Below are 133,064 nucleotides of genomic sequence, written 5' to 3'. Positions count from 1 at the left end.
ATTTGTGCACGAGAAAATTCCTGCTTGGTGCGTTCCTATTTCTATTTTCATTTCTTCATTTCTTTACTCAGCCGCTCTTTCACGGCGGGAGAAGCGGAAAGAGCGAGGCGGAAAATGGAACCAAAAAGCGGAATTCCGAAAAGAGAAGCTAAAATCGATGATTTCCAAAATGGAACATAAAAGGTGTAATTCGCAGTATTTACCGGAAAATGTACAATTTCTAATCCGCGCTATATGCTTTATAATGTATGGTTTATAATTTATAACATGTGATCAATAATGTAATATAATGTAATATAAATAATATAATATATAATAAATATATAATTAATATAATATAACATATAATATAATAACATATAATAACATATAATATAATAATATATAATAATATATTATTATATACAATAATATAATATAATATAATATAATATAATATAATATAATATAACATACAGTATTATAAATATAATGTAATCTAATCTATAATATCATATATATAATTCATAATGCACATACTATAACATCAAATAAATAGAATGGAAATACTGAAAATAAAAACATTTATAAAAGATTTCATCCATGAAATTCACGCAATAACACAATCAACACGAAATAATAAAATATTTGGCCGAACGCCATGAACAATAAACACGAAATAAATTCATATTAATCAGATTTGATGAGAGAATCAAAGAGGAGAAAAAGATATCAAAATACACCCAGGGACGGCTGAAAGTCCCGCTCCCAAAATTCCCAAATCTGCCCCAAAATTCAACATTATTCCCCAAAAAAGAAACATTTAGAGATTTAATAAAACAAATTAAAAACTTAACCGAGCATTCAATTCCTGTTTTCTTCCACTTCGGGCCTTTCGATCCCTTCAAATTCCCCTTTCAGGGCCCCAATTTCCCGGGATCCGATCCCACTTTTCACCTACCGGCCCGCGGAGCTCAAAATTTACAATTTTTCCTCGGGAATCTTTTCCCAAATCCTCGCGGTTCTGCCCCAGTCCGCGGCTCCTTCGCTCCTCTCCCGAGCGCGGCGGTTCCGGCGGAAAAAGCGAATTTTTCCCTCAAATTCTTCCCTTTTTTTTTTTCCCGGCTGCGTCTCGGATTTCTTTCTTTTTTTTTTTTTTTTTTTTTTTTTTCCTTTTCTTCCCTTCTTTTTTTTTTTTTTTTTTTTGGGAAGCCGGGATCCCTTCCGGGGGCAGCGCCCGCGGCTGGGAAAAAAACCGGGAAAAAAACCCAGAAATGATTAAAAACTCCCTCACCCCGAGGCTCCCCCGGCCCTTCCCCATCCCCATCCTCCCCCTCCCCCTCCAAACCCCCGATCCAGGCGGGAATTCTCCTCTCCGCGCTCCAAAATTCCCAATTCCACCGGGAGGAGGGGGGGGGGGAGAAAAAAAAACAGGGGAAAAAGCGCCAAAAAAGCGCCAAAATAATGAAAAAAATCCAAAATAAACCCGGGGAAATTCGCTCCTCGCGGGGTTGTTTTTTTTTTCCAGGCTCCCAGGGCTGGACTGGGGGGTTTATTTTTATTTTTCCTGCCTTGTTTACAGCTCCAGGAGGGAAAAGATCCATAAATCTTGGGGACAGGGACATTTGTATGCGGCGTTGGGAGCCGCCGCCGCCGCGGCCCCATTAGGGCCGGAGCTTCCGGTGCGCGTTAACTTCCCGTTAAATTCTGCGGGAAAAGGGCACCGGGAATTGCCAGAAACCGGGATCCATCACCCCGGCCTGGCAGCCGGGAGCGGCCCCGGCAACCGGGAGCGTGGTGGGCACCGGGAAGAGCCCGGCGGGCCCTTGGGTTTCCTGGGTTTTGGGGGATTTTTTGGGGGGTTTTGGTTGGTTTTTTTTTCCCCTCTGTCCGCGTGGCCGAGGGATGAGCGGGATGAGGGGGTTGGGGAGGGGTGGGAGGGAATCCTGGAGAAGGAAGGGGGTTGGGGTGGGAGACAGGGCCGTCCCTGGGATGTGTCCCTGTCCCTATGGATGTGACCCGTCCCTGACCCCACGGATGAATCCTGTCCCTATGGATGCATCCAGACCCAATGGATGTGGCCTGTCCCTGTCCCTAGGGGTGTGTCCCACCCCTCTGGATGGGTCCCGTCCCTGTCCCTGTCCCTGTCCCTGTCCCTGTCCCTGTTCCTGTCCCTGTCCCTCTGGATGTGTCCCGTCCCCATGGATATGTCCAGCCCCTATGGACGTGTCCTGTTCCTGTCCCTGGGGCCGTGTCCATCCCTCTGGCTCTGTCCATCCCTGGGGCCGTGTCCATCCCCGGGGCCGTGTCCATCCCTCTGGCTCTGTCCATCCCTGGGGCCGTGTCCATCCCTGGGGCCGTGTCCATCCCCGGGGCCGTGTCCATCCCCGGGGCCGTGTCCATCCCTCTGGCCGTGTCCATCCCCGGGCCGTGTCCATCCCCGGGGCCGTGTCCATCCCTGGGGCCGTGTCCATCCCTCTGGCCGTGTCCATCCCTCGGGCCGTGTCCATCCCTGGGGCCGTGTCCATCCCTAGGGCCGTGTCCATCCCTGGGGTCCTGTCCATCCCTGGGCCGTGTCCATCCCCGGGGCCGTGTCCATCCCCGGGGCCGTGTCCACCCCCTCTGGCCGTGTCCATCCCTCTGGCCGTGTCCATCCCTCCGGCCGTGTCCATCCCTCTGGCCGTGTCCATCCCTGGGGCCGTGTCCATCCCCGGGGCCGTGTCCATCCCTGGGGCCGTGTCCATCCCTGGGGTCCTGTCCATCCCCGGGGCCGTGTCCATCCCCTGGGCCGTGTCCATCCCTGGGGCCGTGTCCACCCCCTCTGGCCGTGTCCGTCCCTGGGGCCGTGTCCATCCCTGGGGTCCTGTCCATCCCTGGGGCCGTGTCCATCCCTGGGGTCCTGTCCATCCCTCGGGCCGTGTCCATCCCTGGGGCCGTGTCCATCCCCAGGGCCGTGTCCATCCCGGGGGCCGTGTCCATCCCTGGGGTCCTGTCCATCCCTGGGGTCCTGTCCATCCCTGGGGTCCTGTCCATCCCCTCTGGATGCCGCTCACCCTCTCCCCGTCCCTTAATGGGTTTTTTCTCTTTCCTCTCCCCTCGCTCCCATTTTCTCGCTTCCATTAAGGGATCGATGCCCCTCTCCCTGCCCCGATCCATTACCGCGGCTGTTTCCTCTCCCTGATCAATGAGCGCTTCTCCTCCATCTCCCCTTCCACCCTTTCCTTCCTCCCCCCGCCGCATCCTCCTCCTCCTCCTCCTCCCTTCCCTTTCTACCCCCAACCCCCCCCCAAACCCATCCACGGGGGTGCAACCCCTTCACCCCACCCTAAAAAAGGCACCGGGATCTGCTCCCTCCTCCTCCTCATCCTCCCTCCTTTCCCTGACCCCCCTTTCCCACCCCCCAAACCCATCCACGGGGGTGCAACCCTTTCACCCCACCCTAAAAAGGCACCGCCATCCCGTTCCTTCCTCCTCCTCATCCTCCCTCCTTTCCCTGCCCCCCCCCCTTTCCCACCCATCCACGGGGGTGCAACCCCTTCACCCCACCCTTGGGAATCACTGGGATCCGCTCCCTCCTCCCCCTCACGCCCCACCCGGGGGGAGCGCCGACAAAACGCGAATTTTCCCGATTTGTTTTTTTTTTACAAATATCTCTGATTTTCCCCCCGTTCCCCTTCCCCTCCCTCGCCCGCAAAGCGTTAAAGGCAGGAGCGCGGCGCCCGCGCCCAGCAGCAGCCGCGGCAGCGCTTTTGTGGGGCTGATTTATGGCTTCAATCTCGGTTCACCCAGAGTTCACGGGGATTTGCTGCTCCTGAGGGCTAAAAGATGGGCTCGCTTGACAAGTGTGACTGCTGGAAATGCCTCTCCCGCTCCCGAGCGCTCCCGAGCGCGGCCGCGCCGGCAGGAAAAGCTTTTCTAATAGAGGACCAGATTTGGGGGCTGCCGCCTCCTCCCCCCGCCCTATTCCCGGCCCCGCTGCGATTCCCAGCGCCGGGGAGCGGCTGGAGGGGGGAAAAGGGGGAGCTGGGGGGGGGGGAGGGGGCTTCGCACCCCAAAAATCCCCCGGTGGTGATGGGGACACGCTCAGGGATGCGACGGCCCCGCCCCGGCTCCGATTCCCGAGGGAAACACAAACAACCCCCCAACCCCCCCAAATTCCTGGCCAGCCACGGCGGGTTTTTAAACAAGTGAAAATAGTTTATGGAAGGCAGCGAGGTCTTAAACTCCCGCAGCAGCGGCCCCCATAAATTTCCCAAACGTGACTCGGTTCCCAAACGCTCCCGCGTCTCCCTCCCGCCGCCGGGTGCCCCCCTCGCCTTCCTCCCTCCATCCTCCTCCTCCCGCACCCCAAAAGCTAGACGGTTTCTTTATTTTATTTTATTTTATTTTATTTTATTTCATTTCATTTCATTTCATTTCATTTCATTTCATTTTTAATTTTTTAGTTTTTTTCCTCCTCTCCCCGCTCCGGGACCCGCCCGCCCTGGGCTGTGGAACAGCCCTTGCGGGAATGTTAATGAGATGCAAATTCGAGCAGCCGTTAATCGCTTTCTGGGCCGGCGCGCCTGTTTGTGTGTGTGAACGTGCCTAATTAACGCTCCTAATTAACGCAGCGGCCGGAGCCGGTGCAGGATGCGGCTCCGGGCACGCCGTCCCTGCGTTTCCATAGGTTCCTATAGGGCTATAGGGGTGCGGGGCCGCTCCGCGCTGGCCCCAAGGGACGCGGTTTAGGGGGAGGTGGCGGCGTTGGCGACATTCGGGCTGCGGGGTCACGGCGTGGACAGGGCTGGAGGGGGGGAGGTGACGGGGGTGGGGCTGGGACCCCATTTCCGTGTGTCCTTGGGGCTGGGACCCCATTTCCATGGGGCCGTGTCCCCATTTCCGTGTGTCCTTGGGGCTGGACGCCCCTTTTCCCCCTCGTCTGCGGTTCCGCGCATCCCCGTTGCCGCAGATCCGCAGCCCTATAGGTCTCATTTCCATACATCCCCCACTCCCGCAGCCCTATAGGTCTCATTTCCATACATCCCCCACTCCCGCAGCCCTATAGGTCTCATTTCCATACATCCCCCGCTCCCGCAGCCCTATAGGTCTCATTTCCATACATCCCCCGCTCCCGCAGCCCTATAGGTCTCATTTCCATACATCCCCCACTCCCGCAGCTCTATAGGTCTCATTTCCATACATCCCCACTCCCGCAGCCCTATAGGTCTCATTTCCATACATCCCCACTCCCGCAGCCCTATAGGTCTCATTTCCATACATCCCCCGCTCCCGCAGCTCTCGAGGTCCCCGTTTCCCTGCCCGCAAATCCCCCACACCCCCCCAGTTCCGTACGTCCGCCATTCCATAGGTCCCCATTTCCGCATGGCCGCGGTCCTACAGGTTCCCCATTTCCGTGTTCCTGCAGTTCTGTAGGTTCCCCAAATTCCCCGTGCCCGCAGTTCCATAGGTCCCCGTCTGTACGTCCCCGTTTCCACACATCTGCAGTTCCATACATTCCCAATTCCCGGTGTTCCATAGGTTCCTATGCTGTTCCATAGGTCCCTATTTCCCCGCGTCTGCGGTTCCATAGGTGCCCAATCCCACGTTTCTGCGGTCTGTAGGTCCCCATTCCCAAGCGCCGGCAATTCCATACACCCCAATTCCCTGCAACTGCAGGTCCGTGCACCCCAATTCCCGGTGTCTGCGGTTCTATAGGATCCCCAGGATTTCCCTGTCCCTGCGGTTCCACGGGATCCCAATCCCGTCCTTCCGCCGTTCCATAGGTCCCCGTCTCCATCCGCGGGTATTTTTCCCTGTGGAAGCCGGGCTGTGCCGCGAGTCCCCCCCCAAGGTCACCCCCAAAGGAGAAGGAGACCCCCGGGAAGCGGCGAACCCCGGGATGGGGCAGGGGGTGCCCGGGAGACCCCCCCCCCCACTGCGGACCCCCCATCCCATGGGAAGCCGGGGCTGGACTCAAGGTCCCCCCACCCCGTTCTCCAGCCGCTCCCATTCCAGGGTTTTTCACCCCAAAATCCCCCGGACAGGAGCCCATCCCAATGGATAATCCCGGATAACCCCACACCGACCCCTCCCAGCGCTCCCGGCCCTTCCCGAGCTCCTCTCCCGAGCCCCCGGGATGCGTCCCCGCTGTCCCCGCGCTCCCATTCCCAAGGATGTCATTCCCGGGGAGCCTCCGCAGCCCCGCGGTGCCGGATCCTTCCCGAACCCCACCCGCTCCCACCGAGCCGGGAACGGCTGGAAATTCCCTCGGCTCCCACGCCGAGCGCCTCGTGCGGCCCCTCAAAGCCCAATTAATTCCCCTTAAAACGCCGGTTCCGGTGGAAACGAGCCTGGATCCGGCTCCCGAATATTCGGGAAAACGCCGGGAGGCGACAGACGCTGGGTTTTGCTGTGGCTTGGGTTCCGCGGGAATGGGGACACGGATGCGGGGATGCGGCCGGGAGGAAGGACAGGAGAAAAGAAGGAAAAACGGGAGGAAAGCTTGGGAGACCCCCACGATTCCCCCACCCCGCTGGCTCCCGGGGATTTAACCCCATATCCCGTGCCCAGGGTGGGAATTAGGATGGAAGAATCGCTCCCCATTTATCACGGCGTTAAAAACCCTACAGGGAAGAGAATTCCCGCTTTGCTCCGGCCTCTGAGGAGAAAATCCGGGAGAGGCGCGGCCCGGAGGGGGCTGATGGTGCTCCCCACCTTCCTCCATCCCTTTTGGGGCGGTTTTGGGGTCACAACCCTTCCCCCCCCGCAGCTCCCCCCAGGTCCGGGAAGGCGAATTTGGGGCTGAGCATCAGCGGGGAGCGAAAGCGGCGGGATTTGGGTGCTTTAAAAGGAAAACCTCTGCAGCGGCTCCCAGGGTTTTGTTCTGACCCCAAACCCGGCCCTGCCGCCGCCTCCCCGCGGGTGTTTCTGTTCGCTGAGCAAACAGAGCTGGGAACCCACGGAAATCCACGGAAACCCACGGAAATCCATGGAAACCCACGGAAATCCATGGAAATCTCGCGGGCGGCTTCGCCCCGGCCGCGCCGAGCGGTTTTCGCGGCCGTTGACACCTCCCGGGCGCGCTCCTTTATTTGGATTAAAACTGGTAAAAATAACAGAGAGAAAAAAAAAAAAACAAACCCCAAAACAAACAAACAAAACCCAAACCTAAAAACCCTAAAAAAAACCCCCAACCCAGGGGGCTCGGAGCGGAGGAACGCTGCGGGAATGACGCGTTTTCCTTTTCCCTTTCCCCCGTTTTTTTTTTTGTTTTCAGGAGGCTTTTGGGGCGAACACTGGTGCCTTGTTCTGGTGCCCGGGCTCGGGGGGAAGGAGGGGCCTCACCCCGCGCTCACCCCCATTAATCACCCCCGACATCCCCCGCTCGCCGAGGCCTCTCGCCCTTTTCATCTCCCGGCCTGGGAGCAGCCCCGGCCCCCGCGGTGACACCGCCGGGTGTCCCCTCCCCGGCTCCGGCCTGGGGACCCCGGTGCGGGTGGCAGGAGGGTGGCGAAGCTCTCCGAAATGTCCGAAACCCCTCCAAAACGACGAAATCTCCTCATTTCGAGGAGCTCGTGAGCGATGAGCGCGGCAGAGCCGCTCCTCGGGGCGCCCAGGACATCCCGGCCCGGCCCGCGGGGTTCCTCGGGAGGAAAACAAACACAAAATAAGGAAAAACGAGGCGAAAAAAAGCAGCCCAGATCCCCTCCCCCCCTGCATTTTTCTGGCCTTTCCCTGAGGAGCTCCCACCTCCCGCCGGGGCCGCGGCACGGCTGGAGCCGGGGCTGCGGTTTTGGGGAGTTTTCCAACATTTTTGGAGCGGGCGGGAGGATTTGCACCATCCTTTGCTCCAAAAATCCCTGTCCTGGCGCGGGAGGAGCCGCCCGGGTGGGAGCAGCCCCGGCTGGAGCTCGCAGGATCCCGGCGGAGCCGGGAAATGGCTGCGAATCCCGGGAATTCTGTCGCGGACGGCGGGGAGGTCAAACGAGCCCGGCGGGGGCTGCGGGGCACCCGCAGAGCCAGGATTTGCACCCCCAGACCGGGGTTTGTATCCTCCAGACCCGGATTCGCACCCCCAGCCCCTTCTCCGGGGGGGGGATTTGCAGCCTCGTGCTCAGGTGTGCAAATCCTGGGGCCATGGGAAGGGGCAGAGCCCCGGGAAGGTGTCCAAGGGGCTGCAAATCCCATTTTCCCCGTGTCCATAGGGCTGTGTGCCCGTTCCCTGTGTCCCTGGAGCTGTAAATCCCCATTTCCCGGTGTTTTCGGTGCCACAAATCCCCATTTCCCGGTGTTTTCGGTGCCACAAATCCCCATTTCCCGGTGTTTTCGGTGCCAAACATTCCCGTTTCCGTGTCCTGCCGGGAAGGTGCCGCATGCGGGGACAGGGGGACAGGGGGACACGGGGACACGGCCAGGGCGAGGACACGCCGCTCTCCGTGGCTCGGGCACGTCCGGGGTGCCCGCGCCGAGGGCACCGCCCCATCCCAGCGCCCGGAATACCCTCGGAACGTTGTCCAAAACCCAGGAAAACCGCCCCAAATCCCTCCCCAGCCGGATCCGCGCCGAGCCCGCGACGCTTCCCCTCCTCACTCATCCACCTGGAAACGCCGCGGGGAGAGGCGCGGGGCGAATTCCCGGCGCTGGGAATTGGGGGGCGAGCCCCAAATCCCCCCTTTTCCATCCTCCTCCCCCCTCTCCCCGCGCGCCGCGGCGCGAACAAAGGGCCGTAAATAAACGAAATTTTGAATTTTTATATCTCTAGCTCTATTTTTTTTTTTTTTTTTTTTTTTCTAAATCTTCCCCCAGTTTTTTCCGCGGAATTCCCGGCGGCGCATTAGCATTCCGGGCGCGGGGAGCCGGCGCTGCCTGACCTCTCCTTGCACCCGGAGCCGGGGCGGAGCTCGGCGCGGCGGCTGCGCCCGCGGAGCGCGGGGGGCTCTAATTCGGCGATTACTGTCACAGGGCCATTTGTCACCCGCCCCGGGGACACTCGGCGGACGTCAGGCCCCGCGCCGCTCCCCTCATCGCTGCCTTCATCTTCACAGATCGAATTAAGATCGCGGGGCTTCATCAGCGCGGGGAGGAGGGCGAAGGGTTGAGGGCGGTTCGCGCTGCGGGGACCGAGGTTCCCACCCCGTCCTTCATCAAAAAAAAAAAAAAAAAAAACCAACCCCAAACCCTAATAACCCCCCTAAAACACCCCGAAACCCCCAATTACCCCGTAATCAAATCGCCTCTCCGGGGTAAAGATGGATGGAGCGTCCTTGGCGCAGCCCGCGGAGCAGAGGAGAGCGCCCTCCCCCCCCAAATTAATTCCCCGATTCAATTAAATAACGGCCAGGGCTGCGCTGCCTTCATTAAAGCGTCGTGGGCGAACGAGCTCGCGCGGCCTCCCGGGTGTTAATTAGCAACAGGCAGGAGCCGGCCCCCCTTCCCGCCTCCCCCTTTCCTCATTAATTAATTGCTGCCAGTAATAAATAGATTTGTGGGGGCGCGGGGTGGGGGTTGGGTGGCGGTGACCCCGCTGTCACCCCCTGCCCGGGGGTGGGGGTCACCTCCCGGTGCTGCTCCGGGGGGGGGGGATAATCAGCATTCCAAGGGGATGGATCTGGCCCCAAAGCGGGGTCGGGGTTGCCGTGGCGGTGGTTGGGATTGGGGTGTAAAGTGCCGGCAAACCCCGGGGCTGGAGGGAGGTTTTGGGACGGAAATCTGGGGGGGAAAAAAAAGGATGTAGGAAAATTTCTGGGGTGCGAAAATCTGGGATGCTGATGTGGGAAAATCTGGGAAAATCTGATGTAGGGAGATTTCCGGGCGTTTGCTGATGTGGGAAAATCTGGGATGCTCTGGGATGCTGATATAGGAAAATCTGGGATGCTCTGGGATGCTGATGAAGGAAAACCTGGAGCTCCATTCCCTTCCCGAGGCTTTCCCGGCTGGGATATCTCAGCCCCTCATCCTCCCTGGTCCAGGCTCCCTCTGGAGTCAGCGGAGAGAATCGGCACCAAACCAGGTAATTCCAGGGAAAAAAAAACCACCCCAAACCTCCGAATGCTAAACTGGCCTGGCGGTTCCCTAAATCCAGCCGGGAGAGGAAGGGCCGGGCTCAGCCAGCAGGGCAGGATCATCCCGGTGTTCCCACCGCTGTCCCTAAATCCCGGCCGCATTCCCGCGGCTCATCCAGCTGGGAATTGCCGGTGCCACGCTCATCCCATCCCTCTGCCCGCGCCGGGAAGGGATCGGTCCAAATCCTGCAGCTCAAAGCTGGAAAATCCTCCCTGAAAATCCCTCCTGGAAGGAATTTCAGCCTCCTGGAGGGGCCGGGTTCGCTCCTTCCCTTCCCGCATCCCGAGGGCTCCGGGATTATCGAGTTTCACGCTGAGCTCCACGTGGATTGTGCCGGGATTTAGGAGAGCTCAGCCGTTTTCCAGCCTTTTTCTGGCCCTGGAAAAGCGGGAGTGTGGGTTACATCCCTGCGGGAAGCGGCTCCCCCCCGCTGATTCACACCCCCAGCCCCGCTTTTGCTCATTTTTCCCCCAAATCCTGCCGGCTTTGCACATCAACACCCGGAATGTTTGGGATGCTCCTGCTGTCTTCCCTGGATTTCCCGTCCAACATCTAAATTTCCCTGGAAAATCCCCAATCCAAACAGAGAACAGAGGCGTTTCCACCCCGATTTGCAACCAGAACATCCCCGAGCCGCGGGATTCCAGCTCATCCCAAGCTTTTAGAAGGGAGCCTGCTTCCAGCTCAGGTTTTTGGGATTAAAAACCTGGATTTTCGCACCCGGCCCTTGTCTTTAGCGACCTTTGTTTTGCAAGGAGACGCTCCCTTGGGCTGTTCCCGGGAAGATTCATGGGATCCATAAAAGCCTCGGTTTCCTTCCCAAACAAAGCAGGGATTGAGGGGATTCCGGGCATTTTTTTCCCAGTTGTTTATTTTTTCTGGTGGTGTTGTAAATCAGGCGGGGCCAGGGGGCTCCAGGGCCGGGAATGAGCAGGACAGGGAATGTCCAGGGCCGGGAATTGTCCCTGTCCCGCCTTCCCGGAGCTTGTCCCCTCCGTGGGGACGCGGGAGTGGCCTTGGAGGAGGCGCTGCTCTGTCCCTGTCCCCTCCTGTCCCTCCAGCAGGGCCGCGTCCCTCGGGATGCGCTCCGGGCTGGGATCCTGGGGACGCGCGATCCCGTTTTCCACCCCCCGAAGCCTCTCCAGGGGGAATTTCCCCGCGGAAAACCAGCCTGAAGTGGGGTTGTCCCCCCTTTTCCCAGTCCCGGCCCGGATTTTCCGCCTCCCCACCCGGGGAGAAGCTCCAGGGAGGAGCCGGGAATCTCATCCTGGAAAAGGAGCTGGATCCCGCGGGAGGTGAATTATTCCTGGCGATGCTCGGAGCCGGCCCTGAGAGCTGGAGAAGCGCTTTAATTAACGCGCTTCCCAATTAAACCCGCGGGTAATTAAGATTCGCCCTTCCCTGCACGTTCCCGATCCAGAGGGGGATAAAGGATGTGGGAGGATTGGGGTGTGGGGGATGTTCCGGGCGGAGCAAACCCCGAAAATCCCTCCTGGAGCATCCCCAAAAATCCCTCCCGGAGCCTCTGATAGGAGTGGCAGGAGGGGAGAGGGTCCCGCTGGTGGGGAGGGGGATCCTGAGGGGCTTTCGGCCTCTCAGGGAGGGAAATGGGATGGATGGGATGGATGGGATGGATGGGATTGATGGGATTGATGGGATTTTCGGGATTTTCCAGCCCGGAGAACGAACGGGGTTGCCCATGGTGGCTGTCACTCGCCGGGGGTGACAAAGGGTGACACCAGGGGGGTCTCTGGGTGTCCACACCCCTGGGACTCCCCCAGGACCTTCCCAGGGGTCACATCCCGATTTCCTGATCATCCCAATCCCTCCCACGTCCTTCTCGAAATCCCAAATATCCCCAGGGCCACCAAACTCCGGGTTGGGAAGATTTTTGTGGCCTGGCCACTGGGATGGGAATTTGGACGCCCCGAGCAGGAGGGGACCCTCCAGGCCCCCCAGGAATGCTGTGTCCAGCTGGGATCGCGCTGGAATTCGGCCAGCAGTGACCCAGAGCTGGGAATTTTCTCCTCCAGGGCTCCAGGAGGTTCCTTGTCCTCTCCTTATTAATCACGGGAATGGGAGCAGGGCCCTTCCCCGGCCGTAAATCTCCCGCTGGCCTCAGCCGCCTTTTCCCGACCCGGCTCCGCTTCCTGGGATGGAGAATCTGGGAGGAAAATCCCGGCAGCCGCAGGGGGGTTAAACTCAGCTCCAAGTCAAGCAAAATTTCCTTAAAATCCAATTAAAATCCAATTAAAAGCCCAAAGTTTGCTTTAAATTCCTGGGAGGGAATTCCCAGCGTCTCCAGAGGGTCTCGGCCTGCCCTGTAGGGGAGAGGAGGAGGAATTTGATCGTTCCAGGGAAAATCGAGGCTCCTCTGCCGCAGATTCCCATGGGATGGAGGCTCCCAGCCCTGGAGGTCCGAGGGTCTTCCCTGGAGCCTTTCCCTTCCCAGCCTTGGGATGGCCTGGAAAGGACTTGGGAAAGGGATGGGAGGGAGGGGAAAAGTCGGGGAATGGGGACCTGGAATTGGAACAAAGCCTGGGAGTGGGGTTGGCGTGGAAGGATCTGGAATGGGAACAAAGCTGGGAATGGGGACCCATGATGGCAGCAAAGCCTGGGAATGGGGTCGGGATGGCAGAATCTGGAATGGGAGCAAGGCCGTGGAACGGGGTTGGCGTGGAAGGACCCAAAATGGGAACAAAGCCCTGGAATGGGGTTGGGATGGGAGGATGTGAAACGGGAACAAGGCCTGGGAATGGGGTTGGGATGGCAGAACCGGGAATGAGGTTGGGACAACGGGACCTGGAACGGTGCCGGCTCCAGCTGCTGGGTTTTGTTGGGATTTGGGATCCCGAGGTGGGACCAGCAGAATCCACCCTCCAATCCCGACCCTTCCCTCTCTGCTCTTGGAACAGAGAATTCCCGGAGCTCCAAGGCCTCGGCTTTGTTTTCTCCATCCCTCCATCCCAAACTTCACCTGAAGTCCCCAAAATGAGATCCAGCAACTCCCGGATCCCAAAATCAGCGGAGGGAACCAGGATCCTCCAGAGCCCGCCGGAATCCGAGCCCTCGGAGCTGGAGTGGGATGGGAAAATCCCTCTCCCCTTGCTGGGTCCCCAAGGAATGGGGCCGGGAACATCCCTTGGGATGAGGCCTCATCCCGGGGAGAACTGGGGATTTCTTCCCATGGAAGTTTCTTCCCAGAAAATCCAAGTCCTGCCAGCCCAAAAGAGCAAATTCCACCTAAAACCACCCCAAAAAGGGCCCATCTGGAGCAAGGCGGCTCCGTCCCAGCTCCCATCCTACTCCCGATCCCACAAAACGGGGCGGGAGCAGCAACGTGGGGATTTTGGGTGGGGTTTGGAGGCTCCCGGGCTCATCCTGTCCGAAATTCCCTCTGGGATAACCCGGAGCGGAAAATGGGGCCGAGATCACGACAGATCCCGGGAAAATCATGGGTTTTTTTTTAAATTCCCCTCAAATCCTAAATTAAAAAAGCCAGGGGAAAACCCTTCCCAGCCTTTCCAGGGTGAGCAGGAAAGATCGGGAACGATCCCGGGATCCCTGGAAATGCCTCGTTCCGCGGGTGGCCGGGGCAGAAGCGCCGGAGCCTCTCGTCAGCCACGCAGCCCTATAAAATAAAAAGGGAATAATTGAAAAGGGATCCAATTTATCCCCGGGATGCCTCCGCCGCCGCCTCCCCGGCGGAGATGGACAGGGGATAATTGGAGCGGTGGAAGCCATCAATCCCGGGAAGTGGGTTTTCCGTCCGGGATACAACGATTACTGTCAGATTATGACACCATAATATCAAGATCGATGGGATTTTAAACGCGCCCCAGTTCTGGGCAATTGGTGACAATAAAAACGGTGACAAATTGACGGAACCGGCGCCAAACGAGCCGGGGGCTTCCCGGGGAAAACGTAAATAATCCGCTTTTCCCAAAAAAAAACCAAAAAGGAGTAAAAAAAGGGGAGAAAAAGAGCAGGGGATGGGCCGGAATTGGGGATCCAAGGGATGGGTTTGGGCGGGGATGGATTTATGGGATTGCCGTGAAAAGGCGACTTTAGGGGTTGTTCCTGGGGAGTTTAATCCCGTTTTCCATGGATAATTGTTGCCATAAAAGCCAAGGATCTCCCTGCGCCGCCCCCGGCTGAGGAATCGACGCGGTGGGGCTGGAAATTCCCGGGGAATTCCATGGCCCGGCTCCGGGATGGCGTCATTTGGTCCCAGTGGAAACCTCCAGATCCTCATGGAGCATTCCTGGGATGCACAGGGGTGGATCCTGGAGGGGCGGATCCCATAGGAACAGATCCCATAGGAATGGATCCCATCGGAATGGATCCCATAGGAACGGATCCCATAGGAACGGATCCCATAGGAATGGATCCCATAGGAACAGATCCCATAGGAACGGATCCCATAGGAACGGATCCCATAGGAATGGATCCCATAGGAACGGATCCCATAGGAACGGATCCCACAAGGATGGATCCCAAGGAAGAGCATCCCAGATCCTATAGGAACAGTTCCTGTTGAAATGGATCCTACAGGGAACAGATCCCACGGGAATGTGCCCCACAGGAGCAGATCCTATAGGAATGGATCCTGGAATGGATCTGGAAAAGGAAAAGGAAAAGGAACTGAACTTAATTAAAATGCAGGAGAGGCTGGAGTTGGTCCTGGCCTTAATACGGAATTATTCACCATGGAATTATTTAATATGGAATTATTTACCGTGGGATTATTTAATATGGAATTATTCACCATGGAATTATTCACCATGGAATTATTTAATATGGAATTATTTACCGTGGGATTATTCCCCACCGAGGGAAGGGAACCATCCCAAAACACCCCAATTTCACCTCCGTGAGAGGCGCCCGGAGCAAATCCATCCGTGGGAAGGAGCGGGAAACTCGGGAGGGGAAAATCCGGGAGCGATCCCGGAGTTCCTGGGCTGGGATTCTGGGATGGACGCGCTGCTCCGGCAGCTCCCGCTCCCAGCCCGGCTGTCCGGCAGCTCATTTGGGATCTGGAATTATTTTCCGGGATGCTCCGGGAGCACATTTGGGATCTGTAATTATTTTCTGGGATGCTCCGGGAGCACATTTGGGATCTGTAATTATTTTCTGGGATGCTCTGGGACCACTTTTGGGATCTGTAATTATTTTCTGGGATACTCTGGGAGCACGTTTGGGTCCATAATTATTTTCCGGGATGCTCCAAGAGCACTTTTGGGATCTGTAATTATTTTCCGGGATACTCTGGGAGCACATTTGGGATCTGTAATTATTTTCCAGGATACTCTGGGAGCACATTTGGGATCTGTAATTATTTTCTGGGATGCTCTGGGAGCACGTTTGGGTCCATAATTATTTTCCGGGATGCTCCAGCAGCTCTCCGCGTGCGCTGGGAGCGGAATTGCCGGGCGTGAGCCATAAAGGAGAGAGGGGACGAGGAATCGGCTCCTGGAACGGATCGAGGCGTTCCGGCTGCGCTTCCTGGGCCGATGGCGACATTCCCGGAGCGGCTCCGCCAGCGGCGATGGCTTTTCCCGCTGGTTTCCAATTTGCCGGAGCGCTGGGCCGCGAGGGGAGCGGGGGTGTCCTGCCCAGAACGACCTTGGGATCGTTCCTGGGACACCCCGAGGTCGTGTGGGGTCCCGAGGGATGAGGGGGACCCGGGAGTGTCCCTGGGTGGGGTCGGGGGCTGTGGGATGTGGGGAGCAGCAATGGGAATCCACGGGAATCCCCTGGAGATCCTCGTTAGGGGATGCTGGGGGGGGTTATGGGATGGATGTTCTTCCTCTGGGATTCCGGGGAGGGATGGTGGCTTTGGCATCCATCGATCCATCGATCCGTCCATCCATTGATCCATTGATGCATCAATCAGTTGATCCATTGATCCATCGATCTATCGATCCATCCATCCATCGATCTGTTGATCCATCCATCCATCCATCCATCCATTGATCCATTGATCGATCCATCCATCCATCCATCAATCCATCAATCCATCAATCTGTCGATCCATCCATCAATCCATCAATCTGTTGATCCATCCATCCATCCATCCATTGATCCATCCATTGATCCATTGATCGATCGATCGATCCATCCATCCATCCATCCATTGATCCATTGATCCATTGATCCATCCATCCATCCATCCATCCATCCATCCATCCATTGATCCATCAATCCATCGATCCATCGATCCATCCATCCATCCATCCATCCATCCATTGATCCATCGATCCATCCATCCATCCATCCATCAATCCATTGATCCATCAATCCATCGATCCATTGATCCATTGATCGATCCATCAATCCATCAATCTGTCGATCCATCCATCGATCCACCCATTGATCCATTGATCCATTGATCCATCCATCCATCCATCCATCCATCCCTTGATCCATCCATCCATCCCTCTCTCCATCCTTCCCACCCCCTCGGAATTCCCGGCTCCCAGGGCTGTGTAAATCTCCCCCTCCCCAATCCCAGACCCCCCCAAATCCCGGATCCCCCCCAAATCCCAGCAGATTCACCCCAGGGCCGCTCTGGGCGGTGACTCCGAGCCCTGGCTCTGGCGTCTCCCAGGCCGCGGTGGGGCTGGGCGATCCCGGGGGAACGGGACATAAATCCCGAGGTCGGGGCCCGTTCCCGTTAACGGCGGGGACTGCCCGGGAATCGTTGTAGGGCCGGCGATGGACGGGGCTGCCCGCGGCCGTAAATGCTCGGGGCCAGCCGTGCTGCGCCGCCCTCCCGAGGCTTTCCCGATGGATGATCCCCGTCCAAGGGGATGCGCCACAAATCCCTTTATGGATCCCACGCGGGGGTTGTGTCCCTGTAACCCCACAGGGAATGGAATCTGCGGGATTCTGCCCCAAAAGGGTGCTGGGAGAGCAGGGAATCGGCTCTGGGAATTTGGAGTGGTGGCGGAGCCCGGAGGGGGAGATTTTGGGGGTTTTTAGTGGTGTTTGGGGGTTTTTTTTTGGTGGGAAAAGGGATTTTGGGATCCCGTGGCTGAGTGACATTGAGGGGGTCCGGCCCTAAAAGCTGCGGCGGGAGCTGCCCCCATCCCACGTTCCCAAATGTGTCCCAGCGTCCCCCCGAGGTGGGAACGGGGGGTGGGAGCGGCTGGAGTGAGGCTGGAGGGGGAATCCAGTGGGAAATGACGCGGGATTGGGGTCAGCGGGATTGGGGTCAGTGGGGTTGGGGTCAGTGGGGTTGGGATCAGGGGGGTTGGGGTCAGCAGGATTGGGGTCAGTGGGGTCAGCAGGGTTGGGGTCAGGGGGTTGGGGTCAGTGGGGTTGGGGTCAGGGGGGTTGGGGTCAGCGGGGTTGGGGTCAGGGGGGTTGGGGTCAGCAGGATTGGGGTCAGTGGGGTCAGCAGGGTTGGGGTCAGGGGGTTGGGGTCAGTGGGGTTGGGGTCAGGGGGGTTGGGGTCAGTGGGATTGGGGTCAGCGGGGTTGGGGTCAGTGGGATTGGGGTCAGTGGGGTTGGGGTCAGGGGGTTTGGGGTCAGCAGGATTGGGGTCAGTGGGATTGGGGTCAGCAGGGTTGGGGTCAGCAGGATTGGGGTCAGCGGGGTTGGGGTCAGTGGGATTGGGGTGGGGAGGCACAGGGAGCCCTTCCCATGCTGATCCCGGGATTCCGAGGTGGCCTGGAAGTGCCCCAAGGCCATCAAGGGTAGCGGCCGGAGGGACTTGGGGGCTCCGGAGGGTTTGGTGCCCAGGTCTGTGGTCACTCGGCGGACAGGTGCAGGGTCACTCAGATGCCCGTGGTCACTCAGATGCCCGTGGTCACTCAGAGATGCCCGTGGTCACTCAGAGATATCCGTGGTCACTCAGAGATGTCCATGGTCACTCAGAGATGTCCGTGGTCACTCAGAGATGTCTTGTGGTCACTCAGAGATGTCCGTGGTCACTCAGAGATGCCCGTGGTCACTCAGAGATGTCCGTGGTCACTCGGAGATGTCCGTGGTCACCCTCCCTGTCCCTCCAGCCGCAGCGCCATCCCCTGGACGCGTCCAGGATCCCCCAAACCCCAGGATTGGGACATTTGGGATTCTCCGGCCCCCCGGACACAGCCGATCGGGAACGGCTCCAGCGGGGCCGGCAGCTCCATATCCCCGATATCCCCGATACCCCCGATATCCCCGATATCCCTGATATCCCTGATACCCCCGATATCCCCGATACCCCCGATATCCCTGATATCCCTGATATCCCCGATATCCCCAATATCCCCGATATCCCTGATATCCCCGATATCCCTGATACCCCCGATATCCCCGATATCCCCGATACCCCCGATATCCCCGATACCCCCGATATCCCTGATATCCTCGTTATCCCCGATGTCCTCGGGGACAATCACCGGGAATTCGAGGTGAGACAGAAAAGCCGCCGGGAACGGGAGATGCTCCCGCCGGGATCCACCCGTCAGGGATGGCTTGGGGCCAACGGAGCAGCTCCACGGGGGGTGGGGTTCAGCCTCAAATCCCCCAAATCGTCCCCCAAAACAAACAAAAAACCCCCTTGGGATGTGTCGCTGCTGTTTCCCCACCCCGAAATTCCCTGGGAATGTGGGGAAAGGACGATTTCCAACAGGATTTTTTTGGGGGGGAATATTTATTTATTTCACACCCTCACCCCCTGCCCCAAAACCCTCCCCCCCCCCCCCAAATGAGTCGGAAAGCCAAAACCCCGGGAATCTGGGTGGGGAAGGGGATTTTTTTGGGATCGGGAGGTTGGAAAAGCGCTCCCGCCGCCGTCGCTGGCGGAACACGAGGCCACAAATCCCAGAGCCGCTGATCCCATAAAATGCAGTTACGGGAGCAGCCGGGGCCTTTCCGGGGTTATTTATGGGGCTGCCCGGAGCATCCTTCTCCTGGAGAGCCTGGGAGCGCTTCCAGAGGGAACCGCGGCCGTAAATCCCGGGAGCGCCGGGGTTTCGGGGGGACGGCGGCGCCCCGGGGGTCCCCACGCGGGGGTTGTGTCCCCGTAACCCCACAGAGAACGGAATCTGCGGGATTCTGCCCCAAAAGGGCGCTGGGAGGGCAGGGAATCAGCTCCGGGAATTTGGAGCGGTGGCGGAGCTCGGAGGGGGAGATTTTGGGGGTTTTTAGTGGTGTTTGGGGTTTTTTTTGGTGGGAAAAGGGATTTTGGGATCCTCTGGCTGAGTGACATTGAGGGGGTCCGGCCCTAAAAGCTGCGGCGGGAGCTGCCCCCATCCCACGTTCCCAACCCAAATTCGGTGTCTCCCGTTCCCAGGTGGAAATCTGGGGAGAAAACTGGGATTTGGGGGCAAAACTGGGATTTGGGGGCTGTAATTGAGGGGACAAAGCTGCAGTTTGGGGTCTGGAATTTGGGGGACGGGAGTGAGGTTTGGGGGAATTGGAATTTGGGGGTTGTGATTTTGGGATTTGGGGGGATGTAAATTGGGTCATTTTAGGGGAAGCTGCTGCAGTTTCAGGGCTGGAATTGAGATTTTTGGGGCCGTAATTTGGGGTTTGCAATCTGAGAGTTGTAATTTGGGGGTTTCCGGCTGGGATTTGGGGGATTGGAATTGGGATTTTGGGGCTGTCATTTTGGGGGACTGCAATTTTGGGGCTGCAGCTGGGATTTGGGGGATTGTAATTTCCAGGCTGTAATTTGGGGTTTCCAGCTGGGATTTGGGGGAAGGTTGGGCACTCCCAAGGTCATGTTTTGGCGTGAAACTGCGAAATTTTGATACATTTGGGGGACGCAGCCGGAATTTGGGGGGTGCAGGGGAATCCCGAGAGCTCTGGGGGTGGAAAATGGAGGATTTGGGGTTATTTTGGCCACTTTCGGGCCATTTTCCCCTCCCTTTTCCCTGCCCAGCTGATCCGGGCGCTGCTCCAGCTGAAAACCAACCAGAAACAAAATCCCATCCTGCTCCTCCCACCCCAAATTCCTCTTCCCGTCCCCAAACCCAGCGGGATCAGCGCCTTTTCCCCTTCCAGGACCTTTTTCCCTGGGGAAGGGGAGGCTCAGGCTCGCAGCGGAGCCCCCCAGGACCCCCGGCAGGACGCGGGACCCCGACCCGCGGCGCTGCCATGAAGAAAATTCCCCTTTTCCCCCCTTTTCCCCCACTTTTCTCGCCGCTTTCGCCCCCCCGGCGGGAGCCGCATCCCTGCAAAAATCCATCAAATCCCGGGATTTTGGCTCCGCGGGGCGTGGGCAGATGGGAGGCGAGGGGGCCCGGGATGAATTCCAGGCGTTTTTCCATAAAATCGATGGCGGGGTCATGGGGGGGGGAGGGGTTCAGAGGGGGTGGGGAGGGCGGGGGGGTCGCGGAGGTGGCGGTGATGGGGAGGGGGGCTGTTTTCCTGGGAAAAGTGGGGAAAAAGGGGGGGAAAAGGGGGAGTTTTACTGGGAAAAAATGGGGGGGAAGGGGTGGAAAAGGGGGAAAAAAGGGGGTTTTCCTGGGGGGAAAAAGAGTGGGAAAGGGGAAAAGCACTGGGGATAAAGGGGGAGGGAAAGGGGGGTGTTCTTCTGGGGAAAAAGGGGTGGAAAACGGGGGAAAAAGGGGTGGAAAACGGGGGGAAAAGGGTGGAAAAGGGGGGAAAAAGGGTGGAAAAGGGGGAAAAAGGTGGAAAAGGGGGAAAAAGGTGGAAAAGGGGGGAAAAGGCGGGGAAAAAGGGTGGAAAAGGGGGGAAAAAAGGTGGAAGAGGGGGAAAAAAGGTGGAAAAGGGGGAAAAGGGTGGAAAAGGGGGGAAAAAAGGTGGAAAAGGGAGAATAAAAGGGTGTTTTCCTGGGATAAAAAGAGGGAGGGAACCAGAAAGGGGAAGGAAAGGGGCCGGACCCCGCTTACCTCCGGCTCCCGGTTTCGGGGGGATCCCGGGGGGCTCGGGGGACCCCCGAGGGTCCCGTCCCGGGAGGTTCCGGCGCAGCCGCCCCGAGCCCCGGCCCCGTCCCCGGGGAATTTTTGGCTTTTCCGGCCCCTCCCTCCCTCACCCCCCGGGTTTCCTTCCCCGGGATCCCCCCCGGATCCTCCTTCCGACGGAAATTCCTGGATTTCACCCCAGAACGCCCCCGGGATCCCGCCTGAACCCCCCGAGGTGACGCGCGCTCCCCGCTCCCAGTGCTCCCAGTGCTCCCAGTGCTCCCAGTGTTCCCAGAGCTCCCAGTGCTCCCAGTGCTCCCAGCTCTCCCAGTGCTCCCAGTGCTCCCAGCTCTCCCAGTGCTCCCAGCGCTCCCAGTGCTCCCAGTGTTCCCAGTGCTCCCAGTCCTCCCAGTGCTCCCAGCGCTCCCTGAGCTCCCAGTGCTCGCAGAGCTCCCAGTGCTCCCAGTGCTCCCAGTTCTCCCAGCGCTCCCAGTGCTCCCTGAGCTCCCAGCGCTCCCAGTGCTCCCAGAGCTCCCAGTGCTCCCAGTTCTCCTAGCGCTCCCAGCGCTCCCAGTGCTCCCTGAGCTCCCAGCGCTCCCAGTGCTCCCAGCGCTCCCAGTGCTCCCAGTGCTTCCTCCTCTCTCCTTCCTCCCCTTCTCCTCCTCCTCTTCCTCTTCCCGGCCCCTCCCTCTCCTCTTCCCCCCCTTCCCCACCGGGATCCGCGCTGGGAACCGGGAGCGACCCCGTTCCTGTAAAAAAAAACAACACAAAAAACCCCCAAAAATCAGGGAATGAAAAAAATTAAAAAAAAAAAAAAAAAAAGAAAGAAAAAAGGGAAAAAAGCGAGTTTTTTATTGTCTCCTCTCCCGGGTGATTCCAGGGGGTTTTTATTTCCCTATTCCAGCCGGGAAAGGGAGCAGAATAATTTCTCCGGGAGGGTTTTTGAGGGGTTGTTTATGTATTTTATTTATTTATTTATTATTTTATTTACTTATTTTTATTTATTTATTTATTTATTATTAATTATTTATTTATCCCTTCCCTTTTTCCCATCTCCACGAGGGAAATCTCTCCCGGAGCAGCTGGAACGTCGGGAATTCGGCCCGGAGAAATGGGGGGGGAAGGAAGAGCCATAAAAAATAAAAGGATCCAATAAAGATTAATTATCCAATTATCAGAGACATCCAACCGGGATAAATCAGCCCCGCGGCAAAATCTGGGGAGGGGTCGTGGCCGGGAAGGGACCCTGGGAAGGGAGGCCCCGATCCTGCGGGTCCCGGCTCTGCACAGAATTCCAGGTTTTGCCTCTTTCTGCCCCAAAATGGGGCTGGGAATGGCGGGGGGAGGGGGGCGGGGGGGGGGGGAAGGAGCAAAATCCTCCCCAGATCGGCTCTGGAGAGAGGATCCCAGGGGAATCGGCTCGGGCCGGGGTGGGGGGGGTGTCCCGGGATTGGGGTGGGCCCAGAGCTGGGAACCCTCAGTCCTGCAGATCCCAAACCCCAGAGATCCCAAATCCCAGAGATTCCAAACCCACCAATCCCGACCCCAGAGATCCCAAACCCCAGAGATCCCAACTCCCAGAGATTCCAAACACACCAATCCCGACCCCAGAGATCCCAAACCCCAGAGATCCCAACTCCCAGAGATTCCAAACCCACAGATCCCAAACCCCATAGATCCCAATCCCAGAGATCCCAAATCCCAGAGATCCCAACCCCACAGATCCCAAATCCCAGAGATCCCAAACCCCAGAGATCCCAACCCCAGAGATCCCAACCCCACAGATCCCAAATCCCAGAGATCCCAAACCCCAGAGATCCCAACCCCAGAGATCCCAAATCCCAGAGATCCCAAATCCCAGAGATCCCAAACCCCACAGATCCCAAACCCCACAGATCCCAACCCCACAGATCCCAAACCCCACCGATCCCAGACCCCACAGATCCCAATCCCGCAGCAAAGCCCCGGCTCCAGGGACCCTCGCGGGGGATGCGGGGTCGGACCGGGAGCGGTACCGGGAGCGGGTCAGGGCCTGAAACGGTGCCGGGAGTGGGGCAGTAACGGGAACGGTACCGGTGGCGGCACCGGGAATGGAGCAGGACCAGTGTCGGTCCCAGAGTCGGTCCCGGTGCCGGTCCCGGTGTCGCTCCCGGTGCCGGTGTCGCTCCCGGTGCCGGTCCCCGTCCCGGTGCCGGAGCAGCCCCGGTCCCGCAGCGGCGGCGGGGCCGTGCCGCGGTCTCTGCCTCTCTCTAGCGGCTCCTCCCCGCAGAGCCGCGCCCGCACCCCCGACACCGGCACCGGCACCGGCAGCCCGCGACGGCACCTCCCGGTACGGCCCAGTTCGGCCCAGCGACTCCCAGTTCAGCCCCGGGACAGCGCCAAGGAGGGAGGTCCCCACTGCAGCCCCAGCCCCCCACCCTAAAAACCCCCCGGGATGAGCCCCGTATCCCATCCCATCCCATCCCCCATCCCCTCCCCCATCCCCCTCGCTGCCTCTTTCCTGGCATTTTTACCAATTTTTGCCTTTATTTATTCCAGAATTCCACACAAAACGCCGCGAGGCAGCGACCCATGAACCCTCCCCCCCTCCCCCCCCCTTATTCCTAACGGGAAACTGAGGCAGGGCCCGTCCCCCACCCCCTAAAGGAGCCCTAAACCCCCCCCCGAGTGGGGAAACTGAGGCAGGGACCCACCAACCTCCTGCTCCCCGGCTCCTGAGTGGGGAAACTGAGGCAGGGCGCCATCAATCCCCTGTCCCCCAGTCCCCAACTGGTCAAACTGGGACAGGGCCGCACCATCCTCCTTCCTCCCAGTCCCCAACTGGGAAAACTGAGGCAGGGATTCATCCTCTGCCCTGTAGCGATGCCCTAAATCCTTTTCTGCCTGGGCAAACTGAGGCAAGGCCCCATCAATCCCCTTTTCCCCAGCTCCCAACTGGTCAAACTGGCACAGGGACCCACCAACCCCCTTCCCCCCAGTTCCCGGGAGGGGAAACTGAGGCACAGCCCCCCCACCCTCCATCCCCCCGCTGCCCAGCCGCGCTCCCTCCCGCACCCCCAGCAGCCGCAGCACCCCGATCTCGCCCAGCCTGGCCCGGGCCGCTCCCTCCCAGCCGCGGTTGGCGCGGGGGTTGCGGGGGGACGGGTGCGGCAGGGCCCGCACGGGCACGGCCAGCCCGGCGGCCGCCAGCGCCCGGCGCGCCCGCAGCTCGGCCACCCGACCCAGGGCCACCACGAGCCGCACCCTCAGGGCCACCACGGCGGCCGCCAGCGCCGCCCCGCACGGCCCGAGCAGCCGCTCCCGCTCCGGGGCCCGCAGCTCCGGCGGGGGGACGTTGCGGCCGCTGGCGGCGAGGAAGAGGAGGGGGCAGAGGTTGTGCACGAAGCAGTGGCGGAAGAAGGCCCGGGGGTCCGGGCAGAGGCTCCGGATGAGCCCCCAGAAGCGGGCGCCGCTCACCTCGGCCCGCGGGCAGCGCAGCCCCAGCACCGGGCGCTTGGGGTGCTCCTGGGGGGGCTTCAGCACCGAGCCCGAAACCCGCAGCCACTCCCGAACGTGCCACGCCTCGCCGAACGGCACCTGCGGGGCGGCCCGGGGGCGTCAGCGGGGGGACAGAGCGCGGGGACCCCCCCACCCCACGGGTGCTCCCCGGGTTCGGGTGTCCGGCTCTGAGATGCCGTGGGATGGAGCGGGACTCCTCTGGGGACCCCCCCGCCCCCGTGCCTCAGTTTCCCTCCCCTGGGACCCCATGGGACAGACTGGGACTCCCTGGAGGATCCCCCGTGCCTCAGCTTCCCTCCCCTGGGACCCCACGGAATGGCCTGGGACCCCCTGGGCAACCCATGAACCCCCCCTGTGCCTCAGTTTCCCTCCCGTGGGACCCCATGGGACAGACTGGGAACCCCCCTGTGCCTCAGTTTCCCTTCCCTGGGACCCCCTGGGCAACCCAGGAACCCCCCCTGTGCCTCAGTTTCCCTTCCCTGGGACCCCCTGGGCAACCCAGGAACCCCCCCGTGCCTCAGTTTCCCTTCCCTGGGACCCCCTGGGCAACCCATGAACCCCCCCGTGCCTCAGTTTCCCTCCCCTGGGACCCCACGGAATGGCCGGGGACCCCTTGGAGAATTCCCCGTGCCTCAGTTTCCCTCCCCTGGAACCCCACGGGGCAGCCTGGGACTCCCCCCCGAGCACCCCCAAAACCTCCCTTTCCCTCACTCGGTGCCCCCCGGGATGCGCTGGGCCCCCCCCGCGCCGCTGACCCCGGTCTGGGCCATGCCGAAGGGGCCGGGGTTCATGCCGAGGAACAGCACGGCCTTGGGGCCGCGGCAGTAGCGGCGCACGAAGTCGCGGTGCGGCTCCCACGCGTACTCGAGCGGGGCGTACACGAGGGCCACGGGCGGCCCGGGCGGCGGCAGCGCCCGCAGCTGCTCGGACAGAGCCCGCTCGAGAGCCAGGAACCGCCCGGCCACGCCTTCGGCCCGCTCCTCATCCTCCTCCTCATCCTCCTCCTCATCCTCATCCGCGGCTCCGTCCTCAGCCTCCTCCCGGGATCCTTCCTCCTCCTCGTCCTCCTCCTCGTCCCGCCGCGGCCCCGCCTCGGGCCCGGCGCGCTCCATCCCCCATCGCCTGCGGGCACCGCGGGGACGCGCTGAGCGCGGGGGGGACGGAGGGGACCCGGGGCTGGGGACCGAGGGCACGGGAGGAGCCCCGGTCGGGGGGGGATGGCGGAGGGGACGGCGGAGCCCCGGGGGGATGGCGGAGCCTCCGTGGGGGATGGCGGAGCCCCCGGGGGATGGCGGAGCCTCGGTCGGGGACAGGGGCACAGCGGTGACCAGGCGGCCCCGGCCCCGCCCGGCTGCCCCTCGCGAGCCCCCCCCGTGTCCCCCACCCCCCCCCGGACCTTCCGAGTGCCCCTCACAGCGCCCCCCCCACCCCCGCGGTCCCCTCGTGACGTCACACGCCCCCCCGGTGACGTCACGGCCGCCGCCGCCGCGAGCCCACCTGAGCACGCGCCGCTCCCGCCGCGCGCCGGGCCCCGCCCCCCACCCTCGGCCCCTTCCCGGCGTGCCCCGCGCGGGCTGGTGAGGGGCGGGGCCGGGCCTTTGTCTGCGCGCGGAGCTTCCCATCGTGCTTTGCGGCGGGAACCCACCCCCCCCCCCCCCCGAACCCCCCCGAACCCTCCCGAACCCCCCCGAACCCTCCCGAACCCCCCCGGGGCCGCGAACGCGCGTGGGGAACACGGGGGGGGGGGGCACCCACGGGTGGGCGGGGGGGGGGCGAGGGGCGGCGGCGCGCGCACGGGAGGGGGCGGGGTCTCCTCAGGCCACGCCCCTTCCCGCGGGGGGGCGGGGCAGCGCGCGGGGCTGCGGCGGCGCGAGGGCGCCCCCTGGCGGGCCCGGCAGGGAAGGCGGTGGCGACCGGGAGCGTCCCCAACCCCCCTCCGGTGTCACCCGAGAGTCCCCAACCCCTGCCCGGTGTCACCCGAGCATCCCCAGCTCCTTCCCGGTGTCACCGAGTGTCCCCAACCCCTGTCCGGTGTCACCCGAGTGTCCCCAACCCCCCTCCGGTGTCACCCGAGCGTCCCCAACCCCCCTTCGGTGTCACCCGAGCATCCCCAGCCCCTTCCCGGTGTCACCCGAGCGTCCCCAACCCCTTCCCGGTGTCACCCGAGTGTCCCCAACCCCCCTTCGGTGTCACCCGAGCATCCCCAGCCCCTTCCCGGTGTCACCGAGTGTCCCCAACCCCTTCCCGGCGTCACCCGAGCGTCCCCAACCCCTTCCCGGTGTCACCCGAGTGTCCCCAACCCCCCCCGTGACACCGGGAGCGCCCCCAGCTGCCCCACCGAGCCCAAGCAGCCACACCGCGGAGTCCCCGAGCCCCCCTCCATCGTCACCCCGGTGTCCCCAAACCCTCCCGTGTCACCCCCGCTGTCCCCCGTGTCCCCTCCGGGCCCCCCCCGGTGCCGCTTTGTCCCCGCGCTGTGCGGCTGCAGCTCCGCGTTGTCACCACCAGGTGGCACCGGAGGCGCCGCTGAACGGACCGGAGGGGACAGAGCTGGAACCGCCCCCCCCCCGCCCTCCCCCTTTTTGGGACCCCCTGAAATGGGGCGGGGGCCCCACCCTGACCCGGGGTCCCACCCTGACCCGGGGTCCCACCCTGACCCTGTACTGGGGACACCGGGGGGTCCCCAATGTCCCCCCAGACCAAGCAGCTCCTGAAAAGTGACCGTTTATTGGAAGCAAATCCGGGGCGGTTGGGGACGACATGGGGACAGAGGGGACACGGGGACACCCCGGGGGGGCCCCGGCTAAAAACACCGACTTTAAAAAACACCAAAAACCGGGGCCGACCCCCCCAAATCTGCCTGGGGGTGGTGGGGAGGGGGGGGGGGGGTGGGGACAGGTTGGGGACCCCCCCTTAGACACCCCCGAAGGGGAGGGACACCCCACCCCTGTCCCCAGGGGGGCTGCGGGGGGGGGGCAGGGTGGCCCCTGGGGACACTGGGACGGGGACAGTGGGATGGGGAGGGGTCCCGGGGGGGGTCCCCATGGATGGGGGGGCTATGTACAGTGGGGGGGTCGCTTAGCTGCGGGGGGGGTCCCGCTCCTTGCTGTCGCTGTCCTCGGGGTACGCGTGCCACGTCAGCCGCTCCTCGTAGAAGGCGATGACAATTTGGGGACACTTGAGGTTGGCCTCCTTGGCCAGCACCAGGTCGGCCTCGTCCGTGTCCTTCCTGGGGGGTGGGGACAAGAACGAGGGGTCAGGGGGGCACGGGGACCAACTGGGGACATGGGGACCAACTGGGGACATGGGGATGAACTGGGGACATGGGGAACAACTGGGGACACAGGGATCAACTGGGGACACGGGGATGAACTGGGGACACGGAGATGAACTGGGGACACGGGGACCAAAAGGGGACACGGGGACGAACTGGGGACATGGGGATGAACTGGGGGTTGGAGGGACACAGAGACAAACTGGAGGGACACAAACTGGGAGGACAGGGGGACAAACTGGAGGGACACAGGGACAGCCACAAACTGGGGGACATGGACACAAATGGGGGGGACGCAAACACAAACTGGGGGACAAAGACACGACCTGGGGGGAGGGGGGGATAGGAAGTCGCTGGCACAAACTGGGAGCACTGGGGGGTCCCAGACACAGCCCGGGGGGCTCAGGGGACTCTGGGGACACCCGTGGTGGCCTCACCACTTCATGAGGAACATGAGGTCCCCGCAGGAGTCGGTGGCCCCGATGATCTTCTCAGGCTCCAGCCCCCGCTCGAAGCCACGGGCGATGTCGTTGCTCTGGGAGTTTTGGGGAAAAATGGGATTTTTTTGGGAACAGAGAGATTTTGGGGCGAGGAGGGGACAGGGAGGCGGTGCAGCTGCAGGTTGGGGACGCTGTCCCCAGCGTGGTGGCACTGGGGGAGTGCCCCGTGGCTGGGCACTGTCCCGTTCCCTGGTGGCCATTCCAGAACTGCAGACTCCTGTCCCCATGGAGAGGACACTGGGTGCCACTGTCCCCATCCCTTGTCCCTGTCCCCAGCTCTGCTGTCCATTCCTGTCCCCAAGCCTGGGTTCCCAGCCCATCCCTGTGTCCTTGTCCCCATCCCCATGTCCCTGTCCCTAACTCTGGGTGTCCATTCTCCACCCTTGGTCCCTGGCCCCATCCCTGGGTGTCCAGTCCCATCCCCTACCCATGTCCCTGTCCCCATCCCTTGGTCCCTTGTCCCAATCCCTGGATTCCCATCCCTGTGTCCCTGTCCCCATCCCCGGATTCCCACCCCCATCCCTTGGTCCTTTGTCCCAATCCCTGGATTCCCACCCCCATCCCCCTGTCCCTGTCCCCATCCCTCTGTCCCCATCCCCGTGTCCCTGTCTCCATCCCTGTGTCTCTGTCCCCATCCCTGTGTCCCTGTCCCCATCCCTGTGTCCCCGTCCTTCTGTCCCTGTCCCCATCCCCGTGTCCCTGTCCCCATTCCCATCCCCGTGTCCCTGTCCCCGCGTCCCCTCTCACCTCCCTCTTCTTCTTGGCGCGCCCGTCCTCGCTGCCGGGCAGTCCCTTGCGCTTGGCGCCCTCGGGGCGCTCCCGGGGCCGTGTCCCATCGCTGTCCCTCATGTCCCTCATGTCCCTCATCCTGCGGTCCTTGCGCAGGAACTGCGAGATCAGCTCGGGACAGTCCAGGTTCTTCTCGGGCTCCCACGTGTTGTGTTCCCTGTGGGACACGGTCAGGGGACAAGGGGACACCCAGGGGACATCCCTCCAATCCCCACGTGTTGTGTTCCCTGTGGGACATCGCTGGGACACCGTGGGGACACCTCCACGCACGGAGGTCACTCAGCGGCGTCACCACGGGGTCCCCTGGCTCAGAGAAGGGTCCCTGCAGTGTCCCCGTGGCATCCCCAGGAGTTGCGTCCCACCGCACGCCGGCGTCAGCTCAGGGTCGCTGCGGTGTCCCCTGTCACACAGCAGGGTCCCCACAGGGTCCCCGTGTCCCCTCATGCCCCAGCAGTGTCCCCATGTCCCTGTCACACAGTGGGATCCCCACAGCGCGTCCCTGCCCTGCCAGCTCCCCTGGGTGCCCAGGAGCCGTGTCCCGTGTCCCCCGCGCCGTCCCCGGTGTCACTCACTCGGAGAAGCCCTTCCACTTGAGCAGGTACTCGGCTTGGCCCCTCACCACGCGCCGATCCAGAACCTTCTCCACCACATACTCCTCCTCCTCCCCCGAGGACGAGCTGTCGGCTGCCCGCCGGCTCCTCCTGCCCATAGCGCAGCCACCGCTCTGGGGACGGGCACAGGGACAGGGAATGTCACCATGGGACAGGGACAGGGGACAGGGAATGTCACCATGGGACAGGGAATGTCACTGTGGGACAGGGACAGGGAAAGGGAATGTTACCATGGGACAGGGACAGGGACAGGGAATGTCACCATGGGACAGGGAATGTCACTGTGGGACAGGGTCAGGGAATGTCACCGTGGGACAGGGAATGTCACTGTGGGACAGGGTCAGGGAATGTCACCATGGGACAGGGAACTGCCCTGTGGCTCCTCCTGCCCATAGTGCAGCCACCGCTCTGGGGACAGGGTCAGGGAATGTCACCATGGGACAGGGACAGGGAACAGGGTCAGGGAGTGTCACCATGGGATGGGGACAGGGACAGGGAATGTCACCATGGGACAGGGACAGGGAATGTCACCATGGGACAGGGAACTGCCCTGCAGCTCCTCCTGCAGCCACCGCTCCATGGGGACGTGGCATTGTCACCCCAGGGACACCACAATGGGGCAGCTGGGGGCATCTCAGGACCCCCAAAGGGAGATTTGAGGGCTCCTGGAGCTCCCTTAAAGGTGGGGTTGGGGTGACCTGGGGACCCCCAAGGGGGGATTGGGGTGACCTGGGGACCCCCAAGAGGGGATTTGGGGTCATCTCGGGATCCCCAAGGGGGGATTGGGGCACCTGGGGACGCCCAAGGGGGGATTTGGGGTGAACTGGGGACCCCCAAGGGGGGATTTGGGGTCATCTCGGGATCCCCAAGGGGGGATTGGGGCACCTGGGGACGCCCAAGGGGGGATTTGGGGTGAACTGGGGACCCCCAAGGGGGGATTTGGGGTCATCTCGGGATCCCCAAGGGGGGATTGGGGGCACCTGGGGACCACGAGAAAGGATTTGGGGTCACCTGGGAAACCCCAAAGGAGGGAACTGGGGGCACCTCAGGACCCCCCAAAGGGAGATCCTGGGGCAGGGACGGAAGGAGAGGGGGATTCCTAAAAACCAGCGGGGATTTAGGCACAAAGAAACACGAACTGGGCTAAAAACCCGTAAAAAAGTGAGAACTTAGGCAGAGGGAAATGGAATTCGGGATAAACCCCCTAAAACTGGGGGGGATTTGGGAACAGGGAAATGGAATTCGGGCTAAGCCCCTTAAAAACGGGCGGATTAAAAAAAAAAAAAAAAAAAAAAGGTTTTAAGAAAACCCCAATTTGGGCTCTTTTTTTTTTTTTTTTTTCTCCTTAACCCTTGATTTTAGCGGATTTTTTTTTTTTTTTTCTTTTAAATGCAGCCCTAAAGCCCCGTGAGGGAGCCCGGGAATTCCTCGCTCCCGGGTGGAATTTCCTGCCGGATTCCCAGCGGGATTTCCCGGCGCGGGATTTGGGCGGGAACCGGGAGGTTTTGGGAGGATTTGCGTGGGAAGAGGGACCGGTTTGGGTGGGAAAAGGCGGCTTTGGGAGGGGAAGGGCCGGGATGGAGCCCCCGGGGCGTCGCATCCCGGATCCCGCGCCCGGGAATCCTGAGGGAACAAAGGGAAGGCGCCGCTTTGAGGCCAAAAGCGCCGTTTCCAGAGCTAAAAACCGCAGTTCTGAGGCAAAACCCGCCGGCTTGAGGCGGGAAAACGCGAGTTTGAGGCGGAACGCGGCGGTTTGAGGGCAAAAGCCGCAGTTTTGGGGTAAAAAGCCGCAGTTTTGGGTTCAAAGCGCGGCCGGGAGGGGGGGGCCGGTATCTGGGCCTGGGGGCGGGGCCAGAAGCACGCCCCGCACCGCGATTGGTTAGAGCCGCCGCGCGCCCGCACCCTGATTGGTTGAGCGCCCCGCCGCTCGCCACAGCCCCCGCCGCGCTACCATTGGGCGGAGAAACCGTCACTCCAACTGCCGCCCCGCCTCCGCTCCGATGCTATTGGCCAGCAGGCCTGTCAATCGCCGCGCCATCCCACCTCCCGTCCACTGCTATTGGCTATCACGTCCGTCACTCCGCGCGCGGCCCCGCCTCCCGTCCGCCGCTATTGGCCAGCGCGCCTGCCCGTCACGGCGCCAGGACCCGCCCCCGCGCTGCCGCCCATTCATCCGCCGCCCGCCGCCGGCGCTACCTGCGCGGAGAGCGGCTCCGGCGCGGGCCCGTCCGCCGCGGTTTAGCCGCCCCTCCGAGCTGCCGCTGCTCCGCGCTCCGCCCGCCAAAACCGCCCGCAGCGCGCAGGCGCCGCCGGCCGCGCTCCGCGCATGCGTCCGCCCGCCTTTCCCCCCTCCCCAAACCCCGCCGCGATTGGCGCATGCGCTGCTTCAGGCGCACCTTGGGGCCGGCGGGCGGGCGGCCCCTCCTCGCCGCCGCCGGGACTCGCCGCCGCCCCGCTCTGCGCCCGCCGCGCCGCGCTCGCCGAGCTGCGCTGGGCCCGCCGGCGGCCCGCGCTGAGCGACGGCCGCGCCCGCCAATGGGGACCGTCCCCCCGCGCGCCCAGCCAATGAGCGCCGAGCGAGGGGCGGGCCCTCCGCCGCGCCAGCGAATCACCGGCGCGCCGGGGAGTCTCCGGGCCGGAGCGGGAAAAGCTGCGCGGGGCGTGGCCTCGACGGTTCTACCCAATCAGCGCGGCGCGGGGGCGGGACGAGGCCGCGGGCGGCCAACCAGCGCAGGCGCTGCGGGCGGAGCGCGGCGGCTCCGCCAATGAGGCGGCGGCGCCGGGCGGAGTCGGCCAATGGGAGGCGGCGCGGGGGCCGGGCGGGCGGCGGGGGCGGCGGGGTGAGGCGGCGGCGCTCGCGTCGCTCGGCCCCTTTCCGTGTCGGCCCTCGCAGAGGGAGCATCGCGCGCTGCCGCCACCGCCCGGCCCGCCCCGCCCCGCGCCGCCGCCATGGCCAAGGCCGAGGTCAGCGCTCACACCCCTTTCCCCTCGCCGATCCCCGCGGGTTATTTTTTATTCCACCCTCCCCGCCCCCCCCCCCCCCCGCCCCCCCCCCTCCCCCCGCGCCGCCGCCGCCGCCGCCGCCGCCTCGCGGGCCGCGCGCGCTCACTGCGCCTGCGCGCGCCGCCCGTCCCGTCCCGCGGCGCGCGCCCCCCCCCTCCCCCCCTCCCCTCACACGCGCAGGCGCCGTTGGGGGGGGGGGGGGGTGTCACACACGGAGCCCCCCCCCCTTCCCCTCCCCCCCTCCCCCCCCTCAGGCGCATGCGCGACCCCCCCTCACCCCCCCCCCCCCCCCCGCGCGCGCTCCCGCGGCCACGTGCGCGTCCTTTGTGTCACCCGGGATTGGGGGGGGGGGGTCTCAAAATCGGGGCTGGGGTGGTCGAAATTGGGGGGTGGCGGGGCGAAAATGAGGGGTATGGGGGCTGGGGAGGGTCAAAATTGGGGTTGGGGGCTTCTGGGGGGCTTTGGAGGAGTCCGAGTTTAGGGTTGGGGGGTCTGAAATGAGGGGCTGGGGGCACTGAGGGGTTTGGTGGGCCCCGGAAATAGGGGCTGGGGGAGAGGGTTGGGGGCTTGGGAGGTCTAGGAATTTGGGTTGGGGGTCTGGTGGCCCCCCCAGATGGGACCTGGGGATGCTCAAGGACCAAGTGACCCCAAAAGTTTGGGATGGAGGAGCTCGGGGGTTCCTTTGGGGTCAGGGATGGGGCCCAGGGGGGGTCAAGGGCCTGATGGGCCCCAAAATCAGGCCCTGGGGGGGGGCTCTGGGTTCCTTTAGGGCCTGGGGGTCCCCAAAAGAGGATCTGGGGGTTTCAGGGTCTCCCTGGCCCTGGGCAGCATCTCAGGTGAGGGGTGGGGGGCTCCTCAACCCCCTCAGGTTGGGTCTGGGGGCTCCCAGGGGGATTTGGGGTGTCAGGACCTCCCTGGAGCTGGGAGGGGTCCCAGGGTGAAATTTAGGGTTTTAGGGCATCCGTGGAGCTGGGATGTTCCCAGGGGAGATTTGGGGTGTCAGGAGCTGTGGGGGAGGCCCGGGGTGAAATTTGGGGTCCCAGGAAGGATTTGGGGGGTCCTGGGGGGGGGGGGGATTTTGGGATGTCAGGACCTCCCTGGAGCTCTGGGGGATCCCAGGGGGAATTTGGGGTGTGAGGAGCTGGGGGGGGAGGGGGGGATCTTGGGGGTGAATTTGGGATGTCAGGAGCTGTGGGGGGCGGTCCCAGGAGGGATTTTGGGGTCCCCAGCCCCCCGTGACCCCTCTGTCCGTGTCCCCCTGTCCCGCAGTCCCCGAAGGAGCCGGAGCAGCTCCGGAAACTTTTCATTGGCGGCCTCAGCTTTGAAACCACAGACGAGAGCCTGCGCAGCCACTTCGAGCAGTGGGGCACCCTCACCGACTGCGTGGTGAGAGCCCGGCCTCGGCCTCCCCTGGCACCCCAGAACCTTCCCTGGGATCCCCTAAACCTTCCCTGGGATCCCCTAAACCTTCCCTGGGATCCCAAAACCTTCCTTGGGATCCCTTAAACCTTCCCTGGGACAGCAAAACCTCCCCTGGGATCCCAAATCCTTCCCTGGGATCCCCTAAACCTCCCCTGGGACAGCAAAACCTCCCCTGGGACCCCCAAATTCCTCCCTGGGACCCCCAAACCCTTCCCTGGGACCCCCAAACCCTTCTCTGGGATCCCCAAATCTCTCCCTGAGATCCCCAAATCCCTCCCTGGGACAGCACAGTGTTCTTTGGGACACCCCAATCCTTCCTGTGATCTCCAGATTTCTCCCCAGGGCACCAAAACCTTCTCTGGGTTCCCCAAATTCTTCCTCGGGACTCCTAAAACTTTTTGCAGGACCCTTAGACATTCCTTGGCACCCCAAAACCTGCCCTGGGATATCCAGACCTTCCTCAGGATCCCCAAAACCTTCCCTTGGAGCCCCAAGTCTTTCCCTGGGACCCTCAAATCTTTCCCTGGGACCCCAAAACTTTTCCTGGCGTCTCCAAATGCACACCAGGGTCCTCCCCCCACAGCCCCAAACCTGCCCTGGGCTCCCAAAACCACTCAGGGACCAACCAAACTCTGCAGGGCCCCCAAACCTTCCCTGGGCTCCCAAAGCTGCTCAGGGACCAACCAAACTCTGCAGGGCCCCCAAACCTTCCCCAGCCCCCCCAGAGCAGCCCCTGGGTGTGAGAGACCCCTCTCCTGTGTGTGTCCTGTGCCCGTGTCCCTCACCCGTCCCTGACCTGTCCCCTGTGTCCCTTACTTGTCCCTGACCCATCCCCTGTGTCCGTCACCTGCCCCTGACCTGTCCCCTGTGTCCCTCACCTGTCCGTGCCCGTGTCCCTCACCCATCCTTGGCCTGTCCCTGGCCTGTCCCTGGTCTGTCTCCTGTGTCCCTGGCCTGTCCCTCACCCATCCCTGGCGTGTCCCTGACCTGTTCCTGGTCTGTGCTCTGTGTTCCTGACCTGTTGCTCACCTGTTCCCTGTGTCCTCTGTGTCCCTGACCTGTCCCTCACCCGTCCCTGACCTGTCCCCTGTGTCCCTCACCCGTCCCTGGCCTGTCCCTGAGCTGTCTCCTGTGTCCCCAGGTGATGCGGGACCCCAACACGAAGCGCTCGCGGGGCTTCGGGTTCGTCACCTACTCCTCGGTCGAGGAGGTCGACGCCGCCATGAACGCGCGGCCACACAAGGTGGACGGCAGGGTGGTGGAACCCAAACGGGCCGTGTCCAGAGAGGTGAGGGGACCCTGGGGACACTGAGGGGACCCTGGGACCATGGAGGGGTGGTGGAACCCAAACGGGCCGTGTCCAGAGAGGTGAGGGGACCCTGGGGACACTGGGGGGACACTGAGGGGACCTTGGGGATGCTGAGGGGACACTGAGTGGTCACTGGGGATACAAGGGAGTGGTGGAACCCAAACGGGCCGTGTCGAGAGAGGTGAGGGCACAGAGGGGACACTGAGGGGACACTGGGGACATGGAGGGGTGATGGAGCCCAAAGGGGCTGGGTCCAGAGAGGTACTGGGACCTTGGGGACATGCTGGGGACAGTGGCACCTGGGGCTGGGGTGGTGGCAGTGGCTGTGCCCCTGCCCCGTGCCCCTGCCCCATGCCCGCTCCATCCCCTCTCTGTGCCCCTGCCCCGTGCCCCCGCCCCGTGCCCGCTCCATCCCCGTCCCTGTTCCCCGCAGGACTCGCAGCGGCCCGGCGCGCACCTGACGGTGAAGAAGATCTTCGTGGGCGGCATCAAGGAGGACACGGAGGAGCATCACTTGCGGGACTACTTCGGCCAGTACGGCAAGATCGAGGTCATCGAGATCATGACCGACCGCGGCAGCGGCAAAAAGCGCGGCTTCGCCTTCGTCACCTTCGACGACCACGACTCGGTCGACAAAATCGTCAGTGAGTGCCCCTGGGGATGGCGTGGGGACGGTGTGGGGCTGGTGTGGGGCTGGGGATGGCATGGGGACGGTGTGGGGACAGTGTGGGGCTGGGGATGGTGTGGGGCTGGTGTGGGGCTGGCGTGGGGCTGGGGACAGTGTGGGGATGGTGTGGGGACGGTGTGGGGCAGGCGTGGGGCTGGGGATGGTGTGGAGCTGGTGTGGGGCTGGGGATGGCATGGGGATGGTGTGGGGCTGGTGTGGGGCTGGGGATGGCATGGGGACGGTGTGGGGTGGGTGACAGCAGGCTGGGGACAGTGAGGGGACAGTGCCAGCCCAGCTGGGGACAGCGAGGGGACAGTGCCAGCCCGGCCTGAGCCCCCGCCATGCCCGCAGTCCAGAAGTACCACACGGTGAACGGGCACAACTGCGAGGTGCGCAAGGCGCTGTCCAAGCAGGAGATGGCCAGCGCCTCGGCCGGCCAGCGAGGTGAGCGCCCGGCCCTCGTCCCCCGGCCGCGCCCCGCCCGTGCCAGGCCGCCCGTGCCACCCGCGCTGTGCCTAAAGGCTGTGCCCCCCCCCCGCCCCCCCTCCTAGGCCGCAGCGGCTCCGGGAACTTCGGCGGCGGCGGCGGCCGCGGCGGCTTCGGCGGCGGTGACAACTTCAGCCGCGGGGGCAACTTCGGGGGCCGTGGTGAGTGAGGGCTCAGCCGGGGCCGCAACCCCCCCCGGGACGCGACCCCCACGGAAGGGGGGACCCCCCGACGGCGGCCGCCGCTCCGGTGCCCTGCTCCTCGTCCCATCCCGTCCCCCCCGGGCTCCGGTGCCCGTCCCGTGGCGGGGCCCCAGCGCGGTTTGTTCTTTCCAGGTGGGTTTGGCCGCGCCGGCGCCTACGGCGGCGACGGATTTAATGGATTTGGCGCTGACGGTAAGGCCAGGCCGGGCCCGAGCCCCGGGGGCACCGCCAGCCACGCAGCCCGGCCCCGCCAGCCACGCAGCCCGCGCCGCCCGCGCCCACCGGAGCCCGGCCCCTCCGTGGCCACCACGGCCCCGCGGGCTCACGGCCCCTTCTCCGTGTGTTTCCCGCAGGTTACGGCGGTGGCGGCGGCCCCGGCTACTCCGGGGGCAACCGGGGCTACGGCGGCAGCGGCTCCTACGACGGCTACAACAACGGCGGCGGCGGCTTCGGCGGCGGCAGCGGGGGCCGGCGGCCGGCACGGGGGCCAGCGCTGGCCGTGCGCAACGGCCTGGCCGAGGCGGGCACAGGTGGGACCCCACGGGGGGTGCAGGGACGGGGGGGAAGCCGTGGGGTCACCCCCGGGTAAAGCTGCGGGTCCCGGGTGAATGGGCACCTCCTGGCGTTTGGGGTTCGGGGGGAGCCGTCCCGGGGTGTTTGGGGTTCGGGGGGAGCCATCCCAAAGCACCCGGGGTGTTTGGGGTTCTGGAGGAGCCGTCTCAGAGCTCTAAGGATGTTTGGGGTTTTAGGGGAGCCATCCCAGAGCTCCCAGGATGTTTGGGGTTCTGGGGGAGCCGTCCCGGGGTGTTTGGGGTTCGGGGGGAGCCATCCCAAAGCTCTCGGGTTGTTTGGGGTTCTGGGGGAGCCATCCCGGGGTGTTTGGGGTTTTGGGGGAGCCATCCCAGAGCTCCTGGGGTGTTTGGGGTTCGGGGGGAGCCGTCCCGGGGCTCCCTGGGTGTTTGGGGTTTGGGGAGAGCCATCCCAGAGCTCCTGAGGTGTTTGGGGTTCTGGAGGAGCCATTCCGGGGTGTTTGGGGTTCTGGGGGAGCCATCCCAGAGCTCACAGAGTCTTTGGGATCCCAGTCGAAGCCTCCTGGACTCAGCTCCCAGTTCAACCACCCCAGAGCTCCCAGTGCCTTTGGGATCTCAGTTCCCCCTTCCCAAAGCTCCCGATTCCCCTTTCCACGGGCCACCCCTGGGTGTTCCCTGTGCCCCCCCTGTCCCTGGTGTCCCCCTGACCCCGCTGTCCCCCCCCAGGCAGCAATTTTGGGGGCGGGGGCAGCTACAACGACTTCGGCAGCTACAACAACCAGGCCTCGAGCTTCGGGCCCATGAAGGGCGGCAGCTTCGGGGGGCGCAGCTCGGGGCCCTACGGCGGCGGTGAGTCCCAAAACCACCCAGGGGGCCCCAAAAATCACCTGGGGGGGCCTCAAAATGTACTGGGGAGACCCTAAAGTATACTGGGGAGGACTCAAAATGCACTGGGGAGACTCTAAAATGTACTGGGGGCACCTTCGGGGGGTGCAGCTCGGGGCCCTATGGCGGCGGTGAGTCCCAAAATCACCTGGGGGGGCCCCAAAAATCACCTGGGGGGGCCTCAAAATGTACTGGGGAGACCTGAAAAGGTACTGGGGAGACCCTAAAATGTACTGGGAAGGCCTCAAAATATACTGGGGAGACCCAAAAAGGTACTGGGCAGACCCAAAGATGTGCTGGGGAGACCCTAAAATGTACTGGGGAGGCCTCAGAATGTACTGGGGAGACCCAAGAATGTACTGGGGACACCTTCAGGGGGTGCAGCTCGGGGCCCTACAGGGGCTGTGAGTCCTGGGGGACCCCAAAATCATCTGGGGGAGTCCTAAATGTACTGGGGAGACCCTAAAATGTACTGGGGAGGCCTCAAGATGTACTGGGGAGACCCAAAAATGTGCTGGGGAGACCCTAAAATGTACTGGGGGGGGACCTAAAATAACCTGAGGGGGCCCAGCTCAGGGCCCTGCAGCGGCAGTGAACTCTGGGTGGGGGCAAAAATCACCTGGGGGACCCCAAAATCGCCTGGAGGAGCCCTAAATGAGGTGGGGGGCCTCAAAGATGAGCTGGGGGGCCCCAAAATGTCCTGGGGGGGGCCCCAAAATGTCCTGGAGGGGGCCCTAAATGTATTGGGGGGAGCCCCAAAATGTCCTGGAGGGGGCTCTAAATGTATTTGGGGAGGGCCCAAAATGTCCTGGAGAGACCCCAAAGTGTCCTGGGAGGGGTCCTGTGTCACTGGGGGGTCCCAGGGGGGTCCCCAAATGGGTGTCCCCCCCCCCCCAATTTCTGGGTGTCCCTAAATCCCCACAGGCGGCTACGGCAGCTCCAGCGGCGGCGGCAGCTACGGAGGAGGGAGGAGGTTTTAATGGGCAGGTGAGGAGGGGAAATGGGGCAAAAAAAGTGGAAAAAGGGTGGGGAAGAGATGGGAAAATTGGGAGGAGAAAGGGGAAAAGATGAGGGGAAAATTGGGGGGGAAAAAGAGAAAAGATGAGGGGAAAAACTGGGGGAAGTGGGAAGAGGATTGAGAAAAAAAGTGAAAGAAACGATTGGGGGGGAAAGGGAGGGAAATGGAGAAGTTGGGAGGAAGGTTCAGGGAGAAAAGTGGGGAAAATGAGCAAAAAATAAGGTTGGGAAAAGAGGAAGAGGTGGGAAAAAGGTGGGAGGGATAAAGGAAAAGGATTGGGGGGAACAAAGGGAAAGATTGAGGGGAAGAAGGAAGAAAAGAGGTGTGGAAGTGGAAAAAGGTTGGAAAGGTGAGAAAAAGTTGGGAAAAAAATGGAGGAAAAGGTTAAAAGTGGGAGAAATTGAGAGGAGAAAAAGTGATGGGAAAAAATGAAGGAGTTGAGAGAAAGTGAGGGAGAAAAGGGGATCAGAAATAGGGAAAATGGCAGGGAAAGGGGTGGAAATGGGGGCAAGGGTGGGAAGGGGTGGAGCTGGGAATTCCGGCAGGATTTGGGACAGGATTGGGGCTGGAATCGGGGCAGGGATTGGGACAGGGGTTGGGGCAGGGATTGGGGCTGGGATCGGGGCAGGATCAGGGCAGGGATTGGGACAGGATCAGGGCAGGGATCGGGGCTGGGATTGGGACAGGATCAGGGCAGGGATTGGGACAGGATCAGGGCAGGGATCGGGGCTGGGATTGGGGCTGGAATCGGGGCAGGATCAGGGCTGGGATTGGGACAGGATCAGGGCAGGGATCGGGGCTGGGATTGGGGCTGGAATCGGGGCAGGATCAGGGCAGGGATTGGGACAGGATCAGGGCAGGGATCGGGGCTGGGATCGGGACTGGGATTGGGACAGGATCAGGGCAGGGATTGGGACTGGGACCGGGACTGGGGCCAGGATCAGGGCAGGGATCGAGGACTGGATTGGGACTGGGATCGGGGCCGGGATCGGGGCTGGGATCGGGGCTGGGATCGGAGCAGGGATTGAGGCCAGGATTGGGATCGGGACCGGGATTAGGGCTGGGATTGGGACCGGGACCGGGGCTCTGTTTCCCTGCCGGAGTCCCCAGCCCCGGAGCCGCTCCCGATCCTGACCCTGCCCCGTCTGTCCCGCAGGAGCCGGAGCCGGGCGGGAGCCGGGGCGGCCCCTGGAGCCAGCGCCGGGCCCGGGCGGAGCCCCCGGGACCCTCCAGGACCCTCCGGGACCCCGGGGCCGCTGTGGGGTCGCCGTGCCCGGGGTCCTGTCGTAGTTCCCGAGCGGAGCCGCCGGAATTTCCCTTCCCCCCCCCACCACCTCCCCGTGTCCTGTACCCCTCCCCCTGTCAATAAATGTCTCTTGGTTTTTTTTTTTTTTTTTTTAAATTATTATTTTTTATTATTCTCGATGATTTTAGAGGTGGGGGCCGCTCTCCTCCTGATTGGTCGCCTCAGCTGTCAGTCACAGCCTGGCTCCGCCCCCCCTATTCACCCCCCCTCTCTTGTCACCCTGGGTGTCCCCAGAGCGTCCCCCGGGTGTCCCCCGGGTGTCCCCACCCCCCCACCCCCCCCCCACCGCTAATTCCCACCTTCCCTTTTGTAGGAGCCACCGGCCCCGGGAGAGGAGCCCGCGGAGGTGAGCGGGGGCACAGAGGGGACACTTGGGGACAGCCCAGGGCCGGGTCACCCCCCCCCAGGGCCGGGCCACCCCCCCAGCCCCGCCCCAGCGCCCGCGGGACCCCCCCGGTGCCCTCAATAAAAGGGTATTTTTGTACCTGTGTCCCTCCCGTGTGTGGGGACAGGGCGGGAGGGAGGGACGGGACAGGGACAGGAGGGGACAGGAGGGTGGAGGACAGGGCTGGGGGACACCGATTTGGGGACCCCAGAGGCAGCCAGGGCCACGTGTGACCTGGAGGGGACCTGGAGGGGACGGGGCCAGGAGGTGACCGCAGGAATGGGGTGCCCGGGGGTGCCCGGAACGCTGGGATCGGGATGTGTCACCGGGATGTGTTGTGTCACCGGGATGTGTCACCGGGAGGGAGGTGGCGGGAATGTGTCACCCCAGGGTGACAGAGGGTGACAGAGGGTGACAGAGACACGCGGTGCCTTGGGAGCAGGTTTATTGTGGGGTGACAGGGGTGGCAGTGACAGGGCTGGCCCCAGGGTGTCACAGGGGGCTGTGGGCACAGGGGGACAGCCCGAAGCTCTCGGGGGACACGGGGGTCCCATCCCTGTCCCCGAGTGTCCCCAACACCTGGTGGGTGACACGTGGGGTCCCATCCTCGTCCCTGAGTGTCCCCAACAGCTGGGAGGTGACAAGTGGGGTTCCATCCCCCAGTGTTCCCAGCACCTGGGAGGTGACACCAGTGAGGTCCCCATCCCCCAGTGTCCCCAACACTCGATGCGTGACCTGTGCCAGGTCCCCACGGGTGTCCCCGAGGGCACCCAGCACCTGGGAGGTGACACCGGCGAGGTCCCCACGGGTGTCCCCAAGGGCACCCAGCACCTGGGAGGTGACACCAGTGAGGTCCCCAGTGGTGTCCCCATCCCCGAGAGCGCCCAGCACCTGGGAGGTGACACCGGTGAGGTCCCCACGGGTGTCCCCAAGGGCACCCAGCACCTGGGAGGTGACACCGGTGAGGTCCCCACTGGTGTCCCCGAGGGCACCCAGCACCCGGGAGGTGACACCGGTGAGGTCCCCACGGGTGTCCCCGAGGGCACCCAGCACCCGGGAGGTGACACCGGCGAGGTCCCCACTGATGTCCCCATCCTCGAGAGCGCCCAGCACCTGGGAGGTGACACCGGCCGGGTCCCCACTGGTGTCCCCGAGGGCACCCAGCACCTCCCGCGTGACGCGCGCCAGGTCCCTGCGCAGTGTCCCCAGGGCCCTCTCCGCGTGTCCCCGCGCCCGCAGCAGCCGCTCCCGCTCGCGGCCCAGGCGGGCGAGCTCGGCGCGGAGCCCCGCGATGGCCTCGAGGCGGCGGCGGCGGCACCTCTGAGCCGCCTCCTTGTTGCGGCCGCGCCGCCGGATGTCCCGGGCCAGCGCCAGCTGCGCCCCCGATGTCCCCGCGCGGCCCAGGATGGCCCTGAGCTCCTCCACGGGCAGGGCCACGATGGCCTCGGGGGCCAAGGGCAGCGCCAGCGCCCGCCGCCGATCGCGGCCGCTCCCGGTGTCACCGCCGGTGTCGCCGCCGGTGCCGCTCCCGGTGTCACCGCCGGTGTCGCCGTGCGGGGCTGGCGGGAAGGGAAGGGGAGGGAAAGGAGGGGAAAAAGGGGGGGGGAAAGGAGGGAAATGAGGAGGGGGAGCGGGAGGAGGGTAAAAAGGGGGGTCCGGGGCGGGGTCCGGCCGCAGGTCCAGGCCCTGCGGACAGAGGGGGAGGGGTCAGAGGGGGTACGGGGGGGGGGGGGGACAGTGGGGACACCCCCCTGTGTCCGTGAGGGGAGGGGTCTCCGGGGATGGGGGGCGGCCGCCAGGGGGCGGTAAGAGCCAGTGAGGGGCGTGGCCTGGGGAGGGGGCGTGGCCCACCTGCAGCTCGCTGAGTGACAGCAGCTCCTGCCACGTGACCTCGGTCTCGCCCGCGCCGCCAGGGGGCGCACTCGGGGGCGGGGCCTGCGCCGGGCCACGCCCCCACCGCGCCTGAGGGACGCCGCTGATTGGCTGAGGGCGGGCCTTGGCCACGCCCCCTTTGCAACCCCCCCATCCCCCGAATTCCACCCCCAAAACCACTCAAAATCCCCCCAAATCCCACCCCAGAACATTTCCTAAATCACCCCAAAGCCCCCCAGATCCCTCCCCTAAAACCCCCCCAACCCCACCCCAAATTCCCCCAATATCCCCCAGATCCCACCCCTAAAACCCCCCCAAACCCCCCTCAATCCCCACCCCAACACCCCCATCCCTCCCCCTCGTGACCCCCAGACCCTCCAGGACCTCCCCGAGCGCCCCCAGCCCCCCTCACCTGGGGGTCCCCCATGGCCGCAGCCGCCGCTTCCTCCTGCAGCCCCAGATCGGGGTTAGGGCCCACCCTGGGGGGGGCGGGTGACACCCCCTGACCCCCCTGGGGACAGCCCTGACCCCCCTGGGGACACCCCGTGACCCCCCGAGCTCGCCCCGGGCCCCACCCCATTGCCCAACCCGGGAGTTGCACAAGGAGCAACCGCCGGGACCTGCCCAGGGAGGGGGGGCACCCCCTTGTCACCCCCTGGGTCACCCCTGTCACCCCCCCCGTCACCCCCTGTCACCCCCTGGGTCACCCCCTCATCGCCCCCTCCCCGTGTCACCCTGCTGTCACCACCCACGTCACCTCCCCATCACCCTGTGCCACCCCCATCACCCCCCTGTGTCACCCCCTGTGTCACCCCCTGTGTCACCCCCATCAACACCGACCCTACACCACCACCACGAGGTCTCGGTGACAATGGCGGTGCCCGTGGGGGGAGACTGTCCCCCCATGTCCCCATTGTCCCCCATGGTCCCCATTGTGTCCCCATTGTCCCCCCGCGTCCCCATTGTGTCCCCTGCGTCCCCATTGTGTCCCCATTGTGTCCCCACTGTCCCCATTGTGTCCCCATTGTCCCCCCTCCCCCCGTGTCCCCATTGTGTCCCCATTGTGTCCCCATTGTCCCCATTGTGTCCCCATTGTGTCCCCATTGTCCCCCCTCCCCCCGTGTCCCCCATTGTGTCCCCCGTTGTCCCCATTGTGTCCCCATCGTGTCCCCATTGTTTCCCCCATTGTCCCCCCGTGTCCCCCCTCAGCCGTCGGGGCCCTCCCCAGAGTGACACCCCCGTGTCCCCTGTGTCACCCCCTGTGCCACCACCCCGTCCCTGTCACCCCCCCCTCGTCCCACACCTGAGCCAGGACCCACCTGGGGACACGGGATGGGCTCGGACAGGGCCAGGGCCCCGCAGTGCCACCCCCAGCTCCGGCTGTGCCCGCCCCGGGGACATCCTGGGGACAGCGGGAGGGGACAGGAACTGAGGGGGGGACGAGGGGGAGGAGGGGACACACGGGGGACACAAAAGGGGGAGCCGGGGACACAAAAGGGGGAGTTGGGGACACAAAGGGGGAGCCGGGGACACAAAAGGGGGAGTTGGGGACACAAAGGGGGAGCTGGGGACACAAAGGGGGAGCTGGGGACACCAACGGGGGACGTGGGGACACAAAGGGGGGAGTTGGGGACACAAAAGGGGGAGCTGGGGACAAGGAGGGCGATGTGGGGACACGAACAGGGGACAGGGATGGGGACACGGGGACATCCAGGGGGCCATGGGGACACGGTGGGGGCACAGGGCCAGGGGACACGGGGCCTGCTGGCAGTGCCGGGGACCCCCCTTGTCCCCCCCGGTGCCCCCGGTGACGGAAGCCGCCGGCGGTTTCCCCTGCGGGGCCCTTGGGGACAGCGGGGACACGAGGGGTGTCACCCACCCCCGGCAGGCGCTATCAGCGGGGCCCAGCGCGTCCGGGTGGCACTGTCACCCCCCCGGTGGCACTGTCACCCCCCCGGTGGCACTGCCCCGCCCCCCGCCCCTGTCACCCCCAGCGCTGGGACCTCGCAGGGCTCTGCTGTGTCCCCACGTGTCCCACGATGTCCCCAAATGTCCCCAATGTCCCCCCACGACCCCAAGCCACCAAAGGTCACGCGAGGCCCCTCCCACAAGGGGGGCGTGGCTGCGTGAGGGGCGTGGCCAGAAAAAAGGGCATCGCTTCTGGTCACGTGCTCATCAAGCCAGCCAATCACATCCCGGCCCCGACAAAAAGGTGACGTCAGCGCTTCCCCGGTCACTATGGCAACTGCACCGCCCCTTTCCGCTTCCGGGGGAGCCGTGCGGCGGTGATGGACGGGTTGTTTCTCCAATCAGAGGCCGCCTAGGGAAAGGCGGGAAAGAGTGGCCCGCCCACCGCGCGGGAGCGCGCAGCGACTGGCAGAATCGAGGCGGAGTTGGGCCAATCAGCCCTGCGGGGCGGGGCCAAGCGGAGTGATTGGCAGGCGAGCAGCCAATCAGCGGCGGGCACTCTTCCGGCTCCACGTCGGCAGCGGTGAAGGCAAAATGGAGGCGCTGGTGCTGGTAGGGCCGAGGAGCCGGGGGGGAGAGGGGAATGGGGGAACTGAGGGGAAACTGGGGAGGAAGTGGGGGAAATGGGGGGGCAAAGGGGCCGCCCCACAGCCGGGGGGGCACGGGGGGGGCAATGGGGTAAAGGGGGGGCGGGGCTGAGGGGAGTGGGGGCGGTGGGAGGGAACTGGGGGGGAGTGAGGGGTGAATTGGGGTCCCAGCGTGGGGACAGTGCGGGGTGAACTGGGGTCACAGTGGGGGGACGGGGGGGGCTGCCCCAGCGGGGACAGCGCCATAATCGGGGGTCACTGGGGTCACTGGGGGGGTCAGCCCTGGGGGGTGTCCTGGGAGGCCGTGGGTGGCCATTGGTGGCCATGGTGGCTGTGGGTGACCATTGGTGGTCATGGTAGCCGTGGGTGACCATTGGTGGCCGTGGGTGGCCATTGGTGGCCGTGGTGGCCGGAGGGTCCCCGGGCCGAGGTTCTGTCCTACACTCCGGCTGTGGCTCTGGGCAGTCAGTGCATCACAGAACTTGGTCCCGGGGGCCCGGAGCGACAGGAGGGACACGGGGACAGGGACAGGAGGGACACAGGGACAGGAGGGACACAGGGACAGGAGGGACACAGGGACAGGAGGGACAGGGATAGAGGGGACACGGGGACAGGGACACGGGGACAGGGACAGGAGGGGACAGGGACAGGAGGGACACGGGGACAGGAGGGACAGGGACAGAGGGGACACGGGGACAGGGACAGGAGGGACACGGGGACAGGGACAGGAGGGACATGGGGACAGTGAGAGGGACAGGAGGGACACGGGGACAGGGACAGGGACAGAGGGGACACGGGGACAGGGTCAGGGGGGACACGGGGACAGGGACAGAGGGGACAGGGGGACACGGCCCCCCCAGCAGCCGCTGTGACCCCCTGGCACCGCCTTCCCCCCCGGTGTCCTCATGCTGGGTGTCACGGGGTGTCCCTGTCCCCGTGGGGGTGGCAGCCACGGTGTCCCCAGGGCGGGGGGGCCGGTGGCACCGTCCCTGTGCCCGGGGTGGTGGCAGCGGGCGGTGACGGTGTCCCTGTCCCCGCAGGAGCCGTCCCTGTACGCGGTCAAGGCCATCATCATCCTGGACAACGACGGCGAGAGGCTCTTCGCCAAGGTGGGACAGCAGGGGACAGCGAGGGGACAGCAAGGGGACAGCAAGGGGACACCAGGGGACACTGCCCTGTGAGGGGACAGCAGGGGACACCAGGGGACACTGCCCTGTGAGGGGACACTGCCCTGTGAGGGGACACGGCTCTGGGGAAGGGGACGTTTGGGGTAGAGACAGGGTTGGTGGCCCAGGGGTCAAGGGGTGGCCGGTGTGCCCCAGGTGTGCCCAGCTGTCCCATGTCCCATCTTCCATGTCCCCAATGTCCCCGATGTCCCCGATGTCCCCAGTACTACGATGACACGTACCCCAGCGTGAAGGAGCAGCGTGCCTTCGAGAAGAACATCTTCAGCAAGACGCACCGCAGTGACAGTGAGTGACAGCGGGGACAGGAGGGGACAGCGGGGACAGGAGGGGACAGCGGGGACAGGAGGGGACAGGAGGGGACAGCAGGGACAGGAGGGACAGGAGGGGACAGGAGGGGACAGCGGGGACAGCGGGGACAGGAGGGGACAGCAGGGGACAGTGGGGACAGGAGGGGACAGGAGGGGACAGCGGGGACATGAGGGACAGGAAGGGACAGGAGGGGACAGCAGGGACAGGAGGGGACAGCAGGGCCAGCCGCGTGTGTCGCCGTGGGCAGGTGAGATTGCGCTCCTCGAGGGGCTGACCGTGGTGTACAAGAGCAGCATCGACCTGTACTGCTACGTCATCGGCAGCGCCCACCAGAACGAGGTGCGGACACTGGGGACACTGGGGGGACACTGGGGATGTTGGGGACACTGGGGGGACACTGGGGACACGCACAGGGACACGGGGGCTTGGGGACACGGACGCTGTGGGGATGTCATGGGGACATTCGGGGGACACGGAAGGCGTGAGGGGCGTGGGAATGTGAGGGGACGTGGGGGGGCTGGGGGGACATGGGGAGGACACACAGGGGTGGTGGGGGGACAAAGAGGGGTGGCAGAGCAGGGGGACACTGGGGTGGCAGGGGGGATGCTCCCTGTGACCCCGTGTGACCCCCATGTCCCTGTGTGACCCCCATGTCCCCCTGTGTGACCCCAATGTCCCCCTGTGTGACCCCGCTGTCCCCCTTTTGACCCCGCTGTCCCCAGCTGATGCTCACGGCCGTGCTCAACTGCCTGTTCGACTCCCTGAGCCAAATGCTGCGGTATGGGGGGGGCACCTGGGGGCACCTGGGCATCCTGAGGGACACCTGGGGACACCTGGGGGGCACCTGGGGAACACCTGGGGACACCTGGGGGGCACCTGGGCATCCTGAGGGACACCTGGGGGCACCTGGGGGCACCTGGGGAACACCTGGGGACACCTGGGGGGCACCTGGGCATCCTGAGGGACACCTGGGGGGCACCTGGGGGGCACCTGGGGGCACCTGGGGAACACCTGGGGACACCTGGGGACACCTGGGGGCACCTGGACATCCTGAGGGGCACCTGGGGGACACCCGGGGACACGTGGGGACACCTGGAGGCACCTGGGGATTTTGGTGTCCCCAAAGGGTCCTGGCACAGGTGGGGAGGGGGAATTTGGGGGAGCCTCGAGGAGGGGGAGAAGGCTTTATCTGGGGGTGTCCCCACGTCCTGGGGTGTCCCCAGGGGGGGTCCCAGCTGTGTCCCCCCTCCCCTCTCAGGAAGAACGTGGAGCGCCGGGCGCTGCTGGACAACATGGAGGGGCTGTTCCTGGCCGTGGATGAGATCGTGGACGGAGGGTGGGCCTGGGACCCCCCCTGGGGCTCTGTCACCCCCCCCTCACTGCCTGGGACCCCCCCCCAGGCACTGAGGGGTCTCTTGTGTCCCCTCAGGGTCATCCTGGAGAGTGACCCCCAGCAGGTCGTGCACCGCGTGGCCGTGCGGGTATGGGGGATTTGGGGGTTTTTGGGGGGATTTGGGGTTTTTTTGGGGGTCTCAGGGGGTGGGACAGAGCTGAGGGGGGGGCCCTGGGTGCCCCCCCTGTCTCAGGCACCCATTGTCCCCCCCTGTCCCCATTGTCACAGGGCGAGGACGTGCCCCTGACTGAGCAGACGGTGTCACAGGTAGGACCCCCGGGACCCCCCAAAAACCCCCTGGAATCCCCCCAAAACCCCCCGGCACCCCCCAAAAACCCCTGGGATCCCCCCAAAACCCCCCGGGGCCCCCCAGAAACCCCTGAGACCCCCAAAAAACCCGCCGGCACCCCCCAAAAACCCCTGGGATCCCCCCAAAACCCCCTGGAATCCTCCAAAACCCCTGGGACCCCCCCAAAAACCCCTGGGATCCCCCAAAAACCCCTGGAATCCCCCAACCCCCCCCCATGACCCCCCCAAAAACCCCTGAGACCCCCCAAAACCCCCTGGAATCCCCCAGAAACCCCTGGGATCCCCCCAAAACCCCCTGGAATCCTCCAAAACCCCCATGACCCCCCCAAAAACCCCTGGAATCCCCCAACCCCCCCTCCCCCCCCGGGACCCCCCAAAAACCCCTGGCATCCCCCCAAAACCCCCTGGAATCCTCTAAAACCCCCTGGGACCCCCCAAAAACCCCTGGAATCCCCCCAGAAACCCCCTAGAATCCTCCAAAACCCCCATGACCCCCCCAAAAACCCCTGGGATCCCCCAAAAACCCCTGGAATCCTCCAAAACCCCCTGGGACCCCCCAAAAACCCCTGGGATCCCCCCAAAACCTCCCAGGATCCCCCATGAAAAATCCTCCAGGACCCCCCATAAACCCCTGAGACCCCCCAAAACCCCCTGGAATCCCCCAAAACCCCCCGGGACCACCCCAAAACCCCCTGGAACCCCCCAGAAACCCCCCCAAAACCTCCTACCCCCCCTCGAACCCTTCCTAAAATCCCCCTGGGCTCCCCAAAATCCCCCTGGTCCCCCCCCAAACCCCTCCCAGAGGTGTCCCAGTCCCCTCCAGGTGCCCCCCCCGTACCCGCCTGTGCCCCCCCAGGTGCTGCAGTCGGCGAAGGAACAGATCAAGTGGTCATTGCTGCGTTAGGGGGACCCCCCCGGGACCCCCAGGACCCTCCCATGAAGCCCCCCCGGACCCCCCAACACGCCGGTGCCCCCCCAGCCCCGTGTGCTGCCTCGTCTGTGCCTGCGCCGCCCCGGGGATGGGGGGGTCTGGGGGGGGTCTGGGGGCTTGGGGGGGTTTTGGGGACCCCCCCCTCAATCAGGGGGTGTCCCCGGGGGGGGGGGTCTCCAACCTGCCTGGGGGGCTGGGGGGGACACAGGGGTGGGGACAAGGGACACAAAGGGGGGGACAGGGACCCTCCCCACCCTGCCTGGGACCCCTCTGGGGACTCCCCCAAACTCCACCAGGGACCCCCAGACCCACCTGAGACCCCCCTGGGGACCCCCCAAACCCCCCCAGGGACCCCCAGATGCAGCTGGGACCGCCCTGAGGAACCCCAAAACCCCCCCAGGGACTCCCAGATCCACCTGGGGACCCCCCAACCCCCCCCAGGGACCCCCGGACCCACCTGGGGACCCCCCAAACCCCCCCAGGGACCCCCAGACCCACCTGGGGACCCCCCAAACCCCTCCAGGGACCCCCAGACCCACCTGGGACCGCCCTGAGGATCCCCCAAACCCCCCCAGGGACCCCCGGACCCACCTGGGGACCCCCCAAACCCCCCCAGGGACCCCCAGACCCACCTGGGACCCACCTGGGGACCCCCCAAACCCCCCCAGGGACCCCCAGACCCACCTGGGACCCCCAAAACCACTTTGGGACCCTCCCAGGAATCCCCGAACCCCCCCTGGGGACCCCCTCACCCCCCTGGGGTTTCCCCTGGACCCTTCTCGGGACACTTTAAACCCCCCGGGACCCCTCAAACCCCCCCAGGGCCCCTCCAGGACCCCCCCAGGACACCCCAACCCCACCCCGGAGCCCCCCCAGCCACGAGAGCAGGAGCTCAAACCTCGTCATTTATTGGGGTGAAGCTGGGGGGGGGCACGGGGGGGACACGGGGACAGGCAGGTGCTGGGGGGGGGGCATGGGGACCCCCAACCCCCCCCCGCCCGCTATTGCTTTGCTTTAGTCACAGTTTGGACTGGGGGGGGCCCCAAAACTGGGGGGGTTCAGTGCTGGGGGGGGAGGTCACAGTGAGGGGGGGTCAGTGCAAGGTTTGGGGGGGCTACAGTGCCGGGGGGGGGCTGTAGTGATAAGGGGGGGCACAGTGATAAGGGGGGGGCACAGTGATAGTGGGGAGGGGGGGCAGTGAAGGGAGGTGCAGGATTTGGGGGGGGGTCACAGTGATGGGGGGGCCGGGGGCAGTACCAAGATTTTGGGGGGGGGGGGTCACAGTGATGGGGGGCTCTGGGATTTTGGGGGGGGGGGGTCACAGTGATGGGGGGTGCAGGTTTGGGGGGGTGTGCAGGGTTTGGGGGGGGGTCACAGTGCTGGGGGGGTGCAGGATTTTGGGGAGGGGGGCACAGTGCTTGTGGGGCCGTACCATGTCTGTGTGAAGGGGGGGGGGGGTGGGCGTTATTTACAGGGGGGGTGCCCCGACCCCCCCGCGTTATTGCAATGGGCTGGGCCCGGAGTGGGGGGGGAGAGGGAAGGGGGGGAGGGGGGGATTTTTGGGGCCCCCCCCGGGGCGTGTGCGGGGCTCGCTGCCCTCAGTGCAAGAGGTCCTGGCTTGGGGGGGGCACCCGGGGAGGGGGGGGCACCCCGGGGTCCCGGGGGGGGGGTCCGGGGGGGGGTCCCGTCCCTCGAGCCATCACTGATTGCTGAGCAGATCCCTGAGGTGCCGGGGGGGGAGGGGAGGAGCAGGGGGGGGAGGGGCTCTGGGGACCCCCCCGGACCCCCCCCCCCCCCCGCCCCGGGGGGGTCCCGGTCCCCGGGGTTTGTGCAGTGGGGCCGGGGGGGCGGGGGGGGGACGGGGGGGGTCGTGGTTTTCCTGCCAAATTCCCGAATTCCAGTTAAAAAAATAATCGCTGAGCCCGGGAGAAGGGGGGGGCAGAGAGGGGCGGGGGGCGTTGCTAGGAGACGGTTGCTAGGAGACGGTTGCTAGGAGACGGTTGCCACGTGCAGCTCTGGGTGCGGGCGGTTGCCAGGGGCGGTTGCCAGGCAACCGTTGGCACGGAAAGCCCCGGTTGCCAGGCAGGATGCGGGTCCCGTTGCCAGGGAGCCGTTGTCAGGGAGATGATGCTGGGGGGTGCCAGGTGACCAGCACTGAGTGACCGGTGCCAGGTGACCATCGCCGGGTGACCATCACTGAGTGACCGGTGCCAGGTGACCGGTGCCAGGTGACCATCACCAGGTGACCAGCACTGAGTGACCATCGCCGGGTGACCGGTGCCAGGTGACCAGCACTGAGTGACCATCGCCAGGTGATTGGTGCCAGGTGACCAGCACTGGGTGACCATCACCGAGTGACTGGTGCCAGGTGACCAGCACTGGGTGACCATCACCGAGTGACTGGTGCCAGGTGACCATCACCGGGTGACCGTCACTGAGTGAACATCACTGAGTGACCGGTGCCAGGTGACCATCACTGAGTGACCATCACCGGGTGACCGGTGCCAGGTGACCAGCACCGAGTGACCATCACCAAGTGACCATCACAGGCTGACCATCACTGGCCATCATTTGGTGGCCATGAGGTGACTGTTGCCAGGTGACCATCACCAAGTGACCATCACCGAGTGACCATCACCGGGCAGTTGCTCATTAAAGGTTGCCAGGCAACCGTTGCCAGGGGCTTCCCAGTTGCCAGGCAACGGTTGTTGTCCAGTTGTTCCCAGGGCAATTCCCGGGGGTCCTTCCAGGGGGTGTCCCCGGGGGGGGTGGGGGGGGGTGTTCCTTGTCCCGGGGGGGCCGTTCCAGGTTTTTCCCAAGGGATTCTTCCAGGGGCTTCTCCCGAGAGGGGGGGGGGGGTCGCTGTCCCTGGGGGGGGGTCACTGTCCGCAGGGGAATGGTTCCCCCCAGGATTGTCACTGCCGGGGGTCTCCGTGCCCCCATTCCCGGGGGTCTCCGTGCCCCCGGGGGTCTCTGTGCCCCCATTCCCGGGGGTCTCCGTGCCCCCGGGGGTCTCCATGCCCCCATTCCCGGGGGTGTCCGTGCCCCCGGGGGTGTCCATGCCCCCATTCCCGGGGGTCTCCGTGCCCCCGGGGGTCTCTGTGCCCCCATTCCCGGGGGTGTCCGTGCCCCCGGGGGTGTCCGTGCCCCCCTTCCCTCCCTCGCCGCCCCCCTCAGTACGGGGAGAAGAGCAGCGGGGCGTGCGCGGGGCGCAGGGGGCCGGGGGCGGGGCGCAGCAGGGCGGGGGCCAGGGGGGGCCCGGGCAGGAGGGGGGGTCCGGGGGGGCGCAGGGCCAGGGGGGGGGCGGCCATGGCGGCGGCGGCGGCGGCGAGAGCCAGGGGGGGCGGCAGGAGCCCCCCCCCCGCCAGCGCCTTCGGCAGCTCCTTGGGGAACGGCAGCGGCGCCTGCGGGGGGGGGCGGGGGGGTCAGGGACCCCCAGAACCCCCCCAGGGGCACCCCAAAGCCCCTCCAGCCCCCCCCTCCCCCCATAGATCCCCCCCCGGCCCCCCAATCTCATGGGACCCCCCCACAACCTCCAGGGGCACCCCCAGACCCCTCCACAGCCCCCCCCTCCCCCCGATCCCTCTCCCCCCACAAAGCCACCCCAAACCCCCTCCAAACCCCCCCTACAGACCCCCCTCAGCTGCCGCCCACCCCACAGGCCCCCCAAATCCCCCTACAGACACCCCAGACCCCCAAAGTGACCCCCCCTCACCAGCTCGGGGGGGCTCCGGGGTTTCTTGTGCCGCCCCAGGAGGGGGTTGGGTTTTCCGGCCACCCCGTCCCGGTGCCTCCGGCTGGAGATGTGCTGGGGGGAGAACGGGGGGGGGCTCAGCGGGACCCCCAAACCCGTGGGGACCCCCCGAGCACAGGGGGCTGGGGGACCCTGGAGGGGTTTAGGGTCACTCTGGGGATCCCTGTGAGGATTTGGGGTCAGTTCAGGGGTCCCAGGGTCAGTTTAGGGATCTTGGAGTGATTTGGGGTCAATTAGGGGATGCCTGGAGGGATTTGGGGTCAGTTTGGGGATTCTTGGAGGGATTTTGGGGTCACTTTGAGGGGTGCTGGGGATGGTCTGGCTGTCCCAGAGGTGGTTTTGGGGCTCTCCACAGGGATTTGGGGTCAGTTCGTGTATCCCAGGGTCAGTTTGGGATCTCTGGGAGGATTTGGGGTCACTTTTGGGGCTCTCCGCAGGGATTTGGGGTCAGTTCGGGGTCCCAGGGTCAGTGTGGGATCCCCGGGAGGATTTGGGATCACTCTTGGGCCTCTCCGCAGGGATTTGGGGTCAGTTTGGGGTCCCAGGGTCAGTGTGGGATCCCCGGGAGGATTTGGGATCACTCTTGGGCCTCTCCGCAGGGATTTGGGGTCAGTTTGGGGTCCCAGGGTCAGTGTGGGATCCCTGGGAGGATCTGGGGTCAGTTTGGGATCCCTGGGAGGATTTGGGATCACTCTTGGGCCTCTCCGCAGGGATTTGGGGTCAGTTCGGGGTGCCAGGGTCAGTTTGGGATCCCTGGGAGGATCTGGGGTCAGTTTGGGATCCCTGGGAGGATTTGGGATCACTCTTGGGCCTCTCCGCAGGGATTTGGGGTCAGTTCGGGGTGCCAGGGTCAGTTTGGGATCCCTGGGAGGATCTGGGGTCAGTTTGGGATCCCTGGGAGGATTTGGGATCACTCTTGGGGCTCCCCACACCTGCTTGAGCTGCAGCTCGGAGTTGAGGCGCACGTTGCAGATCTGGCAGTGGAAGGAGCGCTCGGGGGTCTCGGCCGGGGGGGTCCCCGCGGAGCCCCCCCCCCGCGGGAAGGCGCGGATGGGGCCCAGCCCCGAGCGGGCCTCGACCAAAGTCTTGTGCTTCGTCCCTGGGGGGGGGACAGGGACAGCCCTGAGCGACCCCACAGGGACCCCCTGACCCCACAGGGACCCCCCGACCCCACAGGGACCCCCCAGAACCCCCCCGAGCCCTGAGCGGCCCCACAGGGACCCCCCGACCCCACAGGGACCCCCCAGAACCCCTCCGAGCCCTGAGCGACCCCACAGGGACCCCCCGACCCCACAGGGACCCCCGACCCCACAGGGACCTCCTGGGACCCCCTTGAACCCGCAGACACCCCGATGTCCCCCAGACCCTCCTTGTCCCCATCCCCGTGTCCCCCTCGTGTCCCCCTCGTGTCCCCCTGTCCCTGATGTCCCCCAGACTCCTCCATCCCCCTCTCACGTCCCCCACATCCCCCAGACCCTCCTTGGCCCCATTCCCTCGATGTCCCCAGACTCCCCCGTGTCCCCGCTGTCCCTGATGTCCCCGTGTCCCCACTCCCCTTTTCTCCCCTGTCCCTCTGCTCTGTCACCGCTGTCCCCCCCAATTCCCCTGTCCCTGTGTCCCCTCGTGTCCCCCCGTGTCCCCCCTGTCCCTGTGTCCCTGCTGCCCCCGCATCCCCTGTGTCACCCCCGTCCCCACGTCCCTGCTGTCCCCTGCTGTCCTCCCATCCCGTGTCCCCGTGTCCCCCCGTCCCTGCTGTCCCCCGTGTCCCTGCTGTCCCCCCATGTCCCCCATGTCCGCCTGTCCCTGTGTCCCCCCTGTCCCCACTGTCCCCCCATCCCCTGTGTCCCTGCTGTCCCCCTCGTGTCCCCCGTGTCCCCCGTGTCCCTGCTGTCCCCCCCATCCCCCCGTCCCCTGTGACCCCCGTGTCCCCGTGTCCCCCCGTCCCCGCTGTCCCCCCATGTCCCCCGTGTCCACCATGTCCCCCATGTCCCCCCGTCCCTGTGTCCCCCCTGTCCCCACTGTCCCCCCATCCGCCGTGTCCCTGCTGTCCCCCGTGTCCTCCCCGTGTCCCCCATCCCCCGTGTCCCCTCTGTCCCCGTGTCCCCCCCGTGTCCCCCCCGCCCCGCTCCCCTGTCCCCACCTCTGTTGTGAGCCTCCAGCTGGGACAGGGAGTTCACGGCCACCTTGCAGAGGCCGCAGTACAGGAGCCGCTTGGCCTTCGCCCGCTCCTCCTCCTCCTCCTGCGCCCCCCCCGCGGGCCCCCCCTGCGCCCCCCCCGGCTCCGGGCCCAGCGCCGGGGGGGGGGCGGGGGGCGAGGGGGGCCCGGGGGCGCCGGGGGCGGCGGGGGCGGGGGGCTGCTCCCCTGGGGGGGGGAGAAGGGGTTACAGGGGGTGTTTGGGGGGGTTATGGGGGGCTGCTCCCCTGGGGGGGGGAGCAGGGGGGGTTTGGGGGGGATTTGGGGGTACTATGGGGGGTCACGGGGGATTTAGGGGGGTTTGGGGGTGTCTTTTGGGGGGGATGTGGGGGGGTAAGGGGGGGTTTGAGGAGGATTTGGGGCGGTTGGTGGGGGTGTCCCTGGGGGGGTTATTGGGGTGTGGTTGAGGGGGGCACAGAGGGGTTATGGGGGGATCTTTTTGGGGGGGGGGGGGCCCAGCACCCACCTGAGCGCTCGGGGGTGTCCCCGGCCGGGGGGGCCGCGGGGCCGGGCGGCTCTGGGGGGTCCCCCGTGTCCCCCCCCCGGCGGGCGCGGGCGGCCTCGAGCCCCTTGAGGCGCCGGGCGTGGCGGTTCCCCTGGTAGTGCGCGGCCGCCTGGCTCTGGGGACACGGGGACAGCGGTCACAGCCCCGGACACGGCCCCGGACACGGCACCGGACACGGGGACAGCGGTCACAGCCCCGGACACGGCCCCGGACACGGCCCCGGACACGGGGACAGCGCGGGGACAGCGGTCACACCCTCGGTCACACCTCGGGACACACCCCCGGACACTGTGTCACACCCCTGGGACACCCCCGGTCACACCCCTGGCACACCCCCGGGACACCCCCGGGACACCGTCACCCCCCCAGGACACGGTGCCACCCCTGGGACCCCCTTGGGGACACGGGGACACCCTGGGGACCCCCAAGTCCTGGAGCTCAGGAGGGGGGACCTGGGGATGTTGGGGTGTCCCGGGTTCGGGGGTGTCCCGGGGGTGTCCCGGGGGTGTCCCGGGGGGATCCCGGGGGTCGCACCTCGGAGTTGAAGCGGATCTGGCAGACGCTGCAGGCGATCACCGGGCGCCGGGGCTTGGCCAGAGCCCCCAGGACCCCCTTGGGCACCGGCTCCATCTGGAGGGGGGACACAGAGGGGGCGTCAACACCCCAAAATACCCCCCAAAACAACCCCTAAAAACCCCAAAACACCCCCAAAACAACCCAAAATACCCCCAAAACACCGCCGTGGGCACGGGCTCCATCTTGAAGGAGACCCGGGCGGGGGGGAGGGAAAGCGCCCCAAAATAGCCCCAAACACCCCCCAAAAAATCCAAAACATCCCCGAAACACCCCCCGAGCACCCCCTTTTAGGCACCGGCTCCATTCGGGGATGCCGCAGGGGTTCAGCCCCCCCAAATTCCTGTCCCCTGCCCCCCCAAAATCCCCCCGGTGCCGGGGAGGGGGGTCAGGATCCCCCCCCCGCCCCATTCCGTAGCGCCTCAGGAATCCCTCCCTGCCCAACCCCGGGGGACCGGGAGGGGACCGGGAGGGGACCGGGACCGCCCCCGCCGCCCCCGCCCCGGGGGGGACATTTGGGGATCCCAGAGTCCCCCCCCCGCGCGGGTTTGGGGGTCCCGAGGGGGGGTTCGGGGGTTCCTCATCCCACCGAGCCCTCGCGGGGGTCCCGGGGGGTCTCGGGGGTGTTTTAGGGGTGCCGGGGGGGTTCGGGGGTTCCCCAGCGGCGGCCCCGGGGGGGGGGGGAACGGGGGGGTCCCGGTACGGCGGCCGGGAGGGGGCGGGGCCGCCCCGCCCCCCCGGGACCCCGCGCGCCCCTCGCGGCCGCCGCGGCGAAACCCCCGAACTGCCCCGGGACCCTCGGGCCCCCCGAAACCCTCCCGGGACCCCCCCGGGACCCCCCCGGGACCGGCTCCCCCCGGGCAGCGGCGGCCGCAGCCGGGACCCCCCGAACGCTGCGGTGCCGGGGCTCCCCGAAGCTCCGCGGGCCCGGGACCCCCCAAACCCCCCCAAATCCACGCTCCCGTCCCATTCCGGGCAGCGGCCGCAGCCGGGACCCCCCCGGGCGCCCTCCCGGTACCGAGACCCCCCGAACCCCCCCCAGAGCCTCCCCCGAGCCCCCGGCCCGGCTCGGCCTCGCAGCGCCCGCGACCCCCGACCCGCCGGTGCCGGGACCCCCCGCACCCCCCCCCTCCCCCCCGATTTGGGGACCCCCCCCAATCCCCTCCAGCCCCCCCCCGGTGCCTCCTCCGGTGCCCCCCGGCCCCGCTCACCCCGGGCAGCGGCGGCAGCAGCCGGAGCGCGGCGGCGGCGGCAGCGGCGGCGTCGGGCAGGAGGAGGCGGCCGGGGGGCGGCCCCAGCGGCCCCGGGGCCCGCAGCATCGCCCTGCGGCGGGGGGGGGGTCAGGGGGGGCGGGGACCCCCGGGATGGCCCCCCCCGATCACCCCGGGACCCCCCCCCCGAGCCTCCCGGGACCCCCCCCGCGCGTCCCCGGCCCGCACCGGGGAGATGCGGGGGGGGGGGGGGGGGGCTCGGAGTGACCCGGGGCCACCGCGACCCCCGGGACCCTCCCCCGGTGACCCCCGGGACCCCTCGGGACCCCCCCGGTGACCCCCGGAACACCCCCGGGCCCCCCCCCGATCCCCGCCGCCCCCCCCACTGCGGGTCCCGACTCCCTCCCGGGGTCCCCGGCCCGCACCGGGGGGATCCGGGGGGGGGGCTCGGAGTGACCCGCGGGGCGCCGGGACCCCCTCCGAGCCCCCCCAGGACTCCCCCCAGACCCCCCAGGACCCCCCTCCCACCGCCGGGCCCCCCCCCCCGCGTGTCCCCCGCTCCCTCCGGGGGTCCCCGGCCCGCACCGGGGGGGGGGGGAGGGGGGGGCTTTGAGTTCCCCGCGGGGCACCGCGACCCCCCCGCGTCCCCCCCCCCAAATCCCAAATCCCAAATCCCAAATCTCCCCCTCCACAGCACGAAGCGGGAGTGGGGGGGGGGGGGGCCGTTACCTGCGGGGCCCCCCCGGCCCCGGTGGCGGCGGCGGCGGCCCGGTGGGGCTGTCCCTGCGTGTCCCCCCCCCGCCCGTGTCCCCCCCCCCCCGCGCCGGCCGCAGCCAATGGCGCCGCTCAGAACTGGGGCACGGGGGGGGGGGGGGGGGCGGCTTTGGGACGGGGGGGGGCGGAGCCGCCCCGCGCGTGTCGCCCCCCACGCGTGTCCCCCTCCCCCGCTGGACGCCCCCTCCTCCCCTCCCCCTCCCCCTCCGCGTGGGACCCCCGCGCCCCCCCCGCGCTCTCTCACGTGCTGCGGCCCCGTCCACGCGCGGCCCCCCCCCCCCCCCAACCCCCACCTCGCGCGTGCGCGGCGGGCGGGGTCGCGCACGTGTCGCGACACGCGCGTGCGGGGGCGGGGGGGGGGCGGGGGAGGGGGCGGTTGCCACGGGAGACCGCGGGGGTGGGGGCGGGGAGGGGGGCCCCGCCTCGGAGCGTGGGAATTGAAGGGGGAGAAGGGGGGGGGACACACGGACGCGACCCTCCCCCCCCCTCCGTGGGTGCCCCTCCCCCTCCGTGGGTGCCCCTCCCCCTCGTGGGTGCCCCCCCCTCCCCGTTTGTTGCTCTCCCCCAGGGTGGAACACGCGTGGGGGCAGCGAGGAGGGCGGGGGGGGGGATTGAAGCCCCTCCCTCCCCCCCCCCCCGAAATAAAAAAACCCTTCCGGGACCCCCCCCCCGCCCCCCTCCAGCTGCCGGGTCACGTGACCGTGGGGAGGGGTCCGGGGAGGGTTTGGGGGGGGTCTGGGGGAGATTTTGGGGTGGGGGGCTCTGGGGGTGCCGTGGGCGCTGCCGGCGCCCCCCCCCAGCAGCACCGGGGTGTTTTGGGGGGGGGGATCAATGATTGATGCATTATTGATGCATTATTGATGCATTATTGATGAGCGATCGATGCATTATTGATACCGGACGAGGCCCGGCTGCTAATGAGGCGTAATTGAGCCCCGGCCTTGTCCGGGGGCACCCGGCCGTGACCGCCTGGCACGCGGGACTGTCCCCGTGTCCGTCTGTCCCCCTGTCCCCGTGTCCCCCTGTCCCTCTGTCCCCCTGTCCCCGTGTCCCTCTGTCCCCCATCCCTCTGTCCCTGTGCCCGCCTGGCCCCTGCGTGTCCCCGCGTCTCCGTGTCCCTCTGTCCCCCGTGTCCCTCTGTCCCTGCATCTCTGTACCCACCTGGCACGCGGGACTGTCCCCGTGTCCGTCTGTCCCCATGTCCCTCTGTCCCCGTGTCCGTCTGTCCCCGTGTCCCCCTGTCCCTCTGTCCCCGTGTCCGTCTGTCCCCCCATCCCTCTGTCCCTGTGCCCGCCTGACCCCTTCGTGTCCCCGTGTCCCCCTGTCCTTCTGTCCCCCTGTCTCCGTCCCAGTGTCCCCCTGTCCCTCTGTCCCTCTGTCCCCGTGTCCCTCTGTCCCCCATCCCTCTGTCCCCGTGCCCGCCTGGCCCCTGCGTGTCCCCGCGTCTCCGTGTCCCCCTGGGTGTCCCCCTGTCCCCGTGTGTGTCCCCGTGTCCCCCCCACGTCCCCACGGCCACCTCCGGGTCAGACTCGTTTATTGGGGGCCCCTGAGGCCGCCCCCCCCCAATTAAATACAAACCAAAGCCGCCCCCCCCCCCCCCGCGCCCCCCGCGATAGTGCAAACCCCCCGTGACACCCGGGGACACCGGGGACACCCGGGGACACCCCGGGGACACCCCGGGGACGGGGGGGGGGTCGAGGCGTGTCCCCCCCAAACTCGGGGTCAGTGCAAAGTGAGGTGCCCGCGGCGGGGGCGGGGGCAGTGCAGCGGCGGCGACACCGGGGGACACCGGGTGGCACCGGGACCGGGTGACACCGTCCCTGGGCCACCCTGGGACAGGGTGACACCCGTGACACCGCCACCAGGTGCCAGCGGGGCACGGTTTTCCCACCCAGATCCTGTCCCAGGTGAGGTCACAGCACTGGGGCCACCGGCGCGGCCGTGTCCTGGCGTCCCTGCAGTGTCCGAGTGTCCCTGCAGTGTCCCTGCAGTGTCCTGCCGCTGGCCCAGCGCTGGCCCGCTGGCCCTGTAGTGTCCTGCTGCTGGCCCCTGTAGTGTCCCACGTGCCCGTGCCCAGCGTGTCGGTGCCAGCTCGGTGTCACCCCGCGTGCCGCCAGTTCCCAGTCCGGTGGTGACAATTCCCGGCGGTGACAATTCCCGGCGGTGACGATTCCCGGCGGTGACGTGTCCTGGGGGTTCCCAGTCCGGGGGTCCCCAGCCTGGCGGTGGCAGCTGTGCCGGGGATTCCCGCACATGGGGACACGTCCTGGTGGTTCCCCAGTGCGGTGACAGTTCCCGTGAGTGTCCCCAGCCCGGTGACAGTTCCTGTGAGTGTGCCCAGCGCGGTGGTGGCTGTCCCGGTAATTCCCAGTCCAGTGGTGGCCGTGCCGGTGGTTCCCAGTCCGGTGTGGGGGGTGCCATGGGGGTCCCACGGGGGTGTGGAGTGGGGGATGTCACCGGTGTGGGTGACAGCGGCCATGCAGGTGACACCACTGGTGCAGGGGACGCCGGCAGTGTGGGGTCCCCAGCGGTGGGGACATCCCGGCCATGCGGGTGACACTGTCCGTGAGGGGGTCCCCAGGAGCGGGGACATCCCGGCCATGCAGGTGACACTGTCCAAGGGTCCCCAGGAGCGGGGACATCCCGGCCATGCAGGTGACACTGTCCGTGAGGGGGTCCCCAGCGGTGGGGACATCCCGGCCATGCAGGTGACACTGTCCAAGGGTCCCCAGGAGCGGGGACATCCCGGCCATGCAGGTGACACTGTCCGTGAGGGGGTCCCCAGGAGTGGGGACATCCCGGCCATGCAGGTGACACTGTCCGTGAGGGGGTCCCCAGCCATGGGAGGGTCCCCAACAGCGGGGAGGTCCCCGGTGGCACAGGTGACGTCGCCCTGTCCGTGCAGGTGGCACCGCTGGCGCAGGGGACGCTGGCAGTGTGAGGGTCCCCAGGAGCGGGGGGTCCCCAGCAGTGTGGGGGTCCCCAGCCATGCAGGTGACACCATCCTTGTGGGGGTCCCCGAGCCGTGGGGGTATCCCCAGCAGTGTGGGGGTGTCCCCAAGCCCTGGGGTGTCCCTGGCCGTGGGGTGTCCCCGTCACCGGGGGTCCCCTCAGGCCTCGGAGGCCGCCTGGGGTTTGAGCTGCGCCTTCTCCATGGCGGTGCCGTAGGGCCCCGAGCGCTTGAAGAACCCGAGCTGGGGGGACAGGGGGGGTCAGGGGGACCCCCAGAATCCCCCCGGGATGCCCCAGTGCCACCCCATGTCCCTGTGGCCCCCGTGTCCCTCCCCAGTGCCACCCCTTGTCCCTGTGCCCCTCTTGTCCTCCATGGCCCCCAAAATGCCCCCCATGACTCCCAGAGCCCCCAGGCCTCCCTTGTAGAGGCCATAGCAGAGCCCCCAGACCCCCCAGTGTCCCCCCAGTGTCCCCCAGTGTCCCCCCAGTGTCCCTCCAGCCCCCCAGCCCCACCTTGTAGAGGCCCCCCCAGACCCTCGCAGACCCCTTTGAACCCCCCAAGACCCCCCCAAATTGCCCCAGCCCACCTTGTAGAGGCCCCCCCAGACCCCTGTGACTCCCCCCAGGACCCCCCAGCCCCACCTTGTAGAGGCCGTAGCAGAGGAGGCCGAGCAGGAGCAGCCCCAGCAGCACCGCGAGCACCACCACCCACACCGGGACCCCCCCGCCCGCCTCGGGCCGCGCCCACGACAGCGCTGTCACCACCTGGGCACAGGGACAGACAGCGGGGTCACCCGCAGGGTCACCCTGTGGGACCCACGGGGACGCCAGTGCCACCCACTGCCACCCTGTGTGACCCACGGGGACACCACTGCCACCCAGTGCCACCCTGTGCCACCCTGTGTGACCCACGGGGACACCAGTGCCACCCAGTGCCACCCTGTGCCACCCTGTGTGACCCACGGGGACACCAGTGCCACCCACTGCCACCCTGTGTGACCCACAGGGACACCAGTGCCACCCTGTGCCACCCACTGCCACCCAGTGCCACCCAGTGCCACCCTGTGTGACCCACGGGGACACCAGTGCCACCCAGTGCCACCCACTGTCACCCTGTGTGACCCACAGGGGCACCAGTGCCACCCAGTGCCACCCACTGTCTCCCAGTGCCACCCACACCGGGACCCCCCCACCCGCCTCGGGCCGCCGCCGCGCTGTCACCTCCCGCCACCCCAGATCTCAGTGCCACCCACGGTGTCACCCCAGCAGCCCGGCCAGCCCCGTGCCCCCCGTGCCCCCCCCGTGTCCCCGTGTCCCCGGTGGCACCTGCAGCCGGTGGCGCGGGTAGGACTCGGGCCGCACGCGGTACGGGAGCCGCAGCACCCGGAACTCGGCGTCACAGCGCAGGGACGGGGTCGCCACATCCCGCTGGGACACGGGGGACACGCGGGGACCCCCCCTCAGTGCCACGGGGACCCCCCCTCAGTGCCGCGGGGACCCCCCCAGGGGCGCTCCTGGGGGATTCCAGGGGGTCCCAAGGGGTGCCGGGGGCTCCCAGGGAATTTTGGGGAGGTCCCGGGAGGGTCCCAGGGAGGTCCCAGGGATTCGGGACAGGTCCTGGGGGGCTGCCAGGGATTTCGGGGGGGGGGGGTGTTTCCCCGGGAATTTGGGGAGGGTCCCAGGATTCTGGGGAGGTTCTCGGGGTCCCAGGGGGGTCCAGGGGGTCCCGGGGGGGTTCGGGGAGGGGTTCCCAGGGAGTTTGGGAGAAGCCTCAGGGATTTCAGGGGGGTCTCAGGGGGTCCCGGGGTCCTGGGGCAGTTCTGGGGTCCCGGGTTTTTTTGCGGGGTCCTGGGGGTGTTTTGGGGTCCCGGGGGTGTTTTGGGGGTCCTGGGGGTATTTTGGGATCCCGGGGTGTTTTGGGGGTCCCGGGGGGGGGGACGGGGGTGTTTTGTGATCCCGGGGGTGTTTTGGGGGTCCTGGGGGTGTTTTGGGATCCCGGGGTGTTTTGGGGGTCCCGGGGGTGTTTTGGGGGTCCTGGGGGTGTTTTGGGATCCCGGGGTGTTTTGGGGGTCCCGGGGGTGTTTTGGGGGTCCTGGGGGTGTTTTGGGATCCCGGGGTGTTTTGGGGGTCCCGGGGATGTTTTGGGGGTCCCGGGGGGCGTCCCAGGGGTGTTTTGGGTTCTCACCTGGCGCAGGGGGGGGGTCCGCAGGCGGAAGGTCAGGCGCAGACTGACCCGCTGCTGCCGCTCCAGCCCCCCCGAGGGGCAGCTCAGGCGGAAGCACTCGGCCTCGGGACAGCCCTGTCACCCCCCGGGCCACCCGCGGGGACACCGCGTCACCCTCCGAGGGGACAGCGGCACCCCCAGGTGTCCCCCACAGCAGGGTCACCCCCCGCCACCACCCGGTGTCACCCCAGCGGCGCCCCCCCCCCCCCTCTTGGGACAGTCCCGGGGGGGGCGCGGGGCCAGCCCGGGGGTGTCCCAGGGGACGCGGGGACAGCGGCACTCACCAGGGTGTCCCCCGTGTCCCCCGTGTCCCGGCGCTGCAGGACGTGGGGCCCGGGGCTCTGCTCCTGCTCCTGGGGGGAACAGAGGGGACAGCGCTGGGGACAGCCCCGGCCCGGCCACCTCCGGCCACCTCCGGCCACCCCCGGCCACCTCCGGCCACCTCCGGCCACCTCCGGCGGCTCCCAGCGCCACCCGATGTCCCCAGCTCCTCCCAGTGCCCCCCAGTCCCGCGGCGCCCTGTGCCACCCGATGTCCCCAGTGTCCCCAGCCCTCCATCTCCCAGTGCCACCCAATGTCTCCAGTGTCCCCCAGTGTCCCCAGCCCTCCATCTCCCAGTGCCACCCGATGTCCCCAGTGTCCCCCAGTGTGCCCAGCGCCCCATTTCCAGGTGTCCCCCGATGTCCCCAGTGTTCTCAGTGCCCCATCTCCCAGCGCCACCCAGTGTCCCCAGTGTCCCCAACACCCTCCAGAGCCCAGAGTGCCCCATCTCCCAGTGCCACCCAGTGTCCCCAGCATTGTCCCCAGTGCCCCATCTCCAAGAGCCCCCCAGAGCCCCCCAGTGTCCCCAGTGTCCCCAGTACCGCCAGGCGCAGCGGGTCCAGGGGGTGGCTGGCCGAGCAGTTGGGCAGCCCCGAGTGGCCAGTGACGTAGAGCAGGGGGTGGCCACGGTGGCCCAGGGGACAGCTCAGCTCCAGCGTGCCCTGGCTGATGGCGCTGGGACCCTCGTTCACCACCTGGGGACACCGCGGGGACACCCCCGGGGCGCGGGGACACGGGGTCAGGACGGGGGGACATCCCTGGGGTCGGGGATGTGGGGACATCCCGGCTTTGGGGACACGGGGACCCGCAAGGGGGGGGGGACATGGGCACCCCCCCCGCGGGGTTGGGGACATGGGGACCCCAGGTTTGGGGACACGGGGACCCCCGCGCTGGGGACAGGGACCCCGGCGGTGTCCCCACCTCGTACACGTGCTCCACGGGTGGCCCCAGGTCCTGCAGCCGCTGGGGGGGGTCGGGTCCCCACCCCCCCTCGGGGATGGTGACAACGTCGGGCCGGGACACCCTGAGGGGACACGCGGGGGGGAGGGGTCAGCACCGTGTGTGTCCCCTCCGTGTCCCCTCCGTGTCCCCTCCGTGTCCCCCCCCACATCACTCAGGGACACGGAGGGGGGGGTGGCAGGTCCCAGGTGCCCCCCGTGTCCCCCTGCGTGTCCCCCTCTGTCCCTCACCCCGGGGCGCACCCGGGGGGCTGTGGCAGCTCCCGGGGCCACCCCCGCGTCCCCGCTGTCCCCCGGCTGTCCCCGTGTCACTCACCCGAGCACGGACACCCTGGTGGCCGCCCTCACGGCCAGCGCCACCGGCACCACGGCGCTCTGCGAGTTGTTCGCGTTCTTGCTGCGGGGCGGGGGGCGGGTCACGGCCGGGACCCCCCCATTGGGGACCGCCACCCCCGTTGGGGACACCCCAGGGACCCCCACCCCCTTTAGGGACCCCTCCCATTGGGGACATCCCAGGGACCCCCACCCCCTTTAGGGACCCCCCCCGGGACTCCCACCCCCCCCTGGGGACACCTCAGGGACCCCCCCGAGGCGACACCGCCCCAAAGCCCAGCGGGACCGCCCCCACCTGAGTTCCCCTCGGGACCCCCTTTGGGACCCCCCCCGCTTTGGGACCCCCTCCCCAAAAGTCCCCAGGCGGACAGAGCGGGCTGGACCCTCCCTCCCCTCGGGACCCCCCCAGCACCCCCAAATGGGGTCCGTCCCCCCCAAAAAAACTCTCACTGCGACCCCCCCGCTCCCCCCACGCCGGCTTCCCCCCCAGCTCCCTCGGACGTCCCCGGCCCCCCAAACTGGGGGTTCCAGCCCCCCCAAAGACCCCCGTGGCCCCCCCGGCCCCCCACCTGCGGATCTGCAGCTCGAAGCGGACGCTGCCGCTGCTGTCGCTCAGCTGGGGGAGGGTGAAGCGCAGCCCCCCCCGGATCTGCGGGGACAGCGACACGGGGGGGTCACGCCGGGACCCCTCCCGAGCCCCCCAACATCCCCCCGAGCCCCCCCGGACCCCACTCACGCTCGCCCCCGCCTTCATGGGGTTGCCCAGGTCGCACACGAGGGAGCTCGAGCCGTTGCCCCCCCCCAGCTCACAGCTCAGGGCCGAGAAATTCTGGGGGGGGGGGCGCGGAGAGAAATGGGGGGGAGGGGGTCAGCGATGGTGACGCCCCCCCCTTCCCGGGCCCCCCAATTCACCCCCGGTGTGCCTCCCCCTCCCCCAGTCAGGACCCCCCTCAAGCACCCCCTGACCCCCCCAAACGCCCCCCCCTTTCGCTGGGTCCCCCCAGGCACCCCCTGAACCTCCACCCAGAGCCCCCCCCAGATTTGAGGACACTCCCTGAGCCCCCCCAGGCACTTCTGACACCCCCCAGACCCCCTCCCCCAACACCCGTCGCCCCCTCCCCATATTCATCGGTGTCTCCCGTCGCCCCAAACCCCCCCAGACCCCTCCCCCAATACCCGTGGCCCCCTCCCCACACCCCGTGGGCGCCCCCCACTCACCCCGTGCGGCCGCAGCACCCCCGAGTAGAGCGCGCCCGGGGGGGGCCGCACGTGCAGCTCGGCCTCGTACGCCCCCCCCTCGCCCACGTTCCGCGCGTGGAACGTCACGTTCAGGCTGTTCCTGTCCCCCAGGAACACGGCCCGGCGGTCCCTGGGGGGGGACAGCGCGGTGACACCGGGACACCCCCAGGGACACCCCCAGGGACACCCCCAAGGACACCCCCGGGACCCCCCCAGGGACACCCCCAGGGACCCCCCCGGGATCCCCAGAACGCCCCCGGGACCCCCCAGAACACGGCCCGGCGGTCCCTGGGGGGGGACAGCGCGGTGACACCGGGACACCCCCAGGGACACCCCCAGGGACGCCCCCGGGACCCCCCAGAACACGGCCCGGTGGTCCCTGACAGAGGGCACAGCACGGTGACACCGGGACACCCCCAGGGACACCCCCGGGACCCCCCCAAGGACACCCCCAGGGACCCCCCGGGATCCCCAGAACGCCCCCGGGACCCCCCAGAACACGGCCCGGGGGTCCCTGGGGGGGGACAGCGCGGTGACACCGGGACACCCCCAGGGACACCCCCGGGACCCCCCCAAGGACACCCCCGGGACCCCCCCAGGGACACCCCCAGGGACAGCCCCGGGACCCCCCCGGGACACCCCCAGAACACCCCCGGGACCCCCCCGAAACCACCGCGGGACCCCTGGGGGGGACACGGGCGTGGGGACATCCCCAGGGACCCCCAGAACCCCCCCCAGAACACGGCCCGGCGGCCCTCGGAGGGGGACACGGGAGTGGGGACACCGGGACACCCCCGGGGCCACCCCGTGGGGACACCGGGCACTGTCACCACCCCCACCCCGGGCCCCCCCGGGTCCCCCCCGGTCCCCCCTTACGCGGTGGCCTCGAGCTGCAGGTCGGGCACACAGACATTGTCCTCGCCACAGTCCAGCTGGATGTGGGCCTGGGGACAGCGGGGACACTGGGACATGGCCGCCACCACGGGGGACACTGGGGACACTGGGGTGGCACTGGGGGGACACTGGGGTGGCACTGTGTGCCCTGGGGGTGACGCCGGGGGGACACAGAGTGACACCGGGTGACACGAGGGGGACACGGGGGTGACACGAGGGACACGTGGGTGACACAGGGGCCACAGGAGGGACAACTGGGTGACACAGAGGTGACACAGAGTGACACTGGGTGACACGGGGGTGACAGGAGGGACACTGGGTGCCCTGGGGTGACCCCGGGGGGACACAGAGTGACACTGGGTGACACGGGGGGGACACAGGGGTGGCACTGGGGGGACACTGGGGTGACACTGTGTGCCCTGGGGGTGACCCCGGGGAGGCACAGAGTGACACTGGGAGACACAGGGGTGACATGAGTGACACAGGGTGACACTGGGTGACATTGGGGTGACACGGAGGTGACACAGACACTGGGTGACACGGGGGTGACAGGAGGGACATGTGGGCGACACAGGGGCCACAGGAGGGACATGTGGGTGACACGGGGGTGACACGGGGGTGACCCGGGGGGACACAGAGTGACACTGGGTGACACGGGGGTGACAGGAGGGACATGTGGGCGACACGGGGGATACAGGAGGGACACTGGATGACACAGGGGTGACACGGGGGTGACCCGGGGGGACACAGAGTGACACTGGGTGACACTGGGTGACACGGGGGTCACAGGAGGGACACGTGGGTGACACAGGGGCCACAAGCGGGACACTGGGTGACACCGGGGTGACACCGGGGTGACACGGGGGTGACACAGAGTGACACTGGGGTGACACCGGGGTGACACAGAGGTCACAGGAGGGACATGTGGGTGACACGGGGGCCACAGGCCGGACACTGGGGTGACACAGAGGTGACACTGGGTGACACCGGGGTGACACCGCGGTGACACGAAGGTACCTTGGCCTCCAGGCGCGTGCGCGTGGCCGGGGACAGCAGCGGGGCCAGCCCCGGCGGGGGAGGGGACACGGCCGGGTCCAGGGCCAGGCTCAGCGACACCGGGATGGGCGACAGCTTGTCCCGGAATTCCGACTCGTTCTGGGGACACGGGGACAGCGCTGGCACCGGGGGACACCGGGGGGACACCGGCCCCTGAGGCACGAGGTGCCCAGAGTGACACGGGGGGGCCCAGGGGTGGCAGGGAGGTGACACGGGGGATCCCCGAGGTGACACCGGGGGTCCCCAGAGCGACACGGAGGTGACAGGAGGGGTCCCGGGGGTGCCCCGAGGGTGTTTTGGGATCCCAGGGAGCGTTTTTGGGGTCCCGGAGGTGTTTTTGGGGTCCCTCGGGAGTGTTCGGGGTCCTCGGGGGGAGTTTGGGGGTCCTGGGGAGGATTTTTGGGGTCCTAGGGGGGTTTAGGGGGTCCCCGGCAAGGGTTTTGGGGCCCCAGGGAATGTTTTGCGGATGCCCGGGGCTGTTTTGGGGTCCCAGGGATGTTTTCGGGGTCCCAGGGGTATTTTGGGGCAGTTTCAGGGTGTTTCAGGGTCCTGGTGGTGTTTTGGGGGTTTTTGGGGTCCCGGTGTCGTTTTGGGGCAGTTTCGGGGTCCTGGTGGTGTTTTGGGGGTTTTTGGGGTCCCGGTGTCGTTTTGGGGCACTTTCGGGGTGTTTCGGGGTCCCCCTTACCCTCAGGAACACGCCCAGGGTGCGGCAGCGTGGGGTCCCCCCGTTGGGGACCTCCAGGGACAGGTTCCGGGTGGGGGAGGGGGGAGCCCCCCCTGGCCCCCCCCCCAGGAACAGCGCTCGCCGCGCCCCCCCCGCCTTGGCCCCGTCCACGCTCAGCTCCAGCGCCAGCCCTGGCGACACGGGGACAGCGCGGGGACAGCGCGGGGACACGTCAGGGACACGGGGACACGGGGACACGACCCCCGGGGCGTCCCCGAGGTTGGTGTCCCCCCCGGAGTGCCCCCCCTTTGTCCCCTTCCTTCGTCCCCCCGATGTCCCCTTTGTTCCCCCCACGTCCCCGCCCCTCCAGCCCCGTCCCCTCATGTCCCTTGTCCCCCCCGAAGTCCCCCCCATGTCCCCTGTCCCCCCCCCCCCCCCCGCCCGCTGTCCCCGTGTCCCCCTCACCGATGGGGCCGGGCAGGTGTCGCCCCGAGGCGTTGAGGCAGAAGGTGACATTGATGCTGGGGGGGAGGGGGGACACACAGGGGTGGCACCGTGAGACCCCCCCGTGCCCCCTCAGTGCCCCCTCAGTGCCCCCTCAGTGTCCCCTCAGTGTCCCCTCAGTGTCGCCCTCCGCAGCGCCGGCCATCCCTGACTGTCCCCAGCCGCGCTGGGTGGCCCCACCTCGGTGTCCCCTCCGCCCTCATGGACACCCAAGGACCCCCCAGTGTCCCCCCCGCACTGTTCCCACATCCCTGGGACCCCCCAGTGTCCCCCCCAGTGTCCCTCCCAGTGTCCCCACGAGTGTCCCCACATCCCTGGGACCTCCCAGCGTCCCCCCCAGTGTCCCCAGTGTCCCCACCAGTGTCCCCACGTTCCTGGGACCTCCCAGTGTCCCCCCCAGTGTCCCTCCCCAGTGTCCCCACCAGTGTCCCCACGTTCCTGGGACCTCCCAGTGTCCCTCCCAGTGTCCCCCCCAGTGTCCCCACGAGTGTCCCCACATCCCTGAGACCTCCCATTGTCCCCTCCCAGTGTCCCCCCCAGTGTCCCCAGTGTCCCCACGAGTGTCCCCACATCCCTGGGACCTCCCAGCGTCCCTTCCCGTCCCCCCCGCTGTCCCCCCGCTGTCCCCTCGGTGTCACCCACCAGGGCACGTGGTGGCCACTCGCCGCCAGGACGCAGCCGCGCTCCTCGGGGTTGAACATGGTGGGGACAATGGCCAGAGTGGCGCTGGCGTGGACGATGGGGCGGCCCCTGGGGGGGGACAGGGGGTCAGGGACCCCCCCCCCCCAGCGACCCCCGGGACCCCCCCAGGGGGTGACAGCGGTGACAGCTGGGGTGACAGCGGTGACACTCACCTGTAAACCAGGGCCGCGTCCGCCCCGAAGGCGCCAACCAGGAGGTCTGAGGGTGGACAGGGTGGGGACAGGGGGGGGTCACCGGCGGGGACAGGGGGACACCGAGGTGGGGACAGCGACAGGGACGGGGCAGGGAGGCGCTGGGAATGGGGACAGCGACAAGGGCGGCACCGGGATGGGGACACGGGGACTGGGGGGTCACCGGGGGGGGGACACAGAGATGGGGGGGTCACCGGGAATGGGGACAGGGGGGTGACACAAAGGGGGTGACACAAAGGGGGTGCCAGGGGCTCCACGGGAGGGTGCCAGGGGTGCCAGGGGAGGTGACAGAGGTGACGCGGTGACACAGGGCGGTGCCAGGGGTGACACAGGGCGGTGCCGGGGGGGTGCCAGGGCTGTCCCTCACCCGGGTAGCCGTTGCCGTCCAGGTCGGTGGCCCCGCGCAGGGCGGCCCCGAAGAAGTCGGGCTGGGCTCGGGGCCCCCCCAGACCCCGCAGCACCTGCGCGGGCCGGGGGCGCAGCCCCGCGCCCCCCCCCCGGAAGATGAACACGAGCCCCCGGCGACCCTCGGCCCCCAGCGGGGCCCCCACGGCCACGTCTGGACACGGCGGTCAGCGATGGGGGGGGGGGGGGGGGGGCGCGGAGCCCCCGGAACCCCCCCCGGAACCCCCCCCGGAACCCCGGAGAATCCGCGACCCCCCCCCCCCCAAACACCCCCCTGCACCCCACAGGGCCCGGAACGCCCCCCAAAATCCCCCTGTAACCCCCCCCCCCGAAACACTCCTTGTGCCCCCCCGAGCCCCCCCCCCACCCCGTGACCCCCTCCATGGGCCCCTCCCCTCCCCACACCCCCCTGTGCCCCCCTGGAGACCCCCGTGGGCACCCCAGACCCCCTTTTCCCCCCTCCCCACACCCCCTGCGCCCCCCCCCCGCGCCCCCCCCACCGTTGAAGCCGTCCCGGTCCAGGTCCCCCAGGGGGGCGATGGCGCTGCCGAACCTCCCGAACTCGTGGGTGCCGGTGAGGGGGGCGGGGGGCGCGGGCGGGGCCCCCCCCCGCTGCAGGTACAGGTACACCCGGCCCAGCTCCCGCGCCCCCCCCGCGCCGCTGCGAGCCATGAACAGCGGGGCCCCCACCAGCAGGTCCGTCAGCCTGGGGGGGGCACCGGGGGGGTCAGGGGGGCACGGGGAGGGGGGCACGGAGCAGATTTGGGGGGGTGCTGGGGGGAAGGGGGGGGCACAGAGCAGATTTGGGGGGGTGCTGGGGGGAAGGGGGGGGCACAGAGCAGATTTGGGGGGGTGCTGGGGGGAAGGGGGGGGCACAGAGTAGATTTGGGGGGGTGCTGGGGGGAAGGGGGGGGCACAGAGTAGATTTGGGGGGTGCTGGGGGGGTCGCGGGGAGCACAGAGAAGATTTGGGGGGAGTCAGGGGGCACGGGGGGGGGCACGGAGCTGATTGGAGGGGGTCGGGGGGGGGCACAGAGCAGATTTGGGGGGCGCTGGGGGGGACACTGAAACCCCCCCGGGGGGCTTTGGGGGGTCAAGTGGTGCTGAGCAGCTTCGGGGGGCACCGGGGAGGGGTCAGGGAAGGGTCCAGAAGGGTCTGAGGGGGTCCCGGGGGGGGTCCCGGAGGGGTCCTGAAGGGTCGGGGTTGTCCTGGAGGGGGTTTGGGGGGTCCCGGGGGGATCCCGGCAGTTCCGGGGGGGTTTGGGGTGTCCCGGGGGGGTCGGGGGGGGTCCCTCACCCGTCGTTGTTGACATCGGTGGCAGCCACGGCGTAGCCGAAGTACGAGGCCATCTGGGGGGGGGGGGGGAGGGCAGAGCTGGGTGAGGGGGGGTCTGGGGGGAGGCCGAGATGGGGGTGGTGACCCCCCCCCCCCAAACCCCTCGAGTTCCCCCCCTCCCCTCCACGGGGACCCCACACCCAGGTCCAGGCCCCCCCCCGCCCTATTTGGGACCCCCCCCCCCTTTTCTCCCTCCCTCCCTGGGTGTACCCCCCCCCCGGCCCCCCCAGGACCCCCCTGTCCCCTCCTGTCCCCACCTGCTCCCCCGAGAAGTTGTACAGGGACCTCATGTTGGTGCCATTGAGGATGGTGACCTGGGGACAACGGGGACACGTGGGGGACACTGAGGCAGCGGGGGGGGGGGGGACACGGGCACTGCCACCCCCCAGTGCCCCCCAGTGTCCCCCCTGTGTCCCCCCAGTGTCCCCTCAGTGTCCCCTCCGTGTCCCTGTCCTTACGTAGCCGTAGGTGAGGTTGCCCTTGGGGACACCGGCCACGAAGTCTGTGGGGACAAAGGGACAAAGGGACGCCCTCAGGGGGGGGCCGTGGGTGGGACCCCCCCGGGGTGGGACCCCCCGATGTCACCGTCCCCCATCACCCGGTGTCACCCACCTTGCGTGGTGTCACCGCTGAACTCCCCGACTGCCACCGAGTAGCCTGGGCGAGGGGGGGGAGGTGTCACCCGGCTTGTCACCCGTGCCACTGATGCCACCCTGCCCTGTGTCCCCGTGTCCCAGTGACCCCCGTGTCCCTCTGTCCCCTGCCATGGCCTGTCCACGCACACGCCCGTGTCCTCTTTGTCCCCTTTGTCCCCCTGTTCCCTCGTGTCCCCACGGCCCCCTGTCCTCCCTGTCCCCATTCTGTGTATCCCCTGTCCCCATCTCCCTGTGTCCCCATGTCCCTGTCCCTGTCCCCATGTCCCCACCCATGTAGCTGTCCCCTGTCCCCTGTCCCTGTCCCCTGTCCCTGTCCCCTGTCCCTGTCCCCTGTCCCCTGTCCATGTCCCCCTGTCCCCATGTCCCCGCCCATGTAGCTGTCCCCTGTCCCCTGTCCCCATATCCCCATGTCCCCATGTCCCGTCCCCTGTCCCCATGTCCCCTGTCCCCTGTCCCCTGTCCCTGTCCCCTGTCCCCATATCCCCATGTCCCCATGTCCCGTCCCCTGTCCCTGTCCCCTGTCCCCTGTCCCCTGTCCCCTGTCCCCTGTCCCTGTCCCCATGTCCCCTGTCCCCTGTCCCCTGTCCCTGTCCCCTGTCCCCTGTCCCCATATCCCCATGTCCCCATGTCCCGTCCCCTGTCCCTGTCCCCTGTCCCCTGTCCCTGTCCCCTGTCCCCTGTCCCCATATCCCCATGTCCCCATGTCCCGTCCCCTGTCCCTGTCCCCTGTCCCCTGTCCCCTGTCCCTGTCCCTGTCCCCTGTCCCCTGTCCCCTGTCCCTGTCCCCATGTCCCATCCCCTGTCCCCTGTCCCCTGTCCCCTGTCCCTGTCCCCATGTCCCCACCCATGTAGCTGTCGTCGTGGCTCGGTGCCGCCTGCCGCGTCTGCAGCTGCCCCGGCACCTCCTGGATCAGGTACTCGGGGAAGTTCCCGGCCGCGATCTGCTCCTGTGTCGCCGACATCACCTGCCCTGGGGGACACCTCAGCAGCGGCCCGGGGACACCGCGGGGACACCGCGGGGACACCGCGGGAACAGGGACAGGGGGACAGGGACAGGGATAGGGACAGGGACAGGGGGACAGGGATAGGGACAGGGAGAGGGTGGGCAGGGAGGCAGGGGACAGGAGGGACAGGCAGGGCACACACAGGGGACAGCCAGGGGACACTGGGGACAGTGGGGACAGGGGTCTCACCTTGCCAGAAGTAGCTGCCGGGCCCCCCCAGGAGCACCCGCCCGGTCTGCAGAGACACCGGGGACCCCTCCTCAGGCCAGGGCACCCCCCGAACCCCCCCCAAAACCCCCCAGGACCTCCAAACCCCCCCAGGACCCCCCAAAAACCCCCAAAACACCCCAGCCCCACCCTCACTCCCCTGTGACTCCCCAGGACCCCCTGCGCCCCCCCTCCAAGTCCCCCAGACCCCCCAAAACCCCTCAGGACCCCCCAAAAACCCCCTCAGGACTCCCCACCCCCACCCCCACCCTCCTGTGACCCCCCCTCAGGACCCCCCAAAACCCCTCTCATCACTCCGCCCTCACCCCCCACCCCTCTGTGCCCTGAGCCCCCCCAGAGCCCCCCCGAGCCCCCACCTGGGTGAACTCGGCGCTGAAGCCCCCCTGGCAGTAGCCCTGCCCCGCCGCCGAGTTCAGGTCTGGGGGGACACGTGGGGGTCGTTGGGGGTCCCGGGGGGGCTCTGGGGGTGTCACCCCCTCCCCCGAGAGACCAGGTAGAGTTTGGGGGGGTCATCCTGGGGGTCTGGACATGGCCGGGGGTGGCACCCAGGGTCCCATGGGGGGGGGGTTAGGGGTGCCTGGAGGTTTGGGGCAGGTCCCGAGGGGTCCCGGGGAGGGGTCCCTGGGGATCAGGCAGGGTTTGGGGTCTGGACACGGCCGGAGGGGTGACACCCAGGGTCCCATGGGGGGGGGGGGGGTTTGGAGGTGCCACCCTTCGGGGGACAGGGTGGGGGGGGTGGTTCTGGGGGGTCCTGGGGGGGTCCCGGGGGGGTCCCGGGGGTCCCACCTGAGCGGCAGGGAGCGTATTCCACAAACTTGGAGAAGTTGCCGATGGAGAGGAAGCAGGAGCCCACCGGCTCCCGAGCCCCCCCCTCCTCCTTGGGGGGGCTCCAGCTGTACAGGGGGGCACAGGCCTGGGGGGGGGGCGTGAGGGGTGGGCCCGGGCACAGCTGGGTGGGCCCTGCTCGCCCCTTTGGTGTCCCCAGTGTCCCCCCAGTGTCCCCCAGTGTCCCCAGTATCCTCCCATACCCCCCAGTGCCCCCCGAGCCCCCCAGTGTCCCCCCGTGTCCCTCCAGTGTCCCCAGTGCCCGCCTGCCCCCCAGTGTCACCCCAGTGTCCCCCCAGCCTCCCAGTGTCCCCCCAGTGTCCCCAGCGTACCCCGAGGCCCCCAGTATCCCCCCCCGTGTCCCTCCAGTGTCCCCAGTGCCCCCCAAGCCCCCCCTGTCCCCACCAGTGTCCCCAGTGTCCCCCACTGTCCCCCCCAGCCTCCCAGTGTCCCCCCAGTGTCCCCCAGCGTCCCCCAAGCCCCCCAGTGTCCGCCCAGTATCCCCCCAGTGTCCCCAGTGTCCCCCAGTGTCTCCTCAGTGTCCCCAGTGCCCCCCAAGCCTCCCAGTGTCCGCCCAGTATCCCCAGTGTCCCCCCGGTGTCCCCCCGGTGTCCCCCCGGTGTCCCCGCACCAGGATGGAGCCGTTGTGGGCCCGCACGGTGGCCCCGAACCACTGCAGGGACTTGAACTCCACGGGCTCGGGGGCGTCGCTGCTGTTGCCCCCAAAGTCGTGGGTGCGGGTCCCTGGGGGGGACAGGGGTCAGGCCACCCCCCCGCCCCCGCGGCCGCAGCCCCCGGGGACCCCCGGCCCCCCCCGGCCCCCCCCGGTCCCCCCCGGGTTGATCATTAACGGGAGCCAAGGCCAGCGGGGGGAGGGGGACGGGGACGGGGACGGGGACGGGGACGGGGACGGGGACACGGGGCTGCGCTGGGGGGGCTCTCGGAGGGGCCCTGGGGGGCCGCTGGGTGCCACCGCTGTGTCCCTGTCCCCCCGGGCCGTGGCCCCATCCCTGTCCCCACACCCCGTCCCCCACCTCCGTCCCCATCCCTGTCCCGTGCCCCGATCCTGTCCCCATTCCTGGGGGATTTGTCCCCGCCCGTGTCCCCTTCCCTTTCCCCACCCCTGGGGGGTCCTGTCCCCCCACGTGTCCCCTTCCCCCCCGAGTCCCTGTCCCCGCCCCGCGTCCCCCCGTGTCCCCCCGTGTCCCCCCGTGTCCCCCCGTGTCCCCAGGCCCCCTCACCGATGTGGTCGAAGTCGATGGGGGTGCAGTTGCCGCCGGGGGGCCACGGGCAGTGGAACACGGCCCCCCCCTGGGTGACATTGGGCTGGCTCGTGTTGGCCTTGGGGGCCCCCACCAGGATGCTGACACTGGAGGGGGAGCAGGGGGCGCTCAGCGGGGTGACCCCAAGGTGGGGGGGGGGACACACGGGGGTTGTCACCCGCGGGGAGCCGGGCCGGGGCCGGGGGGGGTCCCACGGGTGTCCCCCGGGCCCCTCTGACCCAGCCCCGGGGCTGGGCCTGGTGACCCCTTCCGGCCCGGGGGGAGGAAGCACCGAGTCCGCCCCCGGCCGCGGGGGAGGGGGGGGACGGGACACGGCCGGGGGGGTCCCGGGGCGGGGAGGGAAACTCGCTGGGTGCCCCCCGGTTCGTCCCGGAACGCCCGGGCCCCCCCGGCTGGGGACACGCGTGGAGGTTGGCGGGGCGGCAGGGCCGTGCCTGGGTCCCCCCCCAGATGTTTGGGTCCCCCCGAGCCCCCCCTGAGCCCCCCGGGGGCAGCTCCCGGCTCCGGTTACAGGAAACGCTCCGGCCCGGGGGCAGCGGGGCCCCGGGACCCCCGGCGGGGCCGGCGCGGGGCGGACACGGGGGGACACGGGGGGACCGGGGCTCGGCCCCGCTCGGGACCCCCGGGCCAGACCCTCCCGGTTCCCGTTACCCGGCCCCGCTTCCTGCTTCCCATTCCCGGTCCCCGTCCCCGCCCCGCTGCCCCGTTCCCGGTTCCCGCTGACCCGGCCCAGTCCCCGGGACCGCCTCGTTCCCCGGGTCCCGCTCCCTTTCCCCCGTCCCGGTCCCAGTTCCCACTCTCGGTCCCCGGTTCCTACTCCCCGTTCCCATTCCCGGTTCCCGTTGCCCCCCGCCCGGTCCCGTTCCCGGTGCCCCTTCCCATTCCCGGTTCCCGCTGTCCCGTTCCCGTTATTCCGCTCCCGGGGCCGTCCCTCCCCTCCCCGCCCCGCTCCGGGGCCGCTCCCCGTCCCCCGGGCCGCTCCCGCTCCCGGCGGCCGCTCCCACTCTCATCCCGCTCCGGTGCCCGGTTCCCGTCCCTTTCCCGGTTCCCGGTTCCGCTCTCCCTCCCTCCGTGCCCATCCCGCCGCCCTCCCCGCTTCCCGGCGGCTGCTCCCGGGGGCCGCTCCCGCCCCGGCGCCGCTGCCGCCCCCGCCCCGTCCCGTCCCGCAGCGGTTCTCGGTTCGCGGTGCCGGTTCCCGGCGCGGTTCCCGGTCCGCGGTGCCGTTCCCGGCTCGGTTCCCGGTACCTGCGGGGCTCGGGCAGGTAAAAGTCCAGCGCGAAGCCGAAGAGGGACCCGGGGGCCCCGCGGAAGACCACGGGCCGCGACGCCTCCAGGTTGAAGGCGGCGACCGGCGGGAGCAGCAGCGGGAGCAGCAGCGGGAGCGGCACCGGGAGCGGGATCCGGGCCCGGCAGCGGCGCCGGGGCCGGGGGCGGCGCGGGGGGGCCGGGGCCGGGGCCATGGCGGTCGGGGCTGCCCGGGCTCGGCGCTGCTCCCGCTCCCGAGTCCCCTCGGAAAGTGCCCGGGGGGGGCCCGGGGCCGCCCCGCCCCGCCGTGACTCACCGGGGAGGAGCCACGGCCCCGCCGGGCACCGGCACCGGCACCGGGCGGCGAGGAGCCCGGGGGGAGCGGGGCACTCCGGGGGGAGCGGCACGTCAGGGACAGGGACACCCCGGGGACACCGGGACACCCCGGGAACAGCGGGACGTCAGGGACACCCCGGGGACACCGGGACACCCCGGGGACAGCGGGACGTCAGGGACACCCCGGGGGGAGCGGGACACGCCGGGGACAGCGGGACATCAGGGACAGGGACACCCCGGGGGGAGCGGGACGCCCAGGGGGAGCGGGACACCCCAGGGACAGCGGGACATCAGGGACACCCCGGGGACAGCGGGACATCCGGGATCGGCGGGAATGGGACATCCCGTGGGGAGCGGGCCAGCTCGGGGACAAGGGGACATCAGGGACGGGGACACCCCGGGGGGAGCCAGTCAGAGGGGAGCGGGACAGTCTGGGAGCACCGGGACACTCCGGGAACACCGCGACATCAGGGAATGGGGCACTCGAGGGACACCGGGACACTGCAAGGGCACCGGGACACCCTGAGACAGCCCGGGGACACTGCGACATCAGGGATGGGGACACCTGAAGGACACCCGAGGGACATCAAGACATCAGGGACTGGGACACCCCAGAGACACCCTGAGGGCAATGGGACGGCGGGGACAGGGACACCCGAAAGACACTGGGACACCTTGGGGCACCGGCACATGAGGGACAGGGACACTGGGACACTGGGGTACGGGGACACTGGGGGTACTGGGACGTTTGGGGGACACCGGGACACTGGGGGGGTACACGAGCGGGACAGGCACAGGAGACACGGGGGTACGTGGGTGACACGGGACACTTGGGGACACCAGGGAGACACTGCAGGACACGGCGTGGGGGGCACGGGGCACGGGGGACAGGCCGGGGGGTGGCAGGGCCGGGGACGCGGCGGGAGGAAGGGGACACCGCGGGGGACACGGGGGGAGGCCGGATCCCGGCGCCGCTTCCTGGAAGGAAAGAGCGGAAACGGGGCCGAGGCTGGAGCCGTTCCCACGGAGGGGGTGGGACCCCCACGGGGGGGCACGGGGAGGGACAGGACCCCCACGGGGGGGACACGGGGGGGGGGACCGGACCCCCATGGGGACACAGAGGGTGCGTGGTGGGGCTGGGACCTCCTTGGGGGGACACGGGGGCACAGTGGGACCCCCCCGGGAAGCACAAGGAGGGACACGGGGACCCCCAGGAGGTACCTCCCCCCCCACGCGTGTGCGGCCAGCCCGTGCAAAGGGGGGGACACGGGGGGACACGGGGGGACACGCGGGGACACCCCCGGCCCCGTGCGAGGCGCGTGCCCGCGTGTGCGGGGGGGGGGGGCCGGGGACGCGCAGGGGGGACGTGTAAAGGGTGGGGGGCGTGCAAAGGGGGTGTGCAAGTGGGTGGGGGGCGTGCAAGGGGGGCCGGGGGCGTGCAAAGGGGTGGGGGGGGCGTGCGAAGGGGGCGTGCAGGGGGCCGGGGTCGGGGGCCTCGCCCCGCAGCCGCCGCATTCCAGCGCCGCTGATGCAACGGCGCCCGCGCAGCTGGGCCGGGGTCGGGGGGCTCGGGGGGCTCCGGGGGGGGGGATGGGAGCGCCCAGGTGACCGTGGGGACACCGCGGTCCCCCCCGGGGACACCCCCCAGGGGCACCCAGGCCGTGGCCGGGGTGGGGGACGGGGGTGGTCGCGGGTGTGTCCCCGCGTGTCCCCGCGTGTCCCCGCGCGCGTGTGCCCGCTGTGCCCGCGGCGGTGGCGCGGAGCTCGTGGGGACAATGGGGACGTTTCCGTGGCCGGGGGGGAAGTGGCGGGCGGGGGGGGAACAATGCGCTGGCGCCGGGGCCTTTCCTGCCTCGCACCGGGCCCGGGCACCGGCCCCGGACACGCGCGGGTGGTGGCACCGAGATCGCGGGTGATTGTGTGCACACGCGTGGGGTGACACCGTGACCATGGGCTGTGACACCGTGCGGTGACACCGGGCCCGTGGGCGGGCGCGTGGCCTGGTACCGTCCCCTCGAGCGTGTCCTGGCTCTGTCCCCCTGCTCGCACTCCTCGTCCCCGTGTCCCCAAATCCCCCCACCCCATATCCCCCATCCGCACATCCCCCTGTGTCACCGTGTCCCCAAATCCCCAAATCCCCGAAACCCCAAAACCCCAAATCCCCAAATCCCCAAAACCCCAAATCCCCGTGTCCTACTGCTGCCTCCGTTTCCCACCCGCTTTGCCCCCCCATTGTCCCCCCCCAGGGTCACCCGGGGGTGCTGTCCCAAGGTGCCCCACCCCCATGTCCCCACCTCAGGGACATCCCCAGACCCCCCCTCCCAGGGACTCCCCGCGGGGGTGTCCCCAGGATCCCCCAGCCCCATTTTGGTGGGGGGACACCCCACGTCCCCCAGCCCCGGGGGGTGTCCCCAGGGTCCCCCGGCGCCCCCGCCCCGCTGTGGGGACCCCCCCGCCGCTGTCCCAGCGGTGCCGGCGCGTCCCTGAGTCACCGGGGGGGCCCGGCGGGGCCCGGCCTGAGTCACGGCCGCCGCCAGCCCCGTATATAGCCCGGCCCGGCGGCGGGGCCACGTCACCCCCCGCGCCCCCCCGGCACCCCCGACCCCCCCCGGGGCACGCCTGGGGGGTCTCGGGGCGCGGCGACCACCGGGGGCGACCCCCAGAGCGGGCGGGGAGCGCCGGTGCCTCGGTGTCCCCCCGGTGTTCCCCCGGTGTCCCCTCGGTGTCCCCGGGGCGGGGGGCGCGGGGGGGTCGGGGCTGGCCGGGAGCCCGGGCGGGCGCGGGGGGGGCGCGGGGGCGCCCCGGCACCGGCGCTTCCCAAAAAGGCGCTGGCGGCCGTGGGGAGCGGGAGCGGGGCCAGCCCGGGGGGCCCCGAGGGGGGGGACACGGGGGGAGCACGGCCGAGGGTGACACAGGCGAGTGTGAGTGTGTGAGTGTGAGTGTGAGTGTGAGTGTGAGTGTGTGAGGGAACATTCCGGGAACGTGCGGAAACAGGGACACGGTACCCCGCGGCACAGGGAGCTGCCACACGCCTGTGCTGGCTGTCCCTATGTCCCTATGTCCCCATGTCCCCATGTCTCTGTGTCTCCATGTCCTCTTACCCCATCTCTCCGTGTCCCCATATCCCCATATTCCATGTCCACATATACCCATGTCCCCATGTCCCCATGTCCCTGTGTCCCCCCATGTCGCCGTGTCCCCATATCCCCATGTCCTCTTATCCCACCTCTCCGTGTCCCCATATCCCCATGTCCTCTTATCCCACCTCTCCGTGTCCCCATATCCCCATGTCCTCTTATCCCACCTCTCCGTGTCCCCATATCCCCATGTCCCCATATTCCATGTGCCCATATCCCCATGTCCCAATATCCCTGTGTCCCCATATCCCCATATCCCCATATCCCCGTGTCCTCATGTCCCCATATCCCTGTGTCTCCATATCCCCATATCCCCATATCCTCATGTCCCCATATCCCTGTGTCTCCATATCCCCATATCCCCATATCCCCATATCCCCATGTCCGTGTCCCCATGTCCCAATATCCCTGTGTCCCCATATCCCCATGTTCCCATATCCCCATATCCCCATATCCCCATGTCCCCATATCCCCATGTCCCAATATCCCTGTGTCCCCACATCCCTGTGTCCCCATATCCCCATATCCCCATGTCCCCATATCCCTGTGTCCCCATAACCCCATATCCCCATAACCCCATATCCCCATAACCCCATATCCCCATATCCCAATATCCCCGTGTCCCCATGTCCCAATATCCCTGTGTCCCCATGTCTCTGTGTCCCCATGTCCCCGTGTCCCCATATCCCTGTGTCCCCACATCCCCACGTCCTCATTTGGGGTCACCCCTCTTGTGACCCTTCCCACCCCCCCCATTTGGGGTCACCCCCCTGCAATCCATCACAGGGCATTTTGGGGCCAAATCCTGGGATTTTCCTGCTGGGGCAGCGAAGGGATTTTGGGGGGATTCCCCTCCCCTCGCTGTTTTGGGGTGAAAGTGTTGGGTTTTGGGGTGTTCCATGTTTTTCCCCCAAACTCCTGCCTCGAGGAACCCCAGGGCTCTTTTGGGGGGTCCCAGCAGCCCCAAAATCCGGGATCTCCATCCCTGTCCAGGCCAGGACGGGGAGAAGTCATTAAAAACCCCCGGGATGATGCCAAAAAAACGGGAAATCACCCCAAAAGTGCCACGGGCAGAATTCCCTCCAGGATTTGGGGGGGAAGTGGGACAACAAAGGTGACAACGGGGGTGACAGAGATCGGGGGATGCCACCAGAACATTCCGGAACCTCCCTGCCCGGGGAATTCCTGGCGAGAGCGGGACCGGGGGAGGCTCCGGGGAGAGGGAAAATCGCCACGAAAAATTGGTGGAAAAGCGGGATCCGCCTGTTTTTTCCCACACGGTGACGGCGATCCCGTTTTCCAGCCCCCGCCCGGATCCACCCTCGCAGGAAAACTCCCGGCCAGGGCCAGGACACGCAGGGAGAGGGGTCAGGGAAAGCTGGAAAAAGCTGGAAAAAGCTGGAAAAAGCTGGAAAAATCCATCCTGAACCCCGTCCCGGAGCTGGGTGGGATTTGGGGGGGTCCCACCTGAGGCGTAGGGTGGGATTTGGGTTGGGGCGAGCGGATAAATCCCTCTGGGAGCGTCCTGGTTCTCCACGTGGAGCTGGGAGGGGTGGAAAATTCCCAATAAAAGGGTTTTAAAAAAGGGATTTTGGGGGAAAAACGAGCGGGATAAGCCCAGGGAAGGGAGGGAGCGATCCCGGGGTGAGGGCTCCGCGTTGGGATCGGGATGGGGACGGGGAATGCGGGAAAGGGGACGGGCTCGGGAGGCGCAGCTGTGCCAGATGTTGGGATCCGGGGCGGGGGTGGGAATCCCGAATCCCGCCCCGCAGCTGCGATCCCGGAATTCTCCACAATTCCAGAGCCTTCCAGAGCGCCCCCCGCCCCTCCCGCGCCGGACCCTGTGCTGCCCTCGGGGTGAACCCCTGGAAAAGGGGGGAAAAAGGGGAGAAAAAGGCGTTTTCCCCCAAATCCAGGCGGGAGGGGGGCGGATCCCGGGGTCCGGAGGTGTCGGGGCGCGCGCGGGGGTGGCGGTGGCGGTGCCGATGACACAGAAATTCCCATTTCCACGTTTTCCGCCCCAAATCCGGTGGCTCCGAGCTGAGCGCAGCTCCCGGCGCGGGGGGGCCCCGGAGCGATCCCGCCGGAGGGAGGAGGAATTTGGGGAGGGGGGGTGGGGATCCCCCCACTCCCGAGGGTCCCGGTGGGGGTCCCGGGGGGTCCCAGGGATGGGGATGCGCTGTGACAATTTTTGGGAAGGATTCCCAGGGTGGGGGGCAGGGATCCCACCCCCGTCACGGCCCCCCAGGGTGGGGACCCCCCTGTTGTCCCCCCTCCCCCATGGTGGGGTCCCCCCTTGTCCGCCCCCCAGGGCGGGGTCCCCTGGCCCAGTACCCCGAGCGCGAGGGGGGGGCTTGCGCAAGAGGCCCCAAAATAGCCCCCCCCGAGCCCAAAATTCCTCCTGGGAGCGCCGGATCGGAGGGAAAGGGAATGCGGGGAGGGGGGGGGACGGGACAGGGAGTGACGGGGACACATCGAGGGGGGTGCAGGGTGACACCGGGGGGGTGACAGGGACACTGCCAGGCCCGGGAGGGGACAGGACCAGCCCAGGGCAGGGTGGGGATCCCCGCGTTCCCACCCCCGCGTGTGTCCTGTCCCCCCTCCCGCCCCCTCCCGGGCTGCGGGGACACCGCGGGGACTTGTAGCGATTTTATTTCCGAAAATATTTAAAAGCCGGGGCGGCCCCTCCGGCTCCGAGCCCCCTCCCGGCCCCCAGGACCCCCCGGCCCTTGGAGGAGCCCCCTCCCGCTGCCGCCGTCCTGGGCCGTGCTGTCCCCGGGCGGGGTCCCGCTGTCGCCGGCCGGGATTTCCTCGGTGACAGCCACTCCGAGGGGGTGGCGGGGTCGGAGCTGGGGGTGAGAGGGGCGGGGGGATCAGTGTAGGTGCCCTGGGGGGACACCTGAGTGTGGCACTTAGGGACAGTCACACAGCTGAGTGTGACACTTGGGGACACACAGACACCTGAGTGTGGCACGTGGGGACACTCACACACCTGAGTGTGGCACTTGGGGACACTCACACCTGTGTGACACTTGGGGACACTCACACACCTGAGTGTGGCACTTGGGGACACACAGACACCTGAGTGTGGCCCTTGGGGACACTCACACACCTGAGTGTGACACTTGGGGACACACAGACAGCTGAGTGTGGCCCTTGGGGACACACACACCTGAGTGTGACACTTGGGGACACACAGATGAGTGTGGCACTTGGGACACACAGACACCTGAGTGTGACACTTGGGGACACTCACACACCTGAGTGTGACACCTGGGGACACACAGACAGATGAGTGTGGCACCTGGGGACACTCACACACCTGAGTGTGACACTTGGGGACACACAGACAGCTGAACGTGGCACTTGGGGACACTCACACACACCCGAGTGGCACTCGGGGGGTGACACCCCTGTCCCCGGGTCCCACCTGTAGCAGGGGGTGGGCAGATCCCCCTTGGTGACCTGCAGGATGAACGGGGGGGGCTCCTCCAGCTGCAGCTCGCTCAGCTCTGCGCAGGGGACACGACGGGGACACCGTGAGGACACGACGGGGACGTGCCAGCCCCGGGGGGACACCGGGGGGGCTCTGGGGACACTTGGGGACCCTCACCTGCGTCCCAGTCCTCCCGGCACGGAGGGGGCTGCCAGGCGAGGGGGAGCTCCCCGGCCGCGTCCTCGGGGTCTGCGGGGACAGAGGTGAGGGGGGGACACAGCTGGGGACAGCTGGGGACACCCGGGGGGGGGACACCGCGTACCTGGGGGCAGCTCGAGCGGGAGTTTGTCGGGGCAGGAGGTGACGTGGCTGCGCAGGTGGCCGCGGGGGACGCGGTGGCGAGCGTTGAAGGGACACGTGGCCAAGGTGCGGGACACCTGCGGGTTGTTCTGGGGGGGACAGGGGGGACTGGGGGGGGGGGACACCGACCGCGACCCCCAGCGCGGCCTGGACCCCCAACCCCAAACCCCCCGCGGACCCCAGACCCTCACAGACCCCGACCCCTGACAGGTCCTGGACCCCCAACCCCAAACCCCCCGCGGACCCCAGACCCTCACGGCCTCCCCCCGGCAGGTCCTGGACCCCAAAACGGACCCCGACCCCTCACCTGTCAGGTCCTGAACCCCAACCCAAATTCCCCGCGACCCCAGACCCACAAAGACTTCGATCAGGGCAGGTCCTGGACCCCAAAACGGGGCCCGATCCCTGGCAGGCCTCGGTCTCCAGCCCCGCCCTCAGGTCCCGGTGCCCCCCAGGTCCCGCTGTGTCCCCCCCAGGTCCTGGTGTGTCCCCCCAGGTCCCGGTGTGTCCCCCCCGGTCCCGGTGTCCGCCCATGTCCCAGTGTGTCCCCCCCCATGTCCCGGTGTGTCCCCCAGGTCCCGGTGCCCCCCCCGATCCCGGTGTCCCCCCATGTCCCGGTGTCCCCCCCCCAGGTCCCGGTGTCCCCCTCCAGGTCCCGGTGTCCCCCCCAGGTTCCGGCGTGTCCCTCCAGGTCCCGGTGTCCCCCCATGTCCCGGTGTCCCCCCAGGTCCTGGTGTCCCCCAGGTCCCGGTGTGTCCCTCCAGGTCCCGGTGTTCCCCCAGGTCCCAGTGTGTCCCTCCGGGTCCCGGTGTTCCCCCAGGTCCCGGTGTGTCCCTCCAGGTCCCGGTGTGTCCCCCAGGTCCCAGTGTCCCCCCCCATGTCCCGGTGCCCCCCAGGTCCCGGTGTCCCCCAGGTCCCGGTGTCCCCCCCAGGTCCCGGTGCCCCCCCGGTCCCGGTGCCCCCCCGGTCCCGGTGTGTCCCCCGCGCACCTGCTGGCAGCGCACCAGGTGATAGGGCAGGCGGCACACGCGCACCTGGTGGCTCCGGTCGTACGGGCACTGCACGAGCGCGTCGGGCTCCATGGGGCGGGACCGCCGGGCACGGCCCGGTATCACCCGGCACGGCCCGGTCCCGGTCCTGTCCCACCGGGCACGGCCCGGCCGCGGTTCGATCCTACCGGGCCCGGCTCAGTCCCGGTTCGGTCTCACCGGCCACAGTTTGGTCCCAGCGGTGCCGGTTCTGTGCCGGTTCGGTCCCAGCGGGGCTGGTTCGGTTCCTGTCCCGTCCCAGCGGTGCCGGTTCTGTGCCGGTTCGGTCCCAGCGGGGCTGGTTCGGTTCCTGTCCCGTCCCAGCGGTGCCGGTTCTGTGCCGGTTCGGTCCCAGCGGGGCTGGTTCGGTTCCTGTCCCGTCCCAGCGGTGCCGGTTCTGTGCCGGTTCGGTCCCAGCGGGGCTGGTTCGGTTCCTGTCCCGTCCCAGCGGTGCCGGTTCTGTGCCGGTTCGGTTCCACCGGTGCCGGTTCCGTCTCTCGGCAGCGTCGCCGTTACCGCGGCAACGGGCGCTGCTTCCGGGTCCTCCGCGCCGCTGGGGGGCGCCGCGCGCCGTCGTCGTGGCAACGGGAGGGCGGGAAAATTTGGGCTAAATCGGCCACAATTGGGGTCAAACAGGCCCGGATTTGGGTTCTACGGAGCCGGGTCGGGCTGTACGGGAGCAGACTGGGCTTAAATGGGCCCCGATTGGGAATAAACGAGCCCTGATTGGGGTCCCCTGATTTGGGATCTATGCGATCAGTTTGGGGATAAATGGGACCAAAATGGGGGTGAGCGGGACCAAAATGGGGACAAACGGGAGTGGATTGGTTCTGTATGAGCTCGAATTGGTTCTGTATGAGCCCAGGCAGCGCTGTAAAGGCCCAGACACCGATATGAAGGCCCTGACACCGGTATAAGGGCCCTGACCCCAATATGAGGGCCCTGACCCCAATATGAGGGCCCCAGCACCGATATATGGGCCTGGAGTGGGGCTATCATGGCCCCAGATGGGGCTGATGGTGGCATCGGCCATCAGTGGTGTCACCCGTCACGGTGTCACCCATCAGCAGTGTCACCCAGATGCCACCCACGGTGTCAGGCAGTGCTGGCATCGGCTGACACTGGTGTCCCCCACGGTGTTGTCCCCCACGGTGTTGTCCCCCACACCCGGTGTCCCCCGCCCACATCCCCCGTGGTGTCACGGGGTGGTGGCAGCACCGTCACGTGGCCCCGGTGGCCCCAGCGCGGCTGGGCCCAGCCCAGGAAGGGGAAGTTGGGGCTTGGGGCCTTTTGGGGACCGTGGGGGTGACACGGGGGTGCCACGGGGGTGCCACCATGTCCCTGCCCTCGGTGTACGGGGACAAACTGGCTGAGAAGCTGACGCTGCTCAACGAGCGCGGCCGGGGAGTCCTCGTGCGCGTCTACCACATCAAAAAGGTGGGTGGGGGGTCCTGGGGGGACAGCCGGGGGTCCCCAACCCCCTCCGGCTGCTGATGGGGAGCAGCCAAAGGGCTGTGGGGACAGGGGGGGTTGGGGGAATGTGGGGAGGGGGACAGCCCAGGAAGGGTTTTTAGGGGGGTTTGACCTCCTGGTCAGGGAGGGGCTTGGACAGGGGGGGATTGGGGGGTCCCTGGTCAGGGAGGGGCTTGGACAGGGGGGGTTTGAGGGGTCCCAGCCCAGGGAGGGTTGGAGCAGGACGGGTTTTTGGGGGGGATCCAGCCCGGGAGGGGTTTGGGGGGGTTTGGGGGGAGAAGCTCTTTTCTGCAGGGAGATTTTGGGGTGTCCCATCCCGGGAAGGAGTTTTTGGGGTCAGTTTGGGGGGGGGGGGAGGTGTTCTGATCGCGGGGTCCCCCAGACGTGCTCGGACCCCCGCACGCGGCCGCCTTTCCTTGGGGACAAGGCCATGGAGGCCTCGGCCAAGTTCATCCAGAAGAAATTCCCGCACCTGGACGTGCGGAGCAGCACCGTGAGTGTCCCCTTGTCCCCACTGTCCCCGTGTCCCCACCCACCGTGTCCCCACCCCCTGTGGGATGTGCCACCCCCCTCCCGTGCCCCCCCCCCCTGCGTGTCCCCTCTGTCACCTCTCCCTGGGTGTCCCCCCCCGTGCCACCCCCTCCATGGGTGTCCCCACTGTCACCTCACCCTGGATGTCCCCTTTTCTCACCGCTCCCCGCGTGTCCCCCCCGTGCCACCCACGCCGCTGTCCCCCTGCAGCAGCACCTGGGGCCGGTGCACAGGGACAAGGGGGACATCGTGCGGGTGCTGGCACCGTTCTACCACACCTTCCTGGACGTGCTGGAGTTCCGGGTGAGCCGGGGGGGGGGACAGAGGGGACAGGGAGGGTCACCCAGAGCCGGGGACACGGCGGTGACACGCGGCGCTGTCCCCTCGCCGCCAGGACCACGTGTACGAGCTGCTCAACACCATCGACGCCAGCCAGTGCTTCTTCGACATCGTGAGTGCCGCCCGCGGGGACCCACCCTGGGGTGTCCCTGCCGTCCCCGCCGCGCTCACGGCTGTCCCCTCCCCGCCAGCACATCAACTACGACTTCACCAAGGGCTACCTGGACCTGGTTGTCACCTACGTGTCGCTGGTGCTGCTGCTGGCGCGCACCGAGGAGCGGCGGCTGCTGCTGGGGCTCTACCACTGCGCGCACGAGATGAGCCACGGCGCCAGGTGCCACCGCTGTCCCCACCGGGGATGTCCCCAACGCCGCGGCCCTGCCGGGGGTGGCTCCGGGGCTGTCCTCAGCGCTGTGTCCCCAGCACCGTGTCCCCACGGTTGTGTCCGCACCGGGGTTGCCACCAGCACCGTGTCCCCAGCACCGTGTCCCCACGGCCGTGTCCCCACCGGGGCTGTCCCCAACGCTGTGTCCCCAGCGTGTCCCCACCGGGGCTGTCCCCAGCACCGTGTCCCCACGGCCGTGTCCCCACCGGGGCTGCCACCAGCACCGTGTCCCCTCCGGCGCCAGGCCCGGGGCTGTCCCCAAGGCCGTGTCCTCCTCGGGGCTGTCCCCAACGTGTCCCCGTGTCCCCGCAGCGAGCCCGGCTTCGCCCGCCTGGCGCAGATGGTGCTGGAGTACGAGCACCCCCTCAAGAAGCTGCCCGAGGAGTTCGGGCCCCACACCAAGGTGGGTCGGGGGTCCCCGGTGACCGGCAGGGCCACCCCCCGCCCGGGCCGGTGTCCCCAGAGCCGCCGTGTCCCCGTGGCAGGCCGTGAGCAGCGCGCTGCTGTCGCTGCGGGCGCCGTTGGCGCGGCGCTGCCAGGACGCGGAGCAGTGGCGGCGGGAGCAGCTCCTGAGCCTGCTGGGACCCGCCGGGGACATGCTGAGCCCGGCCACGTGCGACAGCGTGAGTGACACGGGGACACGGGCTATGGGGTCATGGGGTATGGGGTATGGGCTATGGGGACATGGGGACACGGGGTATGGGGACATGGGGACATGGGGACAGGGGGTATGGGGACAGGGGGTATGGGGACATGGGGATATGGAGTATGGGGACATGGGGACACGGGGTATGGGGACATGGGGTATGGGGACATGGGGATATGGGGTATGGGGACATGGGGTATGGGGACATGGGGACATGGGGACACGGGGTATGGGGACATGGGGATATGGGGACAGGGGGTATGGGGACATGGGGACATGGGGACAGGGGGTATGGGGACATGGGGATATGGGGTATGGGGACATGGGGACATGGGGACATGGGGACATGGGGACATGGGGTATGGGGACATGGGGATATGGGGACACGGGGTATGGGGACACGGGGTATGGGGACACGGGGTATGGGGACATGGGGACACGGGGTATGGGGACATGGGGATATGGGGTATGGGGACATGGGGTATGGGGACATGGGGACATGGGGACACGGGGTATGGGGACACGGGGTATGGGGACAGGGGGTATGGGGACATGGGGATGGGGGGTATGGGGCATGCTGAGCCCGGCCACGTGAGACAGCATGAGTGACATGGGGACACGGCGACGGGGGACATGGGGACAGGGGGTATGGGGACAGGGGGACATGGGGACAGGGGGTATGGGGACAGGGGGACATGGGGTATGGGGACTTGGGGATTTGGGGACATGGGGACATAGGGGCATGGGATATGGGATATGGGGACACAGGGACATGGGGACATGGGGTATGGGGACTTGGGGACATGGGGACACTGGGGAATGGGCTATGGGATATGGGGACATGGGAACATGGGGTATGGGGACTTGGGGACATGGGGGCATCGGGACATGGGGTATGGGGACATAGGGACATGGGGTATGGGGGCATCGGGACATGGGGTATGGGGACATGCTGAGCATGTGACAGAGTGAGTGACACCGGCACATTGGGGACTGAGGGATATGGGGACACAGGGAGATGGGGACAGTGACAGGCACTGGGAAGGGTCAGGGGACAGTGGCGTGGTGACACCGGTGTCCCCAGATGGCCTGTGAGTACCTGTCCCTGGAGGTGATGGAGCGCTGGATCATCCGTGAGTGCTGGCACTGCCCGCGGCTCCCCAACCCCTCCTGGGCACTGTCCCCACCCCCCGCTCCCCGTTTTGGGGTCCCCCCGGCGCCGGGGGTCCCTGACGCGAGGCTGTCCCCGCAGTGGGGTTCCTGGTGTGCCCGGGGGCTCTGGCCGCCGCCCCTCCGTGCCAGGAGCTGTGGCGCCAGGCGCTGCAGGGCACCCTCTTTGTCACCCTCCTGCGCGACGAGGCCATCGCCGTGCACAAGGTCACCGAGGAGCTGCTGGGGGGGCTCAAGGGGTGAGGACCCCCCCGGGGGGTGGCACAGCCGGTGCCAGGGGCTGGGGGCTTCACAGGGAGCGGGGCCGGGGGCTCTGGAGGGTGCCAAGGGGGGCTGGGCGCTGTTCAGGGGGCTTTGGGAGTGCTCGGGGGGGTTCTCCTGGGGGTCTCCTAGGTGCCCGGGGGGTAGCAGGGTCTGGGGGCTGTACCCAGGGGGCTCCGGGGGTGCCCGGGGGTCCCCCAGGGCTGTGCCAGGTGTCCCTCCCCAGGTACGGGAAGCGCGTGGCCGATGTCAAGGAGTGCCGGGACCACGCGGTGGCTCACAGGTCTGGGGCCAGCGGGGCCAGCGGGGCCAGCGGGGCCAGCGGGGCTGGGGGAGGCTGGGGAGGGTCCCGGGGGTCCGGGGCGCCCCCAAAACACGGGGGATCCTGGGGGGGGTCTCGGACCCCGGGCGGAGATTGGGGGTGCCCCGATTTCACCCGTGCTGTCCCCTGGGGGTGGCCAGGGGGCTCGGTTGGGTGGCCCTGACCCTGATCCCCCCCGTCGCTCCCCATCCTGACCCCCCCAAATCCCCACAGAGTCACCATCCGGGGTCCCCTCCCATTCCTGCGAGGGGTTCTGTCCCCTCGCCCTGCTCCCCCCGGATCCTCCCCACACCCGACACCCCACAACCCCCGAGACCCCCAGTGACCCCCCAAACCCCCCTGGCCCCCCCAGCCCGGCGCTGCACCGGGGCCGCCGCTCGTTCCTGCGCGGGGCCGTGCGGGAGCTCGTGGCGCTGCTGGAGGATCAGCCGGGGCTGCTGGGGCCCAAGGTGCGGCCGGGGGGGGGGGTTTGGGAGATTTTGGGGGGATTTTGGGGTGCGGGGCGTTGTGTGTGCGGGGTTTGGGGCTTGCGCTTTGGGGGTTTTGGGGAGTTTCGGGGGTGTGGGGTTGTAGGATTTGGGATACAGGGGAATGGGAACAGGATTTGGGGTGTGGGGTGGGGCGGTGCTGGATTAGGGGTGGAGGGGTGGGAAAAGGGTTTGAGGTGCTGGATTTGGGGTGCAGGGGGTGGGCACAGGGTTTGGGGTGCTGGATTTGGGATGCAGGGGGTGGGCACAGGGTTTGGGGTGCTGGATTTGGGGTTCAGGGGGTGGGCACAGGGTTTGGGGTGCTGGATTTGGGGTTCAGGGGGTGGGCACAGGGTTTGGGGTGCTGGATTTGGGGTTCAGGGGGCGGGCACAGGGTTTGAGGTGCTGGATTTGGGGTTCAGGGGGCGGGCACAGGGTTTGAGGTGCTGGATTTGGGGTTCAGGGGGTGGGCACAGGGTTTGAGGTGCTGGATTTGGGGTTCACGGGGTGGGCACAGGATTTTGGGTGTGGGGGATGCGTGCCGGGCTCTGCCCATTCCTGGTGGTTCACGATGGGTCCGGGGGGGTTCCCGGGCTCCCCCCGACCCCCTCGCCAACCCCCCCAGGCCCTGCTGGTGTTCGTGGCCCTGTCGCTGTGTCGCGACGAGGTGAGCTGGCTGTCGCGACACGCCGAGCACGCCACCAAGACCAAGAGCCCCGAGGACTTCGCCGACAGGTGGGGACAGGGAGGGGACACCCGCAGGGACACCCCGGGCGTGGGACGGGCGGGCTTGGGGGGCTCAGCCGGGAGGGTCCGGGCGGGGTCCGGGGGTCCGGGGGAGTTCAGAGGGGCTCGGGGAGGGGGGTTGGGAGCCCCTGGGGGAACTCAGAGAGGCTCGGGGGGCACTGGGGCGGTTCGGGGGGGGGGGGGGGGTCCGAGAGGTTCTGTGGAGCCCCGAGGACGTTCAGTGGTTTTGGGGGGAGGAGGGGCAGATTCGGGGGGCACTGGCAGAGTCCGGAGTGTTTGGGGGGGGTCTCTAATGGCCCCCCTGGCGCAGCCGCATCGCGGAGCTGCTGTTCGTCCTGGAGCAGCTGCGGGCGCTGGTGCGGCGGCACCGGCGGGTCCTGGGCCGGTACCACCGGCAGTACCTGGCCCGCTTCGACGCGCTCGTGCTCAGCGACGTCATCCAGGTACCGCGGGGAGGGGTGGCCCTGTCCCCTGAGCCTCCTCCGGGCTGCCCCTGTCCCCTGAGCCCACCCGTGTCCCCCCAGAACCTCTCGGTGTGTCCCGAGGAGGAGTCCGTGATCCTCTCGTCCTTCGTCAGCTCCCTCTCGGCTCTCTCTGCCAAAGAAGGTGCGGCCGTGTCCCCTCCCAGCCCCGAATGTCCCCTCCCCGTGTCCCCGCTGTCCCGGGAGCCCGGGCCGTGCTGGGTACCCTGAGGGGTGGCGGCTCCACCCTGTGGTGGCACTGCCACCCCCCAGCCCCGTCCCCACGTCCCTCTGTCCCCGCAGTGGATGACAAGGAGCAGTTTGACTTCACCGCCCTGCGCCTCGACTGGTTCCGGCTCCAGGTGGTGGCCCTGGCCCTGGCCCTGGCCCTGTCCCCCTGCTGTCCCTGTCCCCATCCCAATCTCCACCTGTGTTCCCATCCCTGTGCCAATCCCATTCCTCCCCTGTCCCTGCCGTCCCCATCCTTGTCCCCACATCCCCTGACCCTGTCCCTGTCCCCCCATCCCCTGTCCCCACATCCCCTGACCCTGTCCCTGTCCCCGCTGTCCCCGCTGTCCCCACCTCTGTCCCCAGGCCTACACGAGCGTGGCGAAGGCGGCGCTGCCGCTGGTCTCCAACGGGGACGTGGGACGTGTCATGAACCTCGTGGTGTTCCACACGCGCCTGCTGGACCAGCCCGAGGAGCTGCTGGATGAGGTCTCCGACCTGTCCCACCTCTGGTGAGCCCCTGTCCCCCTTCTCCTGCCCCTCTCGTGCCCCTGTACCCCCTTTTCCCACTCCCCATCCCATTTTCCTTCCCTTTTCCCACCCCTGTACCCCCTTCCTCCATTCCCTACCCCATTTCGGCCCCTCTCCTGCCCCTTTTCCTGACCCCCCTTCTACCCCCTTTCTCTGCTCTTTTCCTGCCCCTGTACCCTCTTTTCCCACCCCATACCCCTTTTTCCTGCCCTTTTCCCACCCTGTACCCCCTTCTCCCACCCCACCCCTTTTCCCACCCTTTTCCCACCCCTGTCCCACCCCATCCCCATTTCCCTGCCCTTTTCCCGTCCCTGTACCCCCTTTTCCCACCCCATCTCCCCTTTTCCCACCCTTTTTCCCCCTCCATCCCCCTGTCCCCGCCCTGTCCCGCAGTTTCTACCCCCGGCCCCTGGAGCGGATGTTCGCGGTGACGCTGGAGGAGCCGTCCATGCTCCGCTTCACCATCGCCTTCCCCCTGCTCTGCGCCCACTTCTCGCGCTGCCCGCACCCCATGTGCCCCGAGGAGGTGGGTGACACCCCGGGGGGGAGGTCCCCTGGCCGTGTCCCCGGCTCTGAGGGGTCCCGGTGTCCCCTCCCAGTACCCGCAGCTGGAGGCGGCGGCGCTGGGGCTCTGCCACAAGTTCCTGGAGGAGCTGGCGCGGGTGGGCAGCGGCTGCGTCCTGGATGCCTGCGCCGAGCAGCACAACCTGAGCCAGCAGGTCCCGACAGGGGGATCCGGAGGGTCTGGGGGGCTCAGGGGGGTCTGGGACCTTCAGGGGGCTCTGGGACCTTCGGGGGGCTCAGGGGGGTCCAGGGGGTCTGGGACTTTTGGGGGGATTGGTGACCCTTGGGGGCTTCAGGGCCTTTGGGATTTTGGTGGCCTTTGGGGTCTCCACAACCTCGGGGGCTCAGTGGCCTTTGGGAGCTTCAGGAGCTTTGGGGTCTCCAGGAGCTTTGGGGCTTCAGTGGCCTTTGGGGGATCCAGGGCTTTGGGGGTTTTATCACCTTCAGGATCCCTCTGGCTTTTTGGGTCTCCACCACCTCAAGGTCTCCATCAGCTTGAGGATCTCTGTGGCCTTTGGGGTCTTCAGGGGTTCTGGGGTCTCTGTGGCTTTTGAGGTCTCCGTGGCCTCTCTGTCCCCTTGTCCTTCTGTCTCCACCAAACCCTCGGGATGGGGAAGTTTCTCCACGGGGGCAAAACCTGGCAGGGCATTCCCCCAACCCAGCCCTGGGGGACGGTGGCCTGTGGCCCGGGTGACCCCATTTGGGGTGTCCCCACGTCCCCATGAGCCTGTCCCCACCCCTCAGCTGCTGCCCAAGCACTGCGCAGCCACCATCAGCAGAGCCCGCGGCAAGAAAACCCCGAAGCAGCCGCCCCGCAAGGGGGACCCCGACAGGGACAAGCCGGGGACAGAGAGCCAACGGCGGGACCGGACACTGACCACCAAGTGAGCATCACCCGGGGCAGGACTGTCCCCACGGGGTCACGGTGTGCCTGATGAGGCCACCAGAGCTTGGGTGTGGGCACGGTGTGGGTATGATTGCCCCCAGGGGACGCGGACTGTCCCCGTGTGGTCACACCGTGGTTGTCCCCCCAGCATGGACAAGCTGCACCTGACCCTGGCCGAGCTGTCCCTGAGCCTCAACCACGTCCCCAACTTCACCGTCTTTGGGCACAAGGTGACACCGGCCGAGTACCTGAGCAGCCACCTGGAGACGCGCCTGACCAGGTGGGGATGCACCGGGGCCGCACCGGGGCCGAGCGGGGCCGAGGGGACGCACAGCGGGTCCCTCACCGCCCCCGTGTCCCCGCAGGGCCATCGTGGCCATGGCCGGCTACAGCCAGGCCACTCAGGAGGTGGCCCGGCCCTCGGAGGTGCTGGCGGGGCTGGGAGCCTACATGGGGCTGGTGCAGCGGCTGGGACAGTTGGTGGCACTGGACACGGGGCGGCTGCTCCGCGCGGTGCTGCTGCAGCAGAGCCACCCCCGCGATGCCAGCGGGCAGCCCACGCTGACCGCCATCTACACGGACTGGTGCGTGTCCCCCGCGGGGCTGGGGACACGGGGACGGGGGTGGGTGACGCTGCTGTGGGGTCATGGGGGCAGCAGCTCGTGGTCCCTTCAGCACCATCCCGATCCCGGTGCCCTGAGCCTGTCCCCAGCCCCCAAATCCTGATCCCAGTGCCCTGAGCCTGTCCCCAGTGCCCTGAGCCTGTCCCCAGCCCCCAAATCCCCATCCCAGTGCCCTGAGCCTGTCCCCAGTCCTCAAATCCTGATCCCAGTGCCCTGAGCCTGTTCCCAGTGCCCTGAGCCTGTCCCCAGTCCTCAAATCCCCATCCCAGTGCCCTGAGCCTGTCCCCAGTGCCCTGAGCCTGTCCCCAGCCCCCAAATCCTGATCCCAGTGCCCTGAGCCTGTCCCCAGTGCCCTGAGCCTGTCCCCAGCCCCCAAATCCCCATCCCAGTGCCCTGAGCCTGTCCCCAGTCCTCAAATCCTGATCCCAGTGCCCTGAGCCTGTCCCCAGTGCCCTGAGCCTGTCCCCAGCCCCCAAATCCCCATCAGAGTGCCCTGAGCCTGTCCCCAGTGCCCTGAGCCTGTCCCCAGCCCCCAAATCCCCATCAGAGTGCCCTGAGCCTGTCCCCAGCCCCCAAATCCCCATCCCAGTGCCCTGATCCCGGGTCCTGTTGCTGTGGGTCGCGGCGCCACGGGTGGCATTCCCCTGGGTGGCACTCCCGCAGGTGACAGCGCCGTGTCCCCGTGCCCGCAGGTACCTGGAGGCCCTGCTGCGCCAGGCCAGCACCGGGGCCGTGCTCCTGTCCCCGGCCCTCCAGGCCTTCACCACGGTGCCCCGCGAGGAGCAGCCCCCGTTCAGCGCCGCCGAGTTCTCCGACATCTCAGGTGGGGTCTGGGGTGGGGGTCTGGGGGGATTTGTCCCCTCCCCTGTCCCTGCGGGAGTCCCCACCCTGTCCCCTCCCGCAGAGATGCGGGCGCTGGCCGAGCTCATCGGGCCCTACGGGATGAAGTTCCTGAGCGAGAACCTGATGTGGCACGTGGGGTCCCAGGTCACCGAGCTGAAGGTACGGGGGGGGCTGGGGACAGGGGACAGTGGGCTGGGACAGGGATCAGAGGGCTGGGGACAGGGGACAGTGGGCTGGGACAGGGATCAGAGGGCTGGGGACAGGGGACAGTGGGCTGGGACAGGGATCAGAGGGCTGGGGACCGTGACAGGGCAGGCAGGGCCACCCTGGGGCCACCCCAACCCCGTCCCTGCCTGTCCCTTGGGCTTTGTGCGAGGGTCAGAGGTGCTGGGTCCCGCAGGGTCCCTCATGTCCCTCATGTCCCCATGTCCCCAGTGTCCCCCAGTGTCTCCATGTCCCCATGTCCCCAGTGTCCCCATGGCCCCCAGTGTCCCCAGTGTCCCTCATGTCCCCAGTGTCCCCATGTCCCCCAGTGTCCCCCAGTGTCTCCATGTCCCCAGTGTCCCCAGTGTCCCCAGTGTCCCCATGTCCCCATGTCCCCAGTGTCCCCATGTCCCCCAGTGTCCCCCAGTGTCCCCATGTCCCCCAGTGTCCCCAGTGTCCCCATGTCCCCATGTCCCCAGTGTCCCCCAGTGTCCCCAGTGTCCCCAGTGTCCCCATGTCCCCCAGTGTCCCCAGTGTCCCCAGTGTCCTCATGTCCCCATGTCCCCAGTGTCCCCAGTGTCCCCATGTCCCCCAGTGTCCCCAGTGTCCCCAGTGTCCCCATGTCCCCGCAGAAGCTGGTGGCCGAGAACATGGACACGCTGGTGCAGCTGCGCTGCTGCAGGGCCGAGCAGAGGCCGGCGCTGCTGTCCCGCCTGACCTGTGAGTGGGGACAGGGGGTGCCACACGCGGGTGCCACCTGTGCCACCCGTGTCACACCTCCGTCCCACGCGTGTCCCCACAGCGGCCGAGAACGTCCTGAAGCGCATGACCATCATCGGGGAGATCCTGAGCTTCCGCGCCATGGCCCAGCAGGGCCTCAGGGAGGTGGGAGCCCCCCAAGGGGCACCCCCAGAGCACGGGACCCCCCCCCGTGGGACCCCCGACCCCACAGGACCCCCCTGACCCCCCCCTTTCCCCTTTCCAGGCATTCTCCCAGCACTGCCCCTTCCTGATGGGCCCCATCGAGTGCCTGGCGGACGTGGTGACCCCCGACACCGACATCCAGGTGGGGACAGGGACACGGGGGGGGGGCCCTCGGGCCCGCCCAGCCGCGTGGCACCGGGTGGCATCGCGTGTCCCCCCTGTCCCCGTGTCCCCAGGTCACCCTGAGCATCTTCGAGCTGGCCTCGGCCGCGGGGATCCCGTGCGAGGTGGACCCAGCGCTGGTCACCGCCCTGGCCGGCAACAGGACAGGTCCGGGGGGGCTCTGGGGACACGGGGGGGCTGCCGGTGTCCCCTGGGAGCCCCCTGTCACCGGGCTGTCCCCTGGGAGCCCCCTGTCACCGGGCTGTCCCCTGCCTCTGCAGAGGGCTCGTCCCCCGAGGAGGATTACAAGGTGTCCTGCCTGCTCCTGGTGTTCGTGGCCGTGTCCCTGCCCCAGATGGCCGCTGACCCCGCGTCCCTCTACAACCCCGAGCTGGACGGTGAGGGCTGTCCCCGTGTCCCCATGTCCCCGTGTCCCCATGTCCTGTGTGCTGGGGGTTGTCACCGTCCCATTGTCACAGCAGAGGGTTTGGGGGGGACACGGGGACACCGCGACTGCCACGGAGGGACGTGGGCACAGTGGAGACCCTGGCTGGTCCCCAACCCTCCTGTGCCCCCAACCTTCCTGAATCCTCAATCTTCCTGTGTCCCCACCTTTCTGTGTGCCCAACCCGTGTCCCCAACCTGCCGGTGTCCCCGCCGTGTCCCCAGGCTACAACAACAACCTGCACTGCCTGGCCAAGGCCATCGTCCAGGTCTCGGCCGCGCTCTTCACCGTCCACAACAAGAACATCGAGACCCACCTGAAGGAGTTCCTGCTGGTGAGCCTGGCCCTGTCCCCTCCCCGGGGGCTGTCCCTGTCCCCGCGGGGTCCCTGTCCCCGCACTGACCGTCCCTGTCCCCAGCTGGCCTCGGTGAGCCTCCTGCAGCTGGGCCAGGAGCCGGACAAGGTGCGGGCGCGGAACCGCGACTCCCTCGTGCTGCTGCTGCACCTGGTGAGGGCTCCGGGGAGCTCTGGGGTGGCCCTGGGTGGGCACAGCCCCTGAGGGGCCCTTCTGGGTGGGCTTTAGGGTGAGGTCCCCCTCGGGAGGGCTCTGGGGTGTCCCCTGGGTGGGTCCTGATGTCCCCCTGGGTGGGCTCTGGGCGGTACCCGAGTGGGCTCCGGTTGGGTCCTGGGGGGGTGGGGGAGGCGCATCCATCTCCGATCCCCCTCGGAAGCGGCTGGAATGCCGGGGGGGGGCTGGAATGCCGGGGGGGGCTGGAATGCCGGGGGTGGGGGTCTCGTCCCCCCGGCCCCCCGGCGGGATTGGTATTCCAGGAGCGCCCGGCCCGGCTCGGAGCAATTTAAATGTAAATATTCCAACCTGGAGCCGGGGCGGGGGGGCCGCGGGGAGGTCGGGAGGAAGAGGGGGGTGCCCTGACCCAACCGCCCCCCCCCCCTCCCCCTTCGGCCGGCAGATCGTGGCCGAATCGTCCTTCCTGACGCTGGACATGCTGGAGAGCTGCTTCCCCTACGTCCTGCTGCGCAACGCCTTCCGCGAGGTGTGCCGGGACCCCCCCGGCCCCGGCAGGGCCCTCCCGCACTGACCGGACCCCCGCACCCCCGCCCGGCCCGCGCCGGGACCCCCGTGCCCCTCCCCAAGTGCCCCAACCCACTCCTCCCCCCCAGAAGCCCCTAAATCCCCCAGGCCACCCCTTGAGGACCCCCGTGTGCCTCCCCAGACTCCCCAGCCTGTTCCCCCTCCCTCGACCCTAAATCCTCCAACCTTCCCCCCAAACGTGCCCCTCCCCAAATGCCCCAATTCCCCCCCCAGGTCTCCCCCCGAGCCCTAAATCCCCCAACCCACCCCGTGCCAGGACCCCCGTGTCCCTCCCCAATCCTTCCAACCTCCCCCCCCCAGGACCCCCGTGTCTCCCCGATCCCCAAATCCCCCTTCCTGCCCCCCCCCCCGGACTCCCGTGTCCCTCCCCAAATGCCCCAACCCGTCCCTCCGGGACCCCCTCGTTCCCCCCGATCTCCCCCCGACCCCCCCCCGAAAACCCTCCCCTCACCGCGGCCCCCCGCCCCCCTCACCGCTGGATGCCACCACCGTGTCCCCAAATGTCCCCCCGCTGTCGCCGCCGTCACTAAAAGCCTCTTTTTCCCCCCAAACTCTCGGACTCATCCCGGGAATCATTCGGGGCCGGCAGCGGCCCCCGACACGGAGACCACTCCCGGGGACGTTCCCGGACCCTCCGGGGGATCTGGGGGGTGTCCGAGCGCTGTCCGGGCTCCCGGGGGGTGTCCGGGGGGTGCCACGCTGGGGTCGGGACGCGGCGGCACCGCAGCTCCCGGCGGGATTTTCCACCCTTCCATCCGCGCCGATCCCGCTGGGGCCGTGCCTCAGTTTCCCTTCTCCCGCTCGCCCCCGGGGCCGCTTCCAGTCACGTTCCACGCCCGCCCTCCCCCCCAGCCCGCCACCTCTTGGCCCCCCTCCCCCGTTTCTCTTTTTTCCCCCCATCTCCGCGTGTTTTTATTTCCCTCCCGTGCAGCATCTTGGGGGAAAAATTAATGGGGCGCAGGCGGCCGCGGCCGTTGCCATTCCGCGCACGGCGGCGGCTCCGGGATGAGTCACCGGCAGCGGCGACAGCGCCCGCCGCGCCCTCGGGCCCCCCCTCGGACCCCCCCGGTGACCGAGACCCCCCCCCAGCATCATCAGGGGTGGGGGGACCGGAGGGAGCGGCCCCGAAACCGCGTGGGGCAAAAATCGCCTTCAAATAAAAAAAAAAAAAAACCCCAAACCCCAAAATCCTCCCCCCCCCAACACCGGGAGCTGCGAAACGACCCCGGAGCGACCCCCCCCCCACCCCCAACCCCGCCCCCGGCCGCGCTCCCGGGGGGCTCCGCCGCCCCCTCCCCGCTCGCGGCTCGGTTCTATTTCGGCGCTCGTCAATCACGAGCCCGAAACGTTCCCGAGCTCGCCACCCCCCCCCCTTCCCCCCCCCCCCACGGCAGCGCTTTTGTCTCGCGCGCGCCCACCCGGCCCTGCCCACGGACCCCCCCCCCCCCCGACCCCTCCCCGTGTCCCACCCCCACCGCACAAAGCTCTGCCCCTCCCCGCCCCCCACACCCGGCTCCGAGCCCCCCGAAACTTTCAGCACCCCAAAAGTGAGGGGGATTTTTTTTGTTTGAAGCCCGAAGTCGGTTTGAGGAGCCCCAAAATGAGCGGCTCCGACGTCGTTTGGAGGAGCCCCGGGCCCGTTTGAGGAGCCCAAAACGAGGTGGAGAAACACAAAATGAGCTGTTCGAGGATCCCGAACGCAGTTTTGGGGCCCTAAAATTGGCTTGAGTACCCCCGAAATGAGTTTGAGTACCCCCGAAATGAGTTTGAGTAACCCCAAAATGAGTTTGAGACCCCTAAAATCAGTCCGAGGATCCCCAAATCAGTTCGAGAAACCCAAAATAAGATTGAGGACCCCCAAATCAGCTTGAGGACCCCCAAGTTTGTCTGAAGACTCCAAGATGAGTCAGACGACCCCAAATGAGGGGCTGGGGGACCCCCAAAGTGTCCCCAGTGAAGGTTGGGACCTCCACGCCGTGTCCGGGGCGTCGCAGCCCAGCGGGGGGGGTCTCATGGGTTCCCCCCCTTCCCCCTCAGCAAAGCCGGGGACCCCCGTGGGAGGGGGCCCAGCCCCAATTTGGGGGGCTAAACAGAGGGACCCCCCCAGCATCACCCGTGGGTGCCCCGGGGAGAGGCCGGAGGTGGCAGAGGGGGCCGGGCCGGGGTGACGGGACGGAGCTGGGGGGCTCGGGGGGGTGCCCCAGGGTGGGGGGGGGTGTCTCACCTGGCCCCCCCCGCGGTGCCGGGGTGGGCGCTGCTCCCACCCCCGCCGTTACATAAAAGCCTCATTAATATTCCTCGGGGGCGCGCTCGGCGCGTGCCGGGCAGGTAAGGGGGGGCCTCCCCCCACCCGGGGGCTCCCTCACCCCAACCCCCCCCCCCCGGGCACCCCCCGAGCCCCTCCGGGCCCCCAGCACCCAGGGGGACATGGTGGGGCTGGGGGTCACAGGGTGAGGGGGGTCCCTGGGGTGAGGGGTGCGGGGGGCGTGGGGGGGTCCCCTCAAGCTCCAGCTGCTCCCACGGCACCCCCGCGCCCCCCCAGCCCAGGTGAGAGGCCCCGGGTTTGGGTAGGTCCTACAAAAAGGGGGCGGTGGGGGCTGACCCCCGAGCGGGAGGGGACAAAAGGGTCGCGTCCCCGGGGTCGTGGCAGGGACGGGGCAGGGCTGGGCAGGGAGGGGGCTGGGGGGGCCAGGGGGGTCTGGGGGTGGCGGTGCCCCCACCCCAGGCAGGGCAGAGCCCCGGTGTGGGGTCACGGCCCCTCTCTGGGGGTCACCGGGGGGCTCTGACCCCTCCCCCAGCAGCCAAACCCAGGGGCACCCCCACAACTCCTCGGGGGTCCCGGGACACCTCCACCCCCCCCTTTGTCCCCAGGGATTCTGGGGGTCCTGACCCCCCCCCCCGGAGCTCCAGGAGGTCCTGGGGTCCCCCCAGTTGGAGTCCTGGGGCACGGCCCCCATAGCCCCAGAGAGGTCTCGGGTGCCCCCCGGGGCTCCTGGTGGTCCCCGACCCCTCCTTCCCCTCGGGGGGTCCCGGGGCACCCCCCCCCCCTCCCCGCCCCACGTTCCCCTGGGGGTCCCGGCGCCGCGCGGGGCTGGGCGGACCCCCCGTTGCCGGCCCCCGCCCCCGGCTCCCCCCGCCCCGCCCCGCCCGCCGGTGCCGGTGCCGGCTCGGGGAAAGTTGCGGCGAGCCCCGGTCGGCGGAGGCAGAGCCGGTGGCGGCGGGGCACCGGGGCACGGCGACACCGGGGCACGGCGACACCGGGGCTCGGCGACACCGGCGGCACCGGCGGCACCGGCCGAGCATCCCCCGGTAGGAGCGCGCAGCATCGCCGGTCCCCCCCGCCGCCCGCCGGCGCTCCCCATCCCGGCGCTGCCCATCCCCGCTCCTCCGCTCCCTCCTCTCCCCATCCCGGTTCTTCTTCCCCGTTTCCTCCCAGCCCCGGCGCTCCCGCTTTCCCCATCTCCGGTTCTCCCTCTCCCGGTTCTCTCATCTCCGGTTCTCCCATCTCCGGTTCTCCCTCTCCCCGCTTCTCCCATCTCCGGCTCTCCCATCCCGGTTCTCCATCCCGGCTCTCCGCTCCCGGCCCTCCCTTCCCGGCTCTCCCCGGTTCTCCCCTGCCGGTGCTCCCACCCCCGATGCCCGGATCCATCTTGGCTCCGGTGTTGCCTGCGCAGCCGCCGGGTACCGGGAGGCGGGGGGAGGCCGGGGCGGGGGGGCGGCCGCCGGGGCTGCGGGCGCTACCGGGGGCCGCAGGAGGCACCGGCGCCGCCGGGTACCGGGGCCGGGGGAGCCGCCGGGGCCGCGGGGGCTGCGGGGTTCCGGGAGGCGCCGGGAACCGGGGCCGCGGGAGGAACCGGCGGCGGCTGCGGGAGGGACCGGGGGGCTTCGGGAGGGACCGGGGGCTACGGGAGGGACCGGGGGCTACGGGAGGCAGCGGCCGCGGTGCCGGGCCCGGCCGGGGCTGAGCCGCGTTCCCGGTGCCCAGGGGCGATGGAGCCGCCGCGGAGCCTCCCGGGGCTGGAGCGGGAGCGCGGCGCGCTGGACGCGGCCGGAGGGTGCCCGTCCCCGCTGGACACCAAGGCCGTGCCCGGCAGGAAGGTCTGGGTCAAGCTGCGGGCGCTGTGAGTGACCCCCCGGCCGCGGGACCCCCCGAACCCCCAACCGAGACCCCCCAAATCGGGAGCCCCAAAGAGAGACACCCAAACCCCAAAGCTGGGCCCCCAAACCGAGATCCCTCAGTCCCAAACTGGGACCCCCAAGCCAGAACTCCTCAAACCCCAAACTGAGACCCCCGAACCCCAAACTGTGACCCCCCCCAGACCCCAAACTGTCACCCCTCAAACCCCAAACCAGGACCCCCAAACCCCACACTGGGACCCCCAAGCCAGGACCCCTGAAGCCACCTGAGGATCCCACCCCAACAAACCCCTGACCCCCCACTTTCGGGACCCCCCACTCTCCTCTTAGAGTACCCCCAGGACCCCCACCCCAAGAAGAACCCTTGGGACCTTCGGCTGCCCCCAGGGACCCTCCAGGTGTCCCCAACGCCGCATGCGAGACCCCCTTGTCCCTTTGCGCCCCCCCCACACCCATTGCACCCCTTGGGGTGGGGACACCGGGACCCCCCGGACTTGGGGGTCCCCCTGCCCTCGGCGTGGCACCGACGGGGCAGCACTGGGGGTGCCGGGGGATGTCACCCTCACCCTGGGTGTCACCGTGGGGTGACAGCGGGCCCGGGGTGTCCCCAACTCTGCGGGAGCAGCGCAGGTGCCGCAGGTGCCACCCCCTTGTCCCCGGTCCCCTCCGGGGGGGCTGCCGGGGGGGTGCCACCCCCTCACCTGTGTCGCTGGGAGCTCACGTGTCCCCGCGCCCACCTGCGGCACGTGCGGCGCGTGGGGGGCGGGGGCGGCCGAGGGGGCACCGCGTGGGTGGGGACACGCGTGGGGACACGTGTGGGGCACGGGGGGTGGGGAGGGGGGGGGGACACGCGGGGCTGGGTGCCCGTGTCGCACACGCGTGTGACACATCTGGGCCGCGTGTGACACACCTGAGAGCGCGAGGGGACGCACGGGGGGTGTCACACGCGTGTGCAAGGGGGGGTGGGAGCGCCCTTGGGTGGGCGCGGGGGTGTCACGCGCGTGTCCCCACGTGAGCGCACGTGTCCCTCCCACAGGTGGGTGAACGTGTGCCCCCAAAGTGGGGGCGGTCCCCTCTTGAGGCCCCCCCGGTGTCCCCCCACATTCCGGGGGGTTGGTGGCAGGTCCCCACGGGGGGGGTCCGAGGGGCGGCAGCAGCACCTGTGGGTGACAGGGGGTCCCTGAGGTCCCTGTCACCCATGGGGGTGGCCCTGGGGACACTGGGGTCACTCCGGAGGCTGCGTCCTCCCCATGGCAGGGGGCACGGGGGGGCGTGGCGGTGACAGGCGGCCAGGGGGGTGGCACTCGGCAGCGTGGCACAGCCCGACCCCCGTCCTTTGCCCCCACGAGTGACACAGGGGTCCCTGAGATTGGCTGTGCCAAGGTGGGGGTCCCTGGGGGTCCCTGAGGGTCCCCACGGGGGGTGGCCGGGCGCGGGAAGGTGACAATCGCCTTCCCCAAGGTCACAGCAGCGCTGGTGACGTCTGTGGCCCCCCCTCCGCTCCCCCCGGCCCCCCTCGCTGTCACCGTCACTGTCGCCGTGACCGGGGGACGTGGTGGCCCCTCCCCACCAAGTGGCTCCGGTCACCGCCGTGGCCACACGAACATCCTTGCACTGGCACACGCGTGGGCCGGATGGCAGCGCCCCGTGTCCCCACACTGTCCCCACCCTGGGTCCCCCCCGGGCCATCCCGTGCCACCTGTGCCACCCCATGTCCCTGTGCCACCCTGCCACCTCATGCCACGGTGCCACTTGTGCCACCCGCGCCACCTGTGCCACCCCATGTCATGGTGCCACCCGTGCCACCCGCGCCACCTGTGCCACCCCATGCCATGGTGCCACCTGTGCCACCCGTGCCACCTGTGCCACCCCATGCCATGGTGCCACCTGTGCCACCCGTGCCACCTGTGCCACCCCATGCCATGGCGCCACCCGTGCCAGCCGTGCCAACCACGCTTCCCAGATGGAAACCCCCCCATTCCCTGTCCTCTCCCCGCGACCCCCTGTCCCCGTCCTGGGGTGGGGCTGTGACCCTCTGTCCTCGTCTTGGGCGGACTGTGACCCCCTGTCCCCACCCGGGGGCTGTCCCCGCTATCCGGGGGGGGGGGGGGTCAGTGCCACCCTGTCCCCATCCCCAGGGGCTGTCCCCGCTCTCGGGGGGTCTCTAACACCTTGTCCCCCCCCCCCCGGGGGCTGTCCCCGCTCTCGGGGGTCCCCCCGCGTCCCCCCGCCGCAGGCTGCGGTACCTGGTGAAGCAGCTGGAGACGGGCGAGGTGAACGTGGAGGAGCTGAAGCGCAATTTGGAATACGCGGCCTCGCTGCTCGAGGCCGTTTACATCGACGAGACCAGGTGGGGAGGGGACAGCGGGGGGGACAGCAGAGGGGACAGAGGAGGGGACAGAGGAGGGGACAGAGGAGGGGACAGCAGCAGCATCCCCGCGGGACGAGCCGCTCCCTGAGTGTCGCCGCGTCCCTCAGGCAGGTGCTGGACACGGAGGACGAGCTGCGCGAGATGGGCTCGGACGCGGCCGTGCCCTCGGAGGTGCGGGACTGGCTCGCGGCCACCTTCACGCAGCAGGCGCGGGCCAAGGGGCGCCGGGCCGAGGAGAAACCCAAATTCCGCAGCATCGTGCACGCCGTGCAGGCCGGGATCTTCGTGGAGAGGTGCGACAGGGGACAGAGCGGGGGGCGAGCGGGGACAGGGGACAGAGGGGCCGGAAACGGGGACAGGATCCCCCCCGAGGAGGGCACAGGGGAGACACAGCCGGGACAGAGCTCGGGGGGGGGACCCGAGAGTGTGGGGGGTGACCTGAGCACGGGTGGGTCCCCAATATCTGGGGACTGTCCCCAGCACTCAGGAGGGTCCCCAACACCCGGGGACTGTCCCCAAAACCCAGGTGGGTCCCTTGAACCGAGGTGGGTCCCCCAATACCCAGGGACTGTTCCCAGCACTCAAGAGGGTCCCCAGAACTCAGGGGTGTCCCCAAGCCCCTGGGATGTCCCCAGCACCCGAGGGGTCCCCCAAAACCCAGGGACTGTCCCCAGCCCCAGGGGGGTCCCTGCGGTGCCCCCCAGCCTCCCCAGCCCTGCCTCCCCCCCAGGATGTTCCGCCGGACGTACACGGCCGTGGGGCCGAGCTACTCCTCCTCCGTCCTCAACTGCCTGAAGGTACCAAGGCACCCCAATAACCTCGGGGGGCTGCTGGGAGCCACTGGGAATGGCTGGGAATTGCATGGCTGGGCTTTGCCTGGAATTGTGGGGTGTCCCTGGGCACCCCTGGGCATCTCTGGATACTCATGGACACCCCTGGGCTTCACTGGACATGGCTGGGCATGGCTGGGCATTCCTGGGAGTCACTGGGGAGCACTGGGAATTGTGGACTTTGCTGGGCACATCTGGGAATCACTGGGCATCTTTGGGCATCCCTGGACATCCCTGGACATCCCGGGCCTTGCTGGTAGTCACTGGACATCTCTGGGCATCCTTGGCTTCACTGGGGTTTTACTGGACTTCCCTGGGAGTCCCTGGGCATCATCCCCGGAATTCCCGGCCCCCCCCCGTGTCCCACAGGGGCTGGACCAGTGGTGCTTTGACGTGTTCTCGCTGCACCGCGCGGCCGAGGAGCACTCACTGCGCACGGTGGTGTTCGAGCTCTTCACCCGCCACAACCTCAACAGCCGCTTCAAGGTGTGCCGAGACGCCAAAATCCCCCCCCCAAAACCCTCAAAACAGCCCCAAAACACCCCCACAACTTCAACAGCCGCTTCAAGGTGTGCCGAGATGCCAAAATCCCCCCCCCAAAACCCTCAAAACAGCCCCAAAACACCCCCACAACTTCAACAGCCGCTTCAAGGTGTGCCGAGACGCCAAAATCCCCCCCCCAAAACCCTCAAAACAGCCCCAAAACACCCCCACAACTTCAACAGCCGCTTCAAGGTGTGCCGAGACGCCAAAATCCCCCCCCAAAACCCTCAAAACAGCCCCAAAACACCCCCACAACTTCAACAGCCGCTTCAAGGTGTGCCAAGACCCCAAAATCCCCCCCCAAAACCCTCAAAACAGCCCCAAAACACCCCCACAACTTCAACAGCCGCTTCAAGGTGTGCCAAGACCCCAAAATCCCCCCCAAAGCCCCAAAACAGCCTCAAAACACCCCCACAACCTCAACAGCAGCCACAAGGTGTGCCGAGACCACAAACCACCCCCAAACAGCCCCAAAACACCCCTGGAACCCTCCCCAGAAACTCCTGGACCCCCAAGTTTCCCCCCAGGACCCCCAAACTGCCTTTCAGGACCATAAAGTCCCTTCCCAGGACCGCCGAGCTGCCCCCCCAGGACCTCCCGGACCCCCTCGGGGTCTGTCCCACCCCCGTGACCCCCCCGTCCCATTCCCAGATCCCCGGCGCGTTCCTGACGTCGCTGCTGGAGGCGCTGGAATCGGGCTACGGAAAGTTCCGGAATCCCTACCACAACCAGGTGCACGCGGCCGACGTCACCCAGACCGTGCACTGCTTCCTGCTGCGCACCGGCATGCTGGTACGGGGACACCGGGGACAGTCCCCGAGGCTGGCACCGGCTCCCCAGCGCGGTCCCTGCTGGCCCAGGGGATGCTCGTTGCCATGGGAACACCCCCAGGGTGATGGGGGACAAGGTGACCTCTGGCACGGGGGACAGGTGGCTGCACATGGGGTGGCTCCTGGCACATGTCTGTGCCCAGTCGCCCCCACCCGGCTGTCACACACGAGGTGGCACCTGGCACACGCATGTGCCGCGCTCTCCCTTGCACGGTTGTCACACGCTTGTGCCCCGTTGTCCCCTCCTGGCTGTCACACGTGGGGTGGCACCTGGCACATGTGTTCCCCGTTGTCCCCACGTGGCTGTCACAGCACGCGCACACCCGGGGCGTGTCACACTCCTGGTGTGTCACAGCCGTGGCTGTGATACCCCCCCGGGGGGTGGCCCTGGCCCCGTCCCTGTCCCTGTCGCTGTCCCTGTCCCCATCCCTGTCCCCGTCCCTGTCCCTGACGCGCTGTCCCTGTCCCCGTCCCTATCCCTGTCCCCGTCCCTGTCCCCCTCCCCGTCCCTGTCCCCGTCCCTGTCCCTGTTCCTGTCCCCGTTCCCGTCCCTGTCCCCCTCCCCGTCCCTGTCCCTGTCCCTGTCCCTGTCCCTGTCCCTGTCCCTGTCCCCATCCCCGTCCCCGTCCCGGTCCCCGTCCCTGTCCCTGACGCGCTGTCCCCAGCACTGCCTGTCCGAGATCGAGGTCCTGGCCATCGTCTTTGCCGCCGCCATCCACGACTTCGAGCACACGGGGACAACCAACAGCTTCCACATCCAGACCAAGTGAGGGCACGGGGGACACGGGGGACGCAGCGTGGCACGGTGGAGGTGGCACAGCGTGGCAGGGGTGGCACAGTGTGGCGTGGGTAGCACAGCACGGCACGGCGCAGATGGCACAGCGTGGGTGACACAGCGCAGCACGGCATGGGTGGCACAGCGTGGCATGGCACAGGTGGCACAGCAGATGTGGCACAGGTGGCACAGCATGGGTGGCACAGCATGGCGTGGCACGGGTGACACAGCACGGGTGACACGGCACAGCATGGGTGGCACGGCATGGCGTGGCACGGGTGGCACAGCACGGGTGACAAGGCATGGCACGGGTGGCACGGCATGGCGTGGCACGGGTGGCACAGCACGGGTGACAAGGCATGGCACGGGTGGCACGGCATGGTGCGGGTGGCATGGCAGGTCCCAGGCAGGGCTGTGGACCTGTCCTGGGGACACTGCGGGGCACCCTGGGGACACCTGAGGTCACCTGTACAGCTGGCAACAGGCTGGTGGCACCCTGGGGACACCCAGCGCCACCAACACAGCCGGGACACAGCCGCGCTGCCACCCTGGGGCCCTCACTCGCCCCGAGGGTGGCTCGGCCAGCCGTGCCCGTGCCCACTGTCCCCGTGTCCCCAGGTCGGACACCGCCATCCTGTACAACGACCGCTCGGTGCTGGAGAACCACCACATCAGCGCCGTGTTCCGCCTGATGCAGGACGAGGAGCTCAACATCTTCGTCAACCTCACCAAGGACGAGTTCGCGTAAGGTCCCCGCCCCCACCGCTGTCCCCGCGCTGTCCCCGCGCTGTCCCCGGCCAGCCCTGACGCCGTGTGTCCCCCCTCCCCCCCGGCAGGGAGCTGCGGGCATTGGTCATCGAGATGGTCCTGGCCACCGACATGTCCTGCCACTTCCAGCAGGTCAAGTCCATGAAAACGGCGCTGCAGCAGCTGGAGAGGTGGGTGGGGGCCACGGGGGGGGGGTGACGCGGTGGCTCTGGGGACAATCTGAGTGCCGGGGTGCTGTCCCCAGGCTGGACAAGTCCAAGGTGCTGTCGCTGCTGCTGCACGCGGCCGACATCAGCCACCCCACCAAGCAGTGGGCAGTGCACAGCCGCTGGACCAAGGCCCTCATGGAGGAGTTCTTCCGGCAGGTAGGGCCGGGGCCGGGCGGGGGGGCGCGGGGGACACCCCGTGGGGACGCCACGCCTGTCCCTTGCCTTGCCAGGGGGACAAGGAGGCCGAGCTGGGGCTGCCCTTCTCGCCCCTCTGCGACCGCACCTCCACGCTGGTGGCCCAGTCGCAGATCGGTGAGTGCGGGGGAGGTTCCCGTCCCTGTCCTGTCCCCACGCTGTCCCCAGTGTGTCCCCAGCCACGCCGTGTCCCCTCCTGTCCCCAGGGTTCATCGACTTCATCGTGGAGCCGACGTTCTCGGTGCTCACCGACGTGGCCGAGAAGTTGGTGACGCCCCTGGCCGAGGACGGCTCCAAAGCCAAGGGCAATCCCGCGGCCACCCAGCAGCCCAGGTGGGCGTCCCCGTCCCCGTGTTTTGGGCCCTGTGGTGGCAGTGGTGGCCCTGCCCCGCTGCCAGCTGTCCCCGTTGTCCCCCAGCTCGCAGTGGCGGCAGCCGTCCCTGGATGAGCACCTGGAGCTGGGGGACATCAAAGCCGACCTGGCCGGGTTCCGCTCCACCTGGACCAAGCACATCCAGGAGAACAAGCAGAAGTGGAAGGAGAGGGCGGCCAGCGGTAGGGGACGGCCACCGCGGCCACCACGGCCGCCGGGGAGGGTCTGGGGACCACCGCGAACAGCGCAGGGCCAGCTCTGTCCGAGCTGTCCCCAGACGGGGAGGTGGCACAAGCACGGCGCGGGTGGCTCCGGGCTGTGCGGGCGGGTGGCCGCGGGGGGGGGGGACACAGGACCTAAGGTGTCCCTGGTGACCCCCGGCCCCGTGTCCCCCCCAGGCATCACCAACCAGGCGTCCATCGATGAGCTCTCACCGTGCGAGGAGCCCGCGGCCCCCGGCCCCCACAGGGAGAACGGGGACGTGGAATAACAGCGGGAGGAGCGAGGTGGGCGCGGGCGGGGCGGGGACACCGGCACGGGGGCGGGGACATCGTGGTGACCGTGCCCTCCCAACAGGTCCTTGTCCGGCCGAGTGACAGCGTCTCGTCCAAAGTCTTCGATGCCATCGAGTTCAGCACCATCTGCAGGGCAGGAGCCCCCCGGGGCCGGGCTCGGATCGGTGTCACCCCCGTGCCAGGATCGGTGTCACCTCTGTGCCAGGAGCCCCCCGGGCTGTCCCCCTTGGTCCCCCCAGCCCGGTCTCCGGTGCCACCGGTCCCTCACTGCCACCCCCGGCCCCCCCGCCGGGCTCGGTCCTTACGGATTTTTACAAACGCTTCTCCCGCCCCGCCGGGCGCTCGGGAGGGGCCGGGACGGGGACGGTGGCGCTGGGGACAGCCAGGTGGGACACGCTGTCACCGCGACGGCCACCGCGCTCCCCTCTGAGCCCTCGGGGTCGGGCTGGTGACACCGCGAGGGTGTCCCTGTGCGCCGTCCCCATCCCGCCCGGGGACAGCGACAGGGACGGGGACGGGGACAGGGACAGGGACAGGGACGGGGACAGGGACGGGGACAGGGACAGGGATGGGGACGGGGACAGGGACAGGGATGGGGACGGGGACAGGGAGCGGCGGGGACAGGGACGGGTCCCGCTCCGGTGTCCCCCGGCTCCGGGGCTCTCCCAGCGTCGCTGCCTCCAGCCCCCGCCGGCTCCAGCGCGTCCCTGGAACGTCCCCACTCCCCAGAACTACTGCGACATCCTGGGAATGCTCGGGAATGCTCGGCCATCCCGGCCCCAGCTTGCCTCGGGTGTCCTCCAGCATCCCGGCTCCAGGGAGCCTCGGGAATCCTGGAATGTTTGGGGCATCCCCGAATGTTTGGGGCATGCTCCGGCATCCCGGCCCCAGCGTGCCTTGGGAACCCGCGAGCATCCCGCCGGCGTGCCCGGAGCATCCTCCGGCAGCATCCCGGATCCCTCGGGAATCCGCCAGGATCCCGTCTCTGGGGGTGTTCCGGGAATCCTCCGGCACCCGCCTGGTGGGCCTGGAGCTTCCCACGGCATCCTGGATCCATCACGCCTCGGGAATTCTCCTGGATCCTGGAGCCGGCGTGTCTTGGACATCCTCCAGCATCCCGGCTCCAGCCTTGGGAATCCTCCAGGATCCCGCATCCAGGTGTTCCTCGAGCATCCTCCGGCACCCCGGGAATGCCCCGAACCCCGGGAATGATCGGGAATGTTCGAGAATGCCCCGGGAATGCCCCGGGAATGCCCGGACCCCCCTCCCGCTCCGGCCCCTCCGGCTCCGGCCCGGCTCCGTGCCCCCCCGCCCCCCGTGTTTGTATTTTTCTACCCCGTGTCCCTCCCGTGTCCCCCCCGTGTCCCCTCCGTGTCTCCCCCCTCGGTCACCGCTGGCAGAGCTCCACCTCGCCCCTCCCCCCCCACCGCATGTGTCCCCCCTGCGCCGCCGCTAACGAGCAATTATTTAATTAATGAGTTAATTAATAAACGCCGCCACCACCACGGCCACGCTCCGGCCACTGAGGGGGGGGAGGGCGCGACCCCTGGGGTCACCCCCGAGGTTGGGGGGACACTGCCATGGCCTAGGGACAGCTGGGGGGGGACCCTGGAGGGCTGAACCCCGGGGGGGGGGGCTGGACCCGGGGGGGAGGCGGCCCCTCAGCGCCTAAAGGGGGTCCTGGAACCCCCCCCCCCCACCCAAAGTGGGTTCTGACCCCCACCCCAGCATCCAAAAGGGGTTTTGGACCCCCCAGCACCCAAAGAGGGGATCCCGCTCCCCCCTCCCCCCCCCCGGCGCGGCCCAAGGAGGAGGCGGGGGGGGAAAGGATCCCTTTAATTCCGGCTGAGGGGGGGTCCCCGCGCCCCCCCCGTGTCAGTGTCACCCCCCGTGTCCGTGTGCACCCGCGCGTCCCTGTCCCTTCCCCGTGTCCCTTCCCCGTGTCCGCTTTCCGTGTCCGTGTGTCCAGGTGTCCCCCCCAGGTGTGCACAGGTGTGTGGGGGGGTGACACCTGGAGGGGGGGCCCAGGGGACACCCCGAGGGTGGCAGTGAGGAGGGGGGGGGGTCGTCTGCTCCGTGTCCCCAGTGTCACCTGCCCTGGGGACTCCCGGGGTGGCAGTGGGGGTGGGGGGGGCACGCAGGGTGTTGCTCGGTGTCCCCGGTGTCACCCAAGGGTGGGGGTGGGGCACGTGTCACCTGCCCTGAGGTCCCCAGGGGGAGGGGACAGCCCTGGCGTTGTCCCCAGCCCCCCCCCACCCGGCGGGGACCTGCCCGTGGCAGTAAAAAACAAAACCAAAAAAAAAAAAAAAAAAAAAAAAAAAAATCAAAATAATTCTGGGCAGCCCCAAAATCTTAGAAAATGGAATAAAAAAATCTCCGCTGACGTCCGGCTCCCACGGCCACACCTGGGGACAAGGGACAGCGCTGGGGACCCGCGGGGAGGGGACACCCCCTGTCCCTGCCCCGTCCCGGCAAGGCCACCCTGCCCCTGTCACCGTCCCCGTCCCTGGGCAGCGTCCCAGTGCCGTCCCAGTGCCGTCCCAGTGCCGTCCCAGTGCCGTCCCAGTGCCCCTGTCCAATGTCCCAATGCCTCCAATGTCCCAGTCCAGCGTCCCAGTACCACCCGAGTGCCCCAGTACCATGTCCCAGTGCCCCCAGGTGTCCCAGTGCCCCTCCAGTGCCCCAGCCCAGCGTCCCACTGCCCCAGCCCAGTGTCCTAGTGCCCGCAGCACCCCAGCCCAGTGTCCCCAGTGCCCCCAGGCCGTACCTACTGGCCGCTGGCCGCGCTGTCCCCAGGCTCTATATGGGTCCCGTCCTCGGCCCGGCCGCGCCGCGCGGCCCCGGGGGTCCCGGCCCGGGGGGTCCCGGCCTGGGGGGTCCCGGCCTGGGGGGTCCCGTCCCCGGGGGTCCCTGCGGGTGTCACAGCACACGGGGTGACCTCAGGGCCCCCCCACTGTCCCCTGTCCCCCCCTCCGGACCCCCCCGACTCACGGTGGCCGCCCTGGGGCGTGGCCAGCGGGCAGGAGCCGCCGGGGCTGTGGCGGTGCTCGGGGTCGCCGCGGTGGCAGCGCGCGGTGGTCGCCACCTCGTCGTCGTCGTCGCCGCCCTGCGCCTGCTTGCACAGGTGATGCTCCACCATCATCTGCAGCTCTGCCGGGCAGGGAGCGGCGCTGGGGGGGCGCGGGGGGCCCTGGTGACCGTCCCCACGCTCCCGGCGACACAGCGGCCGCGCCGCCCGAGCCGCCCGGGTGGCTTCGTGCTGGCGTTTGTCGCGCCCGGAGCGAGGCCAGCGAGGGCGGGTGGCCTCCAGCCGCTCGTCCCCCGAGGTGCCGGGGGGGGTTTGTCACCCCCTGTGCCCCCTCGTGCCCCCCCGTGTCCCGTCGTGTCCCCTCCCCCGTGTCGCCCCCAAGTACCTTTCATGGTGGGGGTGGTGCGGGAAACCTTCTTCCTCTGCCGGGGGGACATGGCCAGGCCCGACTGTGGGGGGGATGCCGGTCAGGGGGGGTCCCCCGAGCTGAGGGGTCTCCCCAGTGTCCCCCGGGGGTCCCCACAGCCCCCCCCGGCAGTGTCACGTACCTTCAGCAGGGGGTTGGGCAGCCGGTCCTCGTCGATCTCTGGGGGGTAGAGGGGGGGCAGAAGGTCAGCAGGGGGGTGGGGGGGGTCTGCGTGGGGGTCCTGAGCATCGGGGAGGGTCCTGGGCAAGTGGGGGGGGGGGGTCCTGAGAATGTGAGGGGGGTCCCTGGGCATCATGTGGGGGTCCCAGAGTGTCATTTAGGGGGTCTGTGAGCACGTGGGGGGACCGTCAGGACAATGGGGGAGGTCTCTAACCGTGTTTGGGGGTGTCCTGTGCATGTGTGCGGTCCCTGAGCACACCGGGGTGTCCCTGGGTGGGCTGGGGCCCGGGGTGACGCGGGGACACTGCGAGGACCCACCTGGGGACGATTGGTCGCTGCTCAGGACCAGGTTGGCCGGGGTCGGTCGACGCCTCCGGATCTGGGGTGGGGGGAACACAGGAGAGAATTGGGACCCTCGGCCGTGCCCCGACCCCCCCCCCCCCCCCCCCCCCGGCCCTCGCTGGCACCGAGCCCGCGATGTCCCCGTGCCCGGGGCGGTGGTGGCCCCGTGGGGACATCGGTGGCCGGACACACGTGGCTTTTCCATCCCGGAGCTAATTATACCCGGCCGCGGGAAGCGCGTGGGGACAGCGGCGCGGGGACAGCGGCGCGGGGACACCGGAGGGGCCCTGCCCTTCCTCTGCGGGCGCTGTCCTTGCCCAAGGTCACCTGAAGCTGCTCCGGCCCCGCGTCCCCCACCGCCGGTGCCCTTTGGGGGGGGGTTGGTGGCCCCGAGGAGGTTCCGGTGGCCTCGGGGTGGCCGCAGTGGGGACGGTGGTGGCCGTGGGGACAATGATGACGGCGGGGACAGCGGTGGCGGTGGGGCCAGCGGTGACCCCGCGCTCCCTTTCCCCGCTGACCCAGTAACTGAGCGCCTCCGAAAAATGAATTTCCCAGCGAGGATTCCCTAATGAGGCGGGTTGCCTAATGAGATGCTGATGAGATGCTAATGAGGCGGGCGAGCGGCCGGGAGCCCCCCCCCGCCCCTCCGCACCTCCCCCGGCCCCTGCCCACCCCCCCGGGCCCCCGGCGCATCCTCCCGTGCCGGCCCCGTTGCCATGGAAACGCGATCTGGATATTAAACGGAGATTAGAGGGAACCGGGAATCGCCGGGAATCGCCGGGAATCGCCGGGAATCGCCCCGGCCCCGCCGAGGACCCACGGCCGAGGCCCCCCACTTGGGGGTCGGGGTCCAGCCGCCCCCCCGGCCACCCCCGCGATGGGGCTGGGAGGGTTTGGGGTCCACCCGGGCCGGGCCCGGCCCCGCAGCCCCGGGAGGGACCCCGGGTTCCGCAGCCCCCCCTGGGACGCTCCAGCCGCTCCGGAGCCTCCCGCGGGTGCGGGGCGAGGCCGTGCTCCCCCCCGGCGCGGCGATGGGGAGGGGACACCGGTGCCACCTGCTCAAGGTCACCCAGGTGGAGCGGAGCGCCCCCGGCTGAGCCCCCCTCCCCCATTCCCGGTCCGGACCGGGGGGATCCCGGCTGTGCTCCGGGGAGGGGATGCGCTGGTCCCCCCCTCCCTCTCTCCCTCCTTCCCTCCGTCCTCCCCTCCCTCCTCCCTCCTCCATCCCCCATCCCTGCCTCCATCCCTCCATCCCTGCCTCCCTCCCGGCTCGGCCGCGCTCTGCTCCCGGCGCTATTTTTAGATCAATCTCCACCATCGATTAAGGAGAGCGGCGCGATCCGGGGGCAGCCGGGACGGGGCCGGGACCGTCACCGGGAGCGGGGACAGGGCCGGGAGCGGCGGTGGCAGAGGGAGGGGTCCGGCTCAGCTCAGCGCGACGGAGCAAAACCCCCCCGGGATGGTCCCCGCGGCCTCGGGGACACGCGAGAGGGGAGTTGGGGACACGGGCAGAGGTGCAGGACAAAGCCCTGGGCCAGGCCTGGCACCCACGGGGGGCACCCAGGGGGGCAAACAGGGGGGCAAACAGGGGGGGCTCAGCAGAGATGGGGGTCAGGGAGCTGCGGGACCTGTGGGGACACGGGGGGACCGTGGGGACAAAGTCCTTCGGGTGGGTGGGGCTGGACAGATTCGGGGACAACCCTGCAGGACACAGGGACCCCGCGGTGCCACCCGGCCAGGGGTGACACGGCCGAGACCCCCATCACTGCGAGGGGATCCCACGCAGGGACACCCCAGAAAGAAGAGCAGGAAAGGGGACATCAGCAGTGTCACCGCACGGGGCCGGTGTCACCCCCAGCTCAGGGCCCTGAGAGGCGCTGGGTGAGACCCCCCGGGAGGGGAAACTGAGGCAGGGCTGGGCAGGGGGTCCCCGGGGCAGGGCCGAGCCCGGCTGTGATGGGGACTGGGCCGTGGGTGCCCCTTGCTGGGTGCTGGGGGGCTCGTACCCCACCCCCCCCCAGCAGCCTCCCAGTTCTCACTCTCCCTCCTGGGAACCCCCAACTCTCTCCTTCCCTCCTGGGGACCCCGCGCTGCTGCCACCGGGCCGGGTGGTGGCCCCAGATGGGCACATTCAGTGACAGCGCCACACTCGCCCCCGCTCTGCTGGCACCGAGAGGGGTCCTCGCCCGCCACCCCCAGGACCCCCATCTGGGGAGATATGGCTGGGACCCCTCCTCCTCCTCGTCCCCCTTAAGCCTCCGCGGGCGATGATGGGGCCGCGGTGGGGTCGGGGGTCTCCCCAGACCGCCCTTGTCAGACCCCCCTTGTCCCCTGCAGACCCTGGGGCGGGCGCAGGTGGCGGGGAGGGGTCGGGGTGCCCGAGGGTCCCCGGCCGTGTCCCCGTGCGGGGCCATCCCGTGCCCGGGGCTGTTCTGGGACCGACTCTGGCGGGAGCGGGGGCTGAGCAAGGGCTGGAGGGGCCGGGGGGTTCCGGGGGGACCTCGACCCGGCCCCCACCCCGGGGTGGCCCCGGTGGCGTCGCGCAGAGCCGGCACATGGCCCTGGCACTGCCACCCCCCGCCCCACGGCCCCGTGGGGCTCTGGGGACAGCGGGGGCCGCTCTGCGCGGGTGTCCCCGGGACTGGGGGGCTGCACCCCCCTGGCCCCGCTGTCCCCGCGTCACCCCCGGCCCCAGCGGTGCCACCTCCGGCCCGCGCTCGGTGCCCCCCGCCCGGGCAGTGTCCCCGCCGTGCCCGCAGCCCCCCGGAGCCCCCCCGGCTCGCCCCGCCGAGTGGCCCCGCGGCCCCCCCGGGGTCCCCCCGGTGCCCCCGCACCTGCTCGGCCGCCTCCGGGTCCAGGTGCGGCTCCAGCAGCGGGACCGTGAACTGGATCTTGCGGGGGCTGTTGGGCTCCATCGCGGGCGCGGCGGCTCCGGCGGCTCCGGCGGCTCCGAGCGGCCACGCCCCGGCCACGCCCCGGCCACGCCCCGCTGATGCCCCGCCCACGGCCCCGCCCCGCCCCGGGCCCCGCGCGCCGAGGGACGGCGGGACACGGGGATGGACAACGGGACACGGGGACAGGGCTTGGGACACCGGGACGGACACGGGGACAGACACGGGGACACGAGGATGGACACAGGGACACGGGGATGGACACACGGACAGAGTCAGGAGAGTGGGACAGAGCCTGGGACAGCTCAGGGACAGGCGCAGGGACACAGGAATGGACGCACTGAGCTGCGACACGGGGACAGACACAGGGACACTGGGACGCACACGTGGATGGACCCTGGCACACGGGGGCAGACAAACAGACACAAGGACGGACTGCAGGCCACAGGGACAGACGTGTGGACAGAGCCAGGACACGGGGACAAACAGAGGGACACAGGGGCAGACACAGGAAGAGAGCTGGGACACGAGGACGGACACAGGGACACAGGGACGGACACACAGGGTGACCCTGGGACACAGGGACAGAAAAACAGACAGAAGGACGGACTCGGGGACACTGGGACAGACACGGGGACACGAGGACGGACACACAGGCCCTGGGACAGACACAGAGAGCGTGGGAGGGACATGGGGACATGGACACCCCCCACGGTGACACCCCGCCGGTCAGAGCCCGCCGGGAGAGACAGGGACAGGGAAAGGGACAGGGACAGGGAAAGGGACAGGGACAGGGACAGGGACAGGGACAGGGAAAGGGACAGGGACAGCGACAGCAGCCCCCCCCACCGCAGTCAGAGCGGGGCAAAGTCCAGCATCGATCCCCCCCCGCCTCGGCCTCTGGGACACGGGGACACTGCCAGCGCTTGGGGACTGTCCCAGCAGGGCCCCGACATCCGGGGGACACCCCAGAAAAACCCCCAAAATGGAAGATTTAGGATTGGTGGGGAGCACAGGGTGGGGTGGGGGTGTCCCCAACCCCCTGTCCTGGGTGTGCCGTGTCCTCACAGCCCCATGTCCCCCCCAGGTGAAGGCCCCCGGGGCTTGGGGGGGTTGCGGGGCCGGGCCCTCCCCGCCGCAGCCGTGAGTGCGTGTCCCATCACTTATTCATGGAGCCGGGAGCCCGGGCGGCTGCCGGGATCTGCCGGCAGGAATCCGCTAAGTAGGTCAGGCGGGGGGGCCCGGGGGGGCCGCCCGAGCCCCGCCGTGCCCCCGCCGTGCCCCCCGCCAGCTCCGGGGGTCCGGGGGAGGGTCCCAGGGCAGCGCTGGGGGGGAGGGGGACGCGGGCATCCCGTGGGTGCCGGATCGGTGACAAAGGCGCTGGTGGCTCTGGGGGGGGGGGGAGGAAGAGGGGGGTCCCCAGCTCCCAGAGTGGGGGAAAGGCAGCGGGACGCCCCCCAAACCCCGGTGTGACGCCCCCAGCCCCATCCCGAGGGTCCCGGGAATTATTGGTGGGAAAGGCGCTGAGGAGCGGCCGTGCCCCCTCTCTGCCCCCTCGCAGCTCCCCGGCCCCCGCTGCTTCCCCTGAGCTTCCCGAGGGAATGGAGGGGTGGGAATGGGATTGAGGGAAGTACCGGGCGGGGGGGGAGGTTGTGGCTAAACTGGGAGCCCCCCGACTGCTGGCAGGGCCGGGAATGGCAATATCCAGGCCCTGGTGGCATTGCGGGTCCCTCGGCTGTGCCAGGCCACGGGGACGTCCTTGGGGGCATCCTTGGGGGCATCCTTGGGGACATCCTTGGGGACAGCCGGGTGCGGGATGTGACGGGGACAGGACGGGGCTGTTCTCCCGCTCCCAGCCCGGAGCGGGGCCAGCGAGGGGCGAGGCCGGAGGGATCCAGGGTTGTGTCCATCCCTCCCGGGGACGTGTCCATCCCCCGCAAAGGATGGGTCCATCCCTCCCAGGGTTGTGTCCATCCCTCCCGGGGACTTGTCCATCCCTCCCAAGGGATCTGTCCATCTTTCCAGGGATATTCCCGTCCTTCCCGGGGCTGTTCCCGTCCTCCCCGGGGGTGTTCCCATCCGTCCCGATTCCTGCCCCCCCCCCCCCCGGCCGGGCTGAGGGAACGCTTAATTCGGGGCTTTATCCACAAACACTCCCGGGCTAAAAATATCCCGGCGGAGCGGGCGCGGCGTTCCCGGCCCGGAGCTTCCTTGCCTTTTTTGACGGGATCGCAGCAGGGGCAGCGCCCGGGGCTCCCGGTCACTGTCACTTCTGGGAGCTGGCTCCCGGGGACACAGCCCCTGGGGACCCAGATCAGGGGGTCTCCAGCTCCTGGGAATTCCAGCTCCTTGGGGACCCATGGGAATGGATGAGGGACCAGGGCTGGCACCTCAGTGTCCGTGAGGTGAGTGCTGTCCCCGCGTTGGGGATGTCCCTGTCACCCTGTGCTGTCCCCCCTGCACTGGAGGAGATGCCGGAGAGTGGCATCAGAGGTGCCACCCCAGCTTGGAGAGCAATTCCCAGGGAAAACCCCTCCTTGTCACCCCCCAACCCTGCGGTGGCTTCACTGTCACCCCACAAAGCCACCGCAGGCAGAGTTTGTGTCCCCCCGTGGTGGCCTCCTGGGCCAGCAGGTGACACCACACAGGTGCCACGTGCCCACCCAGAGAGACCCCGGGACCCCCACTGGGATGTCCCAGCCAAACAGGGACAGGGACCCCTCGGGAAGGTCGGGAACCCCTTGGGAGGGTCGGGGACCCCTCGGAAGGTGGCAGGGGGGGTGCCCGGGCCATTCTCAGTCCCCGCTGGCAGCGCACGGAGCTTTTCCCGCGGCGGTGGCGGATGTGGGGCAACGTTTGAGGTTTGAGTTGTTGATTTTTTTTTAATTTCCTCTTCCCAGCTGATGAGTTTCCTCCCGCTCTGCTGACGACGGATGGGGGCCGGGCGCGGTGCCGGGGGGGCAGGAGGCCGCTGCCCGCCGGCCCTGGCTGGACGTAGGGAGCTGCCCACCTGCTCCCGGTGCCGGTCAGTGCGGAGGGATTTGGGATTTTTTGGGGAGCTGGGGGATGGAGGGAGTTGGGGCCGTGGGGGTGACGGGGACACCGGGACAGGCGATTCCAGTGCCCGGAGCCGATGGGAAACCGAACAGGATGGGGAGAGGAGCGAGGAGCAGGTGGGATGAGGTGGGATGAGGTGGGATGAGGGGGATGAGGTGGGATGAGGGGGATGAGGTGGGATGAGGTGGGATGAGGTGGGATGAGGGGAACGAGGGGGATGAGGGGGACGAGGGGGACGAGGGGGATGGGGCTGGGGGTGCTCTGGGACACGAACCCTGCTGGGACCCCCACCCACATTCCCTGTGCCGGGCTCAGCCGGGGGGGCCGGGATGGACACAGGGGGGGTCAGGGCATCTCCTGGATCCGGGCATCCTGAGGGGGTTCCCGGCCACGTGTCCCGGGAGATGGAGGTGGCCTCGATGAGGAGCTCCCCGAGGGCCCGCAGGGCCCCCAGGGTGGCACCAGAGGTGGCGTCCCAGCCCTGGGCATCACGGCGGGCCGGGCTGGTCCTGTCGGGGGCTTCGCCCCATCCCGGAGCCTTCCCGGGGGGAGGGGGGCCGGGAACGGAGCCCAGGGAACCCCCCCCCCCCGTGACGGGGGTGCTGCGGGGTGGGCGAGGGGCGTCCCTTCCCCCCTGAGACGGCTGGACTGGGCCGGTCCCGTGTTCGGGTGATGCCTGGACTGGGACATTCCCGGAGGGAGACGGGCAGAGGGGAGGGCCGGGAGATCCGCATCCCCCGCCCCGCGTGGGGCAGCTCCACGCGCTTATCTCGGCCCCGCAGCTCTTCCGCCCCTCCGGCAGCTCCGGCAGCTCCGGCCCCGTCCCACTCCGCCCCTCGGCGCCCGTTGGCACCCGGGAAAACGCCTGTGAGGGGGCAGAGCAGCCCTGGGATGTCCCGACCCCACTCTGGAATGCCGGGAGCCCACCCTGCGCCCGCCCGTGGAGCCCCTGGTGGGTCCCACCACCCCCTGGGCCCCCCCGCCCCCCTCACGTCCCTCCCGCCCCTGCAGGGACCTCTCCGGCCCCCCCGGCCATGGAGGGACCCTCGGTGCTCGGCCCCTCCTCGTGGCAGAAGCGCCGCGCGTGGGCCCAGCAGAGCCGGGGCTGGCGCAGCCCCGCACCCGAGGGCGAGCAGCAGGAGGAGGAGGAGGAGGAAGAGGAGGAAGAGGAGCAGGAGGCGGCCGCTGTCCCCTTGGACATCCCGGAGCCTCCACCACACCTGGACGACGTTGTCCTCGAAGGTCAGGGACACCCCGGGGCGCGGGAGGGACCCCCGGGCTGGGTCCCCTCACGGGCGTTCGTGTCCCCCCAGGAGGCGCCTGCAGCAAGATCCAGACGTGGCTGCAGGACTGCGGGTGAGGGGGGACAGGCGGGGGTCACCCGCGGGCCACAACCCCGTTCCCAGGGGATTTGGGGCGGGGGGCGAGGGTCTGGCTTGGCCCTTCCTGGAGTTGCACATGGCGGGGGGGGAGGTGTGGGACAGTGACTTGTGACCCCCACGCGGCACAGCCAGGGTCCCAGGGATGTCCCCAGGGCTGGGCTGGAGCGGTGGCACCTTCCCCCTGCAGCGCCTCGGGGGTCTCCAGGGTCTCACGGGCGTCTGGGGTCCCTGGGATCGGGGATCTGCCGAGGAGACCCCTGTCCCCAGCAGCCCAAAATCGAGCACAGCCACCGTGTCCCTGCCTGTGCCCCGCGTGTTCCTGTCCCCAGCGCCCACCCCGCCATGCTCTGCTCTCCTGTCCCCCGGGATGGGCTCGGGGCTCGGGGTCAGGGGTCGTGACCGGGGCCGTGCTCTGGCGCAGGGCGACGGCGCTGGAGGAGCCGGGATTGCCGGGACCCTGCGGTACGTCAGCTTTGTCCCCTCGGTGTCCCCAAGGACCACCCAGCGGCGTGCGAGGTGCGGGGCGGTGGCCCGGGGGGTCCTCAGGGGTGTCCCAGAGTGTCCCCTCCCCCTGTCGCAGCGTGTGGCAGCAGCGGGACGAGCTTCGAGGACGACCTGACCCTGGGAGCTGAAGGTACCGGCCAGCCCCGGGGGTCCCCGCGGTGTCACCGTCACCCCCCGAGGGGGCAGCGGGGTTGGGGACAGGCGGCAGCAGAGGAGGGGGACAGCCACCACCAGTTCCTCCAGGAGGGGCTCGGTGGGGCGGGGCTGTCCCCAAGCTCCCCGTCCCCCCGGGACTGTGGCCGCTAAGAAAGAGGGGACAAGAGCGCGACGTGTCCCCAAACCGCTCCGGCTCACCCCCTGGTGTCCCCCCCGCTCCCCTTTTCCAGCTCTTCTGCTCCCGGGGAGCCTCCAGGCCGCGGCCAGGTGAGGTTTGGGGTGCCGGGGGAGGCTGGCGGGGCAGGGGGGACGCTGTCCCCGTGCGTCCCCTCCAATGTCCCCTCCCCGCGCAGGGCTCGGCGGGACGGGCGCCTCAGCCCGGGGCACAGCATGGCCTCCAGTGTCCCCTCCAGTGTCCCCTCCAGTGTCCCCTCCAGTGTCCCCTCCAGCCTCGCCACCAGCTCCAGGTATGGGCTGGCGGGGGCTCGGGTGGCCGCGTCACCCCCGGTGTCACCCCGCGGGGCTGAGGCGGGGCTGTCCCCTCCCGCAGCCTGTCCGAGGTGCTGGCGTGGTGGCAGTCGGACGCCGAGGAGATCCTGCACAACCTGGGCTTCGTGGGAACCGACCCGGGGGTCGCGTCCCGCGTCCCCCCCCGCTTCTTCTCGGCCCCGTCCCGCGCCAGCGGCATCGACCTCGGGCTCTTCCTGCGGGCCCAAGTGCGGCGCCTGGAGATGGAGGACCCCTGCCTGCTGCTGGCCAGTGCGTGCCACCGCTGTCCCCGGGGTCCCCGGCCCGCCAGCGGCCCCCCTGAGGGGATGGGAAACTCTCGCGTGCCTCAGTTTCCCCGGGCGGGAATTGGGGCATCACCCCGAGCCCCCCGAGCTGTGGGGTGCGACCCACTAGCTGCTCCTACTGGGGGTGGGAAATCGCTTCCGTGCCTCAGTTTCCCCGTGCGGGAGCTGGGGGAACCCTCCCAGCCCCCCGAGCCCCCCGAGCCCCCTGACCCCTCCCCACCCTGTCGCCCCCAGGTCGCTTCCAGCAGGTCCAGGCCCTGGCCGCCACCGCCGACGCTTTCTTCTGCCTCTACTCCTACGTGTCGCGGACCCCCCTGCAGCGCATCGCCCCCCCCCGGCCCACCCGGCCCTATCGCGACATCCCCGACAGCGCCGAGCTCCGCGGGGCCCGGCCCGGCCCGGCCCCGCCCGGGGAGCGCCTGAAGCGCGCGGTGTCCTCGCTGTGCCTCTACACGGGGAGGGACGGGGACATCCCGCGGGGGTCCCGGGGGGCGACCCTCGGCCCCCGCAAAGCCCCGGGGACGGGGGGGCTTCGGAAGGAGCCGGGCGGTGCCCCCGAGGGCTGGAGGAGGGACGGCGACGAGGGGACGGTGCAGCGGGGGCCGTCCCCGAGGCCAAACCCCGCGGGGACACCGGCGGGGACAGCGCGGGGAGCCCCGGAGCGGTCCTGGACCCACGGCCGGGCGGTTTGGGGGCCCGGGGGGGCTCCGTACCCGGCGGGAGCAGCGCAGAGGGGCACAAGGGACCCGTGGCCGGACGCCGCTGCCCCGTGGGACAATGTCACGGTGTCCCCCACGCTGGGTCCCCTGTCCCCGCACGCCAGTGGGGTGAGGGTCACCCCCGAGCCCCCGGCGGGGCTGGGACCGGAGGGCGACTCCGGCCTCGGCTCCTGGTGCCAGCCGGGTGCCACCGCAAGGGCTGGAGGCCACCGGGCTGGGATGTGGGGGGGTCCCCCGGGGCTGCAGCCCCCCGGGAGGGTCCCCTCTCCCCTCGCCCCCCGAGGAGCGGCGGAGTCCTTCGAGCTGGAGGAGGTGAGGAGGAGGAGGAGGAGGAGGAGGAAGGGCCCCCCTGGCTGGCGCGGGGAAGGCGCTGGAGCGGGAAATGTCCCCGGAGCTTCCCAGGCTTTTAAGGTTTAAATGATTCAGAGCCTCGGGCGGAGCCGAGCCCGGGGGGAGCCGGGTCACCTCCCTCCCCCGCGGGCACAGGCACGCACAGGCCGGGCCGGGGCACGCGTGGGGACACGAGGGACACGTGGAGGCGGTGACACAGCTTTGTCGCGATAGCGGGGACGCGCTCAGCCCCCCACCGACCCCCCCGCAGGTGCTGAGCGAGGAGGAGGATGGTGACGATGATGAGGAGGAGGATGATGATGATGATGCCGCCCCCGAGGAAGCTGCCTGGTCCCCCCATCCGTCCGTCAGGACCCGAAGGAGTGAGATGGGGGGTTCCCCACCCTCCTGGGGGACAGCTGGTGTCCGGTGCCAGCGCGTCCCCGCCGTGTCCCCGCCGTGTCCCCCCGCTGCAGGCTCCGTGTTCCACGGGCGGTCCGACAGCAGCGGCTTCGGGGAGGAGCCGGTCCCCGCCTCGGCACCCCCGGCCCGGCCCCGCGGCCCCGACTGGGTGACCTGAGGCCACCTCAGGGGGACGTGGGGCCTTGGCCCGGTGTCCCACGGACGTTTTGGACACGCGTGTGGCACGTGTGTTCGAGTGTGGGTGTGTGTGTGGGTGCACGCGTGGGTGTTTGGCACAGAAAAACCTCTGGACTCAGGATTTTGCTCCATATTTTGTCCCCCCCTCGTCCCCCAGCCCTGTGGCTCGGGGCCTGCAGCGGGGACGTGTCCCCAGCCCTTGGGGACGTCACTTGCACTTTGGCCACGTTGGTAACACTATGGGGGGTGGGGACACAATAAAGTTCCCGAAGGGATGACGGCGGCTGTGTCCCTGCCTGGGGCTGCTGGGGGGGTGGGATCCGGCCCTGCCCAGGCCCCACCCTTGGGGGACGGGGAGGGGTCCCGCGTCACCCCAGGTGCGAGCTCCAGGATTCCGGGAAGGAGCCACCACGGTCCCTTTGTCCTCGGGCTGTCCCTGTCCCCGTCCCGGCCGCCCCCCGGGACTCTCCGGGTGCCAGAGTGGCACGGGCCGCAATTCCTGGGAAAGGGAAGTCCCTGTGGATCAACGGCCCCGGGGCTTCCCCATGGAGAGCAGCCAGGGTGGGATGATCCGGGATTATCCCCGCGGCCCCTCCGGCACCAGCACCGGGGCTGGATCCCCAAACGTGGGGGGGGATGGTCCCACCCCACCGGGGCTGCTCCAGGATGGATCCGGCTGCTCCAGGGTTCACCCCCATCCTGGGACCGTGTGGGACCCCAAACCTGGGTGTAGCCGGGACCCCTCAGTGCCATCCCCATCCCGGTCCCCCTCCCCATTCCTACCCCATCCCCTGGCTCTGCCCGGCCCTGGCTCATCGCAGAAATAAAACCGGGATTTGCTGGCAGAGCCTGGATGGGGCTCTGGAAGCCTCTGGAAAAGCCTCAGTGGAGCTGAGCTGAGCTCAGGGACCAGCCCTGGTGGATGTCACCCACCCCTGGGACACCCGGGGCCGGTCCCATCCCACGGGGAGCCAGGCTGGGACGGGGATGGGGTTGGGGACAAGCTGGGACATCTTCATCCATCCAGGGAAAGGAGAGCAACAGCTCCAGCACATTTCATGGACACCTTGGAGCCTGCGGTGCTTTCTGGGAGGGTTTTAGGGGGATTTTGGGGCCATTTAGGATGAATTAATCCAGTGGGATGAGGAACCTCGGGGTGGTGGAGCAGCACAAAGAGGTTCCTCTTGCCATGAGGTGTTTCTGCCTCCCCACGAGGGCGTTTGGGGATTAACTCCCTGATCCAGGATTCCGATTCCCTCCTGGGGGCTCTGGCTCTGCCTCCCGGATCTGGCTGCCCCAAATCCCTGCCCGGGGCACAGCTGGGCTCTCCTCACCCTCCTCTTCCCACCGGGAATGAACGGGACGTTCTGAGCCACCAGGAACAGGGAGGAAGGTGGCACAAATCCTCCCTCGGGCGCTGGGATGATGGAAAACACCCAGGATTCATCCCTCGGCTCGGCAGCCAAGAGGAAGGATGCGGCCAAACCGTGGGAGCTGCTTCCCACGGGGAGCAGGAGCTGCTGGGGGGGCAGGGAAGGAGAGGGGGGAGCTGCCGGCAGGGCCCCGTGTCCTACATTTGGGGCTGGGTTTGATGCAGGGTCTGCTCCATCCCCGCTGGCACCACATCCAGCCCCATCCATCGCCAGCCCCATCCACACCCGTCCCCTCGCCATCCCCCATTCCCATCCCCATTCCCATCCCATTCCTCAGCCCTATTCCCACCCCACATCCAGCCCCCACTCATCCCTGCAGGACCCGGAGCGTCTCCTGGGGCACATCCCTGAATTCCCCACGCCAGCCCTTGGAGCTGCTGTCAATCAATCATTCCCTAAAATTCCACCTAAACCTTTTCCCGGCGCTCCCGGTGCGAGAGCAGCCGAGCACATCCCGGGATTGCTGTCAGGCCACGCTCGGCTGCCCCGTCCCTGGAGACGGACACGGATCCACCCTGGGATGGGAATTGTTTGCCAAGCAGCTCCCGGGGAATGATTCATCCTGATTTTCCGTGGGTCAAGGCTCCCGGCTCTCCGTGCCGAGTCCTGGCCATGTCCAGCCCGTGGTCACTCCTTGTCCTTGGCCTTGGAGCACCGGGCTGGGCTCAGCTCATCCCGCTCACCCCTGGAGAGGTTCCGAGCTCAACCCCATTCCAAAGGGGGAGCACGGGGATGCTCCTGCCCCATCCCAAAAGGGGACGGGGATGCTCTGCCCCAATTCCCGAGCGGAGCTGCGCTCCCGATGTGTTCCAGCGGGACGATTCTCATCATCTCCCCCCCAAATATTCCCACTCCCCACCAGGGCTGGGACTGGACCCTCCACCCCCCCTGTCCCTCCATCCCCCCCCGTCCCTCCATGTCCCCAAATGTCCCTTCCCGTCCGTTTTCCGTCAAGTGCTGGGAGATCCAGTGCTGGAGAGCATGGGGGCCTGGGAGGGCGTGTGGCGTGACCAGGGGTGCACTGGGGGACTCTGGGGTGCACTGGGATGGTGCGGGGTGGGATCCAGGGAGCTCTGTTGGGGCTCTGGGGACTCAGGAATTGCTCCGGGGTGGGGCTGGGCTGTCCCGGGGGGGCTGCGGGGTTAATCCGGGTTAATCCTGGCCTGGCACGGGCACCTGCCCACACCTGGAAAATCCCACACGTGCCCGAGCCCTCCCCGAGTCCCTTCATAAGGGGCAGAGCCTGGTCCCGGCTCATCCCTGCGTTCTCCTGGTCGTGATCCGTGTCCGAAATCCACCGGAATGATGAAGCTCTGGACCACGCTTCTGCTGGCCGGGCTCGTCGGCAGCCTGGCCACTGCCCGTGAGCCGGGGACACGGGGTGGCACCAGGGGTGGCACCGGGGTGGCACTGGGGGGGTCCCGGTGGGTGCAGGAGGGGGATCAGGGTGCCCGGGGTGTCCCCAGGTGGGGTGCAGATTGTGGGGGAGTCCTGGGGGTCCCGACCCCTGCCCAGGTGGGCGATGCCACCTCTCCTCTTCCTCCCACAGGGCCTGTGGAGGAGGCGAGTCCAGGGGCTCCCGCGGAGCTGTTGAGGCCCATCAAGGGCCTCCTGGGAAGCCTCCTGGGGCTGGAGGCTCTCGAAGAGAGCCCCGCAGAGTCCGAGGATCCCGAAGAGAGCCCCGCAGAGTCCGAGGATCCCGAAGAGAGCTTTGCTGAGTCCGAGGATCCCGAAGAGAGCTTTGCTGAGTCCGAGGATCCCGAAGAGAGCTTTGCTGAGTCCGAGGATCCCGAAGAGAGCCCCGCAGAGTCCGAGGATCCCGAAGAGAGCTTTGCTGAGTCCGAGGATCCCGAAGAGAGCCCCGCAGAGTCCGAGGATCCCAAAGAGAGCTTTGCTGAGTCCGAGGATCCCGAAGAGAGCCCCGCAGAGTCCGAGGATCCCGAAGAGAGCTTTGCTGAGTCCGAGGATGCCGAAGAGAGCTTTGCTGAGTCCGAGGATCCCGAAGAGAGCTTTGCTGAGTCCGAAGATGCCAAAGAGAGCTTTGCTGAGTCCGAGGATCCCGAAGAGAGCCCCGCAGAGTCCGAGGATCTCGAAGAGAGCCCCGCAGAGTCCGAGGATGCCGAAGAGAGCTTTGCTGAGTCCGAGGATCCCGAAGAGAGCTTTGCTGAGTCCGAGGATGCCGAAGAGAGCTTTGCTGAGTCCGAGGATCCCAAAGAGAGCTTTGCTGAGTCCGAGGATCCTGAAGAGAGCTTTGCTGAGTCCGAAGATGCCAAAGAGAGCTTTGCTGAGTCCGAGGATCCCGAAGAGAGCCCCGCAGAGTCCGAGGATCTCGAAGAGAGCCCCGCAGAGTCCGAGGATCCCAAAGAGAGCTTTGCTGAGTCCGAGGATCCCGAAGAGAGCCCCGCAGAGTCCGAGGATCCCGAAGAGAGCTTTGCTGAGTCCGAGGATCCCGAAGAGAGCCCCGCAGAGTCCGAGGATCTCGAAGAGAGCCCCGCAGAGTCCGAGGATGCCGAAGAGAGCTTTGCTGAGTCCGAGGATCCCGAAGAGAGCTTTGCTGAGGCCGAGGATCCCGAAGAGAGCTTTGCTGAGTCCGAGGATCCCGAAGAGAGCTTTGCTGAGGCCGAGGATCCCGAAGAGAGCTTTGCTGAGGCCGAGGATCCCGAAGAGAGCCCCGCAGAGTCCGAGGATCCCGAAGAGAGCTTTGCTGAGTCCGAGGATCCCGAAGAGAGCCCCGCAGAGTCCGAGGATGCCGAAGAGAGCTTTGCTGAGGCCGAGGATCCCGAAGAGAGCCCCGCAGAGTCCGAGGATCCCGAAGAGAGCCCCGCAGAGTCCGAGGATGCCAAAGAGAGCTTTGCAGAGTCCGAGGATCCCGAAGAGAGCTTTGCTGAGGCCGAGGATCCCGAAGAGAGCCCCACAGAGTCCGAGGATCCCGAAGAGAGCTTTGCTGAGGCCGAGGATCTCGAAGAGAGCTTTGCTGAGTCCGAGGATCCTGAAGAGAGCCCCGCAGAGTCCGAGGATCCCGAAGAGAGCTTTGCTGAGTCCGAGGATCCCGAAGAGAGCCCCGCAGAGTCCGAGGATCCCGAAGCGAGTGAGTTGGAATCAGAGGATTCCGAGGAGAACCCTGAGGAGTCGGAGGAGCTCAGCGTAGATCCGACCCTCCTCGTGGAACTGGCAACCAGACTGCAAGGTTTGGGAGCCCCCCCCAAACCCCCTGGACCCTTAATGGGAGGGCAGACCTTTGGGTTCTGTCTCTGTTCCGGGGTGGGGTTGGTGCTGCCATGTGAGGGCTCCCGAGGGTTGGGAACGATCCCATATCTCTGTCCCGGCTCTGAGATGGGGGGAACGGGAGGGTCGGACCCCCCCGAGGCACAGAGGGAGCTGGGAGAGGGGACGGTGGCACTGCCGGGGCATCACACGGGGGTCAGGACGTGCCGGGCATCAGTGCCAGCCATTGCTTTGGGTGCGTGGGGGACCCCGAGGAGGGGGTGAGGAGCCCTTGGGGTGCTGGAGACCCCCGGTTTTGCCCTCACAGAGGCCGAGGCAACCCAGAAGAACGAGGGGGTCCTGGCTCTGCTCACGGATGTGCTGGACCGGCTGCTGAATGCACTGAGCACAAACATCATCGGGTGCGCACGGGGGCTCGGGCAGCTGCCCTGAGGTCAGCGCCCCAAAACGGGTCCCGGCCCCTCCCGGCGGCTGAGGGGGGCTGGGAGCGGCTGGGGGCTCCCAGGGTGGGATGGGGAGGCTGGGCTGGGGCTCAGCTCCGCTGCGTTTTCTCTCTTCCAGGTGACCCGAGAGCACCGTGAGGGCTCCCCCAGGGCCGGGGGACGGATCCCGCTGCCCCCCCCCCCCCCGAGCTCCCGGCTCGTCCCGATGCTCTCCCCGCTCCAGGCGCCTGCACCGCCCCGCCCCGCTGATCCCAAATAAAGCCGATCCCAAACGCCGCCCGTCGTGTCCTGCCGGCTCTTCCGGGGGGGAAAATGGGGCCGGGGGCTATCCTGGGGTCCAGCACAATGAACCGAAGTCCCTCGACTCCATCCTGGTGCCCGTGGGGGGTTTGGTGCCCGTTTTGCGGTCCCAGGGCCGCTTCAGCCGTGCCTTCAATCCTCAAACACCCCGGAGACCCCTCCAGCTGTGCCCAGCTGTGTCTCCGGGTCCAGCAAACTCCAGACCCCCAGACCCCAACCCGCAGCACTTCCCTGTCCCCAAACTCTCGCGCCCAGTCGGGATTTGGCTCCTGTCCCTCGTTAGTGGGAGGTCGCTGTCTCCCGAGGCTCTTCCAGGGTGGGCAGGGACGGCTCGGGGTCCCCACGGGGGTCCCCAGCTCAGTGGCCCGGCTCGGGGTGTCCCGGAGCTCTGGGTGGGACACGGGGGTCCCTGGGTGGCCGGGGGGTGCCCGGGGTCAGCCTGGTCCCCTCTGCCACATCCAACATCTCCTGTCCTTGTCCCTTTCCCGTCTCTCCTCACTGCGGGGGTGACCGCCAGCCCTGGGGGGGGGGTCCTTGGGGACCCAGACGGTCGCTGGGGACCACCCTGGCGATGTCCCTGGTGCCATGGCTGGTCCCATCCCCCCATCCACGGATGTCCTGTGGGGGCCGAGGTGTTGGATTGGCAGCTCTGATACCCCCCGGCTCTGCCAGAGCCCTGCCCGGGGGGGGCGGGGGGCTGCGGTTTCCATGGCGACGGCGATGATGTGGCAGCTCCGTGGGAAGCGGGAGATCTTCGCGGGGCCGGGGGAGGAGGGGGGGAGCAGCTCCGCGTCTTCTCGGAGCCGTGGGACGCTCCCGAGGGACCCGGCCCCGTCCGGGATCAGCCCTGTCCCGGTTCCGTGAGGTTCTTGGGGTTGGTCCCTCCCAAACCCCACATGGGCCCAGGGCACGTGGCGGAACTGGTACCCACTGGTTTCCAGTTCGGGAGCCCAGTAAGGGACGTCTCGCGGCTCTGTTTCCACTCCCTCGTCACCCCCAACTCACTCAGCTCTCCAGGGGAGGGGGGACACTCGAAATCAATGATTTTCCCCTCCATAAATTCCCCCTAAGAACAAACCCAGCCCCTCCTGGTGCAGGGAAATGCCTCATCCCGGTGTGAAGAGCTGCCTCATCCTCCTCCTCCTCGCTGGCTGACATCTCACCGCGCCTCCTCCCACCGCTGCCGGGCAGCTTTTTCCCCAAAAGCAGCGTTTTTTGGGCCGTTTTTCCCCAGGGGAAGGCGCGTGGTGCCAGCTCGAGGAGCTCTGGGATGCAGAGTCCCGCTGGGAGCCGGCCCAGGGATGCGGAGGGGGCGGAAAAATGAATTCGGTGCGAGCTCCCAGCGCAGGTGAGAGAATTCACAGCTTCACAAAAATCAGCTTTTCCGGCTGGCTTTTTTTTTTTCCCCAGGAAAAGGCTCCCGGTGAGCAGAGCCGGGCTCGGCGCTGCCGCAGAGTGGGATGTCCCCGGGGAGGTGGCACAAGTCGTTCCCGACAGCTCCTCCCGCTGTCATTGTCCCTCGAGGGGGAATCGAGCGTGATCAGCGATGGATTTGGGGCTGCAGCGGGGCTGGGATCGCGCTCCGGCTGCCGGGGCCCTCCCGGGTGGGGCCACCCGGCGTGAAAATGTCACCCGCGGCCACCTGGGGTGCGGGGCCGGGCATGATGCTGTCCCCAAATCGCGGAAATTGACCTCAAATAAAGGACGGAGCAGAAAAATGGAGCGGGGACGTTCAGGGACCCCACAGAGTTTTGGGATCAGCAGCTCCCGGGTGGCGACATCCAGGTGACATCCAGCTGGACGTGCAGGTGACGCCACCAGCTCCCAGGTGGTGACATCCATCCAGGTGACCTCCTGCAGGCTCCCGGCTGCATGTCCCCGCCCGGGAGCGGTGGCCCCAAAAGGCAGTGACGTCCCCAGTAAGCGGAGTGGGGGGCACTGGGGACACTGGGGCTGGGGTCCAGCATCCATCCCACACCTCCGAGGCCAGGGAAGGCTTTTCCTGGCTCTGAAGGCCGGGGTGGGGATGGGGATGGATGGGGATGGGGGCGGTCCTGGGGGCAGCTCGCAGGGGTCGCTCGGAAGGAGCAGGGACAAGGAGCACCCCGGACTGTCCGCTCCTGCCCCGGACCCCTCGGGATGCGGATCCTGGAGCCGGCCCAGCCGGAGCCTCAGCCAGATCCAAGGAGCCGGCTCGGAGCAGCCGCCCTTGGAGGACCCGATCTTAATTAATTTTGGTTCATCGAGTAATTAACAGATTCGCCTGGGAAGGCTCGGGAAATCCTCGTTCCCTGCACGGAGCTGCTCCTCCTGCGCGGGGAGCCGCGGCTCACCCGGGATGCTCTGCCCTGACCCTGCAAACGCCCCCCAACCTCCCCCTGCATCCCGGTGTCCGCGGAGGGGCCGGGGCCCCTCACCCCGAGGGGTTTTTCCCTGGAGCTGGCGCAGATCCCCCCTCCCTCCGGGAATGCCGGCGCGGCTCCACGCCTGGGTCGGGGCCAGGCTGGCCCAGGTGCCGCCGCGGGCCCCGGGGGACATCCGGGGCCGTTCCGGGGGGGCTCGGCAGCCCCGGCTGCGGAGCCGCGGGACAGGGGCGGCAGCTGGGCGAGGACGCTGCCAAACGGGCAAAGCCGTGCCCGCAGCTCAACATCTGGGGCCCGCGGTCGCCGTCCAGCCAGCAGTGCCCCCGCCTGTGCCAAGGCCGCCTCCTCCTCCTCCTCCTCCTCCTCCTCCTCCTGCGGCAAGGC

At 67.9% G+C, this 133,064-nt stretch overlaps 11 protein-coding genes across 16 annotated transcripts; 4 read left to right on the top strand and 7 right to left on the bottom strand.

The window, feature by feature from the left end:
- Nucleotides 1-23,525: 23,525 nt before the first annotated feature.
- SMUG1 (single-strand-selective monofunctional uracil-DNA glycosylase 1) lies at nt 23,526-25,904 on the bottom strand (the record flags this gene model as incomplete). The annotated part of the gene is made up of 3 exons (XM_082299066.1): nt 25,881-25,904; nt 25,139-25,505; nt 23,526-24,461 (listed from the first exon to the last, which is right to left on the bottom strand). The coding sequence occupies exons 2-3, from the start codon at nt 25,493-25,495 to the stop codon at nt 23,526-23,528; spliced, it is 1,293 nt and encodes a 430-aa protein (XP_082155192.1). The 5' UTR covers nt 25,496-25,505; nt 25,881-25,904.
- A 1,187-nt stretch (nt 25,905-27,091) lies between these two features.
- CBX5 (chromobox 5) lies at nt 27,092-32,053 on the bottom strand. Of its 2 annotated transcripts, none has more exons than XM_082299009.1 (5): nt 31,954-32,053; nt 29,519-29,670; nt 28,905-29,103; nt 28,095-28,192; nt 27,092-27,612 (listed from the first exon to the last, which is right to left on the bottom strand). In XM_082299009.1, exons 2-5 carry the CDS (start codon nt 29,653-29,655, stop codon nt 27,462-27,464), a joined length of 585 nt encoding a protein of 194 aa, XP_082155135.1. In that variant the 5' UTR covers nt 29,656-29,670; nt 31,954-32,053; the 3' UTR covers nt 27,092-27,461. The 2 variants fall into 2 exon arrangements, with proteins under 2 accessions (XP_082155135.1, XP_082155134.1); XM_082299008.1 differs by lacking the exon at nt 31,954-32,053 and adding an exon at nt 31,754-31,875.
- Nucleotides 32,054-32,414: 361 nt separating this feature from the next.
- On the top strand, nt 32,415-40,479 carry HNRNPA1 (heterogeneous nuclear ribonucleoprotein A1). 5 transcript variants are annotated; one of them, XM_082299113.1, is made up of 11 exons: nt 32,415-32,521; nt 33,830-33,946; nt 35,124-35,270; nt 35,725-35,935; nt 36,310-36,402; nt 36,510-36,605; nt 36,780-36,839; nt 37,001-37,177; nt 37,904-38,026; nt 38,987-39,049; nt 40,237-40,479. In XM_082299113.1, exons 1-10 carry the CDS (start codon nt 32,507-32,509, stop codon nt 39,040-39,042), a joined length of 1,095 nt encoding a protein of 364 aa, XP_082155239.1. In that variant the 5' UTR covers nt 32,415-32,506; the 3' UTR covers nt 39,043-39,049; nt 40,237-40,479. The 5 variants fall into 5 exon arrangements, with proteins under 5 accessions (XP_082155239.1, XP_082155238.1, XP_082155241.1 ...); XM_082299112.1 differs by having other exon boundaries at nt 36,480-36,605; XM_082299115.1 differs by lacking the exon at nt 36,780-36,839.
- Nucleotides 40,480-41,227: 748 nt separating this feature from the next.
- On the bottom strand, nt 41,228-44,743 carry NFE2 (nuclear factor, erythroid 2). The gene is made up of 5 exons (XM_082299129.1): nt 44,647-44,743; nt 43,963-44,045; nt 43,056-43,091; nt 42,623-42,733; nt 41,228-42,457 (listed from the first exon to the last, which is right to left on the bottom strand). The coding sequence occupies exons 3-5, from the start codon at nt 43,068-43,070 to the stop codon at nt 41,264-41,266; spliced, it is 1,320 nt and encodes a 439-aa protein (XP_082155255.1). The 5' UTR covers nt 43,071-43,091; nt 43,963-44,045; nt 44,647-44,743; the 3' UTR covers nt 41,228-41,263.
- A 25-nt stretch (nt 44,744-44,768) lies between these two features.
- Nucleotides 44,769-49,374, top strand: COPZ1 (COPI coat complex subunit zeta 1). Its single transcript, XM_082299128.1, has 10 exons — nt 44,769-44,855; nt 44,957-45,163; nt 46,239-46,307; nt 46,589-46,670; nt 46,942-47,033; nt 47,417-47,472; nt 47,953-48,030; nt 48,124-48,175; nt 48,316-48,354; nt 49,253-49,374. The coding sequence occupies exons 2-10, from the start codon at nt 45,146-45,148 to the stop codon at nt 49,298-49,300; spliced, it is 534 nt and encodes a 177-aa protein (XP_082155254.1). The 5' UTR covers nt 44,769-44,855; nt 44,957-45,145; the 3' UTR covers nt 49,301-49,374.
- A 3,126-nt stretch (nt 49,375-52,500) lies between these two features.
- Nucleotides 52,501-60,593, bottom strand: ZNF385A (zinc finger protein 385A; the record flags this gene model as incomplete). Its single annotated transcript, XM_082299065.1, has 7 exons — nt 52,501-52,731; nt 53,043-53,135; nt 54,014-54,180; nt 55,222-55,345; nt 55,767-55,895; nt 56,315-56,410; nt 60,441-60,593. The coding sequence occupies 7 exons, from the start codon at nt 60,591-60,593 to the stop codon at nt 52,501-52,503; spliced, it is 993 nt and encodes a 330-aa protein (XP_082155191.1).
- An 801-nt stretch (nt 60,594-61,394) lies between these two features.
- On the bottom strand, nt 61,395-77,615 carry ITGA5 (integrin subunit alpha 5). Its single transcript, XM_082299143.1, has 30 exons — nt 77,359-77,615; nt 76,072-76,199; nt 75,462-75,574; nt 74,792-74,918; nt 74,362-74,423; nt 73,967-74,012; nt 73,618-73,743; nt 72,730-72,774; nt 72,576-72,619; nt 72,375-72,431; nt 72,079-72,131; nt 71,283-71,488; nt 70,745-70,936; nt 70,339-70,384; nt 70,127-70,234; nt 69,446-69,501; nt 69,002-69,171; nt 68,278-68,415; nt 67,243-67,310; nt 66,346-66,496; nt 65,864-65,956; nt 65,697-65,776; nt 65,111-65,191; nt 64,757-64,859; nt 64,378-64,530; nt 63,799-63,867; nt 63,476-63,589; nt 62,617-62,718; nt 61,933-62,055; nt 61,395-61,532 (listed from the first exon to the last, which is right to left on the bottom strand). The coding sequence occupies exons 1-30, from the start codon at nt 77,571-77,573 to the stop codon at nt 61,449-61,451; spliced, it is 3,153 nt and encodes a 1,050-aa protein (XP_082155269.1). The 5' UTR covers nt 77,574-77,615; the 3' UTR covers nt 61,395-61,448.
- A 5,882-nt stretch (nt 77,616-83,497) lies between these two features.
- Nucleotides 83,498-85,709, bottom strand: GTSF1 (gametocyte specific factor 1; the record flags this gene model as incomplete). The annotated part of the gene is made up of 6 exons (XM_082299064.1): nt 83,498-83,680; nt 84,092-84,104; nt 84,262-84,343; nt 84,445-84,516; nt 84,590-84,716; nt 85,617-85,709. 6 exons carry the CDS (start codon nt 85,707-85,709, stop codon nt 83,498-83,500), a joined length of 570 nt encoding a protein of 189 aa, XP_082155190.1.
- A 1,255-nt stretch (nt 85,710-86,964) lies between these two features.
- Nucleotides 86,965-98,967, top strand: NCKAP1L (NCK associated protein 1 like; the record flags this gene model as incomplete). The annotated part of the gene is made up of 31 exons (XM_082299063.1): nt 86,965-87,092; nt 87,511-87,621; nt 87,870-87,962; nt 88,054-88,110; nt 88,190-88,332; nt 88,696-88,786; nt 88,869-89,006; nt 90,114-90,162; nt 90,282-90,438; nt 90,687-90,743; nt 91,135-91,231; nt 91,875-91,984; nt 92,307-92,439; nt 92,521-92,602; nt 92,761-92,819; nt 93,052-93,197; nt 93,610-93,742; nt 93,816-93,935; nt 94,525-94,664; nt 94,815-94,946; nt 95,032-95,250; nt 95,982-96,112; nt 96,194-96,291; nt 96,969-97,056; nt 97,139-97,221; nt 97,322-97,402; nt 97,497-97,590; nt 97,704-97,820; nt 98,092-98,201; nt 98,286-98,375; nt 98,839-98,967. Exons 1-31 carry the CDS (start codon nt 86,991-86,993, stop codon nt 98,965-98,967), a joined length of 3,390 nt encoding a protein of 1,129 aa, XP_082155189.1. The 5' UTR covers nt 86,965-86,990.
- Nucleotides 98,968-102,971: 4,004 nt separating this feature from the next.
- PDE1B (phosphodiesterase 1B) lies at nt 102,972-110,502 on the top strand (the record flags this gene model as incomplete). Its single annotated transcript, XM_082298959.1, has 14 exons — nt 102,972-103,102; nt 105,355-105,468; nt 105,597-105,782; nt 106,220-106,286; nt 106,689-106,805; nt 107,514-107,654; nt 108,358-108,458; nt 109,086-109,211; nt 109,304-109,405; nt 109,480-109,600; nt 109,675-109,756; nt 109,846-109,972; nt 110,058-110,194; nt 110,411-110,502. The coding sequence occupies 14 exons, from the start codon at nt 102,972-102,974 to the stop codon at nt 110,500-110,502; spliced, it is 1,644 nt and encodes a 547-aa protein (XP_082155085.1).
- Nucleotides 110,503-112,782: 2,280 nt separating this feature from the next.
- Nucleotides 112,783-117,416, bottom strand: PPP1R1A (protein phosphatase 1 regulatory inhibitor subunit 1A). Its single transcript, XM_082298983.1, has 7 exons — nt 117,318-117,416; nt 114,460-114,520; nt 114,104-114,141; nt 113,941-114,004; nt 113,519-113,677; nt 113,295-113,437; nt 112,783-112,932 (listed from the first exon to the last, which is right to left on the bottom strand). Exons 1-6 carry the CDS (start codon nt 117,396-117,398, stop codon nt 113,295-113,297), a joined length of 546 nt encoding a protein of 181 aa, XP_082155109.1. The 5' UTR covers nt 117,399-117,416; the 3' UTR covers nt 112,783-112,932.
- Nucleotides 117,417-133,064: the final 15,648 nt, after the last annotated feature.

Source organism: Coloeus monedula (genome assembly GCF_965178545.1).
Source record: "Coloeus monedula genome assembly, chromosome: 30".
Lineage (NCBI taxonomy): Eukaryota > Metazoa > Chordata > Aves > Passeriformes > Corvidae > Coloeus > Coloeus monedula.
This window is presented reverse-complemented; position numbering and strand designations above follow the sequence as displayed.

Bases quoted from the DNA above. Each gene is read 5' to 3' on its own strand.
- CBX5 (XM_082299009.1), bottom strand. From the start codon at position 29,655: ATGGGCAGGAGGAGCCGGCGGGCAGCCGACAGCTCGTCCTCGGGGGAG. The intron at 29,104-29,518 runs GTGAGTGACACC...CGTGTCCCACAG, and splicing joins AAGTGGAAGGGCTTCTCCGA to GGAACACAACACGTGGGAGC. The intron at 27,613-28,094 runs GTGAGGCCACCA...CCCACCCCCCAG, and splicing joins CTCATGTTCCTCATGAAGTG to GAAGGACACGGACGAGGCCG.
- HNRNPA1 (XM_082299112.1), top strand. The intron at 35,271-35,724 runs GTGAGGGGACCC...TGTTCCCCGCAG, and splicing joins AACGGGCCGTGTCCAGAGAG to GACTCGCAGCGGCCCGGCGC. The intron at 35,936-36,309 runs GTGAGTGCCCCT...CCATGCCCGCAG, and splicing joins CTCGGTCGACAAAATCGTCA to TCCAGAAGTACCACACGGTG.
- NFE2 (XM_082299129.1), bottom strand. The intron at 42,458-42,622 runs GTGGGCCACGCC...CTCTGTCCGCAG, and splicing joins TGTCACTCAGCGAGCTGCAG to GGCCTGGACCTGCGGCCGGA.
- COPZ1 (XM_082299128.1), top strand. The intron at 47,034-47,416 runs GTGCGGACACTG...CGCTGTCCCCAG, and splicing joins GCAGCGCCCACCAGAACGAG to CTGATGCTCACGGCCGTGCT. The intron at 47,473-47,952 runs GTATGGGGGGGG...CTCCCCTCTCAG, and splicing joins TCCCTGAGCCAAATGCTGCG to GAAGAACGTGGAGCGCCGGG.
- ITGA5 (XM_082299143.1), bottom strand. From the start codon at position 77,573: ATGGCCCCGGCCCCGGCCCCCCCGCGCCGCCCCCGGCCCCGGCGCCGC. The intron at 71,489-72,078 runs GTGAGGGACCCC...TGCCCCCCCCAG, and splicing joins ACCGATGTCAACAACGACGG to GCTGACGGACCTGCTGGTGG. The intron at 61,533-61,932 runs GTGGGGCTGGGG...CTGTCCCCCCAG, and splicing joins TCTGCTACGGCCTCTACAAG to CTCGGGTTCTTCAAGCGCTC.
- PPP1R1A (XM_082298983.1), bottom strand. From the start codon at position 117,398: ATGGAGCCCAACAGCCCCCGCAAGATCCAGTTCACGGTCCCGCTGCTG. The intron at 114,521-117,317 runs GTGCGGGGGCAC...CCCCCACCCCAG, and splicing joins ACCCGGAGGCGGCCGAGCAG to ATCCGGAGGCGTCGACCGAC. The intron at 113,438-113,518 runs GTGAGTCGGGGG...TGACACCCGCAG, and splicing joins CACGCCCCAGGGCGGCCACC to GGACCCCCGGGGACGGGACC.